This window comes from Gossypium hirsutum, chromosome D11 (assembly GCF_007990345.1).
Source record: "Gossypium hirsutum isolate 1008001.06 chromosome D11, Gossypium_hirsutum_v2.1, whole genome shotgun sequence".
Lineage (NCBI taxonomy): Eukaryota > Viridiplantae > Streptophyta > Magnoliopsida > Malvales > Malvaceae > Gossypium > Gossypium hirsutum.
The window spans coordinates 66,067,526-66,200,676 of NC_053447.1; the positions used below are offsets into that span (position 1 = coordinate 66,067,526).

General features: G+C 31.2%; 6 protein-coding genes, 2 long non-coding RNA genes and 1 pseudogene across 10 annotated transcripts; 8 read left to right on the forward strand and 1 right to left on the reverse strand.

Annotated features, from left to right (window-relative positions):
* Nucleotides 1-4,257: 4,257 nt before the first annotated feature.
* On the forward strand, nucleotides 4,258-10,866 carry LOC107955233 (probable leucine-rich repeat receptor-like serine/threonine-protein kinase At3g14840). The gene is made up of 18 exons (XM_041104906.1): nucleotides 4,258-4,521; nucleotides 4,610-4,781; nucleotides 7,414-7,485; nucleotides 7,594-7,665; nucleotides 7,802-7,873; nucleotides 7,999-8,070; nucleotides 8,183-8,254; nucleotides 8,356-8,430; nucleotides 8,543-8,614; nucleotides 8,723-8,800; nucleotides 8,903-8,974; nucleotides 9,068-9,139; nucleotides 9,212-9,277; nucleotides 9,525-9,584; nucleotides 9,682-9,717; nucleotides 9,791-9,837; nucleotides 9,921-10,298; nucleotides 10,518-10,866. Exons 1-17 carry the CDS (start codon nucleotides 4,431-4,433, stop codon nucleotides 10,046-10,048), a joined length of 1,329 nt encoding a protein of 442 aa, XP_040960840.1. The 5' UTR covers nucleotides 4,258-4,430; the 3' UTR covers nucleotides 10,049-10,298; nucleotides 10,518-10,866.
* Nucleotides 10,867-25,005: 14,139 nt separating this feature from the next.
* LOC107955244 (L-type lectin-domain containing receptor kinase IX.1-like) lies at nucleotides 25,006-26,358 on the forward strand. Its single transcript, XM_016890982.2, has one exon. It carries the CDS (start codon nucleotides 25,211-25,213, stop codon nucleotides 26,195-26,197), a length of 987 nt encoding a protein of 328 aa, XP_016746471.2. The 5' UTR covers nucleotides 25,006-25,210; the 3' UTR covers nucleotides 26,198-26,358.
* Nucleotides 26,359-31,099: 4,741 nt separating this feature from the next.
* LOC107955248 (L-type lectin-domain containing receptor kinase IX.1) lies at nucleotides 31,100-32,082 on the forward strand. The gene is made up of 2 exons (XM_041104392.1): nucleotides 31,100-31,103; nucleotides 31,196-32,082. Exons 1-2 carry the CDS (start codon nucleotides 31,100-31,102, stop codon nucleotides 32,080-32,082), a joined length of 891 nt encoding a protein of 296 aa, XP_040960326.1.
* Nucleotides 32,083-34,839: 2,757 nt separating this feature from the next.
* On the forward strand, nucleotides 34,840-43,447 carry LOC107963816 (probable leucine-rich repeat receptor-like serine/threonine-protein kinase At3g14840). Its single transcript, XM_016900303.2, has 24 exons — nucleotides 34,840-35,200; nucleotides 35,289-35,460; nucleotides 38,046-38,117; nucleotides 38,226-38,297; nucleotides 38,434-38,505; nucleotides 38,616-38,687; nucleotides 38,796-38,867; nucleotides 39,018-39,092; nucleotides 39,203-39,274; nucleotides 39,383-39,463; nucleotides 39,563-39,634; nucleotides 39,728-39,796; nucleotides 39,871-39,936; nucleotides 40,196-40,255; nucleotides 40,353-40,388; nucleotides 40,462-40,508; nucleotides 40,591-40,967; nucleotides 41,112-41,310; nucleotides 41,430-41,576; nucleotides 41,775-41,893; nucleotides 41,978-42,188; nucleotides 42,300-42,537; nucleotides 42,626-42,776; nucleotides 42,848-43,447. The coding sequence occupies exons 1-24, from the start codon at nucleotides 35,110-35,112 to the stop codon at nucleotides 43,250-43,252; spliced, it is 3,048 nt and encodes a 1,015-aa protein (XP_016755792.2). The 5' UTR covers nucleotides 34,840-35,109; the 3' UTR covers nucleotides 43,253-43,447.
* A 2,586-nt stretch (nucleotides 43,448-46,033) lies between these two features.
* LOC107955256 (probable leucine-rich repeat receptor-like serine/threonine-protein kinase At3g14840) lies at nucleotides 46,034-57,405 on the forward strand. Of its 2 annotated transcripts, none has more exons than XM_041104904.1 (24): nucleotides 46,034-46,330; nucleotides 50,313-50,484; nucleotides 51,842-51,913; nucleotides 52,040-52,183; nucleotides 52,323-52,394; nucleotides 52,522-52,593; nucleotides 52,688-52,759; nucleotides 52,836-52,910; nucleotides 52,993-53,064; nucleotides 53,179-53,259; nucleotides 53,355-53,426; nucleotides 53,527-53,598; nucleotides 53,709-53,774; nucleotides 53,895-53,957; nucleotides 54,052-54,087; nucleotides 54,165-54,211; nucleotides 54,378-54,757; nucleotides 54,898-55,096; nucleotides 55,220-55,372; nucleotides 55,557-55,675; nucleotides 55,756-55,966; nucleotides 56,062-56,308; nucleotides 56,411-56,561; nucleotides 56,915-57,405. In XM_041104904.1, exons 1-24 carry the CDS (start codon nucleotides 46,240-46,242, stop codon nucleotides 57,290-57,292), a joined length of 3,117 nt encoding a protein of 1,038 aa, XP_040960838.1. In that variant the 5' UTR covers nucleotides 46,034-46,239; the 3' UTR covers nucleotides 57,293-57,405. The 2 variants fall into 2 exon arrangements, with proteins under 2 accessions (XP_040960838.1, XP_040960839.1); XM_041104905.1 differs by having other exon boundaries at nucleotides 46,035-46,330; nucleotides 52,040-52,111.
* LOC107963844 (uncharacterized) lies at nucleotides 47,333-49,901 on the reverse strand. The gene is made up of 4 exons (XR_001702058.2): nucleotides 49,799-49,901; nucleotides 49,542-49,615; nucleotides 47,843-47,898; nucleotides 47,333-47,768 (listed from the first exon to the last, which is right to left on the reverse strand). It is a non-coding gene; the product is annotated as an uncharacterized lncRNA (long non-coding RNA).
* Nucleotides 57,406-59,085: 1,680 nt separating the features above from the next.
* Nucleotides 59,086-59,724, forward strand: LOC121223446 (uncharacterized). The gene is made up of 2 exons (XR_005920789.1): nucleotides 59,086-59,393; nucleotides 59,479-59,724. It is a non-coding gene; the product is annotated as an uncharacterized lncRNA (long non-coding RNA).
* Nucleotides 59,725-65,563: 5,839 nt separating this feature from the next.
* Nucleotides 65,564-75,447, forward strand: LOC107955264 (probable leucine-rich repeat receptor-like serine/threonine-protein kinase At3g14840). Of its 2 annotated transcripts, XM_041104902.1 has the most exons (24): nucleotides 65,564-65,946; nucleotides 66,032-66,212; nucleotides 67,379-67,450; nucleotides 67,532-67,603; nucleotides 69,999-70,070; nucleotides 70,184-70,255; nucleotides 70,376-70,447; nucleotides 70,549-70,623; nucleotides 70,732-70,803; nucleotides 70,912-70,992; nucleotides 71,084-71,155; nucleotides 71,410-71,478; nucleotides 71,587-71,652; nucleotides 71,797-71,859; nucleotides 71,945-71,980; nucleotides 72,054-72,100; nucleotides 72,180-72,556; nucleotides 72,745-72,943; nucleotides 73,201-73,332; nucleotides 73,608-73,726; nucleotides 73,808-74,018; nucleotides 74,115-74,352; nucleotides 74,439-74,589; nucleotides 74,879-75,447. In XM_041104902.1, exons 1-24 carry the CDS (start codon nucleotides 65,763-65,765, stop codon nucleotides 75,284-75,286), a joined length of 3,141 nt encoding a protein of 1,046 aa, XP_040960836.1. In that variant the 5' UTR covers nucleotides 65,564-65,762; the 3' UTR covers nucleotides 75,287-75,447. The 2 variants fall into 2 exon arrangements, with proteins under 2 accessions (XP_040960836.1, XP_040960837.1); XM_041104903.1 differs by lacking the exon at nucleotides 69,999-70,070.
* An 11,387-nt stretch (nucleotides 75,448-86,834) lies between these two features.
* LOC107955283 (probable leucine-rich repeat receptor-like serine/threonine-protein kinase At3g14840) lies at nucleotides 86,835-114,390 on the forward strand (annotated as a pseudogene).
* The last annotated feature ends 18,761 nt before the right edge of the window (nucleotides 114,391-133,151 follow it).

A 133,151-nucleotide genomic window follows, 5' to 3' on the forward strand; every position in this document is an offset into this window, starting at 1 on the left:
CTTTAGTGTAAAATGTTGATTTCCATTTTGCCCCCAAATTTCACAGTTTATGCAATTCGGTCCTTTCTCAATTAACCCCTCAATTAATCTAATTTTCTCAATTAATAATTTACCTAGACATTATAAGTTATTTCACAACTATTGAAATTCAGAATTTTCACATATAACCCTAACTTCAAACTCTTTTACTATTAGGTCCCAAACATTCACTTTCTATTCATTTCTCTCAATAAAACCAGTATATGAACAATTTAAAGCTCTAATTCCATGCTAAATCATCATATACTTCCAGCATGCATTCATAGCAACTTTCAACTTCTTTCATAGAATCAAAAACTAATGAGTTCAACAAGTGGGCCTAGTTGTAAAAGTCACAAAAATACAAAAACTTAAAGAAATGATCAAGAATTGAACTTACTTGCAGTAAAAATATGGAGAACCAGCTTAAGGAAACCCTTCTATGGTGTTTTAGCTGATGAGAATGCAGAAAAATAAAGAGAAATCTAGATAATTCCACTTTGGTCCTAACTTTATTAAGTAAATTTTACAATATTCCAAATTTGCCCTTAATTCTCCAGACTTTGTTGCTGATTTCATGCCCTTGCCGTCCAGCCCAAATAGACTTTGGATCTATTTGCCTTTTAAGCCCTCTTCCTTTTATCATTTAAGCTATTTAATCATTTCTCAAAATTTTGCATTTATTACAACTTAGTCCTTTTTGTTCAATTAATTATCGGAACTTTAAAATTTATTAACGAAACTTTAATACTAACTTTTTAACACTCCATAAATATTTATAAAAATATTTATGGATCGGTTTAAAATCTCCGAGGTCTCGATACCATATTTTTTTATTCTAATTATTTTAATATTTATTTCTAGTGCACTATTCAATATTTCAAAAATTTTCCTAACTTCATATTTAACTTATACTCACTAAATTAATAATATTTTCTACTAATTTGTCGAATTTAGTGATCTCGAATCACAGTTCCGACACCTCTAAAAACTCAGGCCATTACATTTTTCCTCGTCGGATTTGTGGTCCAAAAATCATTGTTCCGACTAGACCCAAAATCGGGTTGTTACAGTCGTTGTCTTGAGCCATTCGCTCGGTTTTAATGAATATCAGCTTTATCTCAAAAAAAAAAGTACACCAGAACTTTATCTTGATCATGATGGACATCCACTTAATAAGATGTTCATAACAATAATTAATTTTAATTTTTATATAAAAATAATATTTTATACTTAAAATAATGAAAATATATATTTAAAAAACTACTTTCTATTTTTACTTGATATTTTTAGAAATATTTATAAAATATACTTTGAAAATTTACCAAATATTATTCAAACGTTCATTTTATTTAAATAACTCTAAAAACAAAAATCTAATATAAAAAATATAAAAACCAAACCAATCCAAATTAAATTAAATTAAAACAAAGCTGATTTTATTTAGACTGATCACATTCTTTGACACAAATCCTACTCCTCAACGCCGTCTATTCGGTGCAGCAATTAAGTGGTGAAAACGGTGGGGAAACTCATTGGTTTTGCGCCCCATACGTCAATAGCAAGACGTCTCTCGTTATTTGTTGTCTTCTAAAATTATATTTTTAGGGTAGAAAAACATTTATTTAATCTTCCAAAGTCTCAAAAATTATTATCAAAGGTTAAAATAATTTGTTTATTTTATTTAATTCTCAAGTTTAAAATCTATGTTATTAATTAAATAAAAATTATATACCCTTTTTAAGTTTGGTATGTGATAAAAGTTTTTTATTTCACATATAAATCGCATACATCTTAAAGAAATAATATTTCACATGACATTTATAATTACTCATAATTGTTTTATTCAAATTGAATCTATTAGGGATGAATTTAAAATTAGTATAATAGTAAATAAATGTTCGGTGTAATGATAAAATATATTATATTTTTTTTAAAAATTTCATATTTAAATTTTAAAAATTACATTATTAGGAAATAAATAATGAATGCTAAAAAGAATTAATCTTAACAAATCGTAAAACGTTGTGAAGAATACTTTAATTATAAAAAGAAAACAATGAAAGGGAAATTGGTTAATGTGGCCAAGTCAAGGTCTTTGCATTGGCCATAAATGAAAACATTTACTTGTGAAGATAGGGAGTTGAGACTTTTGTAAGTCAAGGTCTTTGCAATTTGCAAACGTATTGATTGGCTCAACCTAAACACGTGGGAGTGGAAGCAATAGTTATATGCTCTTCATTTGTTTATTCTTCAAAAAGAAAATCAAACTACATTCTCACCATGTTAAAATTGAATATAAACTTACTTAGGGTGTGCAGTAATTTTAAATTTGTGAAGATTTTTAAAATGTTAGTATCAAGGGGTGAATCTGAAATTTTTTGGAAGAGCCGTGATTAAGTTATATATTTTTATGAGAGTTTAAATGTAATTTTTCTAATGTTTTAGCATATATCTTTATAGTTTTAAGGCTACATCAAAATTTTATCAATTTTAAGGGTTAAACTATAATTTTCTTTAGGGGTGAAGCTAGAATTTTTTTTAGGGGTAAAATTAAATTATAATTTTTACGATAGTAAAAATGTAATTTCATCATTTGAATATCCTATATTTTTATAATTTTTAAAGGATTAAATCAATTTTTTATCATTTTTAGGGGTGGCCAAAATTTACCTTTACTAATTTAAAATTTTAAAAATTCTAAAGGATCTAAATGAAAATTATTTCATTTTAGGGGGGACCAGGACCCTTGTCAACCCCCTAAATATGCCCCTAATTTTATTATGTATTAATTTAAACTTTAATAAATTTTGAGGGGCCTAAAGCAAAACTTTCCAATTTTAGGCCCAAGCCTTTGCCTGCCCTTGAATTTTAAACTTATGAATTGAAAATATTAGTATTTGTAATTATTTTGTTTGTATAAATAATTTTTTTAGAAAGATTTAGAATATTGAATTTTATGAGTTAAAATATAATTATGAAAGAAAATTAATGATATTTTTGATATAGTATTTAGAACTATTTATAGTCCCTCCCCAATCATTAAATAAAAGGATAACGTACTTCAACGCACTCTAATCTACATTTTCCTACACTAGTAATAATGTCGATACCGGTGGAGTTAAGACTCAATCAACAAAAAAAATTAATGATATTAAAAATAAATAATATAAAATTATAAAATTAGATTTGTAAAAATATATAAATATTATAAATAATATAAAATATATTAAATAAATAAATAAAAATAACATGTTGTAGATGAGAAAATTTGAAAGACTAACTTTTTCATATGAAATTTGAATAAAAAAATTCGAATTACTCAAATCACCTTTTAAAATTTCTTTTAAATTTTAAATTCTTATTTTTATCTAACCAAGTAAATATATTTTTGAAACTTTTGAAAACCTTAGTAGAAACTAAATTCTTCCCCTAAACCCCTTATCCAAATATACTTCAAATTATACTCTTAGGGTTTATAATTTTACATTCAATAAATAACAAATTTTGTATTAAATAAAAGATAATTATTTGAGGTATTTGTGGCGAAATTTTTTAACTATACGAATAGATTGAGAAATTAACACATATATTTAAATTATATTTAAAAAATTTAAATAAATAAATAAAATATGTGATAAATTTTTAATACCACTTGTAAAGATAATCTGACACTTCTATCACATTTTTACATTTCAACAAATAAGTAACTTGAGTTAAAAACAAACTTTAATTTAAAATCAGTTTAAACAGGCTTTTAAGGAAATTTGTTTATATTCTAATTTCAACCTTTGTTATGAATTAACTTTTTTTTCTAATAATATATCAAATATTAAAAAAATAAATCAAGGAAAATATGAATAAGTGGACCTATTCATAAACATTTAGTTTTTTTTTGTTTTTAATAAACATTTTCGGCTTCAACGTATATGTATGGGACCTCCCATGCAAAATATTTTAACAACTTGCTAATATATAAATTATTTTCATTTGCAAAGGGTGAGTTTGGATGGGTTGTGCGTTTACCTGTAGTTAGTATAATAACAGCAGTGGCGGTGATATTAAATACTGTAGCGATACTGTAACGTGAAACAAAAAGTAGACTAAACGCACCGCATCCAATCCCCCATCCAAACTCACCAAAAATCATACAAAACATCCAGTCACACTACAATAATTGAACATTTCTCATATCTCAAACCAAAGTGTTCACTCTACCTCTCTTTTTCCATTTTTCTCCATAGGCGGCCAGATAATTTTCTTCGTCTTGCTTTTTGATTCATTTTCTAAGAAACTTCCCAAAATTTCATAGTCTAATATCTTTATGAAAAACCCAATCTTTCAATCCATTTTGTGTTCTTTCAAATCAAGCAAAGAGGAGCTCTAGAATCCCTCTCCAGAAATCCTCCAACATGTTCATTCATCGACTCCTTTTTGCTTCAATATTCATAGTGTGTTGCCTCACAACGCTTACAAATGGAGCTTCACTTCCAAATGGTGAAGGTAATTCATAATATTACTCTACAAAGAAGCTTGATTTGCTTAATTATTTTTTTTAATAAATTTCAGTACCCTTTTTCTTTTGTTATAGTGGAAGCTTTGAGAAGTATTGGTAACACATTGGGGAAGACAGACTGGAACTTTAATATTAATCCATGCGATCAAGGCGATACTTGGTTGAACCAATCCACACGTTATTATGCTAATAATGTTACTTGTGATTGCTCCTTCAACAATAACACTACCTGCCATGTCACCCACATGTAAGTATATACATATTATAATGAAAATTTATCCATCATTGAGTTGTGACCAAACTTGATACATCTATTCATGGATTATATATAGTTTTAGATCTCATCTAAAGTTTACTAAAAGTGAGAGAGAGGCATGATACAAATATGAGATAGAGATATATAATAATTTTGTCTTTGAAATTGTCCATTTGTACCTAGTTGGTCCTTAAAACTTTTTTGAACTTAGTTGATCCCTGAACATGTATTTCATCAATCAGGTTAGTCCCTCTACACTAGTACCATTAGTTTGTGCTACTGTGACATTTTAGCCAAGGACGAAGCTAGAAATTATTTTAGGGAAGGCCAAAATTAAATGTTAATTTTTATGATAGTAAAAATGTAATTTCACCATTTGAATAGTCTATATCTTTATAATTTTTAAAGAATTAAATTAATTTTTTATAATTTTGTGGGGTTAAAGTGTAATTTTACCTTTATTAATTTAAAATTTAAATAATCTAAAGGGCTTAAATGAAAAATTTTCTATTTTAGGGAGGTCAGGGCACGACCAACCTCCCTAACTATGCCCCTATTTCTAGCCAATCTAGTAGTACCACGTAGTAACCTCTCAAACATAATTTATATTTCTTAGTTTATGTTTATCATGTGACAAAAACTATAATAATTAGACTACAAATATTCAAATTAAAAAAAATAAGAGGATTAAATTTTTAACTTTTAAAATAAAAATATTAAATCTCAAATTTTGTAGAAATACAAGTACTAACTTCATATAATTTGTTAATATGTTTTAGGGTTAAAGAGGTTGTGAGACTGTATGTATAATTTTGGTTAGCAACCTCAATTAAATATTTTGTCTTTGTTCAAGATTTCCTTTTTTGAATGGGTTATGACGACTTTTGAAGTTTAAAAACATATATAAATGTTAAATAATTGCTTAATTAATTTATTTATATATTACATAAAGCTTTTAATTTTGGGGGGTCAATATAAAGCTGCAAATTATGACTTACTTTATCTTTGACTGTTGATAATAAATTTATGACAGCTACTTGCTTGCACAATTTTATCTAATTCTCTTAATAAAAGTCAATTGGTTGTGATGTGATTAATAAATTAATAACAACTAATTCTATATAATTACAATTAAAAGATATTATTATTTAATTTTTAATACAATAAATGTCAAATCAAAATCCATGAAATGTGCTGACAGGAGTGGTAAGTGGATGACAATGTAGTACAATTAATTTAAGAGCCACTGCTTAGGGTGAGTTTGAATGGGCAGTGCGTTTACCTGCGGTTTGTATAAAAATAGCGGTGATGGTAAAATTAGATATTATAATAATACTGTAGTGTAAGATAAAAAATAGGTTAAACGCACCATACCACATTCAATCTCCCATCCAAACTCACTCGAAATCGCCACCGCATGTCGGTCCAACCTTTTGTTGGCCACCAACGTCTCTCTTTTGAAAAATGCCTTAACAATATACTATCCAATTTTAGCCTTTTACTTTATTCTTAATATATTTAAACGATACATATGTTAGCTTTTTTAGTCTACGACTAGTTTCATGATACTTGTTTAAATTGGATCAAATAGATTAATTCAATCCGTTAGATTATTGATTTAGATATTTGTATTAAATTAATTGACTCAAGATTTAGTATATATAGTTTGAATTGATTTTTTTTACTTTTTATTTATTTAATTAAATCGTTTGAATTGAATTGGCCGAATTAAGAAATTAACAACTTGACTAAATTGAACGATGATTTAATTTTAAAAATCTTAAATGTTACAGACGTAGCACATGATTTTATGTATTTAACATTTTACTTAAATAATATATTTATACTTATTGTAATTGGTTTTTTAATACATTAATTGAAATGTTAAACATAATTAATATATATTAATTTACTCAATAATTTAAATATAATAAGAAAAAATTTTCAATTATAATTAAAACATTTATATTATATTAAAAATGATATATTTTAAATTGAAAATTTTTATAATAATAAATTAAAATTAAAATATTTGTATTATATTTATATTCGATATACAATATAATTTTATTTCATTAATTAATTCAAAATAATATTATTCAAATAATAACCAACATATATATATATACTTGCTTTTTTATTCTATGACTAATATAAATGTTCTTTTAATAGCTTAATTTGAAATTTACATATAATAATTATTTAGATATTTCCTTTTTGCTTGAGATCCAGGGATAGAAGTAGCCAGGATCTTCGCTCCATTACTTAAATAAAAATATTATTTTTTTAATCTCTTAGAATTTAAAAATTTTATTTTAAATATTTTTAGTCCTTATAAACTAAATAAAAAAATGCTTAAGATTTTTTTTTAACTTTCAAAAGAATCTCAAATTTTTTTATCTAAAAATATTTTAATTTTTCAAAATATTTACTAAAACGAATCTAATAATTAATTCTCCGTATTATGTAGATTCACGATTTTAAACAAGATTAAAAAGATGGTTAATGTTAAAAAATTATGACTTTTGATTACCGTGTTTTTACCAAACACATATTGATTCTGAATGTGAATTTTTTTATTATAGATTTTAGCAACAGACCCCTAACTTAGTTTCTGTATCAGATTGCTTAAGTCACAAAATCTCTCGGGGACTCTCCCACTAAACTTGACAAGTCTCCCTTTCTTGCAAGAAATGTAAGCACATTTCAAGTGTTCCTCTATAATGATATATATAAATGAAGATTATTTGTTTTTCAGCAACTATATATCTACTAATTTGTTGTTTTAAAACTACTATTACAGTGACCTAACTCGCAACTATCTTAGTGGCACCATTCCCTCAGAATGGGGTTCTGCTACCCGACTCGTCGGCATGTATGTTTTCTCCTACTTTCTCTTTCATGGTTGTATGTATATATCTTTCATGGTTTTGAAATAATTTCTCGTAACTACAATATGTACGCATGTATATGTAAATGTTGTTAAATGCAAATGATGTGCTGTATTTCAGTTCCCTTTTTGGAAATCGATTAACAGGCCCAATCCCAGTAGAGCTAGCAAATCTCAGAAATCTTACCTCCTTGTGAGTTAGATTATATCAATTTCTTTTATATAAATAAATATATAAGATGATGATAACTTTTTTTCATCTTTTTAATGAATGTCTAATGGTTAATTAATTTTATTTATTGAAAAAACATTGTGTAGAATCCTTGACAACAATGGTCTTTCAGGAACTTTGCCTGCAGCACTAGGGAGTCTATCCAAAATTGAGCGATTGTAAGAGAGATTTTTTTTTTTCCTTTTTAATTCTAGCTGGATTTCATTTCATTATATGTGCAGTATTTTTTATCATGTAAATGATTTAAGATCTATTTACTGGTTTTTTCAGACATCTTAGTTCCAACTATTTTACTGGTAAAATACCTGAAACCTTTGCTAGTCTGACTTCATTGAAGGAATTGTAAGCAATTCTATTTTCTAGTGCTCCTTTTAATACATATCATTCGATATTTTCAATATATTTTATATGATATGGTTATGATAATTTTGTATTCTCAACAGTCGGATTAGTGACAACAATTTTACAGGACAAATTCCTGACTTAATATTCCAAAATTGGACAAATCTTGAAGCGATGTGAGAATTTAATTTAACATTTTCTTTATATACTTTAATTTTTTTTCCTTAATTCATTAGAATTTTCGTTTTATCAATCAATTAAATGAATCTATCTTTTTTGTAATGACAGATATATGGAGGGAAGTGGTTTGAGTGGACCAATTCCATCCATTAATGCTACTTTACATAACTTAACATACATGTAAGCTCCAATGATCTTAAAAGGTCGTGACAATATTCATTACATAAAAATAAACACAACTTAATTTCTTATTTATGTTTGTATATGGTTCTTGGTATTGTTTTACAGAATAATTAGTGACTTGAATGGAGCTGATACAACTTTTTCACAATTGCTGATCGCCACTTTGCCTAAATTGAAAAGCCTGTAAGCATAAATCTGAAATAAGGCAAAGATGTATTAGAGTTATGAGATATTACGGAGTTCCAAAAACAAAAACAATGGAATTATTTTGTGATTGAATTACAGGATGTTGAGGAGTTGCAATCTCATTGGAGAGATACCTATTTCTTTTGGGACATTTACATTCATAAAGATATTGTAAGTAATTACACTTTCTTTTGAGAGGTTCAAGTTCAGTTTGATTGTAGACTTACGTGTGGTTTAATACCCGTTTTACAAATTTTCTTGCAGAGATCTCAGCTTTAATAGACTTAGTGGAAAAATTCCAGATGACCTTTCTAATCTTCATTCTTTCGATTATATGTAAGGATATGGCTTTTAGTTGTAGTGTAAACTGCATTTTCTTTATTTATATACTCATTTGGATTTTATTAGGTTCTTAAATGGAAACAATTTTAATGGATCAGTCCCTCAATGGATACTCGAAACAAGAGAAAAAGTGTAAGATTCTCTTTCTTATTTAAATGCTCAATCCCATTGATTATAGTTTGATTAACCAAAATCAAAATTATTGCACAAAGATAGTTAATTATTATTTATTGATTCTCCTACATTAATTAGTAGTCAAGGATTTGATCTTCTCACTGTGTATGAAGTAGTTTTATAACTCGTGTCCGACATCTATCTTCTTAGTGAACATACAAATAAAAAGGATTAATCAGTGACTTGCTCCGTATTCTAAATGCAGGGATCTTTCTTATAACAACTTCACAAACACAGGTGTATCAGATTGCCGACAAAATAGCGTGTACAACAACTTCCTCATCCAACTTCATTACTGGATCTTTCTTATAAAATATCAATCATTTTTTTGTTATAATTTTTCCTCCATTATCGACCTGTAGGAACTTGTTCTCAAGCATTGCAAGAGTCAATAACACGTAAGTATTAAGACAACAACAATCATTAAACTAAGTCTTTGTCTTTCATCTAACTTTATAATTGTTTTATCAGGGGAATTGTTCCATGTTTGACAAGCCAAATTACCTGCCCATCAGAACGTAAGTATTTATATATATTTGATGCACTAATAATATAACTCAATTATTTTATTCAAACTGTTGTTGATTGTTATTTTCCTCAGCTTTGCACTTTGTCCATATAAATTGTGGAGGGAGAAAAATAACTGTTAATGGCATCACTTACGAAGCCGATTTCGGTCAAGCCGGGACTTCCGACATTTTACCGCAGTATTACCAACTGGGCATTTAGCAGCACCGGAACTTTTCTAAGCGATGACCGCCCCGACGACGTCTTAGATTTGGAAAGTAGACAACTTTCTAGCAATGGTGGCAATGAACTGTACACAGATGCAAGGGTTTCGCCTAGTTCTTTGACTTACTACGCATTTTGCCTTGCCAATGCAACTTACAATGTAAGCCTCCATTTCGCCGAGATTCAGTTCACTAATGGTGAAACTTATAGCAGCTTAGGGAGGCGGATGTTCGATATTTACATTCAGGTATTTTTAATATCGTTCTTGCTAGAATTTCTGTTTATATTATTCTTTAGATATATATATATTACGTTATCCGGATTTAAACTGAGTGTCAAATTTTTCGTAAGAGTATTTTCCGTGTCTTTAAAAAATTTAAAATTTAAGCTAAATGTTAAAACTAAGCTTTACGACTTGTGCTGCATGGAAAGCGAAGTTCAATGGAATGGATTATATTAATTGCAGGGAGAGCGGGAGAAGCAAGATTTCAATATTGTAGTAGCAGCAGGAGGGGCAGGCCTATCAAGAGTAGAAAGATTCAATGCAAATGTAACCGATGGCACTTTGGAGATTCATTTCAGATGGGCTGGAAAAGGGACGACTTCTTTGCCCGAGAGAAGCATTTACGGTCCGCTAATCTCAGGAATCTCTATTTTCAATCCTGGTAGGTTTTCAACTTCCATTGACTCTTATTGTCTCCGATTAATCGCATTTACCCGGACATTTAGAGAACAAAAACTCTATTCTTGAATCTATATTATTATAAAGGGGCGGATTGAATTTGGTTAGAATAAAATAAAATAACTTTCTTTAATTCTGAAAAACATAAGAATAAAGGATATAACTATTATCAAGTATAATTTTTTTTAATTATATAAGATTAAGGGTGGAGATGGATTAATATAATTTTTAGCTTCTGACAAGTAGGTTCATTTTATTTTTATTTTTATCCCCTTTAGTATCTGAATTTCACAACTAAATCCCTTTTTTTATCCATAAAAATTTGATCAATTGGCACTTTATTTAAAAAGAAAATTCAAGTGATGACATGACACAATCTCATAGTACCATGTCAACAAACTTTTACACTTGCCAAATTCAAAGATAAAAATGGACCTATCTATCAATTTTATATACCAAAGTGAACAAAATAATACAAATATTAAAATAGACTTCATTGTCAAATTGAAAGACTAAAAGTTATATTAACCCATATGTAATTTATAAAACTACCAAATTCAAATATAGGTTCCTTATTTTCTTTTGAGTTAATATGTAGTTTTCAGTAAAAGTACAATAGAAGCCTATGTATTAGGAATCAAATTTTATTTTGCTTTATTTACTAAAAAGTAGATAAATTAGTTCTTGTACTTTATATCAAAGAGCAAATTGGTCCTGTATATTAAAATTTTTATCTATTTCTATAGTTAAAAACTAGTCAACTAGCATGGTTGACGAAAAAACTAACTTCTTATTTTTAAAAAAATTATTTATTTTTTGAATTTTATATGAAGTGTAAATGGACTACCACATCAATGCTATTAAAATTGTCGTGGTCCAATCAATTTTTTATTCAAAAAAATAAAAATTTAACTAAATTTTGAATACTAAAAACCAAAATGACAAAAAAGTAACAGCTAGTGCTAAATTTATCATTATTACTCTACAAAAATCATTGAATTCTGTTGAAGTGAATTTCTCCCCTTTATCAAACCTCAAAGACTTAATCACATAGCCACTCTTCTTTTCCACAAAAGTTTTCAAAAAAAAAAAAATTTAATGCATCAAATTTTTGCTTTAAGAAGTAAACTCAAGTTTTTCTAAATAGCAAAAAAGCATTTGTTTTTAGCAAATGATGACAGCTGACTTTTTCCACACGCATTGATATCAACATGTTGAAGTGGCTTGACTGCCTTTAATGTCACTTTTTAAGGAAAGTCCTTCTCTTGCGTTCTTGCTTCGAAGACATGCCTCACACAATTAATTAGGATAGTTAATTTACAAAGTTCAAGTGACTAAGCCTTATATACTGACATCATGATTCTTTCGATTATCTTCAAATCCAACATAAATATCACATTATTTGAGATGAATACTGTACAGGCCCAATTTGAACCAGCCCATTACCCTAATTAACAGCCCAAACTAACCCACAGCCCAAATAGCCCAAAACACTAATTAGACCTAACCCCTAACCCTAGCCGCCGCACCTAGTCCACTTGCCCTCTGCCACCGCCACCAACTCCGCCGATCACCTGCCCTTCTGACGTCGCTCCACCTGCTCCACCTGCAAGGAAAGGAACAAACACGCAAGGCAGAGACACAAACAGGGCAAAATAATAGAAATAGGCATTGTAATCGGCTATATAAATAAAAAAGAAAAATGTAACAATGGAGGCTCTCCGATTTTGGGTAAAAAAAAAAAAACAACTCAATAAAGAGAAGAAAATTGAAGGTTGATAGCATTTTCTTCTTTCCTATTCGGGCATTCTACATTTTTTTATTTATTCATTTTTGTTTGACTACTCTTATAAACAAAAGAAATAAAGGAAAAGAAAGGACCATTTCGTTTCGAAGGCCGACGTCGGAGCCCGTCTTCGTCGTCGCCGGTGGAGGAGGAGACGAGCGGTCTCTCCTCGTTTTCCGATTCTGGGCTCATCTTTCTCGACATGCCGCCATGGATCTATGGTCTAGAGGCGATTGGCTTCAAAAAGGGACCGAAAAGGTCCGATTTTGGGCCTCCGACCACCGTGCGCGGCGGCCGTTGGACAGTGGCCCGATGACCGGTCGAAAAGGGACCGAGAAAGTGAGAGGAGAAGGCTCTCTCTCTGTTTTAAAATGGTTAAAACTGATGGGTTTTAAGTTTTTTTTAATATTTATAGTAAATGCAAAACGGCACCGTTTTGATAGGGTCAAGACAGCCCCAAAACGGCGTCGTTTTGGGCTCCTGACCCGAGACCCGACCCGTACCGCCTGGGATCCGCGTGTTTTTGGACCAGAAGGGTTATTTGCGCCCTCAGTCCTTCCGCTTTTGAGGCCGTTTACAATTGGGTCCCATTCCCTCTTATTACTTGTTTTAATTTTGCCCTAAATTTCCATCTTTCTTGCGATTTGGTCCATCGACCGTCTGCTCAGGCTTTGTTAGAACGACGTCGTTTGGTCCACGTGGGAATATTTTCCGTTTTGACCCTCCGTCCTTTCGCGCGAGTCACATTTTGGTCCTTTCCGTCCTTTTTATTCCAAATTCGCCCAGTATTTTCTTTTTTATTTCGATTTAGCCCTTTTTAGCCACTTTATTATTTTGTTTATTTTATTATTATTATTATTATTATTTACTATTATTATCTTTACTATTATTGTTAGTATTATTACTACTATTATTATTACTATCATTATATTTATACCCATATTTACTTATATAAATCTTAGATAATAGGTGATATATTATATTATTATAAAATTGCGTATATACGTATATGTATATGTATTCTTTTGACTTATTTAATATATACATACAAAATCATATTTTCGTATATTTTATAATTTGTATATACATACACTTATATCTATATTTTCTAATTTTTATAAATATATTTATATGTGCATACTTATATTTTTATATACTTTCTAATTCGTACATACCTATTTACATCTATATTTTAATATATTTTAAACATATATATAAATATCGCTATTTATTTTTTTATTTTTCTATTTGCTATTATTATTTTCAAATTTTGATGTATACTTACATATATATATCTTTACATTTTTATAATTTTATTCATTTATTTATTTACATTTTCATTATTATTTTGAACGAATGCTCTAATTTTATTTGCTTGTATACATTGCTATTTCGTATGTTATTAGTCTGTATCTTTTATTTTTCTTATTTTCGTTGCTATTACTTGCATTGTTTTTACATCATCGTATTCATATTTATTTAGTTACGCATATTAACATCTTATCTTATTTTTACTGTTTTGTGAAAAATATTTCATTCGATGTATGAATTATAACTTTTTGAGTAAACAAAATTTCGTGTTTAGATTCGAGAATATCGTACCCTAACTTACTGGGTTTCGATTTTCACAATAAATCTAAATATACGAATCTTTTCAAACTCAAGTTTTTTTAAATGATCTCCGGAATTAAGAAAAGATCGTGTCCTAACTTACTGGGCACGACCCCTTTCCTAAACCTGGGATAATAAAATATCTTTCAAATAAATAAAATTTCGGCATTCATTCGCGTATCGAAAATTCGAGACATTGTGTCCTAACTCATTGGATATGATTCTCCTTCTCGAATAACGTGAAATATGCCCTTTTTTTCTTGAAAATTTTCAACGTTTTAATACAAGGATCGTATTTTTTAAATTCTTCTAAGTTTTTCAATTTTCGACATTAAGACATTAAGTAATCAACTAAGGTACCAATTTTGGGCGTATCGAGGGTGCTAATCCTTCCTCGTGCGTAACCGACTCCCGAACCCGTTTTCTGAATTTCGCGGACCAAACTTGTTGTTTTAATAAAATCAAACCGTTTATTAAAAACAACCGCTTTTCGAGGTGATCCAATCACACCTTATAAAAAAAAGATTGGTGGCGACTCCTGTTTCATTTTTTTCAAAACCCAAGTCGACCCTGTTTTTATCCGAAAAATGGTGTCAACAGCTTGGCGACTCCACTGGGGACATAACACGAGAGTCAAGCCATGAGTTGAATACTTTTTGTCTTTTTGTCAAAAATCAAAAACTTAGTTTAAATATATGATCCTTTCATTGTATTTTTATTTATCTTTATTATGATCTTCGTCATTGTGATTCATAATTGCTGTGTTTAAGTTCAGATTTATTTTTGCACATTGCATTGCATGACCGTTGGTCACACCCTTTTTAAGTGGGAGTGAGAAGCTACGCCTTCGTGAGGTTTTCACCTCCGCATGGGATAGTGAATCGCTTTCGGGATACATCCGTACCTATGTCTTCGTGAGATTTTCATCTCCGCATGGTCATAGGGAAATGTATTCCCCTGAACTGAACTCAGTCCGTATGAGCCTATAATGGGTGAGGATCGAGGAATCTGCTGGTTCGGGTACCCTTACTTTAGAACCAACCCTCATATAGTAGACTTAGGAACTTAACCTAGGTAGAGCCACTCCAAACCCCTAGTATCTACCCGATTAGGTACTTTTTGTTTTCTGTGCTCGCTTATGTTTTGTACTAACCCTTCTTGTTGTGTTTTGATTATGATTGCATTACATTGCATTTGCATCTTAGGAAAGAGATATGGATTCAAATCCAATTACTAAATTAGAAAGCTTGTCATGGAATACGAATTCCTTGATAAAGTGGAAAACAATACGACTTCCCAAACATATTCTGAGAAACACAAGAATGGCGATGGAAGAGTTCGTGACCTTGCTTGGTGGCCTGGGGATTCTAGACGATTGTCCAAAAGCCTTCAACAAGCTGACAAGCCTTATGAAGATGGGCAGATGATGGATCGCGACCAAGATCAAGAAAATGAGCTAGCAATGGCATCTATTGGTGAGATTACAGCAAACATGCGGATGAAGAAAAAATCGATGTTGTTTCTTGGAATATGAGGGTGAGGTCGTACATGTATCCGTTTTATGTAAGGGAATTTGCTTTCTAGAAAAGTTTCCTAAATGTAATTGAATCAGAATCAACGTCTCTTTAGGCATTCATTTCATGCATTTGCATTACATTACATCATATGTATTAGATTTTCACGAAGCGACCCTAATTATGTAAAATTATTTCAGCTAATCTGGAAAACCAATCAACCAAACATCCTTACGGTACTCGTCGCAAAGCCAAAGAAATGGATCAAAGATTAGAGAAACTGGAGCAAACGCAAAAAGAGATGCAAGACCAGTTACAGGTGCAAATGAAAGAACATATGGAAAAGATCCAGAAAGACATGGCACAAAAGATGAAGGAGTCTCAGGATGAACTAATGACTAAATTGACGCAATTAATAACCAAGGGAGTGGATAAAGGGAAAAATCCTGTGGTTTGCGATGAAGAAGGAAACAATGATGAGCCACTTTTTCTCCAAGATACACGCCTCCGCAAGCGCAAATTCAGATTGAACCACATCCACGAAGATCTTCTGTTTCAATTAGGCCTCAACACTTTCAAGGTGACGCTTCAATACCGAAGAACCTTCAGGTCAGATCTGGTTCTAGTCCTGACGATAATCTGGTTGTCCCGGACTTCGATGAAGTAGCGGAGAAAGACAAGATGAAGGAGGAGTTACCAAAGCAGTTTGAGGAGAAATGGAAATGGATTGAAGAGAAGTTTAGGGCGATAGAAAGTATCAACGGCTATCGTGGAATAAATGCGAAAGATCTGAGTTTAGTTCCGGATTTGGTACTTCCTTACAAATTTAAGATACCGGAATTCGAGAAATATAATGGGACCAGCTGCCCAGAAGCTCATATTACTATGTTCTGTAGGCGTATGGCCGGATACGTCAACAACGACCAACTGCTCATACACTGCTTTCAAGATAGCCTCACAGGGGCAGCGTCTAAGTGGTACAATCAATTGACGCGTATCCAGATTAGTTCTTGGAGGGATTTAGCACAAGCCTTTATGAAACAATACAGTCATGTAGCTGATATGGTCCTTGACAGAATTACCCTTCAAAATATGGAGAAAAAGCCTAATGAAAGTTTTAGGCAATACGCACAAAGGTGGAGGGAGGTCGCTATCCAAGTTCAGCCGCCACTCCTAGAGAAAGAAATGACGATGCTCTTCATCAACACATTGAAGCCCCGTTCATCACCCACATGTTAGGAAGTGCTTCAAAGAGTTTTTCAGACATAGTCATGAGCGGTGAAATGATTGAAAGTGCCATGAGAAGTGGAAAGATTGATGCTGGAGAAAATAATAGGAGATCGGACTTAAAGAAGAAGGAAAATGAGGTGAGCAATGTGAACACCTACAACAAATCGATTACACAGCCAAGAAAGGTGATTACTAGTCAGCAAGGTTCATCTAGACCAGAATCGTATGTGAAGCAAGGCACTGAGAACCTTCAATTCACGCCAATTCCGATGTCATATAAGGAGTTGTATCAAAGCTTATTCAACGCACGTATTGTCGCCCCTCTCTACACGAAACCTCCACAGCCTCCGTATCCCAAATGGCACGATGCGAATGCACAATGCGAGTATCATGCGAGAAATACGGGGCATTCCATTGAAAACTGCATTGCCTTTAAGAAACTGGTTGAAAGGCTTATCAGTATGGGCATCGTTAAATTTGATGATTCCTCCACTGCGGAAAATCCATTACCCAACCATAATTGACGAGTGGAGTGAAAGCAATGCACAAGCAACTGAAGAAGGGATCTTATTAGATGTTCGCCCTTATAAACCTGGGAGTGTTCTAAAGAAACCTTTAGAGCTTACTCAGAGTAATATTCAAAACACACTTGTTGCTTTCAGCCTAGAGCAACAAGAAGTCTTTTGTGAAAAAGGCTTATGTCTGAACGTCATTATTTTAATGGAATGCATCTCTGCGATCTTTTGAACTAATATTTTTCATTGATTATTCTTTTATTCTTCCATCCAAATCATTCTTTCATTCATAATCATACTGTGCAGATAATTATTCTTAAATTCATACATTCTTTATATATTATTTTATACCTACAATAGGTCCCTGGATATCAACGACATGAATGACACTGCTACAGACTTAGAACCTCCTTTTGAGCGAGATATGTGTTTAGAGGGATCTCACGACTTTGAAGATTACACAGATCGTAGCTTATCTCCAAACTTGTTGAGGATGGTAGAACAAAAGGATAAACAGATCCTACCTCTCAGTGAATCATTAGAAATTGTGAGCTTGATGAAGACTAGAATTGACCTGCCTACAGAGACGAAAAATTCAAAGATGTCTTTGTATGATCATACCAGGGTATGCCTCGATTCTTATAATAAAACCTGCACAACAGCATGATGTCAGAAATTTACAGTGCGAACGATGCAATTCTTTGCCGGGGCAATACCGTTCTCGTCAATTCAGCATAGCTTTGCCCGTTTGAAGTCGAGTTTCTATTCCTTCAAGATGTTGCTGGATTTTATCCCGATGGAAGAAGAAGATCAAAAGTTTCCAGTTGTAGTTTTGCCCTAAAAGGCTCTATAAAGGAAATTCGATATCAGAGAAGATCCTTTGAAGGGGATAACAAGGACTTGCCTAATCCCAAGAGTTTAGATCCGATTCAAAAAACAAGGGAAAAGGAAAAGAAAAAAACAAAATCAAAATCAAAATAAAAAATAAAAAGAAAAAGAGAAATTAATCAAAGTCAAAATAAAAATATGAAAAGCAAAGAAAAGAAAAGAAGAGGCCAAGGCGAAAAACCAAAAAGGGCGCTTTGTGACCAAAAGTGGTTTTGAGTTGAAAACCCAAAAAGGGTGACTCAAACTTTGAGCAAAATAGGGCATGGACATCACCATTATCGAAGGCTTCTAATGGGCATTGCTTCACTATTGAGATCATTAATTACTTCATCAAATGGAGAAAGGCTACAGCATGCGTCAATGTCATCATATGCTAATATAGAATTCCAAAGATGATGGTATGGGAAAATGTATTGAACTGGAATGACAACATGATAGTTGAGGGCTGTAATCGGTTCAAAATCAGACATCACAGTTTGTCACTGTATTGTAAGACAATGAAGTTCAAAAAAAAAAGAATGAAAAAGAAGAAGAAGATGAAAAAATAAAAAAATGAAAAAGTAAAAATGGAGAGGCTAAGGGGAAAACCCGCAAAGGGCACCTTAGGCCAAAGGGGATTTGAGTTGAAAACCCGAAAAGGGCGGCTCAAATATTGATCAGAATGGGGCATGAGGTGATATAAGCTGCTTAAGTTTTGTTCATATTGAGGCATGTGTTGATCTTGCCATACCTGAATCAACAGGAAAGGATAGGCGACATCTTGGGGGCATCGACAGAGCATTGTAGATCTCCTAAACACATGTCCAACTCAAAAGGGTCTTCAGAAAGTTTGTGTAGAGAAATCCAAGCTGTGATATCTGGGGCACCCAATTCTCATGTTATTTGTTGTTCTTGGAATACTTTTTCTTTCTTTCCAAGATATACATTCCCAATTAATTCTTTTGTTGTCCTTCTTCACTATTTTCGATAATTTGTTCTTTCGAGCTATGCTCAGAACCAACTTTATTCTTATCCATTGTTATGACCTTTTTGCAAGCATTGGAATAATGATTAATGGACTAATAAAACTTTCACAAAGGAAGTTTTGCATATTACTCTGAAAAGTTTCTAAATAATACAGGAACCTGAAACAGGACTATCGTTTAGAACGCACCAAGTTTAAAGGGTGAAATATCTAAGAGGGAATAGTTTAAGTTAAAGGCTATCTTTTCAGATTTTGTTGTCCAAATATTGATTGAGCAAAATGACAAGATGTCGTGTTGGTGGCAAAGCTTCAATGAGCCAACAAGCGATATTTACCAGGCAAAAGGAAAAGGTCTTCTGGGAGAAGAAAATTTTGCAATTGTGCATGAGCATTTGGTATGACACCTTGGGAATGAGGTAAATGACCAAAGAGTTTCACATTCAATATCATTGAATTGCGATAAAAGAGGATTGAGGAAAAACCATATTTCTACCCTTGGATTGTAGAGGGAGAATGATGGTACAAATTTTGTGCCCTAATGGATTAAACTTTAAGGTTTACAGTGGGGGGCAACCAGATTAAGTGTTTCTTTGGATATACCAGACGAGCAAAAAGGCGTTGTAGTACGTCAGTGATAAAACCTTAATAAGTTTTTACGTGATGTTAACCTAAGCATTAAGGAATCATCTTCATGACATTTTGCATTCATTCAAATGTCATTCATACATATCTAGTTAGGAGCATTTGATTCATTCTGATTATGTCATCCTAATCACTAGGCACAATTAGGTTCATAAAATAGAACATACAGGTCATGTTCCCCAAGGGACAGATAAATGAAGACAAAAGATCTTGCCTTCCTACATTGACAGCGAAGCAGATCGAAAACACAAACCTTGCCTCTTTCGGTTGTGATAGAGCTGGTTGAAGACAAAAGATCTTGCCTTCCTACATTGACAGCGAAGCAGATCGAAAACACAAACCTTGCCTCTTTCGGTTGTGATGGAGCTGGTTGAAGACAAAAGATCTTGCCTTCCTGCATTGACAGCGAAGCAGGTCGAAGACACAAACCTTGCCTCCCTCGGTTGTGGTGGAGCTAGTTGAAGATAGCAGATCTTGCCTTCCTGCATTAACAGCGAAGTAGATCGAAAAACAAAGCCTTGCCTCCATCGGTTGCAGTGGAGCTGGTTGAAGATAGCAGATCTTGCCTTCCTACGTTAACAGCGAAGCAGATCGAAAACAAAGCCTTGCCTCTCTCGAGTGTAGAAGAGTTGGTTGAAGACAACTGATTTTATCTTCCTGCGTTGACAGTGAAGCAGGTCGAAGACAAACCTTACCTCTCTCGGTTGTAGTGGAGCTGGTTGAAGAATTACAGATCTGATCTCCCTGATATTACAGAAGAGCAGATCAAAGATAGTAATCCTATCTCCCTGAGATTACAGTGGAGCGGATTAAAACAAAGGATCTTATCTCTCTGAAATTATAGTAGAGTAGATCGCATCAGGATTTACCTCCCTGTGGTTACAGTGGGGTACATTGAAGCCAGTAATTCTATCTCCCCGACATTGCGGAGTGGGTCGAAGCGCCAATACCTATACCTCTGAAGTTGCAGTAGAGCAGATCGCATCAAGTCTTATCTCCCTGACGTAGCAGTGGAGCAGATTAAAACCATAAATATCGTCCTCTTAAAGTTGTTGCGAAGAAGATTGAAGCTGCAAGTCAGAACACTCTGAGGTGCAGTGGAGTGGATCGAAGCAACAAGACATAGTGGACTGGAAGGAGGCTATTTGAAGAAAGAAAAGCACCAATGAGTCGAGACTCGACGAGACCGGGCAAAATTGGGCTTTCTTAGTCTTTGCTCTGTTATCGTTACACGACAACGAGCAAAGAGGGGCAGCTGTACAGGCCCAATTTGAACCAGCCCATTACCCTAATTAACAGCCCAAACTAACCCACAGCCCAAATAGCCCAAAACACTAATTAGACCTAACCCCTAACCCTAGCCGCCGCACCTAGTCCACTTGCCCTCTGCCACCGCCACCAACTCCGCCGATCACCTGCCCTTCTGACGTCGCTCCACCTGCTCCACCTGCAAGGAAAGGAACAAACACGCAAGGCAGAGACACAAACAGGGCAAAATAATAGAAATAGGCATTGTAATCGGCTATATAAATAAAAAAGAAAAATGTAACAATGGAGGCTCTCCGATTTTGGGTAAAAAAAAAAAACAACTCAATAAAGAGAAGAAAATTGAAGGTTGATAGCATTTTCTTCTTTCCTATTCGGGCATTCTACATTTTTTTATTTATTCATTTTTGTTTGACTACTCTTATAAACAAAAGAAATAAAGGAAAAGAAAGGACCATTTCGTTTCGAAGGCCGACGTCGGAGCCCGTCTTCGTCGTCGCCGGTGGAGGAGGAGACGAGCGGTCTCTCCTCGTTTTCCGATTCTGGGCTCATCTTTCTCGACATGCCGCCATGGATCTATGGTCTAGAGGCGATTGGCTTCAAAAAGGGACCGAAAAGGTCCGATTTTGGGCCTCCGACCACCGTGCGCGGCGGCCGTTGGACAGTGGCCCGATGACCGGTCGAAAAGGGACCGAGAAAGTGAGAGGAGAAGGCTCTCTCTCTGTTTTAAAATGGTTAAAACTGATGGGTTTTAAGTTTTTTTTAATATTTATAGTAAATGCAAAACGGCACCGTTTTGATAGGGTCAGGACAGCCCCAAAACGGCGTCGTTTTGGGCTCCTGACCCGAGACCCGACCCGTACCGCCTGGGATCCGCGTGTTTTTGGACCAGAAGGGTTATTTGCGCCCTCAGTCCTTCCGCTTTTGAGGCCGTTTACAATTGGGTCCCATTCCCTCTTATTACTTGTTTTAATTTTGCCCTAAATTTCCATCTTTCTTGCGATTTGGTCCATCGACCGTCTGCTCAGGCTTTGTTAGAACGACGTCGTTTGGTCCACGTGGGAATATTTTCCGTTTTGACCCTCCGTCCTTTCGCGCGAGTCACATTTTGGTCCTTTCCGTCCTTTTTATTCCAAATTCGCCCAGTATTTTCTTTTTTATTTCGATTTAGCCCTTTTTTAGCCACTTTATTATTTTGTTTATTTTATTATTATTATTATTATTATTATTTACTATTATTATCTTTACTATTATTGTTAGTATTATTACTACTATTATTATTACTATCATTATATTTATACCCATATTTACTTATATAAATCTTAGATAATAGGTGATATATTATATTATTATAAAATTGCGTATATACGTATATGTATATGTATTCTTTTGACTTATTTAATATATACATACAAAATCATATTTTCGTATATTTTATAATTTGTATATACATACACTTATATCTATATTTTCTAATTTTTATAAATATATTTATATGTGCATACTTATATTTTTATATACTTTCTAATTCGTACATACCTATTTACATCTATATTTTAATATATTTTAAACATATATATAAATATCGCTATTTATTTTTTTATTTTTCTATTTGCTATTATTATTTTCAAATTTTGATGTATACTTACATATATATATCTTTACATTTTTTATAATTTTATTCATTTATTTATTTACATTTTCATTATTATTTTGAACGAATGCTCTAATTTTATTTGCTTGTATACATTGCTATTTCGTATGTTATTAGTCTGTATCTTTTATTTTTCTTATTTTCGTTGCTATTACTTGCATTGTTTTTACATCATCGTATTCATATTTATTTAGTTACGCATATTAACATCTTATCTTATTTTTACTGTTTTGTGAAAAATATTTCATTCGATGTATGAATTATAACTTTTTGAGTAAACAAAATTTCGTGTTTAGATTCGAGAATATCGTACCCTAACTTACTGGGTTTCGATTTTCACAATAAATCTAAATATACGAATCTTTTCAAACTCAAGTTTTTTTAAATGATCTCCGGAATTAAGAAAAGATCGTGTCCTAACTTACTGGGCACGACCCCTTTCCTAAACCTGGGATAATAAAATATCTTTCAAATAAATAAAATTTCGGCATTCATTCGCGTATCGAAAATTCGAGACATTGTGTCCTAACTCATTGGATATGATTCTCCTTCTCGAATAACGTGAAATATGCCCTTTTTTTTTCTTGAAAATTTTCAACGTTTTAATACAAGGATCGTATTTTTTAAATTCTTCTAAGTTTTTCAATTTTCGACATTAAGACATTAAGTAATCAACTAAGGTACCAATTTTGGGCGTATCGAGGGTGCTAATCCTTCCTCGTGCGTAACCGACTCCCGAACCCGTTTTCTGAATTTCGCGGACCAAACTTGTTGTTTTAATAAAATCAAACCGTTTATTAAAAACAACCGCTTTTCGAGGTGATCCAATCACACCTTATAAAAAAAAGATTGGTGGCGACTCCTGTTTCATTTTTTTCAAAACCCAAGTCGACCCTGTTTTTATCCGAAAAATGGTGTCAACAAATACTTTGCAATCAAGTTAGAACCATAAACTTTTAATTAAAAACAATTTTTCATGTGAAATTTCAAATTATTATTTAAAATTTTGTCTTAAACTCGAAATATTATTTTATAGCTTAAGACTATCTTTTAAAAATAAATTAGAATATATATTTCCATTGAATTTCGACTTTCGAAAAGTTTACAAATGAAACATTGTCAGAAAATGTTTTCATCGTCATTTTCTTCATTTTTGAGTGTTCAAAACAAAGTTGGCTTATCTTTAATGAGATTGATGTTTTCTTCATTTTTGATAGTATCATTTTGGCAAATTTATAATAAAAGTAACATTTAACATTATACGAGAACACCTCATTTTGTCTAATCTCAAGTAATTTTGTCTTTGCTCTTTCACAATTTCTAGTTGATGAGTTACCGCTATCATTGTTGCAATTACTGTGATCACCTCTTCCACATCCTCCTTGGCCAAAGCCATGTCCTCTTCCTCTTTCTCATCCTCAACATCAACTTATTTATGCTTTTCTTTTCATTTATCTTTTAAATATAAATTGGTTTTGAAAACTTGCTCCAATGACTCATTTGCTCTTCCTTTAAACTTTTCTTATTGATCTTGTAACTCAGTCATTACTTGGTCAACTGCCATACAATCTAAATATTTTGACTCAATGACACAAATAACGTAATCAAATTTTGGAATCAAGGAAAGAAGAATATTTACGTTCATATTATTATCTTGCAATGTTTCTTCATATCTCTTTATTTGATTCATAATAGCCAACATCTTTAAATAATGATTCAATTTTTTTTCAAATTACTTCATTCGCAAAATACCAAGTTTATTTTTCACTTTGTCAACTCCTTAAAAAGAACTTTACAAAACTTTCCAAGCTTCTTTTGTGGTAATAGCATTGATCACTTTCACAAACATCAATTCTTCTAAACATTAGTACTAGTGGACGAGGGTGAAACTTTGTTGATCCTTCTTTATTGTCTTTACCAAAGCATCTTTCTCATTTTACAATAATGATAAATTATTTTGTGGAGGATAATAACCATATCTCGTGAGATTGGATAAGATAAACCAAATAATTAATTAATAACATATGAACAAATGTACTTAAATTTGCATACATAATCTAGAAATTTAAATTACATATCCAACCAAGGATAGAACTACACCTCTTTCCTTTTTTCGATATCTTAATAACACTTGTATATAATGATTTGAACCAAGATTTTCACGTCGTCTTTGGAGCTGACTCTTATATGTAAAGTTTTTAAACCAGGTTATAAACCTCCATCAAAAAGCGGCAGTGGTCCTCTACCGAAAAAGGTTGATCGTATCTCGACAGCTGCAATGGCTGGTATCGTGGCCGGAGCAACGTTTGCTACTTTTTTGATTGTAGGCATCTTTTGATGGAATTGCTGTTATAAATTAGATGATGAAATATCTGATGTTCTCTTTGGCGATGAATTCCAAAATGGAATGGAACTTCGGAAGTTTTCCTTGGTACAAATAGCTAAAATGACCAATAATTTCAAAGGTGAAAAACTAGGAGAAGGAGGGTTTGGTGTAGTTTATAAAGGGTACTTGAGGGACTTGGATACTTATGTTGCTGTTAAAAGGATTTCAAAGGCCTCTAAGCAAGGAATTAAGGAATATGCATCTGAAGTGAAGATTATTAGCCGATCAAGGCACAAGAATCTTGTGAAGCTTATTGGTCAGTGTCATGAAAAAGGAGAACTTATACTTGTTTATGAGTTTATGGCTAATGGCAGCCTAGATTCCCATCTTTTTAAAGGTAAAACCTTATTGACTTGGGAAGTGAGATTTAAAATTGTGCAGGACCTGGCATCAGCACTATTCTATCTACATGAAGAGGGTGACCATTGCGTACTACACAGAGATATCAAAGCGAGCAACATTATGTTAGATTCTAGTTTCAATGCTAAACTTGGGGATTTCGGGCTTGCTAGGCTAGTGGATCATGCAAAAGCGTCACAAACCACCCATTTAGCTGGGACTATGGGCTATTTGGCACCTGAATGCGTTTCATCGGGGAAGGCTAGCAAGGAATCGGATGTCTACAGTTTTGGAGTTGTGGCATTGGAGATTGCATGTGGTAGAAGATCAATAGAGCCCAAATATGAAGAATCTCAAGCTTCGTTGGTAGCCTGGGTGTGGAGTGCATATGGAAGCCAACAGTTGCCTGATGTAGCTGACCCAAAACTATGTATGAACTTTGATGCTAAACAAATGGAATGCTTGTTAATGGTTGGACTGTGGTGCGTCCATCCAGACCAGCATTTAAGACCGTCTATAAGGCAAACAATTCAGGTTTTTAATTTCGAAGCACCGTTGCCGAAGCTTCCAGGTAGGAGGCCAAATCCCACATATGATGCACAAATCACTTCAGAAATTGAAGCAAGTGAGCCATGTTTTTCTAGTATGAGTATTACAGTGCCGCGTTAGACTCATATAATTATCATATACATAATATTCAAATTTTAAATTTACACAACAATGGACATAGGGCATATTTGAGTGTTGGGCTATTAATTGGGTCATGTTTTGGGCTTAGTACTCTCCTAAAATTTGGACTGTTGTTCCATCAATTAATCAACTTTTAAATACGTCTAATGGTTGAATTAAACAAATTTAAATTATCGATTACAAAAGAACATATAAACTTATAAAACTAATTTATTTTTTTTCTTGTTGTATGTAATTCTTCCTTTTCAAATCTATACTTATTATAAAACCTCTTATTAAATTGATGTCACTTTATAAAATAAATTACATTATATTTAGAATATTTTTATCATTTTATATATTTTTTATAGAAAAATAAACACATATAATAAGATTTTAAGCTCGCATCTTTTTATTTTTTTTAAAAAAAATCATGTCTCTTTAAAATTTTTTAGATTTTTATATTACCATTCAATCAAAACATCATTTATTGTTTATATATTATTTTTTAGGAATATATTTATTATATGGTTTAATTTTTCACCCAACCTATCAACCAAAATTCACTATTCATGTATGAAAATTTCAAAAATAATATTTTTTAATTTTTATATATTTAGATTTAAATTTAAATAAAATAATTTTAATGAATAAATAAAAATTAAATCCAGATCGTGCCTACAGAAAACTTAAAATTTCCTTATTCAAGATCGGGGCTACCAAGCTGCTTAATCCTTCAAGTATAAATAAGGTCCTATAATTATTAAAATATTAAAAAATAATTTTATTTTTAATGATAATTCAAGTAGAGCTTAGCTCTCCTAAATGGAAAAAATCTCTTCCAGACACAACCGAAAGACAAGTCAACAATTTCTGTATTACCAAATAATATAGTATAAAAATATTTCAATTTTTTTTTTTTGGAGGTAACAATATTTCAATTACTATTCATATATATGTATGTATGTATGTATAATAGCTAGTTGGAATGTAAAACTTTTGCAAGTCAATTAATTAGGTCATTTATCATATCATTGCCCTCTTTTGTTAACTACTAGTTCAAAAGATTGAGGAATAAATTTGATTTTATTTGGGATTCATTTTCTACAGTGCTTTAGCTAATGTTTAATGAAATTAATTGCTTGTTGATTTAGCTAATTGCCGGTAGTTTATGAGTGGCATTCAATATTACTAACTATAAATTGCCATTGAGGTAGTTAAAAGCTCGTCTAATTTACTTGAATAATTTAATGAAGAAAATCGTTTAACCTAGTTATATGCTATTTAATTGAAGATATTTTAGTCCCTCTTCTTAGCCTATTCTAAAATTGCTCCTGATAAGATTTGAAAAAAGAGTAACTCATATTTTTGCTGAGCTGTAAAATTGGTTATTTCAGCTAACTAACTTTATCCTCTTTATTACCAATTTATGTATAAATCTGCTACCCCTACTATTGACAAAGGCAGACCGGTTAAACGACATTTCAGCTTACTTCTCTTGTTTGTTGTATTTTTCTACTCATGATACTTGTTTCCTAATTCCTCTATGGAAACAAATTTTTGGGTTTTAGAGATTGGGTAAATTAACCCTTCAAATGTGGAGGATCGATTAAGATTTTGCAGTTGTTTTAGAAGTTATATCTTCGATTGATTGTATTTTGATTATTATGATTGTATTAACTATTTTTAAGAAATTACTTTATATTCACTTAAATTTAATGTTAGCAAGCCGGATTGAATATATGATGAGAGACTTGTATAGATTTTGTATGAAAGTTTATTGAGTGCATTCGAATCTATTCATTAATTAAATAACAGTTTATAAGAGAGAGCAAGTTATATTGTAAACATTATTGAGGGTGTTTGATGCCTAAGTTCTCAAGGGGGTTTTGGAGGTTAGTATTCTAGTTCTTGGGTATAAATATGAGATCTCTATACTTGGGGAGTGGTGGAGTGTGACTCATTTTTTATATTCGTGTTCAAAGATAGTAAAATTACTCACTAAACTAGACTTCGCAAACATAAGAAAACTGAACTGTGTAAATAAACCTCGGTGTTATTTTTATTTTATTTGCACGATTTTTCTCAATACCAAACCCTAGTGACTACTACAATCAAGTACTTTCATTATAGTTCTGTATTTCAGCAAATAAACAGCATGAAGTAACAACAAGCTTCAATTTAAAATCAATTTAAAAATACTTTAAAGAAAATTTGTTTATATACCGATAGTATTTGAACCTTTCTTATGAAATTAATTTTTTTCTAATATTATATCAAATATTAAAAAAATATTCAACTCAAATTGAATATGAGTATGTAATTATTTCTCAAATTAAATTTTGACCCTATTCATAAACATTAATTAGTTTTTTTCTTAATAAACATTTTCGGCTTCAACGTAGAAGTATGGGACCTCCCATGCAAGATATTTTAACAACTTGCTAATATAATAAAGTATTTTCATATCTCAAACTAAAGTGTCCACTCTACCTCTCTTTCTCCAGTTTTCTCCATAGGCGGCCAGATAATTTTCTTCCTCTTGCTTTTTGATTCATTTTCAAAGAAACTTCCCAAAATTTCATGGTCTAATATCTTTATGAAAAACCCAATCTTTCAATCCATTTTTTGTTCATTCAAATCAAGCAAAAAGGAGCTCTAGAATCCCTCTCCAAAAATCCATTATAGGCTTATATAGATCAAGTTCGGTTCAGGGGAACACATTTTCCCTATGACTATACGGAGATGAAAATCTCACGAAGGCATGGGTACCGATGTATCCCGAAAGCAATCCACTATCCTATACGAAGGTGAAAACCTTACGAAGAAATAGTTTCTCACTCCCACTTAAAAGGGCAAAATCATTCAACTCATGTATAATGCAAAAATAACTAAAATACTTAGATTGATTAAGCAAGAAAATGATGAATGCAAAAGGATCTTATGAATTTTTTTTAAAATTTATTTTTCGACCATAAGACAGAAATTAATCAACTTTGTGGCTCGGCTCTCTTATTTTAGTCCCCAGTGGCGTCGCCAAGCTGTCGAAACCATTTTTTATTTTGAAAAAAAAAACTAAAATTAGTTGTCGACTTTAAAAAAACAAAAATTGGGAGTCGCCACCAATCTTTTATTGAGGTGTGATTGGATCACCTAAACAATAGCTTTGGTCTACGAGTTTTAGAAAAATGGATTCGGGAGTCGGTTACGTACGAGGAAGGATTAGCACCCTCGTAACGCCCAAAATTGGTACCTAGTTAATTAATTAGTGTCTTAATGTCGAAATTTTAAAAATATGATCCTTAATAAAAACTAAAAAACGTTACTTATTAAGACTCTTACCATTTCAGAGAAAGAAAATGTCACACCCAATGCGTTAGGGCACGCCATTCTATTTCCTCAAAAATGATTTAGTCCAAAATACTCTTATAATAAAAATTTAAAAGAATATCCATTTATTTAAGATTTAAGAAATCGCGGCCCAATACGTTAGGGCACAATTTCTCAAAATCCTAAACTTGGAATATTTCCTTTGTTATCATTTTTAAAAAAAATATTTGTCTCGAGAAATCAATACGTCACATCCAATACGTTAGGATACAACATATTAAATTCCCGACAACAAGCTTTTCATTTTATTTTTTGATTAATGAGCAACTCTCAATCGTTAGATTTAACGAAGAAAATCGGAACCCAATACGTTAGGGCTCAATTTCCTTGAAAATCCTAAATACGAGTATTATCTCAATTTTAAAAATGTTTGAATAAAATGATTTTGATGTTTGAATGTTATCGAATATAGCCTTTTAAGCGAATAGAATGCGATAAATGATAATATACAACATGAAGTGATAATTCGTAAACAAAACATACACTAATGAATGATAAATAATAAATAAATTCGAAAGAAAATACATAAACCTATTTAAGAGAGAATTTAAAGGTAATAGATAAAATAATATGAAATCAATAATATATAGAATAAAAATAATTTATTACAAATTATATATGTATATATAAAATAGTATCGTATAAAAACATTTTCATATAAATCTTTAAGACATATAAATATGTAAAATGAATTTCAAAAATATATTACAAAATAGGGATATCAAAGACTCTATACAAATCATGTTGAATTTACCTAAAATATAAAAAAGTGTGATAAATCGAAATAATAGTAATATATATTGAATTTCAAAATAATGATACATTATATTTTTTTACAAAGGGTAATATATACATATAATTCAATAAACTTATAGCCATAATACATATAAAACGTAAAATAAAATGGAAAATACTAAGCTTAATCATTAAAATAGTATTAGATTCAAAATTAAATATATTTAAAAAAAATAGTGGTGTAAGAAATCAAGCACATTGAATTAACAAGGATTTAAATTGAACTCCAAACAGAATTAAAGGAAAAAAAATGAAGGCCTAATTAAAAGGCGCGAATAACTCATAGGGCTTGAAAGGGGAAATATCTCCATCCTTTGAAATGCGTCACTTTATTAGGGCTAAATAAATAAATAAAATTCGCAATGGTATCACCTTCTCCCTTTTTTTAAAATCGTAAATAAGTAAAAAAATAATAATAAGCCACCTTTAAAAAACTGCCAATCGTTCTCCTTTTTTTTATTGATTTTTTTCCTCCCTCCACAATGAAGGGAGAGGCCTCTATTTATAGTTGAGCCTCTCCAAATCCAACGGTACAGATCAATTACATCAACGACTAAGATTAAAGGGTATCTACAAATTAAATCTCTAAGATTACAAAATCATATCTTCCAAGATTGCATATCATATCTAAGATTGCATATATCAGATCTAAGATTGCATATCCTTGAAGATAATGTTTCCATAAGCTTGTAGATGGACCTTCAACCTTTTTAAGTAATGGGTCATTCCAATCAGGTCAAATGATATAATTTTGTACTGGGCTTAGACTTTATTTTATTATTGTAAGCCCGGGCTAAAATTGGGTATTACAAGGAGGGTTTGGTGTAGTTTATAAAGGGTACTTGAAGGACTTGGATACTTATGTTGCTGTTAAACGGATTTCAAAGGCCTCTAAGCAAGGAATTAAGGAATATGCATCTGAAGTGAAGATTATTAGCCGATCAAGGCACAAGAATCTTGTGAAGCTTATTGGCCAGTGTCATGAAAAAGGAGAACTTATACTTGTTTATGAGTTCATGGCTAATGGCAGCCTAGATTCCCATCTTTTTAAAGGTAAAACCTTATTGACTTGGGAAGTGAGATTTAAAATTGTGCAGGACCTGGCATCAGCACTATTCTATCTACATGAAAAGGGTGACCATTGCGTACTACACAGAGATATCAAAGCGAGCAACATTATGTTAGATTCTAGTTTCAATGCTAAACTTGGGGATTTCGGACTTGCTAGGCTAGTGGATCATGCAAAAGCGTCACAAACCACCCATTTAGCTGGGACTATGGGCTATTTGGCACCTGAATGCGTTTCATCGGGAAAGGCTAGCAAGGAATCGGATGTCTACAGTTTTGGAGTTGTGGCATTGGAGATTGCATGTGGCAGAAGATCAATAGAGCCCAAATATGAAGAATCTCAAGCTTCGTTGGTAACCTGGGTGTGGAATGCTTATGGAAGCCAACGGTTGCCTGATGTAGCTGACCCAAAACTATGTATGAACTTTGATGCTAAACAAATGGAATGCTTGTTAATGGTTGGACTGTGGTGCGTCCATCCAGACCAGCATTTAAGACCATCTATAAGGCAAACACTTCAGGTTTTTAATTTCGAAGCACCGTTGCCGAAGCTTCCAGGTACGAGGCCAACTCCAACATATGATGCACAAACCACTTCAGAAATTCAAGCGAGCCATGTTTTTCGGGTATGAGTATTACAGTCCCGCGTTAGACTAATATAATTATCACATACATAATATTCAAATTGATAAAAGATGTCTATTTACAATAATATATATATATATCAATACATATTTTAAATTTTAAATTTACACAACAATGGACAATGATCAAAAATATGGCCGAATATTTGCTTGCCCGAAAAAACGAAAATACCCAAAAGGCAGACCCAATCTGCCATAGTTTTGTCATTAAAAATAAATAGAATTTAACATGGGGCATATTTGAGTGTTGGGCTATTAATTGGGTCATGTTTGGGGCTTAGTTTTTTTATTCAAAACTCTCCTAAATTGTGGACTATTGTTCCAACAATTAATTCAACCTTTAAATACGCTAATGGTTGAATTAAACAAATTTAAATTATCGATTACAAAAGAACATAAAAACTTATAGAACTAATTTAATTTTTTCTTATTGTATGTAATTCCACCTTTTCAAATCCATATTTATCATAAAATCTCTTATTAAATTGATGTCATTTTATAAAATAAGTTGTATTATATTGAGAGTGTTTTTTTTTATATTTTTTATATAGAAAAATAAACAGATATAACCAAAGTACTTAAACTCGCATCTCTTTAATTTAAAAAAAACCATATCTCTGTTTTTTTTTTAGATTTTTATTTTACCATTCGATCAAAATTACGTTTATATAGTTTTTTTTTATGGATATATTTGGTTTAAGTTTTCACCCAACCTATCAACCAAAATTCACTATTTTTATATGAAAATTTTAAAACAAATTATATATTTAGAATTAAATTTAAATAATTAATAAATAAAAATTAAAGCCAGATCGTGCCTACACAAAATTAAAATTTCCTTATTCAAGATCGGGCCTACCAAGCTGCTTAATCCTTCAAGTATAAATAAGGTCCTATAATTATTGAAATATTAAAAAATAAATTTATTTTTAATGATATTTATATTTTAAAGCCAACTTTGAATGAAATTAATTTATTGATAATTCAAGTGGAGCTTAGCTCTCCTAAATGGAAAAATCTAGCTTCCAGACACAACCGAAAGACAAGTCAACTATTTCTCCACTACCAAATACTATAGTATAAAAATATTTCAATTTGTTTTTGAAGGTAACAATAATTCAATTACTATTCATATATGTATGTATGTATGTATGTATAATAGCTAGTTGGAATGTAAAACTTTTGCAAGTCAATAGACATTCTCATGCTATCACCCTAATATTAATTACGTCATTTATCATATCATTGCCCTCTTGTGTTGAGTATTAGTTCAAACGATTGAGGACTAAATTTAATTTTATTTTGGATTCATTTTCTACGGTGCTTTGGGCGTATGATTGAGATTCTAAATCTTAGAGCTTTAGCTAATGTTTAATGAAATTGATTGCTTTTTTTTTTGGGGGGGGGGCGGTTTGGGTGTTGATTTAGCTATTCGTTTATCGTTTTGATTTTATGAGTGACATTTATGGTATCAACTATAGATTGTCATTGAGGTGGTTAAAAATGTCTTATTTGCTTTAATTATTTAATGAAGAAAATCGTGGTTATGTATTGTTTTGAAGAAATTTTGGTCCTCTTGTTAGCATATTCTAAAATTGTTCCTGATAAGATTTGAGGTTCTGGATAATTCATCATTTTTGCTGAGCTGTAGAATTGTTTAATTGTAGAATTGATTATTTCAGCTAACTAACTTTATCCTCTTTATTACCAATTTATGTATAAATCTGCTACCCCTATACTATTGAAAAAGGCAGACTGGTTAAATGACATTTCAGCTTACTTTTCTTGTTTGTTGTATTTTTCTAATCATAATACTTGTTTTCTAATTCCTCTATGGAAACAAATCTTTGGGTTTTAGAGATTAGATTGGATTCAAGTGAACCAAATCAATCCTTGGAATGTGGAGGATTGATCAAGATTATGTAGCTATTTAGAAGTCATATTTTCGATTGATTGTATTTAGATTATTATGATTGTATTAGCTATTTTTAAGAAGTTACTTTGTATTCACTTAAATTTAATGTTAGCAAGCCGAATTAAATATATGATGAGAGGCTTGTATAGATTTTGTATAAAAGTTTATTGAGTGCATTCAAATCTATCCATTAAATAATAGACGTTTTATGAGAGAGCAAATTAATATTGTAAACATTATTGAGGGTGTATGATGCCCAAGTTCTCAAGGGGGATTATTATAGTTTTAGGTACAAATATGATTTCTCTATACTTGGAGAGTGGAGTGTGAATCATTTGTTGTATTCGTGTTCAAAGATAGCGAAATTACTCACTAAACTAGGCTCCGCAAATATCGAGAAATCGAATTGTGTAAATAAACCTCTATGTTATTTTTATTTTATTTGCACGATTTTTCTTAATGCCAAGTCCTAGTGACTACTACAATCAAATACTTTCATTATAGTTTTGTATTTCAGCAAATAAACAACAAGAAGTAACAACAAGCTCCAATTTAAAATCAATTTAAAAATACTTTAAAGAAAATTTGTTTATATACCAATAGTATTTGAACCTTTCTTATGAAATTAATTTTTTCTAATAATGTATCAAATATTAAAAAAATATTCAACTCAAATTGAATATGAGTATGTAATTATTTCTCAAATTAAATTTTGGCCCTATTCATAAACATTTAGTTTTTTTCTTAATAAACATTTTCGGCTTCAACGTAGAAGTATGGGACCTCCCATGCAAGATATATATTTTAGCAACTTGCTAATATAATAAAGTATTTTCATTTGCAAAGTCATACAAAACATCCAGTCACACTACAATAATTGAACATTTCATATATCTCAAACTCTACCTCTCTTTTTCCATTTTTCTCCATAGGCGGCCAGATAATTTTCTTCCTCTTGCTTTTTGATTCATTTTCAAAGAAACTTCCCTAACTTTCATAGTCTAATATCTTTATGAAAAACCCAATCTTTCAATCCATTTTGTGTTCATTCAAATCAAGCAAAAAGGAGCTCTAGAATCCCTCTCCAAAAATCCTCCAACATGTTCATTCATCGACTCCTTTTTGCTTTAATATTCATAGCGTGTTGCCTCACAACGCTTACAAATGGAGCTTCACTTCCAAATGGTGAAGGTAATTCATAATATTACTCTACAAAGAAGCTTGATTTGCTTAATTATTTTTTTTAATAAATTTCAGTACTCTTTTTCTTTTGTTATAGTGGAAGCTTTGAGAAGTATTGGTAACACATTGGGGAAGACAGACTGGAACTTTAATAGTAATCCATGCGATCAAGGCGATACTTGGTTGAACCAATCCACACGTTATTATGCTAATAATGTTACTTGTGATTGCTCCTTCAACAATAACACTACCTGCCATGTCACCCACATGTAAGTATATACATATTATAATGAAAATTTATCCATCATTGAGTTGTGACCAAACATGATACATCTATTCATGGATTATATATAGTTTTATATCTCATCTAAAGTTTACTAAAAGTGAGAGAGAGGCATGATACAAATATGAGATAGAGATATATAATAATTTTGTCTTTGAAATTGTCCATTTGTACCTAGTTGGTCCTTAAAACTTTTTTGAACTTAGTTGATGCCTGAACATGTATTTCATCAATCAGGTTAGTCCCTCTACACTAGCACCATTAGTTTGTGCTACTGTGACATTTTAGCCAAGGACGAAGCTAGAAAATTATTTTAGGGAAGGCCAAAATTAAATGTTAATTTTTATGATACTAAAAATGTAATTTCACCATTTGAATAGTCTATATCTTTATAATTTTTAAAGAATTAAATTAATTTTTTATAATTTTGTGTGGTTAAAGTGTAATTTTACCTTTATTAATTTAAAATTTAAAAAATCTAAAGAGCTTAAATGAAAAATCTTCTATTTTAAAGAGGTTAGGGCCCTACCAACCTCCCTAACTATGCCCTTATTTCTAGCCGATCTAGTAGGAGCACATAGTAACCTCTCAAACATAATTTATATTTCTTAGTTTATGTTTATCATGTGACAAAAATTATAATAATTAAACTACAAATATTAAAATAAAAAAATAAAAAAATAAATTTTTAACTTTTAACATAAAAAAAATTGAATCTCAAATTTTATAGAAATACAAGGACTAACTTCATATAATTGGTTAATATGTTTTAGGGTTAAAGAGGTTGCGAGACAATATGTATAATTTTGGTTAGCAGCCTCAATTAAATCTTTTGTCTTTGTTCAAGATTTCCTTTTTTGAATGGGTTATGACGACTTTTGAATTTTCTAAACACGTACAAATGTTAAATAATATTTATGAGAGCTACTTGCTTGCACGGTTTTATGTAATTCTTTTAATGAATGCGAATAGGATGTCTTAATGATTTTAAAGATATCATTATTTAATTATTCATGCAATAAATGTCAAATCAAAGTGCATGAAATGAGCTGACAGGCGTGGCAAGTGGATAACAATTAATTTAGGACCCACTGCTGGCTATTCAATGGAGTCGCCATCGCATGTCGGTCCAACCTTTCTATATTATTAATAAATTAATAACAACCAATTCTATATAATTACAATTAAAAGAAATCCAATTCCACTCATCAATTCTTTAATGATTTTAAATGTAAATAAATTATTAAAACTATTTTATATATTTTCAATGCAATAAATGTCAAATCAAAGTCCATGAAATGAGCCGACAGGAGTGGCAAGTGGATGACAATTAATTTAAGAGCCACTGCTGCCTATTCAATGGAATCGCCATCGCATGTCGGTCCAACCTTTCGTTGGCCGCCAATGTCTCTTTCTTCTGAAAAATGCCTTAACAAGATACTATTCAATTTTAGCCTTTTACTTTATTGTTAATATATATTCACGCATATACATATATTAACTTTTTCAGTCTACGACTAATTTCATTATACTTATTTAAATTGGATTAATTCAATCGAATTAAATTATTGATTTAGATATTTGTATTAAATTAATTGACTCAAGATTCAGTGACTATAGTTTGAATTGATTTTTTTTCTTTTTTATTTATTTAATTAGATCGTATGAATTGGCCGAATTGAAAAATTAATAACTTGACTAAGTCGAGTAATGACTTAATTCTAAAAATCTTAAATTTCACAGAAGTAGCACTTGATTTTATGTATTTAACATTTTATTTAAATAATATATTTATACTTATTGTAATTGGTTTTTTAATACATTAATTAAAATGTTGAACATAATTAATAGATATTAATTTATTTAATAATTTAAATATAATAAAAAATTTTGAATTATAATTAGAACATTTATATTATATTAAAAATGATATATTTTAAATTGATAATTTTTAATAATAATAAAATTAAAAATCATAATTAAAATATTTGTACTATATTTATATTCGATATACAATATAATTTTATTTCATTAATTAATTCAAAAATAATATTATTCAAATAATAACCAACATATATATATACTTGCTTTTTTATTATATGACTAATATAAATGTTCTTTTAATAGCTTAATTTGAAATTTACATATAATAATTATTTAGATTTTTCCTTTTTGCTTGAGATCCAGAAGCAGGCAGGATCTTCGCTCTATTACTTAAATAAAAATATGATTTTTTTAATCTCTTAGAATTAAAAAATTTTAATTTAAATATTTTTAATCCTTATAAACTAAATAAAAAAATGCTTAAGATTTTTTTTAACTTTCAAAAGAATCTCAAAATTTTTTATCTAAAAATATTTTAATTTTTCAAAATATTTACTAAAACAAATCTGATAATTAATTCTCTGTATTATGTAGATTCACGATTTTAAACAAGATTAAAAAGATGATTAATGTTAAAAAATTATGACTTTTGATTACCGAGTTTTTACCAAACAGATATTGATTCTGAATGTGAATTTTTTTATTGTAGATTTTAGCAACAGACGCCTAACTTAGTTTCTGTATCAGATTGCTTAAGGCTCAAAATCTCTCGGGTACTCTCCCACTAAACTTGACAAGTCTCCCTTACTTGCAAGAAATGTAAGCACATTTCAAGTGTTCCTCCATTCTGATATATATAAATGAAGATTATTTGTTTTTCATCAACTATATATCTACTAATTTGTTGTTTTAAAACTACTATTACAGTGACCTAACTCGCAACTATCTTAATGGCACCATTCCTTCAGAATGGGGTTCTGCTACCCGACTCGTCAGCATGTATGTTTTCTCCTACTTTCTCTTTCATGGTTGTATGTATATATCTTTCATGGTTTTGAAATAATTTCTCGTAACTACAATATGTACGCATGTATATGTAAATGTTGCTAAATGCAAAAGATTTGTTGTATTCCAGTTCACTTCTTGGAAATCGATTAACAGGTTCAATCCCAAGAGGACTAGCAAATCTCAGAAATCTTACCAGCTTGTGAGTTATATTATGGCAATTTCTTTTATAGTTTTACATAATTTTTTTTCCATTTTTTAATGAAGGTCTAATGGATAATTAAATTTATTTATTGAAACATCATTGTGTAGAGTCCTTGAGAACAATCGTCTTTCAGGAACTTTGCCTGCAGCACTAGGGAATCTACCCAAAATTGAGCGACTGTAAGAGGGACTTTTTTGTTTCTTTTTAATTCCAGCTGAATTTCATTTCATTACATGCAGTAGTTTTATTATATAAATTCTTTAATATCTATTTACTGGTTTCTTCAGGCATCTTAGTTCCAACAATTTTACTGGTGAAATACCTGAAATGTTTGCTAACCTAACTTCATTGAAGGAATTGTAAGCAATTCTAATTTCCATATACGAATGAATATTTTATATATCTCATGTCTGAATATATCTTCAAATAAAGTTCTTATTATACATATCATTTGGAATTTTTAATATATTTTATATGCCATAGTTATGATAATTTTGTTCTCTCAACAGTCGGATTAGTGACAACAACTTTACAGGACAGATTCCTGACTTCATATTCCGAAATTGGACAAATCTTGAACAGATGTGAGAATTATAATTATAAGATTTTGATGCATTTTGTAAGTCTATATTTTTCATTAGAAATATTTTTATTTTATTAATCAATTAAATGAATTCTTCTTTCCTAATGACAGATATATAGAGGCAAGTGGTTTGAGTGGGCCAATTCCATCCATTAATGCTACTTTAGAAAACTTAGAATACATGTAAGCTCCAATGATCTTAAAAGGTGGTGACAATATTCATTACATAAAAATAAACACAACTTAATTTCTTATTTATGTTTGTATATGGTTCTTGATATTGTTTTACAGAATAATTAGTGACTTGAATGGAGCTAATACAACTTTTTCACAATTGGTAATCGATGCCACTTTGCCTAAATTGGATAGATTGTAAGCATGAACTCTGGAATAAAGCAAAGATTTTTGGAAGTTATGAGATATTGTGGAGTTCTAAAAAAATAATGGAATTATTTTGTGATTGAATTATAGCATGTTGAGGAGTTGCAATCTCATTGGAGAGATACCTGCTTCTTTTGGGACATTTACATCCATAAAGATATTGTAAGTAATTACACTTTCTTTTGAGAGGTTCAAGTTCAGTTTGATTGTAGACTTACGTGTGGTTTAATACCCGTTTTACAAATTTTCTTGCAGAGATCTCAGCTTTAATAGACTTAGTGGAAAAATTCCAGATGAGCTTTCTAATCTTGATTTCGATAATATGTAAGGATATGGCTTTTAGTTGTAGTGTGTAAATTGCATTTTCTTTATTTATATACTCATTTGGATTTTATTAGGTTCTTAAATGGAAACAATTTTAATGGATCAGTCCCTCAATGGATACTCGATACAAGAGAAAAAGTGTAAGATTCTCTTTCTTATTTAAATGCTCAATCTCATTGATTATAGTTTGATTAACCAAAATCAAAATTATTGCACAAAGATATTTAATTACTATTTATTGATTCTCCTACATTAATTAGTAGTTAAAGATTTGATCTTCTCGCTGTATATGAAGTAGTTTTATAACTCGCGTCCGGCATCTATCTTCTTAGTGAACATACAAATAAAAGGGATTAATCAGTGACTTGCTAGATATTGAAAATAATACTCTAAATGCAGGGATCTTTCTTATAACAACTTCACAAACACAGGTGTATCAGATTGCCGACAAAATAGCGTGTACGATAACTTCCTCATCCAACTTCATTACTGCATCTTTCTTATAAAATATCAATCATTTTTTTGTTATAATTTTTCCTCCATTATCGACCTGTAGGAACTTGTTCTCAAGCATTGCAAGAGTCAATAACACGTAAGTATTAAGACAACAACAATCATTAAACTAAGTCTTTGTCTTTCATCTAACTTTATAATTGTTTTATCAGGGGAATTGTTCCATGTTTGACAAGCCAAATTACCTGCCCATCAGAACGTAAGTATTTATATATATTTGATGCACTAATAATATAACTCAATTATTTTATTCAAACTGTTGTTGATTGTTATTTCCTCAGCTTTGCAATTTGTCCATATAAACTGTGGAGGGAGAGAAATAACTGTTAATGACACCATTTATGAAGCCGATTACGATGGAGCCGGGCCTTCGACATTTTACCGAAGTACCAACTGGGCATTTAGCAGCACCGGAATTTTTCTAAGCGATGACCGCCCCGACGACATCTTAGTTTTGGACAATAGACAAGTGTCTGTCGATGGCGATGAAAAACAACTCTACGAAAGTGCAAGGCTTGCGCCTAGCTCTTTGACATACTATGCATTTTGTCTCGCCAATGCAACTTACTCAGTAAACCTCCATTTCGCTGAGATTCAGTTCACTAATGATCGAAATTATAGCAGCTTGGGGAGACGCATATTTGATGTTTACATTCAGGTATATTTTTAGTATCATTCTTGTTAGTATGTTATCCAGATTCTGTTAGAGTGTTGAAATTTATATATATACATACACAAATATTGATTTACAACATGTGCTTACATGGAAAGTAGTGTTAAATGGAAGGGATAATAATTGCAGGGAAAGCAGGAGCTGAAGGATTTCAATATTGAAGAAGAAGCTGGAGGGGCAGGCATACCAAAAGTAAAAAACTTCACTGTAAATGTAACGGATAGCACTTTGGAGATCCGTTTCCAATGGGCCGGGAAAGGGACAACTTCTATACCGGAGAGAAGCATTTACGGTCCTCTTATCTCAGCAATATCTATTTTAGATCCTAGTAAGTTTTCAATTCAACTGACTCTTTTTTTGTTATAGCACGCCTATATATAATGCTTCCAACAAATATTTTCATGTCATCTTTGCTACTAATTGCTATAAGAAAATGTTTCCAAACAGCTTATAAACCTCCATCAGAAAGCGACGGTGGTATTGCGACAGCTGCAGTGGTCGGTATTGTGGGCGGAGCAGTGTTTGCTGCTTTGTTGATTTTAGGCATCCTTTGGTGGAAGGGCTGTTTAAAACAGAAGAGTACTTTGGAACAAGGTATTTAGGCAGAATATCATTGTACTCTGTTGCATACGTCAGTCGCGCAACGCCTTTATTTTGCGATTTTCCGTTCTTTTTTTATATTGATATTCATCACAATTGATCATAATCTCATATGTTATGCGACTAAAAACACGTTTGTGATCGCAATTTAAACCCTGCCATCCCTTCTAATTGGATTAACATGTTCCACAGATCTAAAAGGTATAGAGTTGCAGACAACTTCCTTTACCTTAAGGCAAATTAAAGCTGCTACAAACGATTTTCATGCTTCTAATAAGATCGGAGAAGGTGGTTTTGGTCCCGTTTACAAGGTAATCATATGCAACACTTCCAGTAGGTAAATTGTTCATTATAGAACCTGGTAATCATTGTTTTCTTTTTCATTTCAAACGCAGGGTACTCTAGCAGATGGCACAGTGATTGCTGTGAAGCAGCTATCAGCTCGATCGAAACAAGGAAACCGTGAGTTTGTGACTGAGATTGGCATGATTTCAGCTCTACAACACCCTCATCTGGTAAAGTTGTACGGCTGTTGCATTGAAGGAAATCAATTGATGCTTATATACGAGTACTTGGAAAACAACAGCCTTGCTCGGGCATTATTTGGTACAAACCGCATACAAATGTCTATTTGTTCTAACATGAATGTGAAGTATGTGAATATGTGTTTGTGTATGTGTGTATCTGAGTTACTCCTTTTATTTTGGTAATGAAAAGGGACACAAGAGTCTCAGTTGACATTAGACTGGCCAACAAGAATGAAGATCTGCATTGGTATAGCTAGAGGGTTAGCTTACCTCCATGAGGAATCAAGGTTGAAGATTGTGCATAGAGACATAAAGGCCACTAATGTGTTGCTTGATAAGAATCTAAACCCTAAAATATCTGACTTCGGTTTGGCCAAGCTTGATGAAGAAGAAAATACCCACATTAGTACCCGAATTGCAGGAACTTAGTAAGTCTCTTTTCAGATTCATTCTCAAATCTTCATTGATGTCAAACCTATAAGAAGCTGTATTTAATTGATGATGTTAAATTTGCAGTGGCTATATGGCTCCTGAGTATGCATTGCATGGCCATTTGACAGAGAAAGCGGATGTTTATAGTTTTGGGATAGTGGCTCTCGAAATTGTTAGCGGGAGGTGCAACACTAAAAGCCGCCCAAAGCAAGAACCTTTCATTCTCCTTGAATGGGTAAATTAAGTTCTCATTCTTTCTTCCATTATGAATTTGAATGTGGCAATTAAATTTTGTGTGTTTTATAGGCTCATGTTTTGAAGGAGAATGGGAGCTTGTTGGAATTAGTTGATACAAGGATTGGCTCAGATTGCAACACAGATGAAGTCATGGCAATGATCAACATTGCACTATTGTGCACAAATCCCACTTCTTCAGCTAGGCCTTTAATGTCTTCGGTAGTGAGCATGCTTGAAGGCAAGGCTGAAGTTCAGGAATACCTCACAGATTCAAGCATTTCTTCAAATCGTCAAATGAGTGCAGAGATTATGAAAAAGTTGTATCGGAAACTTGAAGAAGATGATACAAATGTTAGCCAAACAAGGAGTATGTTAGCTGATGGGCCATGGACCAATTCTTCTACATCTGCTGCTGATCTTTATCCAGTTAGTTTGACTTCTGGATATTTGCAGAATAGAGATTCCACAAATTAGAAAAAAATTTGTATAATTCTCGTCTGGTTTCTCCCCAGAAAATTCGTATTCCTTTGAAACCAAGGCTTAATTAGCTCATTTGATTCAGTCAAAAACCGAAAGTCACATTCAATAATTTTGACATTTGAAATACTAAAATTATAAGTCAAGTGTATTTTGATTTTATGCAATTTTATACATAAAATTTTGATTTGATATAATTCTTGTAAATTATTTACATAATTATTGATTTAACATCATTTTATATTTATATATTGCATACATGAATAATTAAATTTATCCAATTTAAAAATAAATTGATATATTTATTTTTTTAAGATGTGCATGATTAAATCAAAATTAAAATTTTAAATATACATCTGAACCACAATTAGGGTTACACGTATATAATTACAAATTAAATTAAAATTCATGTATACAATTACACATTAAATCACAATTTATATATAATTTTGATATTTATCTTTTTTAACTTCTCTTATTATCAAACTTCAACCGAGGCTTTTGGTTCTTGAACAGGAAATGTTGAAGATGTTGAAATGCGGATGCTTCAGCTGACTGGGAAATCCAAAATCTTTCTTCTCTTTTGAGTCATGTTGTAACCAAAAATTTAATCATATTCATTATTTGTACTAATTAATAACCTTATAAAAATTATATTATATTTAAATTTAAATTTAAATAATCTTGTATAATGAAAAAGAAAAAAAGAGCATGCAGTTGGTGTCCACGTAACATGATAACTTTATCGAGTAAAAATAAAATATAAAAATATTAAATACAAAAAATGACATTTAAATTTTTTTGACAGTATTCTGTATTTTAAATAAATAAAAAAGTCTTTAATGCAAATTAGGTTGGTGTACGCAAAATTTTTTTTATTGAAATTTCATTGGAATTGATATATGAATACATTTAATTTTTAATTAAAAATATTTTTGTTTAAATATATATATAGATAGAAGTAAAAAAAAAAAAATAGGGAGCTAGATTTTGATTGATAAAAAAGAAAAAGTATTCCATCATTATAGGAGTATTTTAGAAATATAATTTGGCTGCTATTGGTGATAAAAATTTGATTTGTTTCCAACAGTTTGAATTTCTTTTTGAATTTTTAGTTAATTAACTTGAATAATAAATTAAATTAATGTGACTATATTATTTCCTAAATTTTTGATAGTTTTGAGAATGTACAAATTGACCCGTTTAAAAAATTACAAAAAATTCAAAATTATCTTTGGAAATTCAAAAATATATATGAAATATATTTTTCAAAATTTTATTAATATAGATTAAAAATAAAATTATTAATATATAAATATAAAAAAATACTAAATTATAATTTTTTAGAAAATCCAAATTTTAATTTTTTTAAACAAGTAAATTATCAAACCATGTTTGTTGTATTAATTATTTTATTTTATTTATCTTTTTTTGCTTTAAAAGATTTTCATATTTATGCTTTTTATCTTGAAATTTAATAAAATTACCGACAACATTTTTTTAATTTAATTTAAATAAATTTATTTAACTCTATTCAAATTTTATTTCATTGATTTAATTAAATTTTAAAAAATAAATTAAATAAAAATGACAAATTACTGACCCATGTCCTTGTATAGAATTATTATAACAATTGGCTATTCGTTGTCTTCCTGCGGTAAAGTTGTGAGGTCATTTGTCTCAACTAGCTTCCTGTCAAAGGTCCCTATCCCTGTCCTTTTACTTGAGTCGGTGGAATTAAATCATGCACTACAATTAATTGGGTTGATAAGTATATTTATAAAATTTGTATAATTTGATAAATAAAATATTTTATTTTAGAATTAAAAACACAATACCTTTATTTCAATTAAATTTATCTACTTAACAATAAAACAACTAATTTAATCCTGTCCCTTAAATACTGCGGATGCGACACAGCTATCATCTCTAAGAAATTTCCAACTTTCGTACTTTAATACCTTTATGAAAACCCAATCTTTCTACCCATTTTTTATTCATTCACATCAAGCCAAATAAAAGCTCTTGAATTCCACTCTAAAATATTCCTTTCATATGTTCTTTTTGGGTCAATATTCATAGTTTCTTGCCTTACAACGAGCTACACTGCGAAAGATGATACAGTAATTTCATTTGCATGGGTGCCTCGCTGCCTCCCTCCACCCAGGGGAAGTCAGGAAAAACTTTTAGAGAATGGAAATTAAATTGTTTACATTTTTATAAATTTTTGAAAGATTAAATCAAAATTTTATTATTTTTAGGAGGATAAATATTAATTTAAAATTTTTAAAAATTTAAAGGACTAAAATGATAAATTTTTCATTTTAAGGGGGGACGGAACCTGCTAGCACCCTAAATCTGTCTCTGGTTTGAAGTTTAAATTGCTTAATTCTTTTTGTTAATGTTATTTGTTTTCATATAATATCAAATTTAATCTTTAATATTTACATTTTTTATCAATTTAATTTTTTATAATTAAATTTAATCTTTAAAAAAAATGTCAAATTTAACTATTAATATTTTGAAAAAAAGTTAGAATTGAGTTTTTAATAAAAATATTAACTAAAATATTAAAATTTTTAAATATAAAAAAGCAATCTAGGTATAGTTCGTTATATTCCTATGCAAGATATTTTTTTACAACTAGCTAATATGATAAAAGCATTTTCATTTACCAAGTCATTCGAAAACATCCAATCACAGTACAATAATTGAACCTTTGTTTTAGTGTTCACATTACCTCTCTTTTTTCTTTTATTTTCCATATGCAGCCAAATCATTTTCATCTAAAAGAAATTTCCAACTTCCTTTTAGAAAATTATTTTCCCAAGTTTCACATATAGCCTACGTCTCAAACAAAATTCCAGCTCTCATAGTCCAATATATTTATGAAAACCCAATCTTTCACCCCATTTTTTGTTGATTCATATCAATCCAAAACGAAAAAAAGCTCTTGAATTTCAATCAGAAAATACTCCTTTAATATGTTGTTTCTTCGACATGTTTTGGGGTCAATATTCATAGTTTGTTGCCTTACGACGCTTACAAATGGAGCTACACTTGCGAATGATAAAGGTAACTCATAATACTAAGAGCACGTTTGGTTCGCTGTATTGGATTAGAGGTGTAATGGATTAGAGGTGTAATGGAATAGATGTGTAATAGCAAATCAACTGTTTGGTTGAATGTAATGGAATAGAGGCGTAATAGTAATCTTGTGTTTGGTTGAATGGAATAGAGGTGTAATAGCATAATGGAAAAAACTAAAATGACTAGAATACCCTTAGCATAAATTTATTTTGGTAAATGATTATTGTTATTGTTATTTAAATTTTAATAAGATTATTAATATCAATAATAAATAATTTAATCATATTTAAACATAATTATTATTAAATATATTATAATTAAAATATATAATTTAATAAAATTCTTAATAATCAATATTCTTATATGAATTTACTCAAATCATAATATATGATACTATAAAATATAAATTAACATAATTATTATTAAATATATTATAATTAAAAGATATAATTTAATAAAATTCTTAATAATCAATATTCTTATATGAATTTACTCAAGTCATAATATATGATACTATAAAATATAAATTAACATAATTATTATTAAATATATTATAATTAAAATATATAATTTAATAAAATTCTTAATAATTAATATTCTTATATGAATTTACTCAAATCATAATATATGATTGTTATTGCTTGTGATATTCTTATATAAGAATAATTAATATTCTTATATATTATTCATGTCTGAATATAATGCTCTCATACAAAATTTTCCAATTCATAATTGTTCTACAATTTGAAAAATGAAACTTTTTAGATGCTTAATTCAGGGCGATGTTAGAAAAGCAAATATCAATTCCCATCATCATGTCAAACCTTTAGGTTGAACAAAAGAGTAAAAAGGGCACTGCAGCTTTAAGTTTTGAATTAACAATACAACTCTGATTCACTTTAGCAGTCATTCCTCCCTAAAAACACAGATATGAATGATCAGTCTTAAAAAGAACAACAGCTCAATTTTACTAGACAGAGATTTGCATTCATCAAAATCCATACAGGTCCGGCAACAAAATACCCCTCCCCTACTACTGTCTCATAAAAGGAAAGAGAATAAAAACACCACCTTAGAGTTCCAGAGTAATAATATCACTGTATAGTTGACAGATTTCATAACGTTTTCATCTAAATTACATGTCCAAGGACCAGGACATAAACAAATGCCTGGACCATTCTTTACACTGAATAACACGATCGCCCAAATAAGTAGCATTTGATTTCAGTAACTAATGAACACGTACAACAGGTACTTCGAGTGCAAAGTTCATGAAGTTCTTCATAAGTCCACATCTGCCATTATCACACTTTGTCAGTAGTCAGTTGTCGGTATTGCCATTTCGAATTGCACGACGAAGCTCAGCTAAGAAATCCATCTGTGAGCCAGATGAAGGCCCGGTATTGTTTGCTGGGGACATCATCTGAGGAAAAGCAAGTCAAATGCATAAGGAATGGGGACCGTGAGAAGAAGAAGAGGTGAAGGATGAAAGAATACCTTATGGGGAAGTCTGAAATTCCTCCAGGCTGAATCACTAATTCCAGAGTACAGAACTGGTATTTTTGAAACAAGGAAAAACCACAGTAAAAGGAAACAACCATTATGGAAGAAAATATCCATCAATAAACAAGAATGGAAACAAGGTCAGACATAAGGAGAAACAGGAGAAACAAAAAATAGAAATAAAAAACGACATGACAAAGGATGCCCAATATGACACTCCCAAGAGCCCCTAAACAACAGGCAGCAAACACAGAACTGCTTGCAACCACAAATCTAAAAGAAAGAGCAACATTCAGCACATTAGTAGCTTTCTTTAACATCATATTAGCAACAACACAGAGTGGTTCAGAAGCTGGTGGAATTATTTTAAGAAGATTCATAACCCATGCTTGGGATGAGGAACCTTGGAATATATTAACAACAGAGTTCTTAGAAAACCAATGATTTATCCACTAGCATAATTCAGGCTGGTTTGTGCTAGTCATGAATTAACTTGGTCCAAACTAATCCTAAATATCTCATATGGATTGGATATCTTCGATGATGCTGACAACCTTGTAATTCACTCCTTCCAATCCCTTCAACTTAACTTATGCATACATCAGTTATCAAAGTACGGCATCAATCTTCGTGGGAATGGTTGTCTCATCCCCCAGCAAGGAAATTATCTCATAGTTAGCAGTTAGAGGCCACTATTTTACTTAGCCAGATCAACCAACTTCGACCACCTAGTCAAAACGAAACTGATAATAACTACTACATCCTCCACTTTTTCCAGATCCTAACACCATCATTAAAAAAAACACTATTGTTTTTCCTTGAACCAATAAACAACAATAACAAAAAAAACATCAAAATAAAAATAGCTATCATTCACCAAGATTAACAAGTTATTCCACAAACTAAAAGAACAAAGATAAGCATATTATGCGAGCAAAAAGAAAAAAAGAAGAAGCAAAATATGCTATAGCTTATAGGTACATTTCGACATAAAATTTGCTGCCGTACTAAAATCCATATCAAATTAAATAACCTACAATTTAAACAATGACTTTGCTCTAATACTGGGAAATCACATCAATGCATATCAAGATACACACTAAATATACAAGAAGAAAGACATCTGATATTGAAATACCATCAATCTGCAAAGATGATCTCTTTACAATAAAGTCTCTATAGCTATTCATACAAGAATATGTATAACAACTTCGACTAACAGCTACTATTAACTCCTTAGCAGACTATAATGGATAGCAAATAGTTACAATTGAACCAATTGTATAACAGCTTCGACTAACAACTACTCTTGACTAACAGCTACTGACTATCCTTAACAATGCAGCAATGCTAAAACAGTGCGATCAATCTCAGGCATCCAATAAGAACCTTCAAATTTTGTCATACAAAGAAATACTAAGAACAACCCTCTACTTGGAAACGCTAAATAATAATTAATCCAAAACAAAAAGAAAACTAAAACTAACAGATGCTCCCTTTTCAAAGAAAAAAAGAATAAACAATAGAAAATTGTATTCTATCTTAGTTAAGGTTATTCATTCAACCATCTGGGCTAAACCCAATTAGAAAAAGCAGAGAAACAGCATTTACAAACTTTCCAGTTCCTTTTCCTTGGTTTTCAATGCAACCAAACAGATATTTAACACGAGAAAGAAAAAATAATAAGAATTACCTGGGGAGATAAGAATTGAAACTGGTTGTCTTCTGGTTCAATTTTAGGGTATTTTATCAGCCCCTCCATTGATTCTTTTCATTTGGTTTCAACAAAAAAAAAATTAAGGAACTACAACAAGAAATAAATATAATGATAACATATATTCGATATTCATAACTCATCACGGATTCGACTGAAAAAATAACTAAACGAGCAGCAAAATTCAACGAAAATGATAAAGAAATAAACTGCTGATAGAAAGGTATTTGACTTACAGTTTTTGTGCGAAGCTGAGATTAATATTTTGGATTCGATCAAACAACAAAAATTTGGAGCTATAATGATACAAAAAGAAAAGAAAAGGTTGAGAAGGAGCAAATCAGTTGTAAAGAAAAAGAAAATAAAAGGTGAAGCCTGGGAAGGTAAAAGAGGGAGGGTAAACTAAGAGAGCGTTTGGTTCAGTGTATTTCGAGGACAGCAGAGGAGAGGGTCGGGTAGGGAGGGAGGGTAAAACAGAGAGATGGGGAGGGAAGCCGGACGCAATAGCTATTACAGCGAATTGGGAAGGGATTAGAAAACACAGCAATTTGGGGATTAAGGGCGTAATGTAATACGCGCGTAATATCTATTACAGCGAACCAAACGCCGGAATAGGGGCGTAATGTATTACACGCGTAATCGAGGTGTAATGGATTGGGTAATACACTGAACCAAACACTCTCTAAGCTTCTAACCTTAATTTGATCAATTCTTTTTATTAAATCTCTCTCTTCGGTTTTTTTGCTACAGTGGAAGCTTTGAAATGGATTGGTAAAACGTTGGGGAAGACAGGGTGGAACTTTGATAGTGATCCATGCAGCCAACGCCATAGTTGGGTAGATCAATCCACACGTTATTATGCTAATAATGTTACATGTGATTGCTCCTTCAACAATAACACCATCTGTCATGTGGTTCGCATGTAAGTATATACATGTATATATACATATATATATCTTTCTTAAAAAGAAAATTTATGCACCATTGAGTTATGTCCAAATTTGTTAGATTAGTTCATGGGTTATATCATTTGAACATATTCTATTATATATACACGTAATTATCATGTTTAAGATATAATATTATATAGTCAATCTATTCTGCTGACAAATATCTAAACCGGAAATCACAATCCAAATACCTATTGCCAAAATTTATTAATATGACAGTTTTTCTTTTTTTGAGTCATCAGTGCTACACCCAACTAGTACTTGTCCAAACACTACTCTTAAAAAATTGCCTGAACATGTGTCATGAGTAGTGATGTTTTTAAGTGTCATTGGGGTTAGTTTTTGAGGTGCTTTGATGCTTTCCTTGGTGTGTTCGTATCCAGATTGGCTATGGGTGCTGTGGTTCTTGTATCAGATTTAATTTTATTGCAAGGAGTGTTTATTATGCTGAAGGTTTAGTTCGGTGTTTCTTAGTAGGTATTGTTGAGATGGGTGTCTTCCTTTACAATAAAGTTTCATTGGTTAAGATTTAGATTATAGTTAAAATTTTTTAAAATTTTAAACTTAAAAGTTATAATAAAATGTTGTTATTTATATAAAATTTCAATTATGTAAAATTATAAACCCTAAACCCACCCACATAAATTTCATATTTATTAGTATTAAGTATAATTTTGGTTAGTATATATTTTTAGGTTAAAGAAATTTATAATTGAGAATTTGAACTTCATTTCAAATATTATGATCAATAAATTTATGAAACTGAATTATTAAGTAGATAAAAGGAGGAGAAAACAATAGCCAAATTAAATAATTTATACATTAGATAAAGCTTTTAATTAGTACGTTAAGTTGAAATTTTTTGAGTTGAGAGGTGTAGGGGGAAGTGAATACCAAGGTAGTATAATTACTTTAAGACCCACTGTTGACTATCCAATGGAATCGCCATCACATGTCGGTCCAAGCTTTTGTTGGCCGCCAATGTCATTTAATTGCCCTCCCTCTCTAGCTTTTGCAAAATGCTTTCACAAAGAAATTAAACTTTTTCACTATTTAGTTAAATTTTAATTTTATACATTATCAACTCCTAAATAGTAGTGTTTATAGTATATAAATGCCACATGCATATTAATTTATCCTAAATACTTGAACAAATCAAATTATTTTTGCTTGAGTAATTTAACTCTTGAAAAATAATATTTAATACTAGTAAGTAGTGAATATTATACAATTTTTAATTAAGGTTAAAAAGTTCATATCGTTAGTTAAAAATTTTCACTTTTTCATTATAGATTTTAGCACCCTAACATAAACTTTGTTTTGTATCAGAGTGCTCAAGGCTCAAAATCTCTCGGGTACTCTCCCACTAAACTTGAACAATCTCCCTTTCCTGCAAGAAATGTAAGGGCGTTTCCAAAGTTCTTTTTCATGATATATAAAACTTATTTCTTTTCATCAACTTTGGATCAATTAATTAACTATATACGTATATCTACTAATTTGTTGTTTTAAAACCATTTCTTACAGTGACCTAACTCGAAACTATCTTAATGGCACCATTCCACCGGAATGGGGTTCTTCTACGGGACTTGTCAGCATGTATTTTTCTTTCCTCATTGTCTATCTATATATGCCTTCCGTGATGGTTCTGTGTCTTTCCGCATTGTGTATGTATGTAAAAATGTGTACATATTCACATATATATATTTACATATCTTTCATCATGGTTGTAGGAACAATACATACAATCCTTCATCTTTTGATTATAGAAAATAATGCTGCTAAATGCAAAAGATGTGTTGTATTTCAGTTCTCTTCTTGGAAATCGATTAACTGGTCAAATCCCAGCAGAGTTAGCAAATCTCAGAAATCTTACCAGTTTGTGAGTTAGATTATAGCAACTTCGACTACATATAATATATCATCATTTCATGATTATGATTTTTTTCATTATTTTACTAAATGTCTAATGGATAATTAATTTTATTTATTGAAAAAAAATTGTGTAGAGTCCTTGAGAACAATGGTCTTTCAGGAACATTGCCTGCAGCACTGGGGAATCTACCCAATATTGAGAGATTGTAAGAGAGACTCTTCCTGTTTTGAATTTCATTTCATTACATGCAGTATTTTTATTATATAAATTATTTAAAATATATTCTCTGGTTGTTTCAGGCATCTTAGTTCCAACAATTTCACAGGAAAAATACCTGAAACATTTGCTAGGTTGACATCATTGAAGGAGTTGTAAGCAATTGTAATGTTCATTTTTACTAACTTATTTTATATGATATGTTTTATATTTATTTTGTATTCTCAACAGTCGGATTAGTGACAACAACTTCACGGGACACATTCCTGAGTTTATATTTCGAAATTGGGAAAATCTTGAACAGATGTGAGAATTTTAATTATAACATTAATGCATTTTGTAAGTCTATTATTTTTCAATTAAATGGATCCATCCTTCCTAATGACAGATATATGGAGGCAAGTGGTTTGATTGGGCCAATTCCATCCATTAATGCTACTTTACTTAACTTGACATACATGTAAGCACCGATCTTAACCATCAAGATACTGACAATATTCAACACTATATGATAAAAGCAGCTATTTAAATCCTTATTTATAATTGTATCTGTTTGTTGGATATTGGTTTACAGAATAATTAGTGACTTGAATGGAACTGATACATCTTTTTCACAATTGCTTATCGATGCCAATTTGCCTAAATTGGAAAGACTGTAAGCATCAACTCTGAAATCAGGCAAAGATTTATTAGAGTTATGTCATATTGAGGAGTTTAAAACAATGGGATTATTTTGTGATTGAATTACAGGATGTTGAGGAGCTGCAATCTCATTGGAGAGATACCTTCTTCTTTTGGGACATTCACATCCATAAAGATATTGTAAGTATAATCTAGTGTTTTGAGAGGTCAGGGTTTAATTTGAAATTTTTTTCTGAGATAACACGTGGTTTTAATATCATTTTTATATAATTTCTTGTAGAGATCTCAGTTTCAACAGACTCGGGGGAGAAATTTCAGAAAATCTTTCTACTCTTGATAACTTGAATTTTTTGTAAGGATATGGTTTTTAATTTTAGTGTAGATTTCCCTTTTCTTTTAAGTATATACACCTTTGGAACAAATGGAAATAAAAAGAAAAACTTGATGATTTCTTTTGATTAGGTTCTTAAATGGAAATAATTTTACTGGAAAAGTCCCTTCATGGATACTGAATACAAAGGAAAAAATGTAAGATTCAGTTCGTATTGTGTTGAATTCCTTTGATTAACCAAAATAAAATTATATCGATGTCAAGCTTTTAATCAAGATTTTTAATGAACATAATATTCTAAACTATTCTATTTGCAGCGATCTTACATACAACAACTTCACACACACAGGTGTAACAGGCTGTCAACAAAATAATATCATGTATGACAAGTTTCTAATCTAACATCATTAGTGGATCTTTATTGTAAATGGTTATATATATATAAAATATTTGTGGTTGATTGTGGATCTTCAGGAACTTATTCTCAAGCATTGCAAGAGTCAATAACTCGTAAGTATTAAGACAACAACAATCATTAAACTAAGTTCGGAGATTTTAATGGCTTTGCTTTTTAATTGTTTAATCAGAGGAATTGTTCCATGTTTGAGAAGCCAAACTACCTGCACAGCAGGATGTAAGTAAAAATACTTTACACTTCATCTATGCTAATATCCATTTATATTTGATACACTACTCAATCGTCAGGTAGCCAATGGCCAATGAGACATACAAAAATAAGTTCATCCTGTCTTAATTTTTTGTGTCGAGTTACTGATCCAAACTGTTTTTATATTCCTCAGTTTCGCACTCTGTTCATATAAACTGTGGAGGTGAAATAACAAGATTTAATGACACCGATTATGGTGCCGATAACAATCAAGCCGGGCCTTCGACATTTCAACAAGGTACTAGGAACTGGGCATTTAGTACCACCGGAGTTTTCCTAGACGATGACCATATGGACGACAACTTAGCTTTTGACAATAGGCAAGTTTCTATCAGTGGTGACGGTGCAGAACTCTACAGAAATGCAAGGCTTGCACCTACTTCTTTGACATACTATCTTTTTTGTCTCGCCAATTCAACTTATACAGTAAACCTCCATTTTGCTGAGATTCAGTTTACTAATGATCAAACTTATAGCAGCTTGGGAAGACGCATATTTGATGTTTACATTCGGGTATTTTTTTTTAGTATCATTCTTGATAGTATGTTATCCTGATTTGGGGGAGTGTCGAATTTTTAATGTATAGTAGCAAATATTGCTTTACAACATGTGCTTGCATGGGACGGCTTAAATGGAATGGATAATAATTGCAGGGAAAGCAGGTGCTGAAGGATTTCAATATTAAAGAAGCAGCAGGAGGGGCAGGCATACCGATAGTAAAATATTTTACTGTAAATGTAACCGATGGCACTTTGGAGATCGGTTTCCGATGGGCTGGCAAAGGGACGACTTCTATGCCTCAGGGAATCGTTTACGGTCCTCTTATCTCAGCAATATCTGTTTTAGATCCTAGTAGGTTTTCAATTCAACTGACTCTTCTTTTTACGTTGTTGTTATAGCACACGTATATATCATGCTTTCAACCATGATTTTCATGTCATCTTTGCTATTAATTACTATGTTATATTGTTGTAGAAATAGATGATAAATTTTCATCAGCAAGTACCGGTGGTTTTGCGACAGCTGCAGTGGTCGGTATTGTCGGCGGCACAGTGTTTGCTGCTTCAGTGATTTTAGGCGTCCTTTGGTGGAATGGTTGTTTAAGAGAACAGAGTACATTGGAACGAGGTATTTAGACATAATATCATTATACTCTGTTACATACAAGGAAAGAGTACGACAGTCGTACCGTCTTTTTCTATTGATACTCATCACAATTGATCCTTAATCATATGTTATGTGACTGAAAACACGTTTCTGATCGCAATTGAAACCCAGCCATTGCTTATATTTGGCTTAACATGTTCCACAGATCTAAAAGGTATAGAGTTGCAGACAACTTCCTTTACCTTAATGCAAATTAAAGCTGCTACAAACGATTTTCATGCTTCCAATAAGATCGGAGAAGGTGGTTTTGGTCCCGTTTACAAGGTAACCATATGCAACACTTTCTGCAGGAAAATTGTTCATGATGGAACCTGGTAATCATGTTTTTCTCATTTCAAACGCAGGGCACTCTAGCCGATGGCACTATGATCGCTGTTAAGCAGCTATCAGCTCGATCGAAGCAAGGAAACCGTGAGTTTGTGACTGAGATTGGCTTGATTTCAGCTCTACAACACCCTCATCTTGTAAAGTTGTATGGATGTTGCATTGAAGGAAATCAACTGATGCTTATATACGAGTACCTGGAAAACAACAGCCTTGCTCGTGCATTATTTGGTACAAACCTCATCCAAATGTCTATCTGTTCTAACATGAATGAGAAGTATGTGAATACATATAACTGAGCTTCTTTGTATTTTGGTAATGGAAAGGGCCACAAGAATCTCAAGAATCTCAGTTGACATTAGATTGGCCAACAAGAATGAAGATCTGCATAGGTATAGCAAGAGGATTAGCTTACCTCCATGAAGAATCAAGGTTGAAGATTGTGCATAGAGACATAAAGGCCACTAATGTGTTGCTTGATAAGAATTTAAACCCTAAAATATCCGATTTCGGTTTGGCCAAGCTTGATGAAGAAGATAATACCCATATTAGTACCCGAGTCGCTGGAACTTAGTAAGTCTCTTTTCAGATTCATTCTCACTGTATTCATTGGTGTTAACCTATAAAAATGGCTGATATAAAAGCTGTATTTAATTGATGGTGTTAAATTTTCAGTGGCTATATGGCTCCTGAATATGCATTGCATGGCCGTTTGACAGAGAAAGCAGATGTATATAGTTTTGGGATAGTGGCTCTCGAAATTGTTAGTGGGAGGCGCAACACTAGAAGCCGCCCAAAGCTAGAACCTTTCATTCTCCTTGAATGGGTAAAGTATAACTTATCATTCTTTCTTCCATTCTTACTCTTGTTCTTTCCAGAAGAATTTGTTTTCTTCAATATATTACATTTCCGTATCAACACACGCATATCATTCATGCTGCATAGTCCGTAATGAAGGAATTCATACGGTCCTACTCTTCAAGGGTTCATTGGAAAGCTTTTAATAGAAGTTATTATACATATGAAGGATTATACTATAGAATGTCAAACACATATCACATATACCAAACACAGGTACTTTATATACATGACAAAGAAAGTTTATGCATTTGTCAGTTTGAGTTTCATTTTTTTATCAAATGAATTTGAATGTGGCAATTAAATTTGTGTGTTTTATAGGCTCATGTTTTGAAGGAGAATAGGAACTTGTTGGAATTAGTTGATACAAGGATTGGCTCAGATTGCAACACAGATGAAGTGATGGCAATGATCAACATTGCACTATTGTGCACAAATCCCACTGCTTTAGCTAGGCCTTTAATGTCTTCGGTGGTGAGCATGCTTGAAGGCAAGGCTGAAGTTCAGGAATACCTCACAGATACAAGCATTTCTTCAAATCGTCAAATGAGTGCTGAGACTATGAGAAAGTTGTATCGGAAACTTGATGAAGATGATACAGATATTAGCCAAACAAAGAGTATGTTAGCTGATGGGCCATGGACCAATTCTTCTACATTTGCTGCTGATCTTTATCGAGTTAATTTGACTTCTGGATAATAGAAAAATACAGATTCAACAAAGTAGAAAAAAAATATATAATTTTCTTGTTTGATTTTTCCCCAGAAAATTCGTATTCCTTTGAAACCAAGGCTTAAATTGATACATTAAAATAAATAAAAAAAAAAGAAAAAAAAGTGACATTCAATGAATTTGAGATTCCAAGTTTATTTTTATAGCTCCTCTCATCATCAAACTTCAACCTTATTTTAAAAAATATCCGAACTCATTTCACTGACATTTAACAATTTGTTAAAATATTTTTAAATATTTATAATATTCTAATCATTATAAATAAAATGATATAAATAATCAAAAGTTATAATTTTTTGTTATTAATAAAGAGATATGAATATTCATAATAATAAGTTATGCCGCTTACCTACGAAGAGTTATATCACTTAATAGTTATTTTTATTTAAGAGAAGTTATTTGAATAATTATCTCTTATTCTAACCGTCTCTTTTAAAAGTGTGATTATTCATAAAAAAACACCTATTGAAAGTTAGGTCTGTATGAAAAGACATGAGAATTTTTATAATTAGGAGTGAGATTTCATTTATATCATATACCAAAAAAGTTCTCAAAAGTTCTTTTTATTCTTCTTCCATCTTCTATTATTCTTAGATTGTTCTATATATAAATATTGCATAAATTATTTATAGAAATTAATTTTCTTGTCATACTCTGCTTAGTGCTTAGTGAACTATTTTGGTCAATACAAAACGCAAATAGTCACTGGGTTTCATTTTATCTTGGAGGTTTGTTTGAAACTCATTTGCACACCGAGTATAATTGAAAACGAATAGATCTTAAAGATAGTGACTTGATACACGTATTGGAATCGTAAGTTATTGTTTCATTTTTTTGTTCAAGTTATTGTTCATGTTCCATGTGTGTTTGAGATTTTTCTCACCGAAGTTTTGCATTGACAATTTTAAAGTTTCATTATTTTCATGATGGCTACTACAACACAAAAAAAATTAATTACATTGACTATTTAGACTGATTTAAAAATATAAAGATCAAATTATATTAAAAATTAAAATATTTCGAATTTAGACATATTAGAGTTACTATATTGTAAAATGAAAAAGGGAGCATGAGTGGGAGTCCATGTGTCGTCGTCCTTTTTTATATATATAAGTATATAGATGATAACTTTATGAGTAAAAGTAAAAATATATATTTTATGTTGTTTAACTTGAATTTTAGTTAAATATATATTTTATGTTGTTTAACTTGAATTTTAGTTAAATTACCTATAAGATTTTAATATGACTAGTTTAACTTTTTTTTATTTAACTCAAATAAATTTATTTAATTTCATTCGAATTTTATTTTACTTTAATTTTTTTATTTTTATCTAACTCAAAAATATTCATTTGATTTAATTTGATACCCTACCAAATTGTTAAATTAATTGCACATGTCCTTATAACAATTGTCTTCCTGCTATAAAGTCGTCACTCAAGTCATTTGTCTGAACTAGCTTTCTGTCAAAGGTCCCTATCCCTATCCCTATTCTTCTACTTGAGTCGCTGGAATTAAATTATGCACTATAATTAATTAATTTTTAATTATTAAATTAGTCTTGGATCAGTCCATAATATTTTATTTAAAATGAAATTGTAAATAAAAATAAAAATATATTCCTATTTTAAAATTAATCTACTTAACAATAAAGGTTTAATTTGCTGTAGTGAACCATCCCCATTTCATTAAATTCCGATGGGTAATATCATTTGCAAAGTCGTACGAAAACACCCAATCACAGTACAATAATTGAACCTTTGTTTTAGTGTTCACTTTACCTCTCCCTTTTCATTTATTTTCCGTAGGCAGCCAAATCATTTTCATCTTGCTTTTCATTTTTCATCTAAAAGAAATTTCCAACTTCCTTTTAGAAATTCCTTTTCCCAACTTTCATATATAGTCAAATTCCAACTCTCATAGTCCAATATATTTATGAAAACCCAGTTTCGTATCAATCCAAAAATATATATATTCCTTTAATATGTTGTTTCTTCGACATGTTTTGGGGTCAATATTCATAGTTTGTTGCCTTACAACGCTTACAGATGGAGCTACAATGACGAAGGTAACTCATAATATTAAGCTTCCAACCTTAATTTGGTGAATTTTTCTAGTAAATTTCTCTTATTGGTTTTTTGTTACGGTGGAAGCTTTGAAAAGCATTGGTAAAACATTGGGGAAGACAGGGTGGGACTTTGGTATTGATCCATGCAGTCAACGCCATGGTTGGCTATTATGCTAATAATGTTGTATGTGATTGCTCCTTCAACAATAACACTATTTATCATGTACTCGTCCAAATGTAAGTATATATATATTTCTTAAAAAGAAAATTTATGCACCATTGTATTATGTACAAACTTGTTAGACTAGTTTATGGATTATATGGTTTTTTTAATCATATGATCTAAATTTATCAAGAGAGGCATATGCAATTCAAGTTTTAACAAATATGAGATGATATCAATTGAAGGTACCTTATTACATAGGCACATAATTATCATGTTTAAGATATGATATTATGCAGTCAATTTATTCTATAACAATAATAATTATTTATCAAAAACTTTGGATTGTATATAAAGTTGGTAATTATCCGCATCTAACAATTTCTGAAATACCTTAATAATATTTGAGATTCAAATCATATTTGAATTTTTTAAATTTCAAATTAAAAACTATAATATATTAATAAAATGAAGCAGTGACATTTATATTATGTAATTTCATTTATTAAAAATTATTTTAATTTAATAAATCTTATTAATATATTTTTATATAAAACTTTAAAAATAGTATCTTTAAAATACTATGAAAAAGTATAGTTTGAATATCGATAATGAACTGACAAATATCTAAACTAACTAAGAAAATCGTAATTACAAACATTAATGAATAGTTTATTAATGTAATTTCATTTCTTAAAATTTTTTTTGCTTAATAAAATCTGGATAATATATTTTATATAAAATTTTAGAAATTTATTCAAACAACATCTTAACTAAATTTTATTATTTTTATTTAACTAATTCTAATAAAATTTAAGATAAGAAGTTACAAAAAAATAAATTAGTAAATAGTGTAGTTTTTATTTTATGGTTATTATTATAAAAAAAATATTATAAAAAAATAATAAAACATAAAAAATAGATTCTACAATAAACTTAATTGTTATAATAAAATATTATTATAGAATATAATTATTAAAAAGAAAGTAGTCTGTATACATAAAAATTCTAAATAACGAAAATTAAAAACTTAATTAAAACATATGTGTTAATTCTAGATTGCTAGTTGAATGTTATTATCTACGTTTTTCTGGTAAGGACTTTACTGAGTATTCAAGGGAATCGAAGCCTTTTACTTTAATATCCATTTACTTTGTTGTTAAATAATATATATGTTATATATATAAATGCCACGTGTTTTTTAAATATATTTATAATTTAGTTAAATATATTATTTTTGTTAATACTATTTATGATTAAAAAATACGGAAAGTAATTATATTTATATTTATTATTAAATATTTTGAATTAAGTTTTAAAATGTATAAAATTTTATATAAATTACTCATATCATATATATATATCAAATATATATACTAAAGTAAGATTTAGATATAAAAAAGTATGTTTATAATTCAATTTTATGTTTATAATTTCATCTCTACGTATTTTTTTATGGGGTTATTTATTGTTTAAAATTTATTTTAATTTTAACATTATCTTTAACTAAAAATATTGCGTGAGAATAGAATTTGATGCTTTTTGAATTGTAATTAAACTTTTTTTATTAATTTTTTTTAAAAGTTTCGTGTATATTTTACGATTTGTATCATTTTGATAAGGTTTTTTTAGCATAAATATTCTTTTAGTACTTTAATTTGAAATTTACATATAATAATTGTTTAATTAAATGAGAATATTACTTTTTAATATTTCGTATGAAATAAAACATTCAATTTAAAATTTTTAATCGAAAAAAAGGCTTTAAATGGTTTTTCTCTTTTAAAAGAAGCTTCACCTTTTTACCTTAAAATTTTTAACTTTATCATATCTAAACTTATCTATAACCTATAAGAGGATAATATGCTTCACCGCACTTTAGCTCAGATTTTTTTGTATTAGCAATAATGCCCATACAAATTAAGTTAAGATTTTATCAATAAATTTTAACCTCAATCTTGCTTCTAAATACATTGAGTATTAATTATATCCAAAGTTGAGTCACATTATACTTTTAAGCAATAGACACCCTACTAATGCTAATTTATCCAAAACACTTCAACCCAAGAATTTACTTAGACAACATCAAATTATTTTTACGTAATTAACTTGACCCTTGAAAAATAATAATTTATATACACTACTAAACGGTGCATATTATACAATTTTAATCAAGGTTAAAAAGATAATATCGTTACTTAAAAATTCTCAGTTTTTCATTATAGATTTTAGCACCCTAACGTAAACTTTGTTTTGTATCAGAGTGCTCAAGGCTCAAAATCTATCGGGTATATGTATATTAGGTTGGTGCCGGTCATCAGTGTCTCAAAACAAAAAAAAATATTTTTAATTTGATAAAGTTGGTGCTGGCCATTAGTGTACCAAAAAAAATAAGACCTGAAAAAGGTGGTGTCGACCATCAGTGTTCCAAAACAAAAAAAAAATTGAGAATTGAAAAAAAGTATTAGTGCCAACCATCTATTGGTCAGAACACAAAAAAAAATTATTGTACTTTGGTGCCGGCCATTAGATGGCCAGGTCCCAAATTTTTGTTTTCAAATACTGGTTTTTGAGTATACCAGTATGATACGATTTTAAAAAAATTTCTTGATGCTGGCCATTGATATCCCCAAAAAAAAAAATTAAAGCCTAACACAATCATCAAGCAATCATAGGGTCAAAATATAATAGGGTGTCGGCCATTAAGTTCTCATAACTCAAATTTACTGTTCATTTCAAGTCATTTTAGTGAATATTTTTAAACCAGATTCATTTTTATAAATATTGTTTTTTTGGGTTAAATGGATAAAATAGCCCCACTTTGTGGTGATTATGGCTTGCTAGGAGTAAGCTTGATTTCTAGGAAATGATTGACTTGTTCTCAAGTCTTTTAAGACTTTTAATGTATTCAAATAATGAATTAATAATATTTTAAAAATAGATGAATGGAATTATATTATAAATTAAATATTAAATTTAGATATATTAAAGGTATCAAAACTAAACTTAACCAAAGCATGGGTGGTTGATCAGGTTTGAGTAAAAGGAAGTGTTTTGGACCTTCATTCTATATAGATATATAAATTCTAAGTTTTTCGAGTAAAAATATATACAAAAATATTAAATAAGAAAATGGCACTTGACAAAATTTGAATTTTTTTACGGTATTATATAATTTTTATAATATATCAAATATTAACTTATATTTTAAATAATAATAAAAATCTTTAACTCCTCAAATGTATGTTTGTTACAGTGTTTTGTTGCTACTGCCTGACATGCTAATGGCACCAGATTAAAATGTGATAACTTAAAATATTCAGATATATAATATGTAAAATTTTCATTTAAATTGGGTACTGAAAAAAACTTTTAAGGTGCTGGCAGCACCAAATTTTAAATAAAGTAAATTGTTTTATAATCCATCCTTATTTATTATTTTCTTTTATTCCCTTGCAATACCAAAAATAGAAAGGCCTCTATGAACTAATCCAAAAAGTTTTTTTTACCAAAAAGTATTTTTGTAAAAAACTGTTTTTAACTGAAAATAAATTTTATTTATTTTTCAAAAAAATAATTTTTTATTCAAATAATGTCTAACATATTAACTATATTTATAGTAATTTTTGAAAGATTTTATAATTATAGTTCTGTCTCTGTAAATATAATAAAATTATAATTATTCTAGATAAAAAAGAGAAATAAGAGAGAATTTTTTTCGATAATTATAATTATCCTTAATAAAATTTGATTGGGGTTATGAGGACATTTAATTTTTTTTTTAAAAAGATAAAAAAAAAAGAGAAATAAGAGAGAAATTCGATTGATGGAATATTTAAGAAACCGAATGTGGTTCACAGAATGTACCAAATTGCTAAATTATTGACACCTGTCCTTATCTAGGATTAGTCTTCCTGCTGTAAAGTTGTCAGCTCATTGTTTGGGGCTTTTTATTATAAATACAGAATTAAATTTTACTAATTTTTATATAATATTTATTTTTATATATAATCTCACCCAAATTTTATAATGTTATTTGAACTAAAATTTGATTTTTAATAAAATTAATAAATTTAAAAATTTTATAACTCAACAAATAAAATCTTTTGTTTAAAATTAATAGTAAATGATTTGATCTTTTTAATTCATTTCATGCAAATTTTATTTAACAATTTGCCAACACAATCAAGTGTTCCAAATTGAAAAACATCCAATCACATAAATTTGCGATGCAACAATCAACCTTTTTCATATTCTATCATCTCTAAGAAATTTCAAACTCTCATAGTTCAATGTATTTACGAAAACTCAATCTTTATTATTTAAGAAAATTAAAATTATAAATCCAGCCAGATATCAGTAGTGCTAAAAGTCAGCTTTGGAGGCAGCATTTATTTGAAAGGCAATAGAGGCATTTATTTTATGAACAGATCAATTCTTTTAAAAATGCCTCTTTTTCGAAATCAGTAAGTTTAAAAGATTAAGAAAATATCTAATTTTAAGATTAATTATATGCATGACTTGATTTCTATAATCTTCAACATTTTGTTCCTCTACGTTTTAATCCTATGCCATCAATTTGTTCAACCACATAAAAAGAAATAGTTGTTTTAGTCTCTTAAAAAAAAATAGAAATCGGGTCATTTTTATAATTAATCTTGATGTTAGGTTATTTTTATAATTTTTAAATTTACAGGATTAGATTACTAAAAAAACCTTTAAAAAATTAATGTGGTACTATCGGATCGCCCTATATTTTTTTTGTATTTTTTTCTTTTGATGTATTTTTAAAAATAAGAATATTTTCTTTAAAAAATTGGCTGGTGCCGCCTAACATACCAGTGAAATCTATTAAAAAGATAATTTTTTTCACCATGAATACTCATATTTTTCACAGGTATTTTGAAAAATACATGCTACTGACGCCCTCAAATTTTTTTAAAATCAATGATTGGGTAATAATGAGGGGTGGTGGTGTCGATGTGTGAGGCAATACCAACAGCTACTATAATAGCTCTATCTGTTTGTCAATATTTTACCTATTATAGAGAGGTGATTTGTTATATATCTATACCAACATGCTTGATGTATGAACTAATACATATACCTATAATAGTATATGTATATTAGCTCTATCTATCTGCCAATATTTTGCCCATTATATAGAGACGATTGTTATATATACCTATAATAACATGTTATAGAAATATAATTGCTATAAATCTATAAAAGAATTCATATATTGAATTTCAATAAAAGAAAAGAAAGTGAAAATTATATGAAAAAAGAAAGAAAGTGAAAATCAAATTAAAAAAAATTAAAAAAAAAAAAACTATTGTAGGTGCATGCACTATTACTTTAATGTATATTTTATTTTATATTTTATATATGATTATTTATGAAGTTCAATGGATCAGTATGAGTTATTACATTGAATTAATTAATTTATCATAAGTTATTAAATTCAAGTAATCAATTAAGTGTATGATGTTTCAAATTTATAGTAGAATATTTAATTAGAAAACTCAATAATTTATTGAATTGACTCGTTAAAGATTATTTTCATTTAATAACATATGATTAAAATTTTAGAGATTTTTCATTTGAAATTTAAATATTTTATTAAAATAATAAAATTATAATTAATAGGCTTGCTAATATGATATAGTTATAATTTTACTTAAATTTTTAGAAAATATATAGTTATAAAGAAATAATTTAATAAAAATTGTACTTAATAACTATGGATGTTACTGTTACAAGTAAAAAATTATTATAAATGATTAAAATATAATATAAAAAATCAAATTTATTTACTAAAAACTTGATTGCTATAAGGAAATGCTATTATAACGGTTATTATAGAAAAAGTTAGACTATATATATGATATGTATTAATAATTAATACATATACTCAACAAACAACATCCCATGCAAGATATTTTTTAACTTGTCATTATGATAAAGTATCATTTGAATGGTCATGCAAAAACATTGAGTCTCTTTTTCTTTTATTCTCCACAGGCAGCCACACATTTTCGTCATGCTTTTTCTTTCTTCATCTCAAGAAATTTCCAACTTTCATTTATTTGTCTTTCATCTCAAAGTAATTTGCAATTTCGGAGCAAAAAGATAGGAAACTTCCAACTTTCTTTTATTTTCAATCATCTCAAAGAAAATTCCAACTCTCATAATCCAATATATTTATGAAACCCAATCTTTCAACCCATTTTTTGTTCATTCATATCAAGCCAAAAAAAAAAAAAACCCTCTTGAATCCACTCCAAAAACATTCCAATATGTTGTTTCTTCGACTTTTTTTTGGGTCAATATTCATAGTTTGTTGCCTTACAACGCTTTCAAACGAAGCTTCACTTCCAAATGCTGAAGGTAATCCATAATATTAAGCTTCAAAGCTTAATTTGGTTAATTAATTCTTTTAGTAAATTCCACACTTTCATTTTTGTTGTTACAGTGGAAGCTTTGGAAAGTATTGGTAGAACATTAGGGAAGACAAACTGGAACTTTACTGGAACATGCATTCAAGGCAATGGTCGGTTGGACCAACCTTCACCCGAGTTTAATGAATCTTATGTTGATAATGTTATATGCGATTGTTCCTTCAACAACTATACTACCTGTCATGTCATTCACATGTAAGTATAAACATATACATATTATTTTATAATGAAAATTTTATCTCCCTTGAGTTACGTCTAAACTTGTTAGATTTTATTTATGAATTATATATGATTTAATAAGCATTTAATCTAAAATTTATTATTAAAAAGTGAAGAGTATTTTAACTTTGAATATGAGATGATGCCTCAGACTTCATATTATATATATGTTAAATTATTTGACAAATGAAGATATTAATCAACTTAAATATAAGATTACAGGAAGTTTAATTTTATACTTATTAATTTGTTTAATAAAAGTTGTGGATGATGCACAGAGAGCGTTTAACATCACTCCACTTTCCAGCCGACATGCATGTACGTCCAACCCACAAGATATGATCCGAATCTTAGAAAACAATGGTATTACATAAGATATAAAGGCATATATGGACTCTTCTTATTATATTTACAAATTAACTTTTTAAAATTTGTTTTTATTTTAATTTTAATTAAAAATAATATATAAAAACATGTTTCCATTTAAATTTAACTATAAAATTCTGGATAAATATTTTCTTTTTGAAATTTAAATTTACATATTATAATTGTTTAACTTCTAATTGGTGCATACAAGTACCTATTAACTAAACAAATATAATGAAGCTTGTATCTCTTTCCAATAGTTTAATGTTATTTTAATAGTTTCATATAATCTATTCTCTTATCTAAATTGGATTCAAATTTTATTTAATTTCTAATTAATTTAATATTATATCATTTAGAAATAAGTATGTTATTTTTTAAAACTTAAAAGTACTATATAAAAATTTATTTTTCAAAACATACCATTAAATTATTGATTTTTTATTTACTTGAAAAATATATTTTAGAAACATTTATGGCAGAAACTTTGAAAATTTTCCAAATAAGGCTCAAAAGTTATAAAACAAAATCCATTTTCCTAAAATAAAATCTAAAAATTTAAAAATTAAAATTAATATAGATCAAATCAAATTGAGTTATCATGATTAAAAAAGAAATAATCGAACCAAATTTAACTTTGTCCTAAATTTCAGTGTATAAAATTACAAAAAAAAAACAATTTAGTGGGTTTAATAATAAATGACATCCTTAAGTAATTGGAAAAATTATAGGGTAAATTTTAAATAGAAAAGAAACTAACTTGGTTTTTCTATCAGACTACTCAAGGGACAGGGCCTTTCGGGTACTCTCCCACTAAACTTGACAAGTCTCCCTTTTCTGCAAGAAATGTAAGCAATTAATTAACTTTGCATCAATTAATTACCTAAATATCTACTAATTAATTTGTTGTTTTAAATCTATTGTTACAGTGACCTAACTCGAAACTATCTTAATGGCACTATTCCTCCAGGGTGGGGTTCTTCTACGCGACTCATTAAGATGTATGTTTATTTCCTTCTCCTTTATGTATGTCTTTCGTGGTGGTATGAATTATAACAATTACTTTAATGCAGAAAATACAGATCATTAAATTCAACACATGTTAAGAAATTAAAGTAGAGATTTAGAGACATACCATTTGAAGAGGATGAAGTCACATGATTGAAGCTTTAAATTTCTCAATCTCTATTTGCTCAATCAATCATAAAATGTTATTGGAGGTAGAGTTAATTACAAAGCACGGGCGCTATCCTACCACCATACAACAAGCAATGAATTTCTCACCGCCTGATGGTAGCAAGGGCATCAACTCACCTATTCTCATCTCTACAAACATACACCATCTTAACATTCGAAATACCGTTAATACATTGGTCAATAATCAAGTCTTTATTATTTTAGAGAGTCAAAGTGTAATTTTATATTTATTAATTTAAATTTTTATAAATTTTAAAGGTTTCTAAATGAAAAAAAAATTATTTTAGGGGATCGGGTACCTGCCAGCCCCTTTAACTACCTCTGAGCTCGTTACTTTTTGTGAATATTTTTTTATAGTTTAGTTTGTTTTCTTTTAATGCGATTCAAACATACTGAAAAATACAGTAAAGTCTAGATTTTACAAAATTTCATTATTCACTAATCTTTCAATTCTTTCCCTAGAGAACCTTGTATGCTAGAAGAGTGAAGAATGTTCGTTAATTAAACCAATTTTGAACCAATATTTGAATGCAAGGTTACTTAATCTTGTGCAAATGCACGGTTCAAAGAAATTTTATATAAGCTATCGTATAAAACACAAAAACCAACTATTATTGAATTAAACATCAGACTTAATCTTTCACAACCAAAAAGTAATTGAAACTAAAATTCTAGAAATCCAAAGTACATACAAAGTGTAAGGAATAGATGTCAACAACTATCACTTCCACCTTGGGATGGTTCCCATATAAATGAATTTCTCACTTTCATTCAATTTATTGGTTGTAAGGAATCCCCAAATTAGATTGGGGATATGAGTAATGTCTCTAAAATCAATCCTTCTTAACATGTCTTAATGTTTTGTCACAGAAATATTACTTGACAATAAATTTCCCATCATAACTCTGGTACCTTTTCCACATCCACTTACCTTCTTTAGCGGACAGTTATTTCCTTTAGTACATTTATCTTTCTTTTTTTCTTCGTAGCTCCATAAGTTGCAACTAGAGTTAAATGTTGTTCATTCCACCGCATTCTCACTTATTCCTAAACGTCCTTACTAGTCATCTCATTCAAGTTCCGCTGCTCACTAATGATGTTATAATAAATCTTGAATGGAGAAAACTGAGGAAGTGAATTAAGGATGAAAAGCACCAAAAAGAATCTATCCACATTCACCCTTAAAAGTTTTAAGTTTTGCAATTTTTTCATTCATGTCCAATATATGTTGTTGAATTCCTTTATGACAATCATGTTGTTGAATTCAGCCATCAAAAGGCCAATAAGAGACTTATTAGCATGTTTAAAATGCAACTCTACGGATTTTAGAAAATTCAAGATTATGTCAATTTAAGGAACAGAAATCTTGATATTCACAACAATAGTCATTCTCATAAACATAATACTAAGTCTGTTCGACCTTATCCAGGCTTTTGAATATTCCACCAGCTCCTCTGCAATTCTATAGTAACTTTCGGAACTTTCTCGCTTAATAAAGCCATGTCAAGATCTAGTATATCAGATGAAAGTTGAACCCTTTAATACCATTATAAGAAATTCAATCCATTAAAAATCATCATTCCAGATGCAAGAGAATCTAAGGTAATAGGAACTGTATAATCCTCGCTTAATGATATCACCTAAGTTTTCCTTTGGGTAAACTCCAAAATATCAAGTATTCACTCATTATATGTATTGGTATTACATTTAAGCCTAACATTTTTGCGCTACCTACATGTTACCTATAAATATTCATTACACAAAAAAATAGAAAGAAATACAATTAATAGTAAGTGACTACCCTTTTAAGCTAGTACGATTCTCCATTTTAAAACCAAAATCAAGACTACTATATATTTAATCTTTTATGTAATTTACGACGATAATAGTTAACAATTTAGGTCACTTTCACAATGATCTAAATTATTGAATTTCATTAAAATAAATTAACTATAATATTCACTATCTTATTTTAAAATTATATATTTCTAAAATATAAGTATTAAGTCGAAAATATTAAAGCATTTTAATTATAATAAATTTCTTTGACTACCATGCATATGTAAAACAATAACTCAATGGCAAATATAACATAAATCCCATTGAGAACTTTATATATAATTTCATATGCATAAAGGAGCGAATAAGATAATGAATATATATAATGTTTCTAAATGCGAAAGATTTATTGTATTTCAGTTCCCTTCTAGGAAATCGATTAACTGGTTCAATCCCAGAAGAGCTAGCAAATCTCCGAAATCTCACCAGCTTGTGAGTTAGATTATAGCAACTTCGAATGTATATATATGAATGATATTTTTTTTCATTTTTTAATAAACGTCTAATGGATAATTAATTTTATTTATTGAAAAAACATTGCGTAGAGTCCTTGAGAACAATGGTCTTTCAGGAACTTTGCCTGCAGCGCTGAGGGATCTACCCAAAATTGAGAAATTGTAAGAGAGACCCTTCCTTTTTTAAAAGAAAAAAAATTTCTAGATGAAATGCATTTCATTATATATATGTAGTATTTTTATCATGTAAATGATTTAAGATCTATTTACTGGTTTTTTCAGACATCTTGGTTCCAACTATTTTACTGGGACAATACCTGAAACCTTTGCTAGTCTGACTTCATTGAAGGAATTGTAAGCAATTCTATTTTCTAGTGTTCCTTTTAATACATATCATTCGTATTTTTCAATATATTTTATATGATATAGTTTTGATAATTTTGTATTCTCAACAGTCGGATTAGTGACAACAATTTTACAGGACAAATTCCTGACTTCATATTCCGAAATTGGACAAATCTTGAAAAGATGTGAGAATTTAATTTAACATTTTCTTTATATACTTTAAGTTTTTTTAATTCATTAGAATTTTTGTTTTATCGATCAATTAAATGAATCTATCATTTTTGTAATGACAGATATATTGAGGGAAGTGGTTTGAGTGGACCAATTCCATCCATTAATGCTACTTTACTTAACTTAACATACATGTAAGCTATAATAATCTTAAAAGATGGTGACAATATTCGTTATATAAAAATAAAGACAATTTAAATTCTTATTTATGTTTGTATATGGTTCTTGATATTGTTGTACAGAATAATTAGTGACTTGAATGGAGCTGAAACAAATTTTACACAACCACTCATCAATGCCAGTTTGCCTAAATTGAAAAGACTGTAAGCATAAATCTGAAATAAGGCAAAGATATGAGATATTAAGGAGTTCCAAAAACAAAAACAATGGAATTATTTTGTGATTGAATTACAGGATGATGAGGAGTTGCAATCTCATTGGAGAGATACCTGCTTCTTTTGGGAGATTTACATCCATAAAGATATTGTAAGTAATTACACACTTTCTTTTCTAATACTAAAATACCCGGTTTTTGAGAGGTTCAAGTTCAGTCTGATGGTAGAAATAGAATTTCAAAATTTGCAACCTCCTTCTTTCATTTCTAACTTGTATTAGGACATAATTACTTGTGAATTTTGGTGCATCTATCTTATTTGTACTTTTGATTATTCAAGAGTTAGATTGAAATATTTTATAAGATGACGTCTGGTTTAATATCATTTTTATAAATTTTCTTGTAGAGATCTCAGCTTTAATAGACTCACTGGAGAAATTCCAAATCAGCTTTCTGGCCTTAAATTCGATAATTTGTAAGGATATGGTTTTTAGTTGTAGTGTAAACTACATTTTCTTTTATTTATATACTCATTTGGGTCAAATGGAAATAAAAAAACAACTTGATGATTTCTTTTCATGAGGTTCTTAAATGGAAACAATTTTACTGGATCAGTCCCTCAATGGATACTGGAAACAAACGAAAAAGTGTAAGATTCACTTCTTATTTAATTTTGAATACTAATCTCAGCTTTAATAGACTTGTTGCCGATATCAAGCTTTTAGTAGAGATATTTATGAGTATACCTGCAGACTTTTAATGAAAATAATATTCTAAACTATTCTATTTGCAGGGATCTTTCATACAACAACTTCAATGACACAGGTGAATCAAGCTGTCAAATAAGCAAAACCGTGTAAAGTTTCTCATCTAACTCCATTAGTGGATCTTTGTTGTAAATGGTTGTATATATATAATTGTGGTTCATTGTGGATCTGCAGGAACTTGTTCGCAAGCATTGCAAGACTCAATAACACGTAAGTTTTAAGATAACAATAATCATTAAACAAAGTCTATGTCTTTCATCTAACTTTATAATTGTTTTATCAGGGGAATTGTTCCATGTTTGACAAGCCAAATTACCTGCTCATCAGAACGTAAGTATTTATATTTGATGCACTAATAATATAACTCAATTATTTTATTCAAACTGTTGTTGATTGTTATTTTCCTCAGCTTTGCACTTTGTCCATATAAATTGTGGAGGGAGAGAAATAACTGTTAATGGCACCACTTACGAAGCCGATATCGATCAAGCCGGGCCTTCGACATTTTACAGAAGTACCAACTGGGCATTTAGCAGCACCGGAATTTTTCTAGGCAATGACAACACCGACGACAACTATTTTTTTGACAATGGACAAGTTTCTGTCAATGGTCGTGATGAACAACTCTACAAAAATGCAAGGCTTGCGCCTAGCTCTTTGACTTACTATGTATTCTGTCTCGCCAATGCAACTTACTTAGTAAACCTCCATTTCGCTGAGATTCAGTTCACTAATGATCGAAATTATAGCAGCTTGGGGAGACGCATATTTGATGTTTACATTCAGGTATATTTTTAGTATCATTCTTGTTACCACTAAGTTCCATAGGTTAGAATTTGGTTTAGCTTAATTGGTTTACATGTTATCCTGATTTGGATGAGTGTTGGATTTTCGATATAAATATACACAAATGTTGCTTTACAACATGTGCTTGCACGGAAAGTAAGGTTAAATGGAACGGATAATAATTGCAGGGAGAGCGGATGCTGAAGGATTTCAATATTAAAGAAAAAACAGGAGGGGCAGGCATACCAACAGTAGAACCATTCAATGCAAATGTAACCGATGGCACTTTAGAGATTCGTTTCCAATGGACCGGAAAAGGGACAACTTCTATACCCGAGAGAGGCATTTACGGCCCTCTAATATCAGCAATATCCATTTTTGATCCTAGTAGGTTTTCAATTCATTTCTCTTATCATTCCCAGTTAATTGCAGAAGAAGATACTAGGATTCGGACCTCGCATCGTCTCTTAGAAGTGGTTTTATATATTAACTGGACTAAGCCTCAAGATCGGCTGATAGACAGATCTCTAGGCCATATATCTGTTCTTTCGTTTGTTGATACGTCACATCTAATATATTATGCTTTCGACTAAGATGTTCATGTCATCGTTGCAACTTACTTATATATAATGTTGTTGAACCAGAATATAAACCTGGCAGTATCTCAGTAGCTGCAGTGGTCGGTATTGTGGCCGGAGTAGTGTTTGCTGCTTTACTGATTTTAGGCATCCTTTGGTGGAATGGCTGTTTAAGACGGAAGAGTACATTGGAACAAGGTATTTAGACGGAATATCATTATACTCTGTTTCATACAACAGTTGCACCGTCTTTATTCTGCGGTTTTCAGTTCTTTTTTCTATTGATACTCATCAAAATTGATCCTAATATCATATGTTATGCGACTGAAAACACGTTTGTGATCGCAATTTAAACCCGGTCATTCCTTTTTTTCACGATTTTGGCACAAAATAGTGAACATATGTAGTGTCGATAAGTCCAATTCAAATGATATTATAAATCTTTCTTATAATAGGTTTAACATGTTCCACAGATCTAAAAGGTATAGAGTTGCAGACAACTTCCTTTACCTTAAGGCAAATTAAAGCTGCTACAAACGATTTTCATGCTTCTAATAAAATTGGAGAAGGTGGTTTTGGTCCCGTCTACAAGGTAATCATGTGCAACACTTTTTGCAGGTAAATTGTTCATAATGGAACCTGGTAATCATGTTTTTTTTTTTTTCAAACGCAGGGCACTCTGGCAGAAGGCACGATGGTTGCTGTTAAGCAGCTATCAGCTCGATCGAAGCAAGGAAACCGTGAGTTTGTGACTGAGATTGGCATGATTTCAGCTCTACAACACCCTCATCTTGTAAAGTTGTATGGATGTTGCATTGAAGGAAACCAACTGATGCTTATATACGAGTACCTGGAAAACAACAGCCTTGCTCGTGCATTATTTGGTACAAACCTCATCCAATGTCTACCTGTTCTAACATGAATGAGAAGTATGTGAATACATATAACTGAGCTACTCTTTTTATTTTGACAATGAAAAGGGCCACAAGAATCTCAGTCGATATTAGACTGGCCAACAAGAAAGAAGATCTGCATTGGTATAGCAAGAGGATTAGCTTACCTCCATGAAGAATCAAGGTTGAAGATTGTGCATAGAGACATCAAGGCCACCAATGTGTTGCTTGATAAGAATCTAAACCCTAAAATATCCGACTTTGGTTTGGCTAAGCTTGATGAAGAAGATAATACCCACATTAGCACCCGAATTGCAGGAACTTAGTAAGTCTCTTTTCAGATTCATTCTCACTATTGATTGATGTTAACCTATAAAAAGCTGTATTTAATTGACGATGTTAAATTTCCAGTGGCTATATGGCTCCTGAGTATGCATTGCATGGCCATTTGACAGAGAAAGCGGATGTTTATAGTTTTGGGATAGTGGCTCTTGAAATTGTTAGTGGGAGGTGCAACACTAGAATCCGCCCAAAGCAAGAACCTTTCATTCTCCTTGAATGGGTAAATTAAGTTCTCACTATTTCTTCCATTATGCATCTTCATACTATGTTGCTATGTTGCTATGTTGTTCCCACTCTTATTTTTCTAAAGTATTTGTTTCCAACACGTGTTCAACATATTCATTTCCGTATTCAACACACATATGCATCAAATGTCAAGAACATATTACATATGCCAGACACGACTACCTTATACACATGACACAGAAAGCTTATGCATTAGTGAGTTTGAGCGTCATATTTTATGAAATGAAACTGAATGTGGCAATTAAATTTTGTGTTTTTTCTAGGCTCTTGTTTTGAAGGAGAATGGGAACTTGTTGGAATTTGTCGATACAAGGATTGGCTCGGATTGCGACAAAAACGAGGTGATGATAATGATAAATGTTGCTCTATTATGCACAAATCCCACTGCTTCAGCTAGACCTCCAATGTCTTCAGTGGTGAGCATGCTTGAAGGCAAGGCCGAAGTTCAGGAATACTGCACAGATTCAATGTCCTATTCAAGTCGTCAAAAGAATGTTGAAACTATGAAAAAGCTGCATAGGAAACTTGAAGATGATGATGATGTAGATATTAGCCAGACAAAGAGTATGTTAGGTGATGCGCCATGGACCACTTCTTCAACATCTGCTGCTGATCTCTATCCTGTTAGTTTGACTTCTGGGTATTGGCAGAATAGAGATTCCACAAACTAGAAACAATTTTCTATCACCATTTTGCTGCTGGAATAAGTTCATAGAGAATCAGACAACGTATAATTCCCCTCCCCCTCCCAGAAGTTTAGTACTCCTTTGAACCCAAGGCTTAATTAGCCCTTTTGTCCAATAAATTTGACGGTGGAATTTTGATATTTGTATACCTCTTTTCTCTCATTATCAAACTACAATAACCACCATTGACTTAGTTACAACAATAATGTTGAGTTTTCAATTAATAACAAGGATCAAAATAAAGTTTTTGTGTTTGAAAGATGAAAAACAGAAGCAAAAACAGATGCTGGATGATGGAGAGCAAAGATAACTTCATTACATTAATAATTAACAAACCTAGACATAAGTAGTTTAAATTACATTGGTAAAAAACAAAGCTTGCTTGTGCAAGTGTCCAAGCTGTTAAATCAGCTTAATGACAACCTAAATGACTACTGAAAACAACTAAGTACATGATTAAACTTTAGCTGAACAAAAAATGATTACAACCAACTTGCAAAAGAGAGAGTCAACTAATACAAAAGCTTTTCAACCGAGTTACACCATGGACATTAGCATGCAGCTAATGAAATGCTTGGTTACTTGCATGTTACAGCTGTGTTGCAATGCTTGGTATCCTGCATGCTGCTGCTGTGTTGCCACCTTTTAACAAATAATTATTCTATTTTGATCTTGTTATCTTTTTTTAATTTCCTTATGTTATTTTTCATTTCAAATTTAATGTCATTTTTTAAAATTTCTTTTTCTTTATGGTTTCATGAGTTATGTAACTCTATAAATAGTTACCTAGATCTCAATAAACCCATTCACTTTTTCATTACTCCAATACATTTTACTGGTGAACAGAGCCTAAAAAGCTCAAAGGAGCTTTTTTTTTTTTTTCCTTTTTTCTTTTCCCTCGTTACGCTATAAACAATATCACAGTTGGTCAAGTTAATCCTCTAACCCAACTACCCATCAAGCTGGTGAGTAGCCATAATTTCTCCCTTTGGAAGGCCCAAGCATCAATGTTTATGCATGGTCATAACCTTTATGGTCATCTAGATGGCACTATACCTGAACCCACCTGTATTATCCCATAAAACACCAATACCATGAAAACCTAGCACATATATCTTGGTTTCGTCAAGATCAATTGATTGAAAATGTCATTCTGACATGTGTTGATCCTATTATTGCTACCATAATTGTTGCTGCCACTAATACAAAGATTGTATGGGATGCTTTTCATACATATGCTAACAAGTCTCAAATAAGAAATTTTAGACTACGTGATTGTTTAGCTCGACTGACCAAAGAAACTCTTCCTATAACATATTATCTTCATCAAGTCCACTCTGTTCGAACTAAGAACAAAGATGAATGAAACAAGTAGTTTCTTGAGCTTGAAGGCTCGATACTTGCTGTGCAAACAAAAACAAAATCGGCCTTGAAGAACTAAAGAAAGCAAAGAATTCAGAGAGCATTAGATGAAGAATTCAGATGAATTTTCATTAAAATTGAAAGAATGCTTAATGCCAGTACATATACCAGACACAAGCTGGTAAAAAATAAGCAAATGTCGCCGAAACATTTACCTAACTTCACTAAACTACATTGAAACGTGTTAAACATAACTTGTACACTTTGCAAAGCTGATTTATCAGCTCAGGCTTCACCTAATTACATCAAATATGTTACCTACTTAGTTCAAATACTAAGGGCTAGTTTGGATGAGCAGTGTGTTTACCTCCGGTGAGGTTAAATACAGCGGTGGCGGTGAGATTAGTTACTGTAGCGGTGAGATTGGAAACTGTAGCGGTGAGATTAGAAACAATTGTGGAGTGTGTGTTTGGATTCAAACGCAGCTGTAGCGGTGATGTGAGAATAAAAAATGACTATTAAAGACATCATATTAGAATTCATATATTTTTAAATTATTTTACTTTTTTAAAATTATTAAAATATGTGAATTTATAAATTCATTTAATAAAATATTAAAATGCATCTTTCAATATTTTAATGAGTTATATAATTAATTTAATATTCAAAACAAATTATATAATTAATTTAAATTATTTATTAGATAAAATGATAATTATTTTTAATTTTTTATAGTTAAATATTTTTTATAACAATGATAAATATTATTTTCACAAATAGTAACATTATACTTGGATAAAATTTTGAAGTATCTAAACGGATGATTTTTAATAAAAAAATATAATAACATAAGACATAACAAGTTTCATTATTACTAGAAATTAGGTTATGATACAAAATATTTTTACAAATATGGATTCATTAAACTAGTTGCAATGGTTTCTCTTAACATCGTGATTTCAAGGTCACTTTCTCTGTGAGAAGAACTCGATTCACCTCTGTCAAACTGGCTTGAAGAGACTTGCATGTCGGGTATATTCTAAAATTCTCGAAAATTCTCATCATTTGACCAAGCATGTCTTTGAATGTAATTATGCAAAACCATTGTTGCAATAACTATTAAAACTTGCTTGTTGAATGAATAACTTAGAATACCTCTTAATATTGGTCTTTTTTTTTTCACACTCCAAATGTTCGATCAATCACAGAGCATAACGAAGAATGGGCATGATTAAAGATTTTTTTTCCAAATACTTGATGATTACCTCGACGAAAATCAGGTAAATGATATCGTTCTCCCTATATAGACCTAGAAAACCTGCCATTTGTGGATATCCTGAATCCACAATTAATATTTTCCTACAAAAAAGTAAAACATAATATCAAATTTAAAAATAATTTTAATATTTTAATATTTTTTTTATGTAAAAAGTAATTAAAAATTAAAGTTCAACCTGGTGAAGGGTGTGGAAACTTCAACTCTTATTTTCTAAGTGCTTGCAAAAAAATTCTACTATCATGTGCTATTCCTTTCCAACCAAGAAATGCAAAAATAAAGCACATGTTGAAGTCACAAACTGCTATAATATTTTGAGTTGGTTCACATTTCCGTCCGATATAAGGTATTTGACAAGAAGGCGAAATGCATACTTTTATGTGTGTTCCATCTATGACCCCAATACAATCCTTTAAAATAAATACAAGTAATAAGATAAAAGTTAGAAATAATTTATATTTTAAAAATATAAAGATTGTGTAAATATTACCTTAAAGTGAGGCCAATATTTTGTAACATGTCGAATATGGTTCGGTACTTCCTCGAATTGACCTTCAGTGGGTTTAATTGTGTCTATTCCTGTTCGAGCAAATATATGCAACATATCAGTAAAAATTAGACTAACAGTTTCCCTAGATCGTTGAAATCGCTCTGTTGCATTTGAATTTGATTCTCTATTTCCAAGAATGTATAATGATAATGCTAACTTCTCCATCGCAGATACTTTCCCATTCTTTAATCCATAATTTGTTTGCAAATCATGCAACAAGATGTGAAATATATCTTTTGGCATCCTAAAACTATTCATGCAACGATCATCATGCCCATTTAATACTTCGTCCACCCACATTTGACCTGTATAATTTGAATCCATACGCGGTTGCATTGTAACACCCCAAACCCTATTCGACGCCGGAATAGGGTACGAGGCATTACTAGAACACATACACTTGTATACGTATTTAAACTGAGTTACAAGATTTTATCCGAATTTAAACTTTTTAAATTACTAACGTGCTTTTATAATTCTTTATAACATATCATTGAAATATTATATTCATAATAAATAGAGCCTACGAGACTCGATACTTACTCATGTAATTCAATGCTTCATTTCCATTTCATTCAATTCGCAATTTCTCTGTTCACAATTCAAATCAATTTCTCAATCCATTATACTTCTCAGTACCACAATAGTTGTTTTAATTCAAATCATATCACTAGCAATGGAAGTTTCCATTTAATTCACATATAATCCAATATCATTTAGTTTAGTACTAATACGCATTTACCATCGAACTCAACGTTCATCAATCATGATCGAGCATATGACCCATTCACACACAAGTCATTCATATATATATATTCCATTCCATACTATTCCATGTCATACCATTCCATTCCATTCCATTTTATCAAGCATTCATATTTATAAGCAATTATACGCAATTCATTCATATATTTTAATGTCCTCCTCCTCCTCTCCATTCCACATCCTTGATACATATAACACACTTAAATGGCATTATACATAATTTCACTATTCACTTATATTTAAATTCAAAACTGTCTAGTCGAGTTACAGTCACTAAATTATTTTTATCCAGAGCTACGAAGCTCAAAATTAAGTTCCGTAAATTTTCCCCGAAACTAGACTCACGTATCTTCTTACCATAAAATTTTTAGAATTTTTGGTTCAGCCAATTAGTACAGTTTATTCTCTAAATGTTCCCCTGTTTCACTGCTTGACATTTCTGACCTTTCTTCACTAAAAATGAATTATCTCACTGTACAGAATTTGAAGGATAATTTCGTTTATTTCATTTGAAAATAGACTCATCAAGGATTCTAAGCATATAAATTATAACTCATAATTATTCTTTTACAATTTTTAGTGATTTTACAAAGTCAGAACAGGGGATTTCAAAATCATTCCGACCCTGTCAGACTAAAATTCAAATATCTCAAAATATACAACTCTTTTGCTTGCTCTGTTTATTTTATATGAAAGTAGACTCAATAAGCTTTAATTTAATACTCATTCAATCACTAACTCAATTTCTACAATTTTTGGTGATTTTTCAAACTAACATCACCGTCACTGTCCAAATCTATTCTATTCCAACATCTCTCATTCACATAGCACTATAACCATTTATTTTATAACACAATGCAAGACTTCATCACTTCAGTCACTCTTTCGCAACTTATCACATTTCAATCACATACTTATATCTTGTTAAACATGTCAGTATAACAACAAATATTTGGGGATTTTCACATAGTACCACCCATGTTACTATTATCATTCGATACACGTAGTAGCCTTCACATAGTACTACATACGTAATCAATTTTTACGGTTCACGTAGTAGCCTTCACATAGTACTACACACGTGATCAAGTTTTACGGTTCACGTAGTAGCCTTCACATAGAACTACATACGTGACTAAAGCTTTTCGGTACACATAGTAGCCTTCACTTAGTACTACACATGTGACCATCATTTATCAATTCACGTAGTAGCCTTCACAAAGTACTACACACGTGACCAAAGTTTCTCGGTACATATTGTAGCCTTCACTTAGTACTACGCATGTGACCATTATTTATCGATTCACGTAGTAGCCTTCACACAGTACTACACACGTGACCAAAGCTTCTCGGTACACATTGTAGCCTTCATTTAGTACTACACATGTGGCCTTTCGTTCCAGTACACGTAGTAGCCTACACATAGTACTACACACATGACCATCACTTTCACTTTCATATAGTGGCCTACACATGATCCGTGCCACATGTGTAAGCATTTCTGTCACTTCATTCATATCCCTTTTTATTCCGAATATTTAATCGGAAAATTTCTCACTTTATTTCTTTTTTTTTTACTAATCAAGGTCAATTTCATGTCTTTCTTAACTTATAATAACAAATTTAACACTCACATTATTCAATCCAGTCCAAAAATCATATTTTGGAAAAATTACATTTTTGCCCCTAAAGTTTCACAAAATTACGATTTTACCCCTAGGCTCGAAAATTAAACTTTATTCCTTTTTTCATGTTTTATGACATGCTAAACATTTTTTCCTCCAATGACTACACCAAATTCTTGCTCTATAGTGCACTTATGAACATTTAGTATCATTATCGATTATGTCAATTTACTCGGTTTCACTGAAAATCGCTTAGCGAAAATCGTATAACACAATTCTAAGCTTCATATTCCATCATAAAACATCAAAATTCACACTTTTCATCTATGGGTAATTTTCCAAACATAAATTCTATCTCAAATTAATGGTAAAAGTAGCTTAAGCTAGTTACCGGGATTCTAAAAATATAAAGAACAAAAAAAACGGGGCTAGAACGGACTTACCATGAAGCTTGGAAGATGAGCAAACCCTAGCCATGGAGTTAATATCACATTCGTCCAGCCCCATGGAGAAGATGATGAAAATTTGGCTTATTTTGTTTTTTAATATGTTTTAATTACCAAATTACCAAAATACCCTTAACTTAAAAATATTTTATTTCACCTATTTCATGTCCATTTTTGTCCATAAGATAACCAATGGTCTAATTACCATTTAAGAACCTCCAATTTAAAATTTCATAACAATTAGACACTCCTAACATATAGAACTCAACTTTTGCACTTTTTACAATTTAGTCCTTTTGACTAAATTGAGTGCCCAAACGTCGAAATTTTTGAACGAAATTTTCAAAAAATTATTCCGTAAAATTGTAGACCATAAAAATATAATAAAAATAAAAATTTTCCTCATGGAATTTGTGATCCCGAAACCACTATTTCAACTAGGCCCAAAATCGAGCTGTTACATGCATAGTGAAATAAGTTTCATGGTGTACCAATACATTGCTTAACACATATTCTTCCTCTTCATGATAATTTTTGTTCTCAACTTGGGTAACAATTGTGGCTATTCTTCGTTGAGCTTCTTCACTTAATTCAGGGGTATCACAATTCATATCAAAACTATTATACATATTGTTAAATTCATCCATGACTTAAAAAAGTAATCAAATGAAAATAAATCCTTTAAATCTCGTGACATTCTATACAACACAGAAACTTGATTAAAAGCATAGCATAAAAATACCAAACATAAAAAGGATCATACATTAGTTTTACATATAAAAAAGTAGTATAGTTATATTACAATAATAATTCTAAGGAGCTTATGGTGGAGGTGGTTGATAGTATGGTTGGAAGGGAAATGAGGATGTTGCTACCAAGGATGAAAATGATGCAATTGGATTTTGTTCAGCATACTCACGTCGAAGCCACCAAACCCTATCATCTGGATCTAAGTTCAAAAACACTTCTTGTTTCACCGGTATTTGGAACATTTTGGTGGCAAAATAGTGCAGTTCATTTTTTTTGGAATTTCATCTCCCAAAGCACGCAAAGCATCCATTGCATTTGAAATGGTATATTGAGAGTGAGGAAAAATAATTTCATTCACTGACTTCCTTGGACTAGCCATACTCTCACACAATTTCTCAATCTGAGTAGTTAATGTATTTCTTGATGATTTTCTACTTGAACTTGATTTTTTCCTTTACCGTATACAGCCCCAAGTGTTTGCTTTCTTCGATTAGGAATTTCATGAGAAAGGTTTGATGGTACCTCATCAGGAGGAATACATTTATTCTCGTTACTATGTTCATCTGAATCACCAAATCCTTCATTAGGTGCATCATCTCCCATAGGAACCCCACTTGGAAGAACTCCAGACGAAGGTGCCCATGCGTTCTATTTGTCTGTTTGAGATTTTTCTCAATGAAGTTTTGCACTGACAATTTTAAAGTTTCATTATTTTCATGATGGCTACTACAACATAAGAAAAATTAATTACATTGACTATTTAGACTAATTTAAAAATATAAAGATCAAATTATATTAAAAATTAAAATATTTCGAATTTAGACATATTAGAGTTACTATATTGTAAAATGAAAAAGAAAAATGGAGCATGAGTGTGTGTCCATGTGTCGTCGTCCTTTTATATATATATAAGTATATAGATGATAAAGTAAAAAAAATATATTTTATGTTGTTTAACTTGAATTTTAGTTAAATTACCTATGACTAGTTTAATTTTTTTAATTTAATTCAAATAAATTTATTTAATTGCATTCGAATTTTATTTTACTTAATTTAATATGATTCAAAAATTTTAATCTAAGTAAAAATAAAAAAAATAAACTTTATAAATTTATAAAATATTCATTTGATTTAATTTGATACCCTGCCAAATTGTTAAATTAATTGCACATGTCCTTATAACAATTGTCTTCCTGCTATAAAGTCGTCACTCAAGTCATTTGTCTGAACTAGCTTTCTGTCAAAGGTCCCTATCCCTATCCCTATTCTTCTACTTGAGTCGCTGGAATTAAATTATGCACTATAATTAATTAATTTTTAATTATTAAATTAGTCTTGGATCAGTCCATAATATTCTTATTTTAAAATGGATCTACTTAAGAATAAAAAAAACTGAATTAATCCTCATTTCATTAAATACCGGTAGTGAACCATCCCCATTTCATTAAATTCCGATGCAAGATATTCTTTTTACAAGTGGGTCATATCATTTGCAAAGTCGTACGAAAACACCCAATCACACTTTACCTCTCCTTTTTCTTTTATTTTCCCAACTTTCATATATCGCCTACGTCTCAAACATATGTGTTAAATGTTAAAAAATATTATTGTAGAATATAATTATTAAAAAGAAAGCTGACTGTATACATCAATATCCTAAATAACGAAAATTAAAAACTATTTACTGTCTATTCAAGGGAATCGAAGCCTTTTACTTTAATATCCATTTACTTTGTTGTTAAATAATATATATGTTATATATATAAATGCCACGTGTTTTTTAAATATATTTATAGTATTTTTAAATATATTATTTTTGTTAATACTATTTATGATTAAAAAATGCGGAAAGTAATTATATTTATATTTTGAATTAAGTTTTAAAATGTATAAAATTTTATATAAATTACTCATATTATATATATATACTAAAGTAAGATTTAGATATAAAAAAAAGTATGTTTATAATTTCATCTCTACGTATTTTTTATGGGGTTATTTATCGTTTAAAATTTATTTTAATTTTAACATTATCTTTGACTAAAAATATTGAGTATACCAATATGATACGATTTTTAAAAAAATGCATTGATGCTTGCCATTGATGCCCCCAAAAAAATTTAAAGCCTAACACAATCATCAAGCAATCATAGGGTCAAACTATAATAGGGGTGTCGGCCATTAAGTTCCCATAATTCAAATTTACTGTTCATTTCAAGTCATTTTGGTGAATATTTTTGAACCAGAGTTATTTTTATAAATATTATTTTTTGAGTTAAATGGATAAAATATCCCTGGTGTGATTACAGCTTGCTAGGAGTGAGCTTGATTTCTAGGGAAATGATTAACTTGTTCTCAAGTCTTTTAAGACTTTTAATGTATTCAAATAATGAATTAATAATATTTTAAAAATAGATGAATGGAATTATATTATAAATTAAATATTAAATTTAGATATATTAAAGGTATCAAAACTAAACTTAACCAAAGCATGGGTGGTTGATCAGGTTTGAGTAAAAGGAAGTGTTTTGGACCTTCATTCTATATAGATATATAAATTCTAAGTTTTTCGAGTAAAAATATATACAAAAATATTAAATAAGAAAATGACACTTGACAAAATTTGAATTTTTTACGGTATTATATAATTTTTATAATATATCAAATATTAACATATTTTAAATAATAATAAAAATCTTTAATTCCTCAAATGTACGTTTGTTACAATGTTTTATTGCTACTGTCTGACATGTTAATGGTACCAGATTAAAATGTGATAACTTAAAATATTCAGAGACATAATATGTAAAGTTTTCATTTGAATTGGGTACTGAAAAAAACTTTTAGGGTCCTGGCAGCACCAAATTTTAAATAAAGTAAATTGTTTCATAATCCCTCCTTATTTATTATTTTCTTTTATTCCCTTTTAACACCAAAAATAGAAAGGCCTCTTATGAACTAATCCAAAAAGTTTTTTCCACCAAAAAGTATTTTTGTAAAAAATTGTTTTTAATTGGAAATAAATTTTATTTATTTTTCAAAAAATATTTTTTGTTCAAATAAAGTCTAACATAGCAGTTAACGATATTTATAATAATTTTTGAAAGATTTTATAATTATAGTTTTATACTGTCTCTGTAAATATAATAAAATTATAATTATTCTAGATAAAAAAGAGAAATAAGAGAGAATTTTTTTGGATAATTATAATTATCCTTAATAAAATTTGATCGGGGTTATGAGGACATTTATTTTTTTTTTTTAAAAGATAGATAAAAAAGAGAAATAAGATAGAAATTCGATTGATGGAATATTTAAGAAACCGATTATGGTTCACAGAATGTACCAAATTGCTAAATTATTGACACCCGTCCTTATCTAGGATTAGTCTTCCTGCTATAAAGTTGTCAGGTCACTGTTTGCGGCTTTTTATTATAAATACAGAATTAAATTTTACTAATTTTTTATATAATATTTATTTTTATATATAATCTCACCTAAATTTTTAATTGTTGGAAAAAAATATGATTAATCACATTGGTTGTTCTTTATAATGTTATTTGATCGACATATCAAATTTTAATAAATAAAATATTTTGTTTAAAATTAATGGCAAATGAAATAAATATTACCTTCAGTGCAATTTAATTTAATTTGATCTTTTTAATTCATTTCATGCAAATTTTGTTTAACAATTTGGCGACACAATAAAGTGTTCCAATTAGAAAAGTCATACAAACATCCAATCACATAATTTTGCGATGCAACATTCAACCTTTTTCATATTCTATCATCTCTAAGAAATTCAAACTCCCATAGTTCACTCAATCATTATTATTTAAGAAAATTAAAGTTAAAAATCCAGCCGGTTGATTGACAAACAGCCACTGTCGGAAAGAACAGATATCATAAGTGCTAAAAGTCAGCACTGTCGGAAAGAACAGATATCATAAGTGCTAAAAGTCAGCTTTGGAGGCAGCATTTATTTGAAAGGCAATAGAGGGTCAATTCTTTTAAAAATGCCTCTTTTTCGAAATCAATAACTTTAAAAAATTAAGAAAATATCTAATTTTAAGATTAATTATATGCATGACTTGATTTCTATAATCTTCAACATTTTGTTCCTCTACGTTTTAATCCTATGCCATCAATTTGTTCAACCACATAAAAAGAAATAGTTGTTTTAGTCTCTTTAAAAATTAGCCACACCTAATTCTATTGTAGAAATCAGGTCATTTCTATAATTAATCTTGACGTTAGGTTATTTTTATAATTTTTAAATTTATAAGATTATTTATTGAATTGACTCATTAAAAATTATTTTTATTTAATAACATATGATTAAAATTTTAGAGGTTTTTCATATGAAATTTAAATATTTTATTAAAATAATAAAATTATAATTAATATGCTTGCTTTTATGACATAGTTATAGTTTTACATAAATTTTTAGACAATATGTAGTTATAAAGAAATAATTTAATAAAAATTGTACTTAATAACTATGGATATTATTGTTATAAGTAAAAAATTATTATAAATAATTAAAATCTAATATAAAAATTAAATTTATTTACTAAAAATTTGATTGCTATAAGAAAATGTTATTATAACGGTTATTATAGAAAAAGTTAGACTATATATTATATGTATGTATTAATATTGTAATTAATACATATAGTCAACTAATAACTTCGCATGCAAGATATGTTTTAACTTGTCATTATGATAAGGTATCATTTGAATGGTCATGCAAAAACATCCAGTCTCTTTTTCTTTTATTCTCCACAGGCAGCCACACATTTTCGTCATGCTTTTTCTTTCTTCATCTCAGAGAAATTCCCAACTTTCATTTCTTAATTTGTCTTTCATCTCAAAGTAATTTGCAATTTTGGAGCAAAAGATAGGAAACTTCCAACTTTCTTTTATTTTCAATCATCTCAAAGAAAATTCCAACTCTCATAATCCAATATATTTATGAAACCCAATCTTTCAACCCATTTTTTGTTCATTCATATCAAGCCAAAAAAAAAAAACTCTTGAATCCACTCCAAAAACATTCCAATATGTTGTTTCTTCGACTTGTTTTTGGGTCAATATTCATAGTTTGTTGCCTTACAACGCTTTCAAACGAAGCTTCACTTCCAAATGCTGAAGGTAATCCATAATAGTAAGCTTCGAAGCTTAATTTGGTTAATTAATTCTTTTAGTAAATTCCACACTTTCATTTTTGTTGTTACAGTGGAAGCTTTGGAAAGTATTGGTAGAACATTAGGGAAGACAAAGTGGAACTTTAATGAAACATGCATTCAAGGCAATGGTCGGTTGGACCAACCTTCACCCAAGTTTAAAGAATCTTATGTTGATAATGTTACATGCGATTGTTCCTTCAACAACAATACTATCTGTCATGTCATTCACATGTAAGGATATACATATACATATTATTTTATAATGAAAATTTTATCTCCCTTGAGTTACGTCTAAACTTGTTAGATTTTATTTATGAATTATATATGATTTAATAAGCATTTAATCTAAAATTTATTATTAAGAAGTGAAGAGTATTTTAACTTTGAATATGAGATGATGCCTCAGACTTCATATTATATATGTTAAATTATTTGACAACTGAAGAAATTAATCAACTTAAATATAAGATTACAGGAAGTTTAATTTTTATACTTTATTAATTTGTTTAATAAAAGTTGTGGATGATGCACAGAGAGCGTTTAACATCACTCCACTTACCAGCCGACATGCATGTACGTCCAACCCACAAGATATGATCCGAATCTTAGAAAACAATGGTATTACATAAGATATAAAGGTAACTCTTAGGGCCAGTTCTTCATTGTTTAAAAAAATTACTTCTAGCTCTAAAAGCACTTTTGAAAGAAAAGCTGTGAAGAATAAGTTACTTTTAGCTGAAATTTTTAGCTTTCCAAAAGTGCTTTCGAAAAGCACTTCTGAAAAGAAGCTAAAAATTTTAGCTTTTCCTCTCCCAAAAGCACTTTTGGTGCTTAATTATTTTTTCACCCCTCTAATAACATAATATTTTTCTTTTTTTTCTTGGTGCTTAATTACAATTGTGTTAAAATCATTAATTAAAAATAAAAAAATTTAAAATACAATTACAAATATTTAATGGTTATATTTAAATATTTAAAATATAGTTTATATATTCTAATTAAATTTTATAAATAATTAATATTTATTGCTTAAAAATATTTAAAATTTATATTTCATATATTAAAATATTAACAAGTTATAATAAATTTTTTATATTCTTACTAAAATATAATAGTATTAACTAATTTAAATATTATTTAAATGCATATTTGTTATTTGATAATAACATGTCTAAAATGGACATTTTATTTCTCAAAAGCACTTTTTGACAGCAATGCTAAACACTCAAATTTTAAACCAAACTTTTAAAGAGTACTTCTCAAAAACACTTTTCCACAGCACTTTTCAAAAGTACTTTTCAAAAGCAATAAATAATTGTCCCTTATTATATTTTAAAATTTATTTTTATTTTTATTTTAATTAAAAATAATATATAAAAAATGTTTTGATTTAATTTTTAAAATATTAAATTTAACTATAAAATTCTGGATAAATATTTTCTTTTTGAAATTTAAATTTGCATATTATAATTGTTTGACTTCTAATTGGTGCATAAAAGTACCTATTAAGTAAACAAATATAATGAAACTTGTATCTCTTTCTAATAGTTTAATGTTATTTTAATAGTTTCATATAATCTATTCTCTTATCTAAATTGAATTCAAATTTTATTTAATTTCTAATTAATTTAATATTATATCATTTAGAAATAAGTATGTTATTTTTTAAAACTTAAAAGTACTATATAAAAATTTATTTTTCAAAACATACCATTAAATTATTGATTTTATTTACTTGAAAAATATATTTTAGAAACATTTATGGCAGAAACTTTGAAAATTTTCCAAAAAAGGCTCAAAAGTTATACAAAAAAATCCATTTTGTTAAAATAAAATTTAAAAATTTAAAAATTAAAATTAATATAGATCAAATCAAATTGAGTTATCATGATTAAAAAAGAAATAATCGAACCAAATTTAACTTTGTCCTAAATTTCAGTGTATAAAATTACAACAAAAAAAAATTAGTGGGTTTAATAATAAATGACATCCTTATGTAATTGGAAAAATTATAGGGTAAATTTTAAATAGAAAAGAAACTAACTTGGTTTTTCTATCAGACTACTCAAGGGACAGGGCCTTTCGGGTACTCTCCCACTAAACTTGACAAGTCTCCCTTTTCTGCAAGAAATGTAAGCAATTAATTAACTTTGCATCAATTAATTACCTAAATATCTACTAATTTGTTGTTTTAAATCTACTGTTACAGTGACCTAACTCGAAACTATCTTAATGGCACTATTCCTCAAGGTTGGGGTTCTTCTACGCGACTCATTAAGATGTAAGTTTATTTCCTTCTCCTTTATATATGTCTTTCGTGGTGGTATGAATTGTAACAATTACTTTAATGCAGAAAATACAGATCATTAAATTCAACACATGTTAAGAAATTAAAGTAGAGATTTAGAGATATACCATTTGAAGAGGATGCAGTCATGATTGAAGCTTTAAATTTCTCAATCTCTATTTGCTCAATCAATCATAAAATTTTATTGAAGGTAGAGTTAATTACAAAGCACGGGCACTACCCTACCACCATACAACAAGCAATGAATTTCCCACCGCCTGATGGTAGCAAGGGCATCAACTCACCTATTCTCATCTCTACAAACATACACCATCTTAACACTCGAAATACGGTTAATACATTGGTCAATAATCAAGTCTTTATCATTTTGGAGAGTCAAAGTGTAATTTTACATTTATTAATTTAAATTTTTATAAATTTTAAAGGTGTCTAAATGAAAATTTTTCTATTTTAAGGGATCTGGTACCTGCCAGCCCCCTTAGCTATCCCTGAGCTCGTTAGTTATTGTGAATCTTTTCTTTATAGTTTGACTTGTTTTCTTTTAATTCAATTCAAACATACTTGAAAATACAGTAAAGTCTAGATTCTACAAAATTTCATTATTCACTAATCTTTCAATTCTTTCCCTAGAGAACCTTCTATGCTAGAAGAGTGAAGAATGTTCGTTAATTAAACCAATTTTGAACCAATATTTGAATGCAAGGTTACTTAATCTTGTGCAAATGCACGGTTCAAAGAAATTTTATATAAGCTATCGTATAAAACACAAAAACCAACTATTATTGAATTAAACATCAGACTTAATCTTTCAGAACCAAAAAGTAATTGAAACTAAATTTTTAGAAATCCAAAGTACATACAAAGTGTAATAGATGTCAACAACTATCACTTCCACCTTGGGATGGTTCCCATATAAATGAATTTGTCACTTTCATTCAATTTATTGGTTGTAAGGAATCCCCAAATTAAATTGGGGATATGAGTAATGTCTCTAAAATCAATCCTTCTTAACATGTCTTAATTTTTTGTCACAGAAATATTACTTGACAATAAATTTCCCATCATAACTCTAGTACCTTTTCCACATCCACTTACCTTCTTTAGCGGAAAGTTATTTCCTTTAGTACATTTATCTTTCTTTTTTTCTTCGTAGCTCCATAAGTTGCAACTAGAGTTAAATGTTGTTCATTCTACCTCATTCTCACTTATTACTAAACGTACTTACTAGTCATCTCATTCAAGTTACGCTGCTCACTAATGGTGTTATAATGAATCTTGAATGGAGAAAACTGAGGAAGTGAATTAAGGATGAAAAGCACCAAAAAGAATCTATCCACATTCACCCTTAAAAGTTTTAAGTTTTGCAACTTTTTCATTCATGTCCAATATATGTTGTTGAATTCCTTAACGACCATCATGTTGTTGAATTCAACTATCAAAAGGCCAATAAGAGACTTACTAGCATGTTTAACATGCAACTCTACGGATTTTAGAAAATTCGAGATTATGTCAATTTAAGGAAAAGAAATCTTGATATTCACAACAATAGTCATTCTCATAAACATAATACTAAGTCTGTTCGACCTTATCCAGGCTTTTGAATATTCCACCTCCTCTGCAATTCTATAGTAACTTTCGGAAGTTTCTCACTTAATAAAGCCATGCCAAGATCCAGTATATCAGATGAAAGTTGAACCCTTTCATACCATTATAAGAAATTCAATCCATTAAAAATCATCATTCCAGATGCAAGAGAATCTAAGGTACGTAATAGGAACTGTATAGTCCTCGCTTAATGATATCACCTAAGTTTTCCTTTAGGTAAACTCCAAAATATAAAGTATTCACTCATTATATGTATTGGTATTACATTTAAGCCACTACACCAGAACAAGTTTTTAGCGGCGTTTTTTTAGGCCTTTAGCGGCACTTTTTAACGCCACTAAAGGCATTTGCGGCCCTTGAAGAAGCGTCACAAAAAATGCCGCTAACGACAACGTCGCTAACTTTTGCGACGCTTACAGAAAAAAACGCCGCTAAAGATCATGTTCTTTAGCGGCGCTTAGGAAGAAAACGCCGCTAAAAGTAATGTTTATAGCGGCGCTTGGTCAAAAACGCCGCTAAAAGTAGTGTTCTTTAGCGGCGCTTATTTCACAAACGCCACTATTTGATATGACTTTTAGCGGCGCTTTTTTAAAAAACGCCACTAATTTTGGGATTTTTTAAAATAAAATTTATGTTTTTTTTCAGCCCTCCTGCAACAACAAATCAAAAGCAACCAGATCTAAACTAACCAAAAACAACAAATTTATATAATATTTCAAATTAAATGACTAAAATAATATTAATTGATATAAATAAAAGTGAATTCATACTTTTCTTTACAAAAACGTTAAAAGTTAAAATGATAAAAATATTTATGCAATATACACTATGACGGCGGAAGTTGCAACTGCTGAAACATCTTCATCATAATCTGAAGCTGCTATTGAAATTCGTCGTACTTTTTGCTCTGCTCTGCTTCTCTCGATGCCGCATCTTTTTGAAGTCGTAGCTGTAGTTCTTCATATTTCTTTTGAACCTCTGCTTCTATCGCTGCTTCTCTCACTGCTTCTCTCGCTGTGGCCTCTACTTCTCTCGCTGTAGCCTCTGCTTCCCTCGCTGCCGCCTCTACTTTAAGTTGTTGCTGAAGTTCTTCATATTTCCTTTGAACCTCAAATGTGGTCGCTTGCATCTGAGCCATCTGGTCTTTTAACCTCTGAACTTCAGCTTGAGATTGACTCCCCGAAGGCATGTATTGGTGCAAGCTGGATCCAAAATATTGGGTTGGGCTGATAAAAGATCCTTGAAATCGAACCCGACCATACTTTTCAGGACCCAAAACTTCAGTAATAATCCGGTTATCAATGTCTTCAAGATGAACAAAACTATCACTAGAAGCAATCGCTTTGTACTCCGTCTTTTTTTCCTTTAGTTTTTCCTAATAAATAAATCACATAGTTAGGAACGCAATATATATTAAAAAAACCAAATGCAATATAACAATAGTCGCATTACAAGCAATGAATTAAACCATTAGAAAATAAACACTATAAATAACTAAAACAAGTCAAATCGTATTAAGTAAACGTACCATAATTTCACCAGCTTCAAGAGTCATAGCAGATCCATCTTTCTTTTTATGTGTAATTTCAAAAAGTTGAAGGCGTCCAACTTTTTGACTAGACGACCGTTCCTACAATATAGTAGTAAAAATATTATTTAATAGAAAGTTATACATATTTGAGAATATTAAAAAATTAAAAATACCTCCGCCTCAGCTACACATGCAAAACTTCTCGACCCGGCTGTGTGAGTGGATTTTTGTTGCTGCCGGTTGCTTTTTCCAACTCGTTCACGATCCTACGTTATAAAAATTTTTAGTACGTAAAAAGTAAATACTATAAACCAAAATAATTACAATAGTTTGGAAGTACGTCGTACCTCGCCTTTCTGAGAATGCCAAAATCTAACCGCATCTTCCCATTGATACCTCAACATACCCGACGGGACATTTTGCAATTTCTCATCAAGGGTTGTTTTTGTCTTATAATAATTTTTCTTTAAGTACTTTTATTGTCTCTCCATCTTTTTCCCAATGCCTTCTTTACATAAGCATCCGAGACCTCTAAAGCAAACCTCGCCTACAAAAAACACAAGTTAATAAAGTAAATATAAATGAAACTATTTCCCAAGCATTACAGATGACATTAACATTTTGTTACCTTAATATTATCGAGGGCTTGGTTTTTGTTGCTATCGGGCATTTGACGCCATGACTCGTAGTTGATAGGCAACATATTCGCATTTCGTGCTAAAATGCCCATGTATCCTGCTAAAAGTAGAGCTTCTGATCCAACAGGCTGACCAAAACTGTTTCTGCATACCTTGACACGCTCGACTGGATCTAACTCGTATAACTCTCTAAGTAGCGTACGTCCTCGACCTCTGCGCGTCCCACCATTTTCAGCTACAAATGGTATATTATAATATAAAAATTTGAAAAATAAATCAATTATAAGTCAACACGCATGTAAATTAAATGTAAAATTACTTTGAACTTCCGTAGGATCCTCAGGTGTAATCGGAAGATTCGAAGATCCAATTGTTGTCTGTTGTTCAGTACTATTTGTTTCTGTCGAGTTTGGATCATTTTGAACAATGCTTTCCTTTATAATTTTTCTTCTAGGCATTTTATCTGCAATACACATAAAATGTAATTAAACTTAATAACTAATTACAACAATAACAACACATATAAAATAGTTGAAATATATAATAAGACCAAGATTTAATATTAATGTAAGTTACATATAATTAAACAATCATAAAATCTTACTACATCATTATTCGTAAATATCTTCATCCGTATCCTGACGAACCCATTGAAATTGTGCACTAGTACTAGGGATATTATCGTTTAAGTTTTGTTTTGGAAATGTCAAAGTTTCTGATCTGTCGTCGATGTTATCTCTACTTCCACTGCCCATGTCAAACAAGTCTCTAGGGATGTTACGGAGTACAACGTACCAACCTTCATTAGTTGGATCTTTTGAGTAAAAAACTTGTTTAACTTGAGATGAGAATACATACGGGTCATCTATCAGTTGTTGTCCTGTGTGAATCAATCAGTCAAAGTTCACCATTGTAAAACCAAATTGATCTTGCTTGATTCCACGAGCTGTATTAACATCGGCCCAATCACCTCGAAATAAGACAACTTTCCATTTGCCGTAGTAATCCAACTCAATTATGTCAGTAAGATGTCTGAAATATTCCACATTTCCCTCGACAGGATTATTGTCCCTAACACTAGCATAACTTGTAATTGCAGAATTAACAACTATTCCACAATTTTGTGTTCTCCTCAACCTCTCGCGATATTTTGTATGAAATCTGAATCCGTTGATGAGGAACGCACAATATCTTTTAACCACTCGATTTGGACCTTGGGAGAGCCATTTAACTTCGTCGTCACGTTCTTCCCACTCCAAACCTATTGAATGGAAAGTAAACTGAGTAATTAAAAATGTTATGAAAAAACATTATTATTTGTAAGCGGAAGCTCCAACTGCATACCGTTTGGCTTAACCATTCATAAAAAGATTCTGTAAACAACTTATTGATATCTCGATGTTGTGTTCTTCAGGAGCGCAAACGATCTCTCAATATTTTTTTGTACTCATTGTGTTAAAAAAATGTTTGTACTCACTGTGTTAAAAAAATGTTCACTTTATTAGAAGATAAACAATTATTAGTTTGATAAATATTTATCAAATTTGTAGAACTTACTTCCATAAAGGTTCCAATGATTCGTGGTGAAACAGAACATATCGATGTGCTTGTACCCAGGATAAATGATCTAATTCTGCAATTTCAACTTTGCCGATTGGTTCTCCAAAACTTTGGAACAAATAAGTATCGGCTAAGTTATGGTCCGCGAGTCCAGCATTCCTATTTGGTCTGTTCAACCTTGTTTCAACATCTTCCAAATATCTTGAGCAGAAGGTCATACATTCCTCTGCCAAGTAGCCTTCAGCAATCGATCCTTCTGGATATCGCTTGTTGCGGTAGTAAGACTTTAATTTGGATAGGAACCTAAACACAATATACAACATTATCAAAAGTTGTAACTAAAGGCATAAAGGTGAATGAAGGAAAATTTTAAAAATTTTAATTAACACCTTTCTATGGGATACATCCATCGATAAAAAACGGGTCCGCCAAGAATTGCTTCGTGCGGGAGATGGATTATCAAGTGAACCATAATGGTGAAGAAGGAAGGTGGGAAGATTTTCTCCATGTTGCATAAAGTCAAAACGGCTCGATCCTGTACCTTCTGAAGTTCTTGAACATCCAAAACTTTGCCACAAATGGCTTTCATTATATTGGATAGTTCAATTATACAAGACGTCACCGTCTTAGACATACAACATCGTAGAGCAACTGGCAGTAAATCTTGCATTAAGATGTGATAGTCATGTGATTTCAGCGACTATAACTTCGATCTTTAACACTAACACATCGAGATATATTTGATGCATATGCATCTGGAACCTTTATATCCTTCAGCACCATGCAAAATAGTTCTTTCTCCGTCTTGGAAATTGAGAAAATAGAAGGCGGCAACCGATATTTCCCATTTGGAAGTGGATTGGGATAAAGATCAGGTCGAATTCCCATTTGGAATAAATCAAGTCTACTCTGAAGATTGTCTTTTGATTTTCCGTCGACATTCAAAATTGTACCCACAATGAGCAAACATTTTTCTCAATGTGCATAACATCAAGATTGTGTCATAAAAGGTGATGCTCCCAATAAGGCAACTGAAAAAAAATACTTCTTTTTTTCCACAAGTCCGCCTCATTAGGATCGTCCTCTTCGTTGGAGTCATCATCAGCTTCATCATTTGATCTTCTGTTTCTTTGCATGTTTGGCGGTTGGTTCATCTTCCCATAAATGAAATTCATATCTTCCAACATGAACAAGATTTCAGAGCCACTGGTCTGCGAAAGAGCTCTCTGAACTATTCAGTGCCGTTAAATACAAAACTCTGAAATCTAAATCTATGATTTTTCGGTAACCACCGACGATGCCCCATGTAAGAGAACTTCTTCCCATTGTACAACCATTGCGAACATGTTTGTGCAGCACAACAAGGACACGCATAACGACCCTTGGTACTCCAACCGGATAAATTGGTATAAGTGGGAAAGTCATTAATGGTCCACATCAAAGCTGCACGTAAATTAAAGTTCTCTTTTCTCAGCACATCGTATGTCTCGACACCAGCCCATAATTGTTTTAACTCTTCAATAAGTGGCTGTAAATAAATGTCGATATCATTCCCAGGCCCTTTCTCCCTAGGGATAATCATAGATAAAATAAGGGAAGATTGCTTCATGCAAATCCACGGAGGCAGATTGTAAGGAACAAGCACTACTGGCCAAGTACTGTACGCAGTGCTCATAATTTTGAAAGGATTAAATCCATCAGATGCTAGCCCAAGCCTCACACTCCTAGGATCGCTTGTAAAGTTTGGAAATTTATTATCGAATGATCTCCAAGCTAAAGAATCTGCCGGATGCCTCATCTTCCCATCATCGGTTCGTCCATCATGGTGCCACGTCATAGACTCTGCTGTCTTCGACGACATGAAAAGCCTTTTAAGCCTTGGTATCAGCGGAAAATATCGTAAAATCTTGACCGGCTTCTGTCTTGGGTGTGCAACATTTTCATCGTCGTTCCCATCTTCTGTGTTTCTATTTATCCAACATGATTGGCCGCATATATGACAGCACTGTTGGTTTCTCCGATCGCCCCAATACAACATGCAGTCATTCGGGCAACTATGAATTTTGGTGTACCCAAGACCTAAATCTTTTATCATTTTCTTCATATATTTGCATGATTGAAGGATTTTTGCAAACAGAAACATTTCTCTTAAAAACTCTAACAGCATTGTCAAAGAGTTCTCGGTCCACCCTCCCAAACACTTTAACTGAAAAAGACGAATACAGAAAGACAATTTTGAGAAATTTGATCCCTCATACAGTTCTTCGTTCATGTCATTAAGTAGCGCGTAGAACTTCGCCGCTTCTCCATTCGGCTCTTCATGATGTACACTTCTTCCAGGTTCGGTAAAAGCATTCCCACCGAGATTACAATCATCAGATGCCACAAAGTCGGCTGGGAATGACTGTAAACCATGATTGTGAATATTAAATGCTTCCCGCAACATCCCTTCCATGTCATCCCCTCTAACAGACTAATGGTAAGTAGTACTGTCATAAGATACATCCATCCTTGAAGAGGAAGTACTTGGCGGGCATTCTCCATGAAAAAACCATTATTTATAACCCCGAACAAACCCATCAACAATTAGATGCTCGTATACAACTTCACGATAATGCCAGTTTATGTTGACACACTTCTTACACGGGCAAAGAATCATGTTCTCCTGGCTTGCAAATTGAAATGCAAAATTTAGAAAAGTCTGTACTCCATTTCAATAACCGTCTCTTACCCTTGACAAATTCATCCAAGACCGGTCCATTTCTTATTTCTTGACGTCTGATTTTCACCAGAAATTACAAGGGTAAGTTGTTCAGTGGTAACTATAAATGAGTTATGTAAGTATATCATATGATATATATTTATGTATTAAGTAAATTATGTAAGTTATGTACGTGTATAAGTTATGTAAGTTATGTATTAAGTAAGCTATTTAAGTTGTGTATTATGTAAGTTATGTAAGTTATCAAAGTAATGTATGTTATGTAAATTGTAAGTTATTATGTATTATGTAGGTTATGTAAGTTATGTAAGTTACGTAAGTTTTGTATTACGTAAGTTGTGTAAGTTATGTATGCTATGTAAGTAATGTATTATGTAAGTTATGTATTATGTAAGTTTAACAAGTTATGTAAGTAATGTAATATATACTTAAATTTTAGTAAGTAATATATATTTAAGTAATGTATTTAAGTAAATTATTTAAGTAATATATTCAAGTAATATATTAAAGTAAATTTTAGTAAAAAATATGTTTTAGTAAGTAATGTAAGTCATGTAAAATATACTTAAAAATATATATTTAAGTAATGTAAGATATAAATTTTAAAAAATTATTACTTAACAATATATATTATTAATAAGTTAAATTAAATTCTAAAAATATATTTAAAAATATAATAAATATTGAAATTATAATATATTTTAACAAGTTATGTAAGTAATGTAATATATACTTAAATTTTAGTAAGTAATATATATTTAAGTAATGTATTTAAAATTTAAACAAATTTTAATAAGTAATGTATTTAAGTAAATTATTTAAGTAATATATTCAATTAATATATTAAAGTAAATTTTAGTAAAAAATATGTTTTAGTAAGTAATCTAAGTCATGTAGAATATACTTAAAAATATATATTTAAGTAATGTAAGATATCAATTTTAAAAAAATTATTACTTAACAATATATATATTATTAATAAGTTAAATTAAATTGTAAAAATATATTTAAAAATATAATAAATATTGAAATTATATATTAACTTTAAAATATATTTATTAATAAGTTATTTATATTAAACATGCAATCAAGTAATAATTTATTGAGAATTCATTATATAATCAATTTATTAAACATTCAATCAATTAACTAACCAAAATTGATAATTCATTGACATTCAATCAATTATTCGATCAATTTATTGAATAATCATAGATTATTAAACATTTATTAATTGAAATAAAATTGAAAATTGATAAAATTGAAAATCGATAATTATAAATACAGTATAATTATGAATATATATTCGAATAATTATAAAATTAAATAAAATTATATAAAATTTACCCGTAACAACTAACAACTATACATGAGAAAAATCAAGGCTATATATTGAAGAAAACAAATTTTGCATCCTTATCAACAATGCCATTTGCAGGATACCTGAACACTTTTGAATTCATGCCTAGTGCTGAAATGATTGATGGGAATGGCATGAAAGAAATATGAAAGTAAATATTGACTTTGATTTCAAACATACAACCACTTCATCTAAAATTGGAATACATGCAAAATAAATTTAAAATAGGAATAAATACTGCCAAAAAAAAAGGAAAACATAAGTAAATTAGTACCAAATAAACAGGAAAAAAATAAAACAACTCTAAATCCATTACTGCAAAATAACAGTTGGGCACCTATAGCAATTGAATTCGGATTTCAGTTTGGTTATAACAAGTTACAACAAAATCAAACCAAATCAAAAATGATAAAAGGAAGCCTATATATATTCATTATAATCAAACACAAGAATGGCTTTTCTTTAACAAAAAAGTTTCCCATTGAAAAGTTTTTAAAACAAATTCATTAGATATAACAAATGCCAATAACTTTTCCACGCCATATATATATAGCAGACTAAAGGCAAACAACAGTCTACCAGTTCCAAATATGTTATGAGAAAGCAGTGTTTCGCATAAAAGAAACACGTGGTATGGTACCCACTATCAAACTAATCAAAAGCATCGACTAATTTACTCATAAAGGACCAATTTTTGAGCATCAACGAGTCGAATAAAAGTCACCCATATCAGAACTAAGGACCCAAAGCCACTAATTTTAAATGATGAAATTAATACCGAGAGCTTTATACCTTGGAAAGGGTATTGGCCAAAACTGAAGATGGAATCCCAAATTAGTAATTGTAGCGTCTTCTCCTCGGTTTTAGCCTTGTAGCTTCTGGGAAAGTTGGAAGATTGAAAGCGTGGGTAGCTGAAAGAAAGGAGTCAAAACAACAGTAATGAAGAAGCAACAGAGATACATTAATGCATGAAGAAAAAGAACGAAGTACTCGAACTTACCGATGGTTGCGGCGCAGGAAACAGACAGACGGAGTGATGCAGCACAGGAGATGGCAGAGTAGCAGGTGGTCGGGTTTGGGGGGCTGTTAGGGATTAGGGGAAATTTTAGGGATTTGGGGGAGAATGAGTATTTGAGGGATAAGTGATGGAGAATCGGGTGTAATATTTGGTTAGACGGGTGGAAAAAATACAACGCGGTTCTCATCTAAAAAATAACCATTTGCGGCGTTTACATCAAAGCGCCACTAAATTTAATTTAAACGCGGTTGTTTCATCAACAAACAGCTGAAACATGTGGCGTTTCCCAATAAACGCCACTGATACTATAGGTAAACGGCATCGTATCAATAAATGTTAAAACATTTTTGCGGCGTTTTAAGCAAAGCGCCACAAACTATAAGTCAAAACTTTGCGGCATTTTAAACTAAGCGCCACTAACTATAAGTCAAAACGCAGTCGCTTCATCAACACTTACCTCAAACCCGTGGCGTTTTCGAGAAAATGCCACTAATAACTTTTACAAAACGGCAACGTTTCAACAAATGTTAGAACAATTTTGCGGTGTTTCAAGTAAAGCGCCACTAACTATAAGTCAAAACGAAGCCATTTCCCCAACAGTTTACCCAATGTTGTGGCGTTTCCGAAAAACACCACTAATACCATAGACAAAAATGACAACATTTCAATAAACATAATTACAATTTTGCGGCGTTTCATGGAAAGTGCCACTAATAGCAACGTAAAATGGTGCAGTTTCATTAACTCCTAATACAACTTTGCGGCGTTTTTTAAAGCGCCGCGAATAGAGAAGAACAAAACGGTGATGTTCCCCTTCCCAGTGACAAGAAACAACGCAGTTTTACTAAACTTTAAAATACTATTTCTGACGTTTTGAGATAAACGCCTCTAACGCCTTTCTTTGCAAAAAAATTTTAAAATTTCTACAAAATTTAAAAATATTTATAATTTATTTTAAATTATATATACGCTAAGAATAGAATACAAATATACTAGCACGTGAGTTGTCAAAATAGTGTCATCCAAGATTGAAGTTAAATTGATCCAAAATTAAAACCAAAGTTATAAAATAGAAAAATTAATAATAATAAAAAATGAGAGAGCAATACATTTTAAAAAAATAAATTCGCGTTTTAAACCTGCTTAAATTATAATTTCTAAACCTTAAACCTCAAAAACCAAACCCCAAACCCAAACCCTAAAACCCCAAACACTAAAAGTCAAAACCAAAAGTCCCAAACCGTAATATTCCTAAACCATATTTTAGGTTAATTGTGTGGCCAATGTTACTGCAGTACAAAACATATATTTTATATTCATATATTAAATTGCACGAATCTTTAGTAAAATCTAAATGTTCTTCAATTTTTAAACAGTATCCTTAAACCCTAAACACAAACTCTAACACATAAACTATTAACCCAAAATAATAAACAGTAAACTGTAATCCCTAAAACTCTAAACCATGGACATTAAATCATATATTCTATAACGTAAACCCTTAAATAAAATAAAAATTTTGCAGCGCCACTAAAGTTCCCAATAGGCCTAATCTGACCTCGAATCTTTAAACCCTAAATCACTAACTCTTATCTTCTAACCCATAACCCAAACCACTAACCCCGACCCTAACTACTAACCCTAAACCTTATTTAATACATAAATTAAAAAATATTAATTAATCAAAACCCTAAATCCTAACCCGAATCCCTAACCCTTAACCTTTAAACCATATTTTATAAAAATTAAAACACACTAATTAATCTAAACCCTAAAGCCTAACCTAACACCAAATCCATAATCTATATAAACGTTAAAATTGTAACTCTTAAACCGACCTTAAATACTAAATTAACCGTATACCCTAAACTGCATATATATTAAACCCTAAACTATAATGATAAATAATTAAATATTTTAAAATTAATACTATCGTATCTTTTACAATTATATATGAAATTATTTAATATATAAATTACAAATCAATCAGTCATGTACCTAAAATTTTTTAAAATTATTTTAAATAATACTATTTCAAATTTTCCATTTTTAACAAATATTCAATTAAAAATAAATTGAATTTTAATTAATATAAATAAACAAATTAAAAATAAAAAACATATAAAATGATTTTGTGGCGCTTTTAGGAAAAACGCCGCTAAAGCACTAAAAAGTTCCAAAAATGATGCCATCTGGCTTAGGTTTTTTGTGGCGTTTCGGGAAAAGCGCCGCTAATACTATGCTTCAGCGGCATTTTCCTGTGTGCGCCACTAATTCCAGTATACATCAAGAACTAAACGCTGTGTTTTCATTAATATCTTTTGGCGGCGCTTACCAAAAAGCGTCGTAAATAGTAAGCATTAGCGGCGTTTTGAAATAAGCGCCACTAACTCTAATATACGTCAAGGCCAAACTCTGCGTTTTGGTTAAGATACTTTCCGGCGCTTTTCACAAACACCGCTACTACTATACTTTAGCGGCGTTTTCCAATAAGCGCCACTAATTCTAATATACCTCAAGACCAAACTCCGCGTTTTGGTTAAGATATTTTGAGGTGCTTACCACCAAACGCTGCTATTACTATGCTTTAGTGGCGTTTTCCTTAAACGCCACTAATTATAGTATACATCAAGACCAAAACGCTGCGTTTTGGTTAAGATGTTTTGCGGCGTTTAACGCTCAGCGCCGCTAATACTATACATTAGCGGCGTTTTCTTTATAAGCGCCACTAATTGTAATATACATCAAGACAAACTCTGCGTTTTGGTTAACATCTTTTGCGGCGCTTTCGCTAAGCGCCGCTAATACTATGCATTACCGGCGTTTGTTCGTAAGCGCCACTAATTCTAATATACATCAAGACCAGAACGTTGCGTGTTGGTCTTGAGATTTTGCGGCGCTGTGTAGTAAACGCCGCTAATGATGTTCTTTTACGGCGTTTATTTGGAAAACGCCACTGTTCGTCCGGCTTTTTGCTGCGTTTTAAAAGAAGCGCCGCTAATGCTAGACTTTAGCGGCGTTTTATTCTTTGCGCCGCTAATGCTAGATCTTTAGCGGCGTTTTATTCTTTGCGCCGCTAATGCTCGATTTTTAGCGGCGTTTGTAATCCAAACGCCACAAAATATGCCGCTAAAAGCCTGTTCTGGTGTAGTGAGCCTAACAGTTTTGCGCTAGCTACATGTTACCTATAAATATTCATTACACAAAAAAATAGAAAGAAATACAATTAATAGTAAGTGACTACCCTTTTAAGCTAGTACGATTCTCCATTTTAAAACCAAAATCAAGACTACTATTTAATCTTTTATGTAATTTACGACGATAATAGTTAACAATTTAGGTCACTTTCACAATGATCTAAATTATTGAATTTCATTAAAATAAATTAACTATAATATTCACTATCTTATTTTAAAATTATATATTTCTAAAATATAAGTATTAAGTCGAAAATATTAAAGCATTTTAATTATAATATTTTTCTTTGATATGTAAAACAATAAATCAATGGCAAATATAACATAAATCCCATTGAGAACTTTATAATTTCATATGCATCAAGTAGCGAATAAGGTAATGAATATATGAAAAATGTTCTTTACCTAAATCCTTGATTAATTAGCTTATGTTAAAAATAAGTAAATATGCTACACCCATATTAGTTGCTATCTAATGAAACATGTAATTTAGAAAGCAACCATAACATATGTTAAATTTAACAGTGACTAATTGCTTATAAATTAATTGCTTGAATGGAAATGTTTGGTTACAGTAGTCACTTTGATTGTGGTTGTGATGAATAAATTAAAATTAAAGAATAAACAAATGACACAAAAGAGTGTTAACGTAGTTCGATTTCCTTACTTTTGTGGAGTTTAGTTAAATGAGTAAATCCACTTATCTTTAATTCCTGATACAATAAGTGACTCGAGTTCTACCACATTCTCGGTATAACAATCTCACTTTTGAATCTAAAAATCTAAATCACTCACCTTTAGGTTCATGAGAACTTAGGTTTATTTACTCTCTCAAATGTACTTCTAAAATATATTTCTTAATGAACAATTAAGTGCTCTTAATCACTGTACAAAATCTATACAAGTCTCTTAATTATATAGGAGTTCTCAAGAACATACTATTATACAATTAGAATTTACTCTCTATTATAGAGAAATTAAAATAACAAAAAGTAATAATATAATAAAGATCAATACAAAATGAATTATTTTAAAAATATGTCTTCAATGCTCCCAATTTAATCTCCACAATTCAAAGGGTCCGATTGTTTGATTCAATCCAATTTTCAAGATAAATTACTTCAAAGTCGGGCTTGCATACATTTACAATATCAACATCATTTAAAGCCAATTTCAAATATGACAAGTGACAGTCTATTATAATGTTGATGGAAGTGACCACTTTTAATGAGCACTTAACGCAGCCACTTTAACAACTTGACTCAACAAAATATATACACGAAAACGTGAATCCATTAATCATGCGCATCCGACTTAATGCAGAAAATAAATGCCCAAAATATTTGAATTCAAAACATGTAAATTAGAGATTTAGAATATATATCATTTGAAGAGGATGCCGCCATTGTTGAAGCTTTGAACCCCCTTAACCAATCCTTAATTCTTGACATTCTTCTTCTCTGTATCCAGTCCTTCTACACAAAGTGTTTTAAATTGATTGACGAAAAGCCTTCAAGGGATTTTGTTTTCTTTTACAAGTGTTTCGGTGTGAATGTATATGTATATGTATATGTGTCTTTCGATGTTGTGTATGTAAGAAAGGGTATATACATTTCATGGTTGTAGAAACATAAATACACGCAAGAGATGTGTCATTGTGTTAGTTTTACTTTATGGTGAATAGAATAATTTTTCGTACGCACACTATATATAATGTTTCTAAATGCAAAAGATTTATTGTATTTCAGTTCCCTTCTAGGAAATCGATTAACTGGTTCAATCCCAGAAGAGCTAGCAAATCTCAGAAATCTTACCAGCTTGTGAGTTAGATTATAGCAACTTCGAACGTATATATATGGATGATTTTTTTTTTATTTTTTAATAAACGTCTAATGGATAATTAATTTTATTTATTGAAAAAACATTGTGTAGAGTCCTTGAGAACAATGGTCTTTCAGGAACTTTGCCTGCAGCACTGAGGGATCTACCCAAAATTGAGCGATTGTAAGAGAGACCCTTCCTTTTTTTTTAAAAAAAAAATTCTAGATGAATTTCATTTCATTATATATATGTAGTATTTTTATTATACAAATGATTTAAGATATATTTGCTGGTTTATTCAGGCATCTGAGTTCCAACAATTTTACTGGTGAAATACCTTTATCATTTGCTGGGTTGACTTCATTGAGGGAGTTGTAAGCAATTTTTAATGTGTTTTTGGGACGAAAGTTCCAATATATTTTATATGATATAGTTATGATAATTTTGTTCTCAACAGTCGGATTAGTGACAACAATTTCACAGGACAAATTCCTGACTTCATATTCCGAAATTGGACAAATCTTGAAGAGATGTGAGAATTTAATTTAACATTTTCTTTATATACTTCAAGTTTTTTTTTAATTCATTAGAATTTTTGTTTTATCAATCAATTAAATGAATCTATCATTTTTGTAATGACAGATATATGGAGGGAAGTGGTTTGAGTGGACCAATTCCATCCATTAATGCTACTTTACTTAACTTAACATACATGTAAGCTCCTATAATCTTAAAAGATGGTGACAATATTCGTTATATAAAAATAAAGACAATTTAAATTCTTATTTTTGTTTGTATATGGCTCTTGATATTGTTGTACAGAATAATTTGGTGACTTGAATGGAGCTGAAACAAATTTTACACAACCACTCATCGATGCCAGTTTGCCTAAATTGGAAAGACTGTAAGCATAAATCTGAAATAAGGCAAAGATATATTAGAGTTATGAGATATTAAGGAGTTCCAAAAACAAAAACAATGGAATTATTTTGTGATTGAATGATAGGATGTTGAGGAGTTGCAATCTCATTGGAGAGATACCTGCTTCTTTTCGGACATTTACATCCATAAAGATATTGTAAGTAATTACACTTTCTTTTGAGAGGTTCAAGTTCAGTTTGATTGTAGACTTACGCGTGGTTTAATACCCGTTTTACAAATTTTGTTGCAGAGATCTCAGCTTTAATAGACTTAGTGGAAAAATTCCAGATGTGCTTTCTAATCTTAATTTCGATAATATGTAAGGATATGGCTTTTAGTTGTAGTGTGTAAATTGCATTTTCTTTATTTATATACTCATTTGGATTTTATTAGGTTCTTAAATGGAAACAATTTTAATGGATCAGTCCCTCAATGGATACTCAAAACAAGAGAAAAAGTGTAAGATTCTCTTTCTTATTTAAATGCTCGATCCCATTGATTATAGTTTGATTAACCAAAATCAAAATTATTGCACAAAGATAGTTAATTACTATTTATTGATTTTTCTACATTAATTAGTAGTCAAGGATTTGATCTTCTCACTTCTCACTGTGTATGAAGTAGTTTTATAACTCTTGTCCGGTATCTATCTTCTTAGTGAACATACAAATAAAAAGGATTAATCAGTGACTTGCTCCGTATTCTAATGCAGGGATCTTTCTTATAACAACTTCACAAACACAGGTGTATCAGATTGCCGACAAAATAGCGTGTACGACAACTTCCTCATCCAACTTCATTACTGGATCTTTCTTATAAAATATCAATCATTTTTTGTTATAATTTTCCTCCATTATCGACCTGTAGGAACTTGTTCTCAAGCATTGCAAGAGTCAATAACACGTAAGTATTAAGACAACAACAATCATTAAACTAAGTCTTTGTCTTTCATCTAACTTTATAATTGTTTTATCAGGGGAATTGTTCCATGTTTGACAAGCCAAATTACCTGCTCATCAGAACGTAAGTATTTATATTTGATGCACTAATAATATAACTCAATTATTTTATTCAAACTGTTGTTGATTGTTATTTCCTCAGCTTTGCACTTTGTCCATATAAACTGTGGAGGGAGAGAAATAACTGTTAATGACACCACTTATGAAGCCGATTTTGATGGAGCCGGGCCTTCGACATTTTACCAAAGTACCAACTGGGCATTTAGCAGCACCGGAATTTTTCTAAGCGATGACCGCCCTAACGACATCTTAGTTTTGGACAATAGACAAGTTTCTGTCGATGGCGATGAAAAACAACTCTACGAAAGTGCAAGGCTTGCGCCTAGCTCTTTGACATACTATGCATTTTGTCTTGCCAATGCAACTTACACAGTAAACCTCCATTTCGCTGAGATTCAGTTCACTAATGATCGAAATTATAGCAGCTTGGGGAGACGCATATTTGATGTTTACATTCAGGTATATTTTTTGTTGGCACATAATTAAATTAATCTTGCACAAATAAATTATGAAAAGTTAGAAGAGTGAATAGACTTGAAGATGAAAAGTTACACACATTATGAAGAGTGAAGAGACTTGAATATGAAAAGCTACACACATGCATGAATAGTCACAACTCCTAGCATTTAGCTATATAGATGAATAGTCACTTACAACTCCTATATAAAGAGTTGTATGTGATGAAGAATTATTATTATTTTGTGTGATTGAAATAAAAAGTTTATTAGAAAGAATTTTATTTCTTCCATGCAAAATTTATTTCTCTTCTCCATTATATTCTTTATCATTTTCTTTGTTTTATTTCTCCAAATATTAATCAATCTTCTATAAATTGGTATCAAAGCCTTGTTCGATCGAAATGAACAATTCTATTCCTCTTTCTTCCGTTCCCCAATTAACCAAAGAAAATTATGGCAAATGGAGTATCCAAATGAAGGCTCTTCTTGGATCTCTAGAAGTTTGGGAGATTGTTGAAAAAGGTTATAATGAAGTTGAGGCTGAAGAGGAAGAAGGATTATCACAAGTTCAAAAAGAGAGTTTAAGAAAATTAAGGAAGAAAAATCAACAAGCCTTATTTTGGATATATCAAGGAGTTCAATCATATGAAGTGGCATGGGAAAAAATAGCTTGTGCCACCACGGCAAAACAAGCATAGGAGATTTTACAAAATTCTTTCAAAGGAGATGAAAAGGTGAAAAGAGGTCGGTTGCAAACTCTTCGAGAGGAGTTTGAAAGATTGCAAAAAACAGAGTCGGAATCAGTTTCTAATTACTGTTCACGGGTTTTGTCTATAGTCAACCAATTAAAAAGAAATGGTGAAACTCTGGATGATATTCGTGGTGTTGAAAAAATCCTCCGTTCTTTGGATTTCAGATTTGACTACATTGTGGTAGCCATTGAAGAATCAAAGGACTTGAGTACCATGACTATTGATGAACTTACAGGTTCATTGCAAGCCCATAAAGAAAGATTAAACAAGAAGAAGAAGGAAGTAGATCTAGATCAAGCACTCCAGTGAAAGTTGTCTCTAAATGAGAAGAAGGGAGATTTTAAAAATCAAAGAGAGAGAGATCGTGGTTGTGGAAGAGGAAGAAATTTTAGAGGAAGAGGCTCAAATGCTCATGAAAGAGGTGAAGATGCAAGTACGGAGAATGGATGGAAAGAAGCCAACCAAAGTCAGAATTTTAGAGGATCACAAAAAGGACGTGCACATGGCAATCAAAGAGGAAGAGGTCGTGGCTATTTTGAATGTTATCATTGTCGCAAACCTGGTCATTTGGCAAGTGAATGCTGGTACAAGAAAGAAGAGAAAAATGAAGCTAATATAGTACAAAATAATCAAGAGCAAAAGCAAGAAACTTTGTTGCTCGTGTCTCATAGTGGAGAGATTGATGATGTCTAGTACATAGACAGTGGTGCTAACAAGCATATGACAGGTAACAAAAATTTATTTTCGAAGTTTTTTGAATCTGATTGTGGAGAAGTAAAAGTAGGAGATGGCAAGGCTTACAAAGTTAGTGGTGTTGGTGAGTTGGAGTTCAAAACAAAGCATGGAAGGGTAGAGAAAATGTCTGAAGTTTATTTTGTTCCTGGTCTTAAAAATAATCTGCTTAGTGTTGGGCATCTTTTGAAGAAGGGGTATAATATTCATTTTCGTGACATGGCTTGCTATTTATCAAGGAAAAATCAGGTTGTTGCTAGAGTTGGAGTGGCATCAAATAATCTTTTCTCTCTCACCCTTCAAAATCAGAATATGTCTTGCTTTATTGGTGCTCATAGAGGAGTTTCAAAGTTATGGCATGATAGATATGGACATTTGAACTATCGAAATTTGGAGATGCTTTTAAGGAAGATAATGGTCAGAGGTTTACCAAAAATCAATCGGCTTGATGATATTTGTGAAGCATTTCAACTTGGAAAGCAACACAAAATTGCTTTTCCTTCTCAATCCTCGTGGAAAGCAAGAAGACCATTGCAACTTATTCATTCGGATCTTTGTGGTCCAATGACAGTTTCATTTTTGGGAGGTAATCATTAATTTATCTCTTTCATTGATGATTACTCAAGAAAGTTATGGGTGTATTGTGTAAAAGAAAAATCAGAGGCTTTTCAGAGATTCAAAGATTTCAAGGCAGAAGTGGAGAATTTTACTGAGCTGAAAATTAACACCTTACGGACAGATCGTGGAGGTGAATATTTTTCAAAAGAATTTGAGAAATATTGCCAAGATAGTGGCATCCGGCATGAAATGACAGTCCGCCATACACCTCATCAAAATGGTGTGTGTGAAAGAAAGAATAGAACAATTATGGAAATGACTAGATGTCTTTTTAAGAAGAAGAGGTTATCAAGAAGATTTTGGGCTGAAGCTGTTTCATGTGCAGTTTATCTTATCAACAGATCGCCGACAAGAAGCTTGGAGAATTGCACACCACATGAGGCGTGGTATGGTACAAAGCCTAGTGTTCGTCATCTTAGAGTATTTGGGAGCGTTGCTTACTCTCATATTCCAGATGCAATGAGAAGCAAGTTGGATGACAAGTCAGAGAAATGCATTTTCATTGGCTATAGTGAAAGAAGTAAGGCATACAAGTTGTACAATCCGATGACAAAGAAGATTGTGATAAGCCGAGATGTTCAGTTTGATGAAAATTCTATGTTTGAAGATATGGAAGTTGAAAAGGAAAATTTGCCAATTTTTCCTTTTGAACTTGAAGAAGAAGAAGAAGAGACAGTAATTGAAAATGTTGAAGATGATGCTCAAGCAAAAAATCCTCCTTTTTCCTCAAGTTCTTCATCAAATTCTTCTTCATCCAGCCCGATCCGAAAAATAAGAAGCATCCAAGAGTTATATGATGTAACTGATGAATTTGTGCAAAATGATGCTATATTCTTTGCCTTCTTTGTAGGAGAAGATCCAATTTCTTTTGATGATGCATATCAAGAAGAAATATGGAGGAAAGCCATGAAAGAAGAGATTTGCTCAATTGAAAACAATGATACATAGGAGCTTACAGATTTGCCGCCGCACAAGAATTCAATTGGAGTCAAATGGGTGTACAAGACAAAGATGAATCCGAATGGCTTTATCAACAAGTACAAGGCAAGACTGGTTGCAAAAGGATACAAGCAAAAGGAAGAAGAAGATTTTACAAAGGTATTTGCTCCAGTTTCAAGACTTGAGACAGTTCGGTTACTTATTTCTCTTGCTGCCCAAAACAATTGGAAATTGTTTCAAATGGACGTAAAATCTGCGTTTTTGAATGGTGTTCTCAAAGAAGAAGTCTATGTTGATCAACCACCAGGGTTTGTTAAAAAAGGAGAAAAAGAAAAAGTTTACAAGTTGAAGAAAGCTTTGTACGGGTTGAAGCAATCACCCCGAGCTTGGTACAGCCGAATCGATTCTTATTTTTAGAAGTGTGGATTCCAGAAATGTCCATATGAGCATACTCTCTACATCAAAGACAATTCTCAAGGAAGATTCATGGTTGTAAGTCTCTACGTTGATGATCTTATTTTCACAGGAAATGATGTGAAGATGTTGAAAGAATTTTTGCACTCAATGATGGCAGAATTTAATATGACAGATTTGGGAGAACTTCATCATTTTCTTGGCATTGAAGTTCATCAATCCGAGAAATGAATTTTTATTTCACAAGAGAGCTACGCAAAGGAAGTTCTAAAAAGGATCAAGATGGAAAATGCAAATCCAGTCTCTACTCCATGCATTACAGGTCTGAAGTTATCTAAAGAGGGTGAATGAAAGTTAGTCAATTCCACCATATTCAGAAGTTTGGTTGGAAAGTTGATGTATCTGACTTCGACAAGGCCTGACATCGTGTATGCTGTTAGCTTGGTGAGTAGATTCATGGAGAAACCTTACTCCAATCACTGGGAGGTTGCCAAGAGAATATTGAGATATGTGAAGGGAACCATTAATTATGGAATTTTCTATAAAGCTAATACATTAGTTGATCTCATTGGTTATACGGATAGTGATTTAGCAGGAAGCATTGATGATAGCAGAAGCACTTCTGGTTATGTTTTTCACCTTGGTAGTGGTGCGGTTTCATGGAGCTCAAAGAAACAATCAGTTGTGGCGCTTTTGACTACAGAAGCTAAATATATCGCTACATCTTATGCAGGATGTCAATTGATTTGGTTACGTGGAATTTTAGAGATTCTTAAGCAGAAGCAGAGCAAGTCAATAATTTTGTTTTGTGACAATAGTACTAATATTTCGATCACAAAAGGTCCAGTTCTTCATAGAAGGACAAAACACATTTGCATTCGATATCACTTCTTGAGGGAACTAGTGAATAATGGTGATGTTCAAGTTGAATATTGCAAGACGAAAGATCAGATGGCTGATATCTTCACAAAGCCACTAAGTGGACAAGTCTTCAAGAAAAATGTTGAAAGGTTGGGAGTTCAAAGCAAGTTTAATTTAAGGGAGGCATTGTTGGCACATAATTAAATTAATCTTGCATAAATAAATTATGAAAAGTTAGAAGAGTGAAGAGACTTGAATATGAAGAGTGAATAGACTTGAAGATGAAAAGTTACACACATTATGAAGAGTGAAGAGACTTGAATATGAAAAGTTACACACATGCATGAATAGTCACAACTCCTAGCATTTAGTGATATAGATGAATAGTCACTTACAACTCCTATATAAAGAGTTGTATGTGATGAAGAATTATTATTATTTTGTGTGATTGAAATAAAAAAGTTTATTAGAAAGAATTTTATTTCTTCCATGCAAAATTTATTTCTCTTCTCCATTATATTCTTTATCATTTTCTTTGTTTTATTTCTCCAAATATTAATCAATCTTCTACAGTTTTAGTATCATTCTTGTTAGTATGTTATCCTGATTCTGTTAGAGCATTGAAATTTATATATATACATACACAAATATTTGACTTACAACATGTGCTTACATGGAAAGTAGTGTTAAATGGAAGGGATAATAATTGCAGGGAAAGCAGGAGCTGAAGGATTTCAATATTGAAGAAGAAGCTGGAGGGGCAGGCATACCAAAAGTAAAAAACTTTACTGTAAATGTAACGGATAGCACTTTAGAGATCCATTTCCAATGGGCCGGGAAAGGGACAACTTCTATACCGAAGAAAAGCATTTACGGTCCTCTTATCTCAGCAATATCTATTTTAGATCCTAGTAAGTTTTCAATTCAACTGACTCTTTTTTTGTTATAGCACGCCTATATATAATGCTTCCAACAAAGATTTTCATGTCATCTTTGCTACTAATTTCTATAAGAAAATGTTTCCAAATAGCTTATAAACCTCCGTCAGAAAGCGATGGTGGTATTGTGATAGATGCAGTGGTCGGTATTGTGGGCGGAGCAATGTTTGCTGCTTTGTTGATTTTAGGCATCCTTTGGTGGAAGGGCAGTTTAAAATAGAAGAGTACTTTAGAACAAGGTATTTAGGCAGAATATCATTGTACTTTGTTGCATACATCAGTCGTGCAACGCCTTTATTTTGCGATTTTCCGTTCTTTTTTTATATTGATATTCATCACAATTGATAATAATCTCATACGTTATGCGACTAAAAACACGTTTGTGATCGCAATTTAAACCCTGCCATCCCTTATAATAGGATTAACATGTTCCATAAATCTAAAAGGTATAGAGTTGCAGACAGCTTCTTTTACCTTAAGGCAAATTAAAGTTGCTACAAACGATTTTCATGCTTCCAATAAGATCGGAGAAGGTGGTTTTGGTCCCGTTTACAAGGTAATCATATGCAACATTTCCAGTAGGTAAATTGTTCATTATAGAACCTGGTATCATTGTTTTCTTTTTCATTTCAAACGCAGGGTACTCTACCAAATGGCACAGTGATTGCTGTGAAGCAGCTATCAGCTCGATCGAAACAAGGAAACCGTGAGTTTGTGACTGAGATTGGCATGATTTCAGCTCTACAACACCCTCATCTTGTAAAGTTGTACGGATGTTGCATTGAAGGAAATCAATTGATGCTTATATACGAGTACTTGGAAAACAACAGCCTGGCTCGGGCATTATTTGGTACAAACCCCATACAAATGTCTATTTGTTCTAACATTAATGTGAAGTATGTGAATATGTGTTTGTGTATGTGTGTATCTGAGCTACTATTTTTATTTTGGTAATGAAAAGGGCCACAAGAATCTCAGTTGACATTAGACTGGCCAACAAGAATGAAGATCTGCATTGGTATAGCTAGAGGGTTAGCTTATCTCCATGAGGAATCAAGGTTGAAGATTGTGCATAGAGATATAAAGGCCACTAATGTGTTGCTTGATAAGAATCTAAACCCTAAAATATCTGACTTCGGCTTGGCTAAGCTTGATGAAGAAGATAATACCCACATTAGTACCTGAATTGCAGGAACTTAGTAAGTCTCTTTTCAGATTCATTCTCAAATCTTCATTGATGTCAACCTATAAGAAGCTGTATTTAATTGATGATGTTAAATTTGCAGTGGCTATATGGCTCCTGAGTATGCATTGCATGGCCATTTGACAGAGAAAGCGGATGTTTATAGTTTTGGGATAGTGGCTCTCGAAATTGTTAGTGGGAGGTGCAACACTAAAATCCGTCCAAAGCAAGAACCTTTCATTCTCCTTGAATTGATAAATTAAGTTCTCATTCTTTCTTCCATTATGCATCTTCATTACCATGTTGCTATGTTGCTCCCACTCTTATTTTTCTAAAGTATTTATTTCTAACACGTGTTCAACATATTCATTTCTGCATTCAACACTCATGTATCAAATGTCAGGAACATATTACATATGCCAGGCACAAATACCTTATACACATGACAAAGAAAGCTTATGCATTAGTGAGTTTAAGCGTCATATTTTATGAAATGAAACTGAATGTGGCAATTAAATTTTGTATTTTTTTCTAGGCTCATGTTTTGAAGGAGAATGGGAACTTGTTGGAATTAGTCGATACAAGGATTGGCTCGGATTGCCACAAAAATGAGGTGATGACAATGATAAATGTTGCTCTATTATGCACAAATCCCACTACTTCAGCTAGACCTCCAATGTCTTGAGTGGTTAGGATGCTTGAAGGCAAGGCTGAAGTTCAAGAATACTGCATAGATTCAATGTCCTCTTCAAGTCGTCAAAAGAATGTTGAAACTATGAAAAATTTGTATAGGAAACTTGAAGATGATGATGATGCAGATATTAGCCAGACAAAGAGTATGTTAGGTGATGCGTCATGGACCACTTCTTCAACATCTGCTGCTGATCTCTATCCAGTTAGTTTGACTTCTGGGAATTGGCAAAATAGAGATTCCACAAACTAGAAACAATCTTCTATCACCATCTTGCTTCTGGAATAAGTTCAGAGAGAATCAGACGACGTATAATTCCCCTCCCCCTTCCAGAATTTTAGTACTCCTTTGAACCCAAGGCTTAATTAGCCCTTTTGTCCAATAAATTTGACGGTGGAATTTCGATATTTGTATACCTCTTTTCTCTAATTATCAAACTGCAATAACCACTATTGACTTAGTCACAACAATAATTATTCTATTTTGATCTTGTTATATATTTTTTAATTTCCTTATCTTATTTTTCATTTCAAATTTAATGTCATTTTTTAAAATTTCTTTATCTTTTCTTTATGGCTTCATGAGTTATGTAACTCTATAAATAGTTACCTAGATCTCAATAAACCCATTCACTTTTTCATTACTCCAATACATTTGGGTGAACAGAGCCTAAAAAGCTCAAATGAGCATTTTTTCCCTCTTCTCTTTTCCCTCGTCACGCCCAAATGGATTCAACCATCATCAACTCCAATGCTATAAACAATATCACAGTTGGTCAAGTTAATCCTCTAACCCAACTACCCATCAAGCTGGTGAGTAGTCATAATTTCTCCCTTTGGAAGGCCCAAGCATCAATGCTTATGCATGGTCATAACCTTTATGGTCATCTAGATGGCACTATACCTGAACCCATCTATACTATCCCATAAAGCACCGATACTATGAAAACCTAGCACATATATCTTGGTTTCGTCAAGATCAATTAATTGAAAATGTCATTTTGACATGTGTTGATCCTATTATTGCTACCATAATTGTTGCTGCCACTAATACCAAGATTGTATGGGATGCTCTTCATACATATTGTTGAATGTTGGTCAGCATGCAGCAACAATGTAGATAGCAAGCAAGCCATAAAGACCAAGCCATGCAGGAGCTGCTGGAGCGAGCTCAACTGTTCTTGTTTTGTTCATTTTGTAATCTTAAGTTAATGTAATGTACTTTAGTTCATTTAGAACTATGTTAGGTTTATGATTGATGTAATTTTGATGACAAATGAGTTGTTAACTCAGCTTTGTTTAAGTGTGCAAGCTTAGTTTTTCAAGTTTCAATGTATTAGTCGTAGTAGGTGATGATTAGGTGACATTATGCAGATTTTGACAAGCAAATTGCTTGGTCTATGTATTGGCATTATGCCATTGTTCAACTTATGAATCAAATCAGTTTTAGCTCATCAAAATACTCTCCATTTTCTTTACTTTTCTTCTTTCTTTTGTTTCGAATTCAATTGTTTCCACGGCAAGTATCGAGCCTTGCTGCTCAAGACACAAGATGAGCTTGCTTGTTCTTTGTTTCCAGCTCTAACAATTGGTATGTAGAGCCTTAATCTTAAGGGACCTGTCATACAAAACGATGGCCTCATCAAGCTTCTCACCAGCTGCACCACCAGTCTTCAATGGAGAAGGCTATCACATATGGGTGGTTAAAATGAAGACCTACCTGCAGGCTTTCGATCTGTGGGAGGTGGTCAACTCTGATGTTGAACCAGAGCCACTCAGAGCCAATCCAACAGTGGTTCAGATCAGGCAGCATACTGATGAAAGGACCAAGAGGCACAAGGCCATGTCTTGCATCTAGAATTTAGTGTCAGATGTGATCTTTACAAGGATCATGACCTGTGAAACACCAAAGCAGGCCTGAGACAAGTTGAAAGAGGAGTTTCAAGGGACAGAGAGGACAAGACAGCAACAGTTGCTAAACTTGAGAAGGGACTTTAAGAATTTGAAGATGAAGGAAGAAGAAACTATCAAACAGTACTCAGACAGGATTATGGCTATGGTAAACAACATAAGGCTCCTTGGTGAGTAGTTTAATGAAGCAAGGATAGTGGAGAAGGTGATTTCAACCTTGCCTGAGAGGTATGAGGCAAAAATCTCATCTCTCGAAGACTCAAGGGACCTAACCAGCTTCTCCTTGACAGAGCTGATCAATGCTCTCTATGCACAAGAGCAGAGAAGAGCAAGCAGACTGGAGGAGCACCAAGAAGGTGCCTTTCAGGAAAAAAACTAATATTCCCTACAAAGACAAGAAAGCTTGGAAAGACAAGCCAAAGTTCGATGTTGCAAGGAAATGAGACCAAACATGCAGGCATTGTAAAAGTCCTGGTCATCTAGAAGAAAAATTTCGGTTTAGACCAGATGCTTTGTGTCAACATTGCAAAAAGAGGGGGCATGTTGAAAAGGTCTGCAAAAACAAAGGCAAACCAAGGCAAATCAACCCCAACAATGAAAGGCTGAGGCTCGAGTAGCCAAGGAAAACAGTGATCATGAGGAGCAAGTTTTTGCTATGTCATGCTCACCTGCTCAGGAGAGGATTGCAAATGGCTAGCTCTTAGACAATGGATGCACCAACCGCATGACACCAGATGCTGCTATCTTCAAGTAATTGGAAAAAAGCTGCAGAACCAAAGTTAAAATTGGTAATGGTCACTTCATGAAGGCAGAAGGTAAGGGTGATGTGTTGATATGCACTCCCACAGGTACCAAGGTCATCTCGAATGTGCTATTGGTGCCTGAGATTGACAGAAACCTGTTTAACATAGCTCAATTGCTAGAGAAAGGGTATTCTGTAGTGTTCAAAGGCAAGCAGTGCCAAATCAGTGATCCAAGCGGATCCAGATTTATGGCAGTCACTATGGCTAATAAAATCTTTGTAGTTGATTGGACAAAGGACTCAGACACTGCCTATACAGCTACAATAGATGAATCCAAGCTTTGGTGTCAAAGACTTGGGCATGCCAACTATAGATCAATAGACCAGTTATGCAGAAATGATTTGGCTGAAAACTTCATATATTCAGTCCAAAAACATGAGGTTTGTGAGGTGTGTCAGCTACAGAAGCAGGCCAGACTCCGATTTCCCTCAAATCAAGCCTGGAGAGCCTCTGAAAGGCTACAGCTAGTGCACACTGATGTGTGTGACCCCATGAAGACTAAATCATTAAATGGAAGCAGGTATTTCATCATGTTTATTGATGATTTCTCAAGGTTTTGTTAGATTTATTTCTTAAAACAGAAATTAGAAGTAGGCTCAGTGTTTACAAAGTTCAAGAATGTTGCTGAAACTGAAACAGGTTGCAAACTTAAAACCATAAGGTCTGATAATGGGACCAAGTACACTTCAGCTCAGTTCTAAACTTTTTGTGATGAGGCAGGCATCAAACACCCGCTCACTAACACCTATACTCTTCAAAAAAATGGTGTAAGTGAGAGGAAAAACAGGAGCTTGATGGATATGGCCAGGTGTCTACTGTTTGAGAAGAATCTACCAAGAACCATATGGGTAGAAGCAGTCAATATTGCTATGTACATTCAGAATAGGCTTCCAACCAAGGCCATGGCTCATAAAACTCCATTCGAAGCCTGGTTTGGGTTCAAACCTTCATTGGCTCACCTGAGGGTCTTTGGTTGCATATGTTATGCTCCTGTACCAAGAGTGAAGAGAGACAAATTGGGCATAAAAGCTGAACCTGGTATACTGGTAGGGTATAGCTTAGTCAAAAAGGGCTATAGGATCTTGGATCCTTCAACAAGCAAAGTGTTAGTTAGTAGAGATGTAGTGTTTGATGAGAAGTCATGCTGGAACTGGGAAAGGAATGAGCCACAGGCAGTTTCAGAAGATTTTGTAACAGATCAAGCTGAGCCAGATCAAAATGGTCCTGAAATGGACATAGATAATGAACTAGTTAGGGGCACTAGATCATTGACCGAGATTTATGAAGGGGCTCATGTAGCTATAGCAGAACCAAGCTGTTTTGAAGAGGCTGAAGCACAACAAGGGTGGAAGCAAGGAATGGCTGAAGAAATTAGCATGATCGAGAAGAACCAGACTTAGGAATTTGTTGAAAGACCAGTTAAAAGGAAGATTATTGGAGTGAAATGGGTGTATAAAGCCAAGCACAATGCTGATGGGAGCTTGAATAAGCTGAAAGTAAGGCTGGTTGTTAAGGGGTTCAGCCGTAAATATGGCTTGGACTATCTGGAGACCTTTGCACCAGTAGCCATGCTCGATACCATCAGACTACTAATTGCCTTAGCAACTCAAATAGCCTGGAAAACCCATCAGCTCAATGTGAAGTCAGCCTTTGTCAATGGATTTCTTGGGGAAGGCATCTATGTTGAACAACCACAAGACTTTGAGAAAGCTGGTAAGGAGCACATGGTCTACAAGCTAAAGAAAGCCTTGTATGGCTTAAAACAGGCTCCAAGGGCCTGGTATAGCAGAATCGATAGCTACTTGATTGGTTTGGGATTTGAGAGAGGCAAAAGTGAGCCAACTCTATATGTCAAGAAGGAAGGGGCACAAACTCAACTCATAGTATCTTTGTATGTTGATGACCTGCTAGTGACAGGAGGAGACCAAACAATGTCGACTGATTTTAAAACCAAAATACAGCAGATGTTTGAGATGTCTAATCTAGGAAGGATAAGCTACTTTCTTGGCATGGAGGTGACACAACCACACCAGGGAATATTCCTAAGTCAGAAAGCCTTTGCCTCTAAAATTCTGACCAAATTCTCAATGAAAAATAGCAAAGCAACCAATACTCTAGTTGTTGTTGGAGAGAAGCTATCGAGCAATGGTGAGTTTGAGAAGGTTTGTGAAACAACCTATAGAAGTCTAGTTGGTTGTTTGTTATATTTAACTGCCACTAGGCCATACATAATGTATGATGTTAGTTTACTCTCGAGATTCATGCATTGTTGCAATGAAAGTCACTTTAAAGCTGCAAAGAGAGTTCTGAGATACATCAAGGGAACTTTAAGCTATGGTATGTTGTTTAGCAAAGCTAAACATTTGAAGCTAGTTGGATACAGTGACAGTGACTAGGCTGGCTCAATCGATGACATGAAAAGTACCTCAGGGTATGCCTTTTGTCTTGGTTCAGCCATGTTCTGTTAGAGCTCTAAGAAGCAAACTTTGGTGGCTCAATCTACTGCTGAAGCAGAATATGTTGCAGCAGCAAGTGTTGTCAACCAAGCCATTTGGCTAACTTAAATGTGCATCAAAGGGGAGCAATAGAGATCTTTTGTGACAATTAATCTGTTGTTGCAATTGCAAAGAATCCAGTGTTCCATGGAAGAACAAAGCACTTCAGCATTAAACTCCATGTTGTTTGATAAATGGAACAGGCACAACAGGTGAAGCTGATTCATTGTAATTCAGAGGATCAACTTGCTGACATTTTGACCAAGGCCATTAATGCAACTAGGTTCAAATATTTAAGAAAGAAATTAGAAGTTTGCAACATGCTAACCAAGGTGGAGTGTTGAATATTGGTCAGCATGCAGCAACAAAGCAGACAGTAAGCGGGCCATGAAGACCAAGCCATGCAGGAGTTGCTGGAGCGAGCTCAACTGTTTTAGTTTTGTTCATTTTGTAATCTTAAGTTAATGTAATGTACTTTAGTTCATTTAGAACTATGTTAGGTTTATGATTGATGTAATTTTGATGACAAATGAGTTGTTAACTCAGCTTTGTTTAAGTGTGCAAGCTTAGTTTTTCAAGTTTCAATGTATTAGTCGTAGTAGGTGATGATTAGGTGACATTATGCAGATTTTGACAAGCAAATTGCTTGGTTTATGTATTGGCATTATGCCATTGTTCAACTTATGAATCAAATCAGTTTTAGTTCATCAAAATACTCTCCATTTTCTTTGTTTTTCTTCTTTTTTTTGTTTCGAATTCAATTGTTTCCATAACAAGTATCGAGCCTTGCTGCTCAAGACACAAGCTGAGCTTGCTTTTTCTTTGTTTCCAGCACTAACACATATGCTAACAAGTCTCAAATAAGAAATTTTAGACTACGTGATTGTTTAGCTCAACTGACCAAAAATTGTTTAGCTTGATCTTCATCAAGTCCACTCTCTTTGTGATGAACTTGCTGCGAAAATCCTAACTAGCCTAAAGCTAAAGATTTTAAAGCCTCAGAGCTTAGTCCCAGATATGCTATACTTCAAGCCGTTGCCACAAGAAATTGGCTTCCAAATAGCCAAAGGAATGTAGTGACTGAGAAGACAACAATATTTCTGCACAAGATTGTTACCTTCACACAATTTTATCATGGTCAAATGATTCGATGAGATCACCAAGCATGTAGAGACAAAAAATACAAGGTTGTCTTACCTTTTCCCTCATATTTCTAATCCTTATGCAACAAAAGCCACAAATTGCAAACAAATATGAAATTTATGAACCTCATCCACTTGATTTGAAATTTTCTTCCAAATGGAGGCAAGGAAAGCATGCTACTGAAAGAACCAAGAAGCTATTGATAAGGATTATACAAGAATGGAGTTGATGATAAGTCAACCACACATCCAGCTGCAACTGACTCAACAACTTCCAAACTTCCTAATGTTGTCCCAAATAGACTTATGCAACCCTTGGATGAAGGGATTGGTAGTCTTGATAAGAGCATCTAGTATATTGAGAATCAACTAAAAATGTTGCAACCCTAATAAACTCAAGCATAGCGTTACAAATCGGATCTCCTTGCCGAACAAATATGATTTTCTTTGGCAGCTTTTCAATAAATAAAAAAAGGGAGAGATAATAGGATGCCTACAGGGGGAGTGGAGTGTTTTGGTTTATTTTTTTTATGAAAGCTGATTATATGTTTGTTTCCATTGAGAAATTTAAACTTGTGTTGTTGATTCTGGATGATTATTGCTTGATATTTTCCTATGTTTGCTATGATATTTTAATTAATTTTTGTTTTGATTATTAATGCTTATGTTTTTTGCATTCGTGGTTGAATGCTCGATCATATTCATAATTAAGTGTATGAATTAAGGGAGAGTATTAAGCTGAGTATCCTTGTTTGCATCGTTGTTATGTTTTTTATTCAAAAATTGTCAAAGGGGAAAATCGTTAGCGTAAAATTTCAATTACAACTTAAAGAACAATTGGTAAGATGACAAAACTTATCTTATTTTGACTAAATATGTTGGGATCTTATTTTGGCGACTCATGAGAATTATTAGCAGCTTATTATTGAAGAAAAATTCCAAAAATCAAGGAAAGAAAGGATTAAATTGAATACTTTCAATACAATCAAGTTTTATTATTTATAAGATTAGATCTTAAAAAGAATTTAATGCTAAGGAGATTTATGCTATTACGAAGATAATTGAGGACTTTTTACTTGACTATTTTAGCGGGATTAAGTGGCTATAATTGATTGAAATTTAACATGCCATATTGATGTATATATATGCATGGCTTGTTTAGGTTAATTGTACACAATCAGAGAGCATTACACTTGTTCACGTAGGAATTGTTTTATTGAGCTCAAACACTATAAGTAACTTGAAATATATCAATTAGTATACGTCTAAGCTTTCAAGAGATAAGTCTTAGAGGGTAAGTTTTCTAGTTTGAGTACAACGGTGAAGTGGTTACTTGGTCAATGATTATGACTTAAATCACAACTTGTACTTGTTGAAGCACAGTGGATTAGCTCTACATGCAAGGCCGTACAAACACAAGAAGTTTCTAAATTGCATGAATAAACTTATGGTGTCTATTTTTCCTATAATAGTGACTTAGTTTAGTTGCAACTATTGGAGTTTAAACTTGTCCCTTCATCATCCAAAGAAGAATCTTGAAGGACCCATTGATAAGTGCTAAAAGTAACATGTTTTAATCTTATTATTAATGTAATTTTAGGTGATTATTTGATGTTGATGGTAAACTTTATGCTCTTAATCCTTTAAATTCATGTTATTATACTTAAGAGAGCATTCGGGAGCAAGTTATAAGAGTCACATGAGTTGACCCTTTCCACACGACCATGTGCTAGGCCGTGTCGATTTTGCGAATTTGCATCCTAAGCTATGGGAAATCATGTTTTTTTAGTTTTTCGGGCACTTTAAGACGTATATATGACAAAAAGAAGAAGATAGGAGTGAGCCGTCATAGAATACTCAAGAAAACAACTCGAAAAACATCATTGAAGCCGATTTTGAAGCAGATTCCTGACAAGATTACAGATTTGCAGTTGATTCCTTAGAAGATTATCATGAGTTTCTTTATTTCTTTCGGTTATACTGTCTCTTGGATGCCAAACATGAATTAATTTTCTAAATACCTAAGGAGATGAACACTATGATGGATTCTGTCATTTGATTTTTATTTTATGCAATAAATACTTAAATCTTGTTCTCAAGTATGTGTGCTTAATTATTGGTTTGATATTTCTAGATTATTGATCCATATTTGATGTGCTTAAATCAAAGGAGAAATAGATCATGTTTAAGAGTAGGTCTAGTGTAATTGAATGGAGTTGCATGCAATCCTAGAAATAAGACAACATAAATCTATCAGATTAGAGTCAAATTTAATTGGTAATCGATAGCACAAGTTAATGCGATAATAGGAGTTTTTAATTAGAAAGAAATATTAATTAATCAACCTAGAGTCAATTGTTCTTACTCTTGAAAGAGGTATTAACATAATTTAGGGATTTTTACGGATCAAGATACTGAGTAAAGAAATTACGTAATTTAGATTGATAATGACAAATGAAATTTAGGTGAATTCCTTCTTGGATATTGTTTCTGTTCCTGGTTGTTAATCGTTTATTTGCTTGTTTTGTTCTTTGTCGTGTTTATTAGTTAATTAAATTAGTTAATTTTAGTTTTTAATCAATCACATGAATCATTTTGTTAAATAATAGAAAACAGTAATTACTAGTACTTTTAGTTTTCGTGAGAACAATATCTGTATTCACCGTAATTATAGTATTAGTTGATAGGGATACTTGCCTTAGTCGAATTTTTAGTTGATTTTGTGGACATTAATCATTCTCTAGAAACAACTTTAAAGTAATTTGAAAATTGAAAAGTTTTTAATAGAAGCTAATAATTAATCTTGAAATATGGAAAGTTATTTTCTAAAATGATTCGTTAAATTTATAAATATGCAACCTCTGTAGGGCCCAATTTTTAACACATCCAACCACCTAAACCCTAAACCCCTTTACAAAGCCCAAAACCCAATTACAAACAGCCCAATAACCAACCCAAAAGGCCCAAACACCTAAAACATTTTCAAAAAAAACCCTAGCCCCCTAAACCTAGCTGCCGTACCTAGCTCACTTGCCTCTGCCACCACCGAGCCCCACGTCACGTCTCTGCCATCACCGACTCCACCCACTTGCACCTGCAAAATCAGAGAGAAACGACAGCAAGCAACAAATAATAAAAAAATTTTGTAAAAAGGCTATAAAAAGCCATTTTTGTAATCGAAAACGGGGGCTTTTTCTTTTTTTTTTTCTTTTTGGTTTTTTTCTTTTACGAACATTGGAATATCAAAAAAGAGATCAAAGATTAAAGGTTGTGGCTTCCTTTAATTTTAGCGATTTACTCCTTTTATTTATCATTTTTCTTTATCATGTTTTCTTACATTTTTTTAACTATTAACAAAAGAAAATAAAAAGGGACAAAAAAGAAAGGAGAAACTCACCGAGGAGAGACGATTCAGCGAAAAAAGGGAAACTTTTAGTCTCCGCGCCGCCGTGCATTTGGACACCATAAAATATTTGGATAAGAAAAAAAAATATTTGAATTACAAATTTAGATAAGCCAAATTAGATAAAATTACTCGGGCTGCATTTGGACACCATAAAATAATTAGATGAAAATTATATTTTTTTGGAATTACAAAATAAAATTAATTCCTTAAAATTGTTTAATTAATAGGGTGTAATTATATTATAATTTCCTAAGTCATATTTGTTAATTTAAATTATAATTACACAACAACATTGTAAGAGCCCATTTTTGCCCCGCCCGTCAATAAAATAAAACAAAATGAAAAAACAATTAAACAGTCCAGTTTACAACAGTAAGCCCAGTTAGCCCAAACTCAAAATTAACAGAAACCCAATATCTAAACTACCCAACATCAGGCCCAAATTGCTAATCTGCTAGGGCCCATTCAAACTTAAACCCAAGCCTACCCCAGCCCACAAACTGAAAAATTTTCAGTCAGCAAACCCTAGCTAGCCGCCGTTTTCCCTCGGCCTCACGTGCCCCACGAGCCACGCCTCCACACGCCACATCCGCACCTCCGTACAGCCTTCACACACCGCCACGCGCTGCGCGTACGTCGTACCTGCAAGAACGACAAGTAAACAAAAGAGCAGAAATCGGTAAATGAAAAAGGACAGATTTCTTTTGATATTTTTATTTGATTTTCTCTTTTCATTTTTGGCTATAAAGGTCGATTTAAGAATCTGTAAAGGGGGGACAGAGGCATATTGTATAAAAAAAACACAGAATATCAATAAAAACGAAAAAAATTGAAAGAAAAAGGTGATTTTTAGATTTTATTTTGAAATTTTTCTCTCGATTCTTGGTTTCTTTCTTTCAATCTTTGATTTATTTTTCTTTTGATTTACTATTTAAGAGAGAAAATAGAAGGAGAGTGATTTTACCTGATTGGAATCGTTGTTTGCTCCGTTGTGATCGGAGTCGAACAGCGGTTCAAAAGATTGGAGAACTCCTTTTTCTGAGCGGCGCGACTTTGGAATGGGGGGGAGAAATGTTTAGATTTTTTTTTATTTGTTTAAGGTTAACTGCTGATTTTAGGGTTTTAGAGTAAGGTATCTATTGTGTGGAAAACGACGCCGTTTAAGGCCTGCTTCAATGGCCTTGAAACAGCGCCATATTGGCCCTATAACCCGATGACCCGATCCAACCGCAGCTAGATCCGCGCATTTCGGTAGGGGGAGGGATAATTGTGCTCCCGGTCCTCTCTCTTTTGTTCTGGGTTCAAATTGGTTCTTTTCTTTTTTTTAAATCTCGCCATTTAATTTGTTTTTTATTTCATCCTAGTCCGTCGCTGCGCACCGCTTGGGGGAGGAAGCGGATTATTTCCATTTGGGCTCCCTCATATAATGTGTGCATTGCAGATTGGTCCCCGTTCTATTTTAATTCCATTTTTTGGTTATTTTGTTTTTTTTTTTGCAATTCGTTTTTTATTTTAAAATTATTACTATATTATTTATTATCATTTATTATTATTCCTATACTTATACACGCATTTTTTTATATAGTATAGACATATTCCTTTATAATATATATATATTCTTAAACTTTTATAAATGCATGCATTTTACATACGTTTTTTTATTTTTTATTTATCATTTTATCATTTTAACTTTTATATACTTTACATTATATATACATACTTATACATTTCTTTTATTTTGTGAATATATACATATCCACATGCTCTTATATTTGTTTTTTTTTATATATTATTTCATTCCTATAATTTTTTGCATTCATATACGTACATATATATATACATGTTTTAATACATGCATAATTCATCTATTTGTATACTTTTTTATGCTTTCATAGTTTTCATAAATAAGTATATATATGTATATATGTATGTACGCTTATATTTTACAATGCCTATGCATTTTCTTTATTTTTGTACATATACATTTTTTATGAAATATACATGCATATTTTTGGAGGTTATTATAAGTTTTTTTGCTATACATGTTTTTTACATATGTATACTTGCATATGTGTGTTGAATATACGCAAACACATATTATTTTCAAATTTACTTGTATTTTGTGCCTGCATTTATATATTTCGTAAACACATACACATTAAAATAAACTATTTGTATCATATTGATTCTTTGTTGCTCATTAGCTTGTATTTAGCTTACGAATTTTTCTTTCGCGATATACATTGTTGTCCCATTTCGTTTTATTCGTCAAAAAGTTTATATTCGATTTAAATATTAAAGTCGTTTTACTCAAAAATTTTCAACATAATGAGACACTCGGAATTTGGGATCCTCGAAAAGATTGTGTCCTAACTTATTGGATTCCAATCTTCCTCTGGATCTAAGAGACCGAATATCCTTTTTAATTAAATTTTAAATAAAAAACCCGTTCTCGGGAATTCGACACGTTGTGTCCTAACGCATTGGATATGACATGTTATTTTCTCAAGACGAGGATTTTAAAATAAAGGCTGTAGCGACGTAAAAATTTTGGTTTGGGGTCGCTAATTGTGGCAATCTAGTGAAAAAGTTTGAAAACTGAAGTTTGATTTTAAAATAAAGAGGGAGTCGCCACCGATCCTTTTCCTAGGTGTGATCGGACACCTATTAGATTCATTTTTTTTAAAACAAAAGGAAGGCTGGATTTAGGTCTACGTTAAAAGCCAGAGGAAAATTAGGGTTCGGGAGTCGGTTACGCGCGAGGAAGGTATTAGCACCCTCGCGACGCCCAAAAATTGGTATCTCATAAACACATGTTGTCTTAATTTTCAAAAATGCGAATTCAATGTAAAGTTTAGTTATGATCCGAAAAAAATGAGAAATTTTAGTTTATTCCGGTTTTTGAGAAGGGTATATCGCTTTAACACGAGTCAATTGACGTTCACCCAACGTAGCGATGAACTCGATGACTTAATGTTAAATCGATATGTTGCCTTGATTATTGAAATTAATTAGCAAAACAAGAATACAACTTTCGAAATAATGTAAAGTAAAATAATATGAAATAAAAATCAATAAATGAAAGAGCTAGGAATATATTGAAACAAATAATCGAGGTGACAATAATATTAGAAAATAATAACCGTGCATGCAAGATCAAATGCAATGTTAGCATTGAATACGAGAACGTAACGAGAATACGATGAATATACACATGAAAATAATTAAGAGTATATATGTAAAATATGTATATATAAATATTAATGGTATTAGAAAGATATATAAGATAATAAAAATATATAACTAGTAATGTTAAAATATATACATAATATATACATATATATGTATAAAATGAATATTGAAAATGTATGTACATAACATATATGAAAAATATAAACATGATTTAATATGTAAAAATATAATATAGTATGAAATATGAAATATGAAAATACAATATTAAAAAGTACGCACACATAATACATAAAAAATACATATATAATACGACACTAAAATATTTACATAACATATATATATTGGAAATAATGACGTTGAAGAAAACTATTACAATATTGCATGAATATATACTTATATATATGTTAAAGATATACATGCAAAATAGAACACATACTAACATTGATAAGAACATATACGAGAGCTAGTATAAAACGTATAACTAATAATACTAACGATATATAGATGTAACAAAGTATTCACTATATTAACAAGGATGATAATAATAATGGTAATAATATTAAAATACAAAAACAAATAAAGAATTAAAAGTCATACTATATAATAAAGTAATAAAAGATAATACTATATATACATGTACGTAATATATGTATATTAGAAATAATAATAGGAGTTAATAATAATATAAATATCATATACATAAAAAATAATAATAACAATAGATAACGTAATAATAAAAAATGAATGACAAAATTAATTATTAAAATGTCAAAATGATAGAAAGGATCGAATCGAAAACAAAATAGAAAGCTCGGGATAGATTTTAAAATATAAAACAAAAGAGGAGGGCTTATTTGAACATGCACAGAACCATGGGGGATCAAAAGCACAATATTTCAGATTATTAAAACGCAGCGCAGTAGGGGGCTAATTTGAAAAACGCAAAAAAAACTATGGGGTCAAATTAAAAATAAATGAAAATCTGATTGCCGAAGCTTGGAAAAGCGGAAGGGTCATTCGCACAATTAGACCCTTCCTTAAAAACACGCGGATCCTCCTGGTCGGACGGGTCGGGTCGACCCGACCCGCATCAAAACGGCGTCGTTTTCTGCTTTAAAGGGGGGGTCCAAAACGCATAAGCCAAATTTTTTGTTCTTTTTTTCATTTGCAACAGAAGAAAGAAAAAAATAGAAGAGGAGGGAGAGAAAAGAGGGAACGGGGAAAGAAGAGGGGGGAAAAGGGAGCTCCGGCCACGGGGGCTGGTCACCGGACGGCCACCGGAGGCTCGCCGGCGCCGGCGCCGGCCACCGCACGCGGTGGCCGGAAAAGGTAAAAATTTATATTTTTATATTTTTTTGTATTTTCTTTTATGTTTTAATATATGTATAGGTTAAAAAAACTTAAGACCGAATTTAAAATAGAAAAAAAAAAAGAAATCACCTTAGGGTTTTAGATTTGATTCTCCGATTTGGTGTTAGAGCCCCTGATTGTATATGTATTTTCGAATGGTTCTTGTATTCAATCTGTTAATATTGAAAGAAAATCTTTGTTTTCATAGCAAAAATCCCCCCCCCCCGTTACATTGATTCTCTTTCGGCTTTTATAGCCGATTACATGTGATTTTCACTGCTCTCTGCTTGTTTTGCTTTTGCTTTGCATGTTTCTCCATTCCTTTCCTGTCTTCTTTTGTTTATTCTTTCCCCCATCCCTCGCATGCTGTTGTTTTTGTCTTTTTCGTTTGTCTGTTACTTTTGTTGTCTTCTTGCTTGCGTGTTGCAGGTGGTGTCAGAGGGCGTCAGACGCATGGGTGGCCGGTGATAGGCTGGAGGCGTGGCAGATGAGGAGGCCACGTGAGGCATGCGACGGCCAGCTAGGGTTTGCTGCTGAAATTTTGCTGAAAAATGTTTTAGATTTTGGGCCATTTGGGCTTTAGGGTTTTGATTTGTTTGGGTTTAAATTTTGGGTCAGATTTTGGGTTTGTAAATGGGCTGTTACTTTTGGGTTTATTATTTGAGTTATTTTGTTGGTATGGGCCCGGGCAAAATGGGCTCGTACAAAGGCAATGTTTGATGTTTAGGAATTTTGAGAAATTGAACACTAACTCACTGGATTTTGATTTCTCGTTAGACTTAAATGACCAAATGACCTTCTCAAAATACACGGATTATAAAAAAGATATATTTAATTTCAAAGATCGAATCGTTGCACCCTAACTCACTGAGTGTAGCAATTTATTTCTTCAAAATGAGTCCGTCTTATTATTCAATTTGGTTTATTCAAATTTAAACTTCGAAGATCGTACTTTAAAATCTTTTCAAATTCTCGACACTAAGACATTAAATAATCAATTCGATACCAATTTTGGGCGTCACGAGGGTGCTAACCCTTCTTCGTGCGTAACCGACTCCAGAACCTGTTTTCTTAAAATCTCGCAGACCTAAAATTTATTTTTAATGGTGAACCGGTCACACCTTAATAAAAGATCGGTGGCGACTCCTCATTTTCATTTTTAAAAGTCGATCCCTGTTTTTTTTTAAATTTAAAAATGGTTTTGACAAACATAATTCTAAATTCTAAAAAAATATGAATTATTATAAAATTATCAATAATATATTGAAATAAAAATCTCTAAAAGTAATAAAACAGCTAGATTTTTAACTAAAAAAGGAAAATTGAAATTGCTGGCCAATTTATTCAGTGGTTAAGGACAATTGATTTGGAAAATCGTAGTTATGGCGGGTTAAGTATCTTAATTAGGATGCTTAATTTGGCAAGCAAAAAATAGTAATATTGATATAACATTTAGTTCTGATAACGCATTTTTGGCAAGGAGATAAAATGCTGTCAAATTCGGCAATTTTAATTGATTTTAATTCATTATTCAGTCTTTAATAACGCATAAAATGCACAATTAAACTATTTTATTCCTGTATAAATCCTTTAAAATAGTTCAAATATTTTATTTTACAAACATAAAGGAGAATTATGGTTAATAATTTGATAATATCTTTTAAACATATATAATATAACTGCATTATTATTGTATGATTTGAAAATTTTTAAATAATGTATCCCAATTTTTTTTCCATACATATCAACGGTAAGTAATATTAATAATAATAAATCTAAATACAGTATGATTTGAATTATTGAATATAATAATATAAGTCCTCTGAAAAGTATTTTCTACACCCTATAGATCCTAAGCATAAACACAACATTAAAAGAAATTTAAAAAATTGTTTGCAGACTATAAATAATATCTTCACAACCTTTTTTATAAAAAAATTTCAGATTTTTTTATTCAAAAATTACACATCAATGAATTTTTTTTCTATTTACGGTTTTTTAATCTTTTTTTTTTTTGGAATAAACCATTATTTTTTCTATTTTCATTCTCAATTAAACGTTAGTTTACAATTTTGGCTAAATTTACTTTCAAATCCTTTGACATTGATAACAAGCTGAATTTGTATGTTTAACGCACCCAATTTCAATAATTTTTACTACTAAATTTGTAATATTTGTTTAATTTTATCAGATACGCAGTTAGAGTATCGAAATTGGAGTTAACACACAAAACATGCTAAATTAAAGCACGAGTAATAAAAAGAGGCTAAATTGAATTTTTTTAAGAAATTTATGGCTGATCGAATTATTTATTTGACTTTGTAAAAGTGTGACTAAAATATAATTTATGTAATTGATTATTAGATGAATCATGCTAAAATTAGCATATAAAATGTGTGACTAAAATATAATTTGTTTTTCCTCGACCTTTTTCATTCGTACGTAGCATTAGGCAAATCATTCTATCATTTCATTTCTTTTTTCTTATTTTTGGTTTAACTGCTTTGTAAACCCTTTCTCCTTTTCACCTATCATCATTTCATTCAAATTCATTTTTAAATTTTAATTGAGTATAGGGGTGAGCAAAATCCAATTCGATTAGAAAAATTCGATAAAAATTTTAATTTTTGAATTAAATTGTTCAAGTTATTTGAGTTAATCAAGTTATTCAGATCAACTTGAATAAAAAATTAAGTTTTTTAGTTTAACTCGAATATGAATTACACAATTCAATAGTTATCCAAAAATTCAAATAAGAAAAGGTAAAACTACGCCGTTTTGATAAATGTTTACTAATTAAGTTAAAAGACAAGACCATTATATTGTTTATGTAGTTAAATAATCTTATAATTTGTCTACTAGTTAAATAATCTTATAATGTAAACGCAACATCGAATATAAATAATAGGACTCGTTAACTTGACTCGACTTGACTTGAAAATTTTTGACTTGATTCGATTAGATTCGAAAAAAAATTCAAATTGAGTTCAATTGCTAAAATAGGATTCGTCAACTAGACTGACTCAAAATTTTTTTACTAGATTCGATTGAGTACTCACCCTTAAATAATCTTATGATTAATTTCATGTTCAACTAATTTCCTTTTAGCTTTAGTCCGGTTACCATTTCGATAAAAAATTGTGAGATATGAACCCGCACTTAAAAACCTTTAAACACTGTATTCGCTATCTCTCCAAAATACGGGATAGTAACAATCGTCTCTCAAAGCTAATTCAATTTCAATTCAAAAAGCACGTGTTGGGTTGGAGTTGTTTGGCATACAATTGGGAAAACGAGACGGTCATCTACCAAGTTTGAAATTTCCGCGAACAAATTGACATGTTCAATTGGAAAAAGCTGGTTGGATTCGTCAAGGGAGATAGTGATCGAATTTAAACGACTCACGCAATTGAGGCCATTAATTTGAGTTGGGCTTTTCTAGATCGCAAGGCCGCTGAGATCTTAAACTACAAACGCATGTTACGTGGTTATTAGATAGTCGGTAAGGGTTGCTTTGCAGATCATACTAAAACCAACTACACAAGAAAAAGTTGGTGGTTGGGGTGTTCTTGATTGTTATAACCTGCTTATTGTTTGGAAAGGAAATTCTACTTTCAACGATCGATTCAATGTCAGAGTGTACCGTGGTTGAGGCTAAGCATTCACATATTGATTTACCATTTTGATTTAATTTCTTTAATTTTATTTTGCAATCATAATTCTATTATTATGTTATTTTATTTTCTTTATCAACAAAATTCCCCCTTTTATTTATTTTACAGCTCTGCACGCACAGGTTGGGGGCACGATAGTTGCCTAGAATTTGAAATCTGGTCGCTTAAACAGGAACATTAATTAGGAATCTCAGTCCCTATAGGGTCGATCCTATTAGTTTATACTACTATTTAATTAAGTTAGAGCGTAGGAAATTATATTTGGTGGTTTCGACACCCATCAAACATTTAATATCTTTTATATTTACGTCCTTCTAATATTGGTAAGACTTATTGAGTTTTAGTTATTAAAATATATGTAGATACGCTAATAACTAATTTTTAATTAATAATGAACTGGTTAGAAATTCAGGTTAATCGTATAAAAATATTCAAGTTAATATGAAAAACTTAAATATTAGGATTATAATTCTCAAAGTACACATACTTAACTTTTGTGACATCGTATCTTCAAAAAGAAAGAGTCACATTTTTTTCAAAATACTTATGTGTTAATTCGGAAGATAAAAAAAAAACACAAGAATTTAAGATTTTACCAAATCAATGAATTCATATATACTTTCACA

Bases quoted from the DNA above. Each gene is read 5' to 3' on its own strand.
- LOC107955233 (XM_041104906.1), top strand. From the start codon at position 4,431: ATGTTCATTCATCGACTCCTTTTTGCTTCAATATTCATAGTGTGTTGC. The intron at 9,278-9,524 runs GTAAGATTCTCT...TTCTAAATGCAG, and splicing joins CTCGAAACAAGAGAAAAAGT to GGATCTTTCTTATAACAACT. The intron at 9,838-9,920 runs GTAAGTATTTAT...TATTTTCCTCAG, and splicing joins AATTACCTGCCCATCAGAAC to CTTTGCACTTTGTCCATATA.
- LOC107955244 (XM_016890982.2), top strand. From the start codon at position 25,211: ATGGAACTTCGGAAGTTTTCCTTGGTACAAATAGCTAAAATGACCAAT.
- LOC107955264 (XM_041104902.1), top strand. From the start codon at position 65,763: ATGAAACCCAATCTTTCAACCCATTTTTTGTTCATTCATATCAAGCCA. The intron at 70,993-71,083 runs GTAAGCATAAAT...ATTGAATTACAG, and splicing joins TTGCCTAAATTGAAAAGACT to GATGATGAGGAGTTGCAATC. The intron at 72,557-72,744 runs GTATATTTTTAG...TAATAATTGCAG, and splicing joins TATTTGATGTTTACATTCAG to GGAGAGCGGATGCTGAAGGA.
- LOC107963816 (XM_016900303.2), top strand. From the start codon at position 35,110: ATGTTCATTCATCGACTCCTTTTTGCTTTAATATTCATAGCGTGTTGC. The intron at 39,464-39,562 runs GTAAGCATGAAC...ATTGAATTATAG, and splicing joins TTGCCTAAATTGGATAGATT to CATGTTGAGGAGTTGCAATC. The intron at 39,797-39,870 runs GTAAGGATATGG...GGATTTTATTAG, and splicing joins AATCTTGATTTCGATAATAT to GTTCTTAAATGGAAACAATT.
- LOC107955256 (XM_041104904.1), top strand. From the start codon at position 46,240: ATGTTGTTTCTTCGACATGTTTTGGGGTCAATATTCATAGTTTGTTGC. The intron at 50,485-51,841 runs GTAAGTATATAC...GTTTTGTATCAG, and splicing joins ATCTGTCATGTGGTTCGCAT to AGTGCTCAAGGCTCAAAATC. The intron at 55,967-56,061 runs GTACAAACCTCA...GGTAATGGAAAG, and splicing joins CCTTGCTCGTGCATTATTTG to GGCCACAAGAATCTCAAGAA.